At 45.0% G+C, this 144,179-nt stretch overlaps 1 protein-coding gene across 1 annotated transcript; it reads left to right on the top strand.

Annotated features, from left to right (window-relative positions):
* The first annotated feature begins 34,625 nt into the window (after positions 1-34,625).
* LOC147734826 (snaclec subunit B-like) lies at positions 34,626-136,788 on the top strand. The gene is made up of 7 exons (XM_086953643.1): positions 34,626-34,718; positions 59,849-59,896; positions 69,041-69,174; positions 71,117-71,257; positions 101,888-102,002; positions 104,322-104,394; positions 136,680-136,788. The coding sequence occupies exons 2-7, from the start codon at positions 59,854-59,856 to the stop codon at positions 136,696-136,698; spliced, it is 525 nt and encodes a 174-aa protein (XP_086809769.1). The 5' UTR covers positions 34,626-34,718; positions 59,849-59,853; the 3' UTR covers positions 136,699-136,788.
* Positions 136,789-144,179: the final 7,391 nt, after the last annotated feature.

Here is a 144,179-nt window from a genome sequence, read left to right as displayed (position 1 = left end):
GTGCCTCAAAGGATAGATGTGTAATGAGAGAACACAAGGAGAGAATAGCGAAGGTCAGTCAGATAAGATAATGTAAGGAAAGAATAGGAGAAGCCAAATAGTCAGTCGAGACAGGGATCAATCAACTGAGACATGGATTAGCGAGCTCGGCTAGACCCTGACATGGGTTTCGTATACAAGGACAGGGAGTTACTCTTTAACAGAAGAGACACGTAGCAGCTGAGAAAAGCTAAAAACACTCCGTTCACCGTGCTGCCTGAGTGAGGGCAACACAAAATGGCGTTGAGACACAAAATGGCGGCTAAATACAGGGCGAAGTCAGAAACCGAAGAACCTCACTCTCGCCTCATGAAGTGCTGATGGGGAGGGCAATGAGGTTACCAGTGGTGCCATCGACAGCATTGCTGAGTATCACAGATGATCTGATCCTAGATTATTGGAAAGGACACGCTGATGTCATCCATTCTGTGTCCCATCAGGTGCGGACTGCCTTGGTCCCGGCTTCAAGTGATCTCTGCCATGACCTGAGTCCAGGGGACTGGGTGATGGTTCGGAAGCACGTGACAAAGAACTGCTTGGATGTTTATTGGAAAGGACCCTACCAAGTCGTCCTTGTCACAAACACTGCTGTGAAGTGCGGAGGGCTACCAAATTCGGTGCATGCTTCACACACCCGACGAGTTCCAGCACCCTTGGAAGAAACCGCTCCTCTCCCAAATGAAAATCGAGCTGAGGTGGCAGGGCCACAGGATGGGACAAGCCAAGATGTGAGGGTGTCTGATGAAGTTGGTTTCTCACTAGATCAAGCTGAAGAGGGTCACAATGGAAGTGAAGCTGAGACTGCCTCAGAAAGGGGAGGTGACTGTGAAAGTGACCCGAAGCCAAAATCAGCTGAAGAAAACTGTGAGCAAAGTGAGCAAGAAGACAGCAGGAGAACCAGCGGAACAGGGGAGTATTGGCCAGAAAGACAGAGGTGACTGAACTTGAGGTTGGTTTCCGAGAGGGATCTTGCTCCTGTGTCTGAGGAGTCTGAATCAGACGGAGACAAAGAAGGGCAGGCTCGCGGAGGACTGCAAAGATCAAGGCGAAAGAGGATGCCTTGTCGAACGTACGCAACTCATGAGTGGACCTACCCTGTGACTGATGCCAGGCATATTGAGATTAGGGAGGGTGAGGGCATTGACAGTGATTAGTAACAGTCCTAACATCAAATTGGATGTGCTGTTGTTGGTGCCGGGACTTGAGATCGAAGGTGTGCTGACCATCAATGTTACAAATCCCCCAGTCTTGAGCAGAATTTGTCATCTTATTTTGAGTAGGTTGATCTTTCCTACATTTGGTCCTGAAATACCATCACATGAGTCCATTGTTCTTCGTCTTGAACTTTTGGAATATGTGTTAGAAGCGGTTGGAACAAATCTGATTATGGACTAAAAAGAATTTTGCTGTAAATACCTTGCTGTAAATAACCGAGTGGAAGAAGAAGAAATTCAGGGACTTCCCATAGAGGACGGAGAAGGGTTAGGGTTGTCTATTGTTTGCTGTAAATAAGGAACTGAAATGAAAAAGGGGACTTTCAACCTCTGAGGTGTGGTTCGAGTGCTTCAACTGGAAAGAAGGAAGAAGAGACTTTTTGAACACTGTTGCTGAACAATTATATTGAAAAGACAAGTCTTGAGACCATGGAGGGTGGAAACCCGAATCGTAGAGCTAGGTGCATTGAAGGCACACTTGTAGGACGTGTGATACTCTTCATTATTCTAGTAGTTGTAGTTTCGTATTTGGCACCACATGAGCAGGCAGTGGAGGTTGAGGGAACACCTACTACTCCTAGCAAAGAAGAGGTCAAGGTAGGAAACTACAGAGCTTTGCTGCTAAAGGAGAGTTGTAGATTACATGCAGGTCTGTCTAGAGGTAATTTCAAGCTTAATGCGTATGCAAAGTTGTTGTATGAGTATCTTGATGCAATGGATAAGAAAGATTGTTATGTGTGTATGCAATTGCCGGATTCTGTAGATGAGGGTATTAGATACCATTACCTTCCATTGACATATGGAATTTCATGTAGTTTGCTGCTTAGCATATTTTATGGTCGCAATCATTTTAAATATTTCTTTTGAAATTATGATGCGGTGCTTCCTGAAGTGCTGGCCTATAAACATTTGAACATGTATGATTATTATAAGTCAGAAGACAGGCTTGGAACCTATTTTATACTGACCCAGGTGTTGGATACAGCTTATGCACATCGCCATAATTTGACATGTTTGTTGTCAGATACAGAGAAGAAATTCATCGATCAGGTAGAAGATAGATATCGAAAACAACAGCATTTGCGAGATTGGGGACATGGTAGAGTGGATTGGACAGCTGAAGAGAAGTTGTAAAAGTCTAAAGGAAGTTTTGGTCCAATAGCTTTAGATGAAGTACAGAAGGGGAAATTGTGTATTCACCGACCACAGACATATTATGAGAATGTCAATGTAGGTCACACCACATGTGAGCATACATTTACTCTGGAGTATTATGCACAGGATTTCTTGCAAAGTGTGGTACAAGTGATTCCAATGGTGTATTTTGTCTGTGGGAGAAATGCTTATGTGCAATTGCCTGAGAAATGGTATGGAACATGTTATTTAGCAATCATTTTCCCTAAGATTTACCATACAGAAGATTTTTAACTTCTAGAACGAGGACAACATGTGAGAGTGAAGCAAGGTGAAAGTGCAGGAGCCACAGTTGATGATATTTTTGGAGCAATGATACCAACTTTGGGAGTGATTCTGAATGATGTGAAGATCAGAAGATTGGCGACTGTTGTAGACAAATTATCTATGAGTACAGCTAGGTCCTTAGGATCTGGAGAAATATATAAGCAACATTACTGCAATTCATTATGAGATTGAAGACTTGACTGGAGAAACAGTATGGGAAAAGATTGGAAATGGTTTTGGTAAGGTTTGCAGTTGGTTTGTGGAACTTGGGAAAGGGATTCTTGGTTACATCTTGAAGTGCATAATAATAGTGGTGTGTTGCATGATTGGGTTGTGGGGATTGGTTAGAGCATACAAGTGGTACCAGTAAAGTAGATTGGAGAGGTTGGCAAGAATGCAAGAGAGGCGCATGGAGAGACTGCAGGACAGTCAGTATCGAAGTTTGCAAAACATGGAATTGCTCAAGAGGGGGAAAGTGGCAACAAGCTCTGCTTGAGTCTGTTCTTCCCTAAGGGTGGTGTAGTATGTGATGACACAGGTCATCAAAAGGGGGGACTGACAGAGGGCCATGTTACTTTGAACAATTTGTAGGGGTGCATCATAATCCTGAGTAGTCAGCACCCACATATTTAGAGGATCTTACTAATGTAGTTTAGAGATGTAAAATTAGGTTGGGAAGCAATGCAATATTAGTGACGTATTTATTGATCATAGATTAATGTAGTGCCTTAATCGAGGCATGGTCTGTCGGGGAGAAGGAAGGGCAGAGGTCTGCGGGCCACCATGTGTCGTTTCATGGTAAGCTGCTGTTCCGAAAATAAACCGATCATCAGAATGGGGCTGGGGCCACTGTTGAATGACAGCAGCAGGGAGGAGAGAGGGCTATTTTGCGCTTTTCAAAGTGTGCTTGCTGGCTGTCTTGCAAAATCCATCCAGACATGCGCAATGTGAAACCTCTAATCAAGTGTCAGGGCGCAGGGGAGTGCTAAGTGAGGTAGCTCCCATCAATCAGGGTGCTGCTTTCACAGCTTGAGAGGAGTGCAAGGATTGGTGCCAGCACTGCAGTATCCAGTTCCTTTGAAGAGGTCCAGAGTTTAGGAAGTCGGTTCAAGTAATTTACATTTTTATTATTAATATTTATGCGGGCAATTGCCCCCCTCACCCATATATTCCAGCCGCCACTGGACTGTTGATCAGGATGTGATGGAAGATGGTGTGAAATGTGGCTGACAGGTCCAGGAGGATGAGGGCTGTAATCGGTGGGGTGGCTGCGCTCACGGCTGTCTCGGTGCTGTGGCTGGCTTCAAATATGGATTAGGAGGGGTCCAGGAAGTTGTGGTATTCTAGGTGTTGAGTGAGTTGCTGGTTGATTGCTTTGTCAAGGACCTTTGTTGGATACAGGAGAAGAGAGATGGGCCAGTAGTTCTTCTGTTGGCTAGGTTGGTGAATGTTTTTTTCAGGAGAGGTTTCACTTCATCATGTTTCCAGTCCTCATGGAAGGAAACCGATCTGATGGAGGTGCTCAGGACTTTCCTGAGCTCGCTGCTGATTGTCTTGCTTTGAAGTTTAAAGACGTGATGGGGCAGGGGTCCATGGGTGCTCCTGAGTTTATGGAGGTCATGATGAAGATAGTGTCTTATTATTATATTATAAATTTTATAGAGCGCGTAGTCACCCGGAGGTATCCCAGCGCTAAAGATCCCTATCTCTTCAGGTCAGTGGGCCAAGGGAGGAAGGGGGTGAGGAGGGAGGGGAGAGGGGAACAGAAGATCGGGGTTCCGGACAAGCACGATTCCTTAGGGGAAAAGGTGGGTTTTGAGCCGCTTCCTGAAGCGAAGATAATGTGGTTCGACTCTCAGGTCGCGGGGGAGTGAGTTCCCGAGGCGTGCGTGTGAACTGAGAAACGTCTTCCTCCTGAGCGTGCCTTCTTAAATCTGGGAATGATGATGAAATTTTCCTTGTCCGAACGGAGGGATCTTGAGGATTTGTAGGGTTTGATGAGTTTCCTGAGAATAGGGGGGCCTTGATTTTGTAGCAGTTTGTGGGCTAGGCACAGGGCCTTAAATTTGACCCGCTCCCTTATAGGAAGCCAGTGAAGGAGTTTTAGTGCTGGTTTGGCCGAGGCTCTGGCAGGGGTATTAGTGAGAATCCGGGCAGCGACGTTCTGAATTCTCTGAAGCTTGTTCATCGTTGCTTCGGGGGCGCCTAGGTAGATCACATTGCTATAATCAAGCCTAGAGAGTATCAGGCTTTGAATTAGCAGTTTTTGCGAGTTGGGGGGCAAGAGGGACAGGATCTTCCTCAACGATTTCAAGAGCCCGAAGCAGGTCCCGGCTACTTTTTTTGCTTGCGCGGTGAACGAAAGGTCTGTATCGAGCCACACGCCCAAGCTTTTTACTTCTTGTTTTGGATCAGGGGGGGGGACCCAAACATGCTGGCCAGATGTTCGGGGAAAGTGTGAGTCCTTTCTGGCCAAGGAGCAGAACGTCAGTCTTTGCTCCGTTCAGTTTTAAGGCTGAACTGTTCATCCAGCGTTGGACCTGCGTAAGGCAGTTAAATAAATCTGCTGGTTGTTGGCTGGGATGGGATAGTGACACAACTAATTGTGTGTCGTCAGCGTAGCTGACGACGCTCACTCCGAACGGAGTGATAACCTCCTCCAATGGGGACATGTAGATATTAAATAATGTGGGGCTCAGGGAGGAGCCCTGAGGCACGCCACATTGGAGGGGAGTTTCGGAGGAGCAGGTGTTGTTCTCCCAGATCTGATAGGTCCGCTGGGCCAAAAAGGATGAGAGCCAGGATAGGGCGGAGCCTTCCACACCGATTCTCTTGAGCCGTTTGATGAGAAGTTGGTGGTTGACGGTATCGAAGGCCGCACTCAGGTCGAGGAGGATCACTGCCACTGATCCTCCTTCGTCTAAGAGTGCTCTGGCCTCCTCTACCTCTGCCAGGAGGGCGATGTCCGTGCCCTGCCCTGAACGAAAACCTGTCTGTGAGCTTTTTAACCTGTTGTTGTCCTCCAGGAACTGTGAGAGTTTCTTGTTAGCCAGTTTTTCAGCAATCTTGCTGATTCCTGGGAGTAGGGAAATAGGCCTAAAATTGGCCAGGTTTTCGGGATCAAGGGAAGGTTTCTTCAGCAAAGCTTTAACAACTGCCGCCTTCCAGCTCGGGGGTACGACTCCCTGTTGGAATGAGGCGTTGATCAGGTGGGTAAGGGGGGGAACAATAATGGAAGCTACTTCCTTGAGGATCTGAAGCGGGGCGGGGTCCCTGGGCGATCCGCTTTTTTGGAATTTAGCGTATTTCCCACTTCTTCGATGGTTACTTGACCCCAAGAGGGGAGACAAATGGGTGTCAGGGTATTCGGGGCGTCCTTTTCCTCGCACGGACTTGCAGGGGGGATTGAATCCAGGATTTTTTGTATCTTTTCATGAAAGAAGTTAGCCAACTGCTGGCATTTTTCCTGATCAGCCTTGGGGTCTGGGGGGTATCTCGGTCCAGGTTCTGGGGTCTTCAGAAGTTCTTTTAAGATGACGAAGGATTCTTTACTGGAGCAAACTGCTTTTTCTATTCTTTCCTGGAAGAATGCGCTTTTAGTTTTACGAATAGTTGTTTTGTAAGTTAAAAGGGAGGTGGAATAAGCGTCTTTGTTTGCTTTAGACTTATCTTTCCTCCAGGAGCATTCCGTTCTCTTGCATTCCCGGCGCAGGGCTTTGAGCTCTGGGGTATACCACAGAGCAGAGGACACTCTTTTGGGATGTTTAAGAGTGGCAGTTTTAGGGAGGAGTTTATCTAGTGAAGATGTAATCCACGCATTAAACTGCTTATCGGCCGTGGCAGGCTCGGTGGAGAGCTCAGGGATGGAGTTTGAGAGGGCGGTGGCCCATTCCATAGGTACAAGTTTGTGCCACCGTCTATCAGTGACCTGGATTTTAATAGTTTGAGGGTTCATAGTGGGTGCTTCCCAGGAGATAGGGACTAGGAAATGATCAGTCCATGGCAAGGTCAGGGGTGACCTGGTGGTGATGTTAGCAACATTAGTGAGGACGGGATCTAGTAAGTGTCCCTTCTCATGGGTGGGCTCATTGTTGACCAGTCGGATATTGAGTGACAACAGGTCCTGAAGAAGATCGGAGGCTATCCGGTCCGTAGGGTCCATGAAGTGCAGATTCAGGTCACCTAGGATAAGAAAGTTAGAGGCAGAAGAAGCTAATTGTGAAACTGATTCGGTAACGGCATTGAGGAATTTCCCAGGAGCACCTGGAGGGCGATAAATCAGTAGTCCTGACAGGGAGTGGGCCGGGGAGGTTTGAATGGAAAATTGGCAGCTTTCACAGTCTTCGATGTGGGCGTTGGAGGTTCTACATATAAGCTGTTCCCTGTAGATTATGGCTAACCCCCCTCCCCTCCCTTTGGGTCTATGTAGAGCTTGACAGAGATAGCCTGGGGGGAGGGCAATGACGATGTCCGAGTCAGAACTGTCAGATAGCCACGTTTCAGTGAGAAACAGCGCATCAAAATCATGATCTTGAATTAACAGGTTTGTTTCGAGTGCATGTTTAGGAAGGGAGCGGTAGTTAAGAAGACCTATCTTGAGTCCGGGTTTGGCTGAGTTCTGGGTGGTTGGATTGCAGCGCATACAGTTAGAGAAGGGTTTACCTTCAGTGTGCGTGTGGTAACAGACCAAATTTTTTTTCGGTTGGAGAGCACGGAGCATGTCTCCTGAGTACACCAAGCGGTCAGGAGGAACATCCGACAGAGTCCCTGGGCCTGGGTCCGGTTGGGCCCGGACGGGCCCAGACGGGCTTGCCTTTGGCGCGCCTTTGGTGCGCTGACGGCGCGCCCGCTGCGCCTGTCCGCTGCGCGTACGTGGAAAACACATGTTTATGAAGGCGAAGGGGGCGTGAGCGAGTGGGCGTGGCCAAAGACCGGCTCACTGGCTGCTGGCGGCGATGAACAGGGCGTTCCCTCTGCAGCGTTAGCTCTGCTGCGTGGGGCAAAGGAGAAGCGAACGTGGTCTCACTGAGGATCAATCAGGTGAGAGAAGGGTGATAGTGACACAATATAATACACAAGTTTTAAAATCACAAGTATACAAAGTTTTAAAAATAGCGCTCCCGGCTGTGCCTCATGAGTAGGGTCTGATCAGAGCTCAGAAGCCGCTCTGCTTATGAAGGCGAAGGGGGCGTGGCCTTGAGCGAGTGGGCGTGGCCAAAGACCGGCTCACTGGCTGCTGGCGGCGATGAACAGGGCGTTCCCTCTGCAGCGTTAGCTCTGCTGCGTGGGGCAAAGGAGAAGCGAACGTGGTCTCACTGAGGATCAATCAGGTGAGAGAAGGGTGATAGTGACACAATATAATACACAAGTTTTAAAATCACAAGTATACAAAGTTTTAAAAATAGCGCTCCCGGCTGTGCCTCAGGAGTAGGGTCTGATCAGAGCTCAGAAGCCGCTCTGCTTATGAAGGCGAAGGGGGCGTGGCCTCGAGCGAGTGGGCGTGGCCAAAGACCGGCTCACTGGCTGCTGGCGGCGATGAACAGGGCGTTCCCTCTGCAGCGTTAGCTCTGCTGCGTGGGGCAAAGGAGAAGCGAACGTGGTCTCACTGAGGATCAATCAGGTGAGAGAAGGGTGATAGTGACACAATATAATACACAAGTTTTAAAATCACAAGTATACAAAGTTTTAAAAATAGCGCTCCCGGCTGTGACTTAGGAGTAGGGTCTGATCAGAGCTCAGAAGCCGCTCTGCTTATGAAGATGAAGGGGGCGTGGCCTCGAGCGAGTGGGCATGGCCAAAGACCGGCTCACTGGCTGCTGGCGGCGATGAACAGGGCGTTCCCTCTGCAGCGTTAGCTCTGCTGCGTGGGGCAAAGTAGAAGCGAACGTGGTCTCACTGAGGATCAATCAGGTGAGAGAAGGGTGATAGTGACACAATATAATACACAAGTTTTAAAATCACAAGTATACAAAGTTTTAAAAATAGCGCTCCCGGCTGTGCCTCAGGAGTAGGGTCTGTGGTGAGGAGGTCCCAGTGGATGAGGAGGTGTTTGGGGTTAGTGTTTGTGGGTCTGAGCAGGATGATACGACAGAAGAGGGTTGGCATTCAAAGTTTTAATAGATGGCCGAGATCTTGCCAAGGAAGAAGTCAGCCAGGATGTTGCACTGATCGTGGGAGTGTGTATTGATGTTCGTGACAGCAGGAGGATTGGAGAACTCCTTCGCAATGGCAAAGAGTGCCTTGCTTTTGTTTGTTCTGGCTTTAGTGTAGGCTGCCAGAGTGTTCTTCTTAGTTGTGTTCAGGAGACAGTGGTACTGGTTGAGTGCTGTCCTGAAGGCAGTTCTGTCTTTTTGCTGATGAGCCACTTCCTTTCTAGTTGCCAGCAGTTACACTTGGTAGATTGCAGATCCTAAGTGAACTCATTGGCTCTTTTGGTTGATCCTTTGGACTTGACTTTCTTGGTGGGAGCAATAGTGGCGGCTCATTCTGTGATCCACAGGGAGAAGTTTTTTGTTGCTTGTTCTGGGTCGGGTGTAGAGTCTGGGAGGTGGAAGCAAACAGTGTTGTTTCCCTTGTGTTCTGATATTTTGTTCCAGTCTCTGTGCTTGGATCTGGGGGGAATGGAGTCAGAGCTGGTGGGTCTTGAGATGGTGAAGAGGAGTTGTGTGGAGTGGTTGTACTTGATTCTGTCACTGAAGGTAAAGATGGGATCAAGCGTTTGTCCTGAGATGTGAGTAGGGTTGGTGACCAGCTGCTTGAGGCCGATGTTACTCATGCTTCCAGGAGGTCGTGGTTTTGGCATTGCTGGGGCCTTCAAGGTAGTAGTTGACATGCCCTAGGAAGATGTAGTGTTCGGAGTGCATTGCGATCGGGGCGATGTCATCATGATGGGGCTGCAGAAGATGGGGCGCGGTCCTGGTGGTCTGTAGGCAAGGGTGCCTCTAATGGTGCTTTTTCAGTCTGGGTCGAGTTTTATATTGAGGTGTTCCTTAATCGGGATTGGGTCATCTGAGGATGTTGTGCAGCAGATGGTGGCTTTGTAGACAATGGAGATTTCAACTCCGTATATATTAGTTCAGTCCCGGTTGGTTATTTTGTAGCCTTCGGGAATGGCGATGTCCAGTGCAGCGGCGTGGTTCAGCTAGGTCTCTGTGAGTAAAATGACATCCGGGTGAGGGATGAGGTTTTGTCCCAGATCTCCTTGGCATGTTTGCAGAGTGATTGTGCGTTGAGTAGCATGCACTAAAGTTTCACAACGGTGGTCTCAGTCGCTGTGATGAGGGGTGTCGCATTTGCTGTGTCTCTGGTGTCATTGGTTGTTTCAGTGCTGAACGTGAAGCGGCGGTGTTTACAGGAGAACAGTCCTCTGGTGGGGCATGGGAATGTGTGGCTGATGCGTCTTGGGTCCAGGGCTTAGAGTTCTGCGGCGGTGCAGCTTTGTGGGGTGAACGAACCAGCGGTCCTGTCATTAGGTGTGGTACAGGCCTGGACGGATGCAGATGGGCTTGCCTTTTGTTTGCCTTAGGAGCACTGGTGGCACAGCCATGCAGCGGCCTCCATAAGTAGTCTTGGAAGGTGGGAGGAGCTGGCAGGCAGGCAGGAGGGTGGGGAGTGGAAGCTTGAACTGGCGGGAAAATCGGTGCCAACCCAATATAGGCACAAAGGACAACAAAACTACTACATCATTTGAAATCCTAATAAAAGTAAGAGAAAAAAAAACATAAATATGGTAAACACAATAGCAGGCATGGTCCCCACTGTGGGATCAAACCAGAGTGCTCAAAGACTGCGTTGCAGTCACCCAATCAGGATAGCCAAGTCAACTGACACAGTAGCAGTGGTGGAGTGGTGAACAAGACCAAGGTATATACTTGCTTCATGGTTTGTAAGACAGTAGTACATTCCAAGAATTTGGTATTTCTTATGATTGGATAGAGAGCAGTGGCGTAACGAAAGTTGAGGGGGGCCCCCGTGCCAGGTACACCGAGGGGCCCCCACTCCTGATTTAATCTGGAGCTCTCATGCATGAGTTCTGTGATGAAGGGGCCCTCTGCAGGTCGAGCCCACCCCACACCGCGCCGTGGGGGCTGTGTGGGCCTGTGTTAAACCCCTGGTAGAGAGATGCCCAATTGAGGAGAGAGGTTGGAATAGAGTTTCATAATAAATGCGCATTCAGTGTTGGGTGTGGGGTTTGGAATCAATGAGAATAGCACAAAGGGAAAAGACAAGACTTTCAGTCTTACAGACACCACATCGGCTAAAAGGGAAAATCTTGCAAGAAATCCATTTGTTGTCTTTGGAGACATGGTGGCTTCTATCTTGATATGTTCTGGTCCAGTTTATTGGACAAGCTAAGACTGAAAACAAAAGTGCATGGAATCAAACTAGCTCCTCATGTGGGCTTTTCACTATTGAGCACAGAATCTGAAAGCAGGTGGTTTTGGAAAAAAGGGTGTTGCAGTAGTTTAATTAGCTTATGAGCACAGGCTGAATTATTTTCTGCCACTTTTGAGTCGTAAGAGAGGGAAGAATTTTCTTTAGGGGTTCAAACAACGGTACACACATAGATCTTCAGAAACAGGTCAAATGCAGCAGCTGAGGCAGAAGCTCTGCCCTGGTCTGCTACCATTGATAGACTGTCAGGTACCATGACCATAACAGGTGGGGTACTCTGTGATAGGCGAAATCCAGATTAGTAGATATCTAGAAGGAGATTGCCCTCAATGGACATTGGATTGAAGAGCTTGAGCCAAAGGTATTGATCTTATATACATGATCAGGGAGGGGCTTGTGTAAAGAGAAGAACAAAGATGTCTGCAATCTATGTAGAAGTAAATAAAATAAATCATTAGGAAAAGCAGCTTGGTAATGCTTGATCCTTGTCATTTCCTGGATCTTAAGTGGTAATCATAAATTGATTGAAGTTTGTTTACTGAACTCTCAGAAATCAACTGAGGCAGGGGTGTTGGAAGTTTCTCATTATTTGGCTCCCATAAATGTTTTTGATCAGTGTTAAGAGAAAAGTGTCAGATAGGCAGAGTATGGCTTCATGTCTTTGTGGGACCATGCCCTGAATATGTAAGACTTCATCGGAACGCAGTTTCTTAGGGATGGTGATGACATATGAAGGCTAAGTGCATATTTGCTAATTGATACGGTTACCAAGGAGGTGGTTGATAAGCACATCAAGAAATATTTAGGAGCAGATTTAAAAGCCTGTGCGCCACTTTTGCACTGCCGTTGCGTCACTACTGTGATGCAGCGGCGGCGTAAAGCTAACGCCATGGTACATCGGATTTACAATGTGACTCAACTAGGGAGATGCGTCACATTGTAAAGCCCTGCGCCACATTAAACATGCATCAGGTTTCATGTATGCAGGGTGGGCGTTCCGTCGGAAAAAGCCTTGGAAAAGTGACTCAGTGAAATCTACAGGATTTCACTCAGTCACTTTTCCGACACCGCTGCGTTAAAACCCTGCGCCTGCTTGAAGCAGGTGTAAGGCGTAACACAGCATATTAGGTTTGGGCAGCCCCAGAGCATTGCTAGAGTTGTGTTGCTCTTGCGACACAACTCCAGCAATGTGCCCCCCTAACGACATCAGGTGCGTCATGCATCTGTTTATCCTTGCGCCACGATGCGCAACATTGTAAATGTGGCGCATCTGTGGTGGCGTAAAGGTAAACTTTAGTGACAAATCTTACCAGGTTCATGCCTGCTGATATGCAGGGATGAGCTAGTCCTTGTAAATCTGCCCTACACTTTTTAACCCCTTGCATGCTCGTGACGGAACCGTTCCGTCACGAGCCTCGGGTGGGCTGTGCTGGTGACGGAACGGTTCCGTCACGGCCCGCTCGCCTCGTCTGCGCGGTGCAAATTCCGCGCCTGCGCTGAGCATTCTATTAGGCGGGCGGGCCGTGACGGAACCGTTCCGTCACAAGCACAGCCCACCAGAGGCTCGTGACGGAGCGGTTTGGTCACGAGTATGGGAGCGCCGCGCGGCCCCCCTCCCCCTTAGCACTCCGGCGGAATAGCCGCCGCAGCTAAGGGGTTAAGGATACTGAGGAATTCTCAGGTATGGAATTCACTAAAAGCAGTAACTCAGGACCCGTCTACAGTAGAAGCGACTAGTCTGAAGAAGAATAGAGACCACCTTTGAAGTACTACATATGATATCCCAATTCCCAAAAATATCATGACAAGTTCTTGCACTCTGTGGTCAATTGAGATTTATAGCACTAAATATGATTGACTAATAAAGAGTGAGAGTGGTATTTTATGAGTGAAGGTTTCTGCCCTGCAGGCTGCTGAAAAATAAATTTGAACAACAACAGGCTTTGACTCAGTGGTCAATTTGTAGTAGAACAAATGCTGATGCCCAAAGCTCTGCTTAGAAACCCGCGGCTGGTGCTTTGAAATCTTGGTGCACTGAATACCAAGGCTTCATACTTTTTAAAATGGCCTCATAGCTCTTATGTCCACCAGCAGATACTCCCTACCCCTCTATCTCGCTCTTGCAGGTTCCTGCTGTCTTTCTTTGTGACAGTTTGTTCTGTCTTTCTCGTCCTACTTCATTCTCCTTTGAGGTTTTTCTTTGCTCTCTCGCTCTCAGTAAATGTTTGATGAGGACAAGTAAATGAAGGTCCCCAAAATCGAGTTCCGATGACTTCCACCAACAACCACAAGGTCAAATTAAGCACTAGGTAATTCATACGTTCCAGCTATTAACGATGTTAGAGGCTTAAAACGGTTTGAGGAATAGTATAAACTGAAGAGGTTTCACTGATTTTATCAACAATCGTGCACTGGTAAGAAAGGTAGATTTGAGCCATATACTGTACTATTTAGGAGGGGGTAATTTGGAGAAAGTGTCTGCAGTGCACAGAATACATCTTGTACGTCATATAACTAAGGAGAAAGGGACTAGGTAGGGCAAGTAAAAAATTGAGCCTGAATGATGGTCATTATGAAACCTTGCAAAGATCTGTAAGAGTGCAGCTCGATTGATGTATGGCAGGAATTTTAACAAGATGCTAGGTGGATTAATGCCAGAAATGTAGCCTAGTTGATTGATTTGGTGCAAAAAAAGTAAAGCATTTGAACTGCTGGTCTGGGAGTTTCTGTGTCGATCCCTGTTGGAAAGAGGAATCAGGATAGGTTTTCTGGATTTGATAATGGGAAATTTTGCAACCCATGTCTTTTTATCAAGACTGCTTCAATTTAGAAAAGGCACATCTCTTGAAAGAACACTACATCTAAGCATGGGCGGAAAATCCGTTCCGCTCGCGGATTTTGGGTAAATTCGCAATCCGCGAACTCTCGCGAATTTACCGAAAATCCGCAAATTCGCACGCAGCGGATTTTTTTTCTTGGTGATGCAATATTGCGGCGTGCAGCGTTCACTTACCGTCATTCAGCGTTTGCCAAGTTGTTTTTCTCTATATTTTGCAAGTGCTGCACCATTTTGGATCTTGCTGCGGGATCCCGCGGGAGTTTGGCGACGATTCGCGAGAGTTCGCAATTGCGAACATGTAGGTGCGGCGGGCAGCAACAATCTTGCACTCGCAAAATTACAAAATTTGCAATTCTTCACAAGAAATCCACTAGCAAGCAGCATAGACCTTCTGAAAATGATGATTTTTATCAGAATAACTCCTCAGGTTGACATTTGCCTGCACTTTTTTGGATTTGAGGCCTTTTGACTTTCTTTGGATCACTTTTGGATTAGAAATCAACTTTCACAAGTAAGTTTGTTTGGGGCATTACAGTTGCTGTTCTGCAGAAAAACGAGTTTTGCAAAACTGAAAGCACTCAGCAGGTGCAAAAGTTCACTCATCATTAGTAACCATTCCCTGTAGTACTTCCTGAGGGGCCCCTCCAGAGTTCAGTTGCCTATGTTTGTTTGGGGCATTACAGTCGCTGTTCTGCAGAAAAACGAGTTTTGCAAAACTAAATGCACTCAGCAGGTGCAAAAGTTCAAACTCATCATTAGTAATAGTAACCATTCCCTGTAGTGTTTCCTGACTGGGGCCCCTCCAGAGTTCAGTTGCTAGTTGCAACAATTCTATGACCCTGCTCTGACCCTCACAGCAGGCTCATAGAATAGCTACAAGTAGGCCACAAAGGTCCTGGGAAAAAAAATTGCACTGCAACAGAAAGCAAATTACAGATAAGGAAGCAGGTGCCAGACTGGAATTTTAAAACAGCGACACATTAATAAATCAACCCTAAATTAATTAATGTCAGTTGAAGCAGGGCAGGTGTGCTTGTTTTCCCCCCCATAATCTACAGTGATGATGAACCAGAGGGTGGCATTGATGTACCAGAGGGTGGCATGGGTGAAACAGAGGGTGGCAGTGGTGAAACAAAGGGTGCTGGGAACCTGTGATGATGAACCAGACGTAGAAACAAGATAGTCGCGACCGTTGCGAGCCGACAAGTAAGTTCGCAATTGCGAACTGGTACAAAACCCTCGCGAACTGGCAGAAACCCTTGCGAACACAAAAAAAAAATCTGCAAATTCGCGAGAATTTGTGGATTTTGCAGATTGCGAGTTCGCAAATACGCAAATTCGCGAACGCCAGATTCGCAAAATTCGCCCATGCTTAACTACATCCCAATGCATTAATCATCCACAAACCAGCTACTTTGATGTTATGCTTGTCTTTGAAATTGTACAGTGATGCTCTCATTTAGGCTTTATTGATGCTATAGAAATGCAACATATATATACACATACATATGCATACATGCATATTAAGCATTGGTAGAGATTTGGTGAAACATAACATCAAATGGACAATAGGCAAATCGCCATCCATCAACCTTGTTACTCACATTCTATATGGAGGCATGCACAGCAAATCTGCCCAGAACATAAAGTTGGAGAGTCAAGGTAGGGATGGATACATTTAGAGCGTTACTCTTCGCAGATTACTTTTTGATCTCCTTTATGCAGTTGGTCCAGTCTTTGCCTCCATTGATGGATTAACTAAATATTTCTAAATCAGAAGCCCTCAATGAGTGTGATACAGATATGAAATGGATGCAGCATTACTAGTCATTCAGATGTGAGATTTACATACAATTCCAAGCCTGATCATTGCCAGTTTCATGAGGTTACTGAAGAATATTAGCTCTGACCTTCAGATATGGCATAATCGACACTATATAGGGACAATAAAATAATAATTCTAGCAGTAGTAATATCACTCTTTCATTCCCTGCTAATTGTATTGGCACTGCTGGTCTTAGATCAACTGCAAAGAATAATTCTCCAAATGTATGATTTTGCTTTTGTAAAGAAGCGCTAATGGAAACTGAAACACAAAATACAGCTTTTTTGCAGTCGCAAAAGTTATTAACAACAGCAAAAACATTTGTGAATGTGCTTATCAGGTACCAATCTTTAGATGCCCAAACCTAACCCTTTAAGGACTGTCACCATATCCAACTTCTGCACTTGATGAACCAACCAATGCCAGCATACAAGACCAAGGAGGTCTCATTCAGGGTGTGTTTTCTAGTGCACATGTCCAGTGTCGGCTCCATTTGCTTAAATCTATTTCAATGATTTTCAACCAATATCATTATTTTCCATGGTTAGAGAATGTCCAGTGCCTCAACTATGTCCAGCACCTTTAATACTTCTAATATACCAATGACCTCTTTCTGCATTAAGGGTTCTTCATACGAGAGCGATTTAGATGTTCAAGAACATGTATGTGCCTTTACAGACATATGCAGACATAATGAACCCAGACTCTCTCTAACTGCACAAAAATGATATTTGCACTGTTTATTGGGGGATTTTTGAATCAGATTTACAAATATGAGCACACAAAAAGGACTTTGGAATGAAAGCAGTACTGGGGGACATGGCTTTGCGCTGAGGTCATGTATGTGCCCAAAGCATACTAGTGGCAAAAATGGCAAGAACCACTGTTTTTGCCAATTTTGCAACTGGTGACCCTGCACATGCATCCCTGATGAATACCAATCAATTCACATTACAAACATTGCAGCAGTGACAAGTGCCATTTGGCGATTTATTTGTTGATTTTTTTTTAACCTCAAGAGAAAACTAATGAAGTTGGAAACTGTTCAAAGCATTTCCAAATCAGTGTCCTTCCTACTAATTCCTACCTCAGGATGTACCAAGCTTCTCTGCATGGTACACCTTTAGTTCCCGGATGCTGTATCCATATGCACATAAAAACTGACGTGCAGTTTCCATTCACCCTTTTCCATGCCCAACTTGACCATGAAGCAACTAAATGAAAATCTGTTTAACCTGCTGTCATCGTGGATCCCTCCTAATGACAGCACACAACATCAGAGCCCTTTGTTTGCACTGGGGGGCACATGAAATGAAGTGTAAATGCAAATGAATTCTGATTCCAAAACATTGTAAATGATACATATATTTTTTCAGTATTCACAAATTGCACTTTGTAGTAACTTACACTTTTGTAGTAACTTACAATTTTGTAGTAACTTGCACTTTTGAGTAACTTACACTCTTGTAGTAGGCCGAGACGTACACATGGCCAACCTTTGGTACTGCAAAATCTTCCCCTAGAAAATAATGGAGGTAGGGACTTAAAAGAAAACACCACAGATAATAATGTTAAATGAAAATAGATCATTAAAATAGGTACAAATGTAAATACGTATTAATGTTATTATAAAATATATGATAACCTATTTGGCATTTCAGAAAAATGAAAATTGGTAACAATTATTGTTTCATTATTATTTAGATTAAAAATAGGTTATTCAATATTTAATAAGGGCAGGTAAATGCTCATTAACATAAAAGTCTTGCTTACCAAATTTCTTTTTTTTTGATGTTATGGGGAAATTTACAAATAGTTTGTTAAAGTCTCAATCACTGTAGGAAAGTGAAGTATTAAATGCTGGTGCTGATACTCCAAAGATGGTCCTTGGAATCACAATAATAAACCCTTAGCTCAGCCCTGGTAGTGTGGCAAAGCGCCGACAGGCTTTTCTAGAGCATTTTACTACTCAAAGCAATCTAACAGTTATTTATAAAAATGTAGCTGATTTGTATAAGAATTTAGACACCAAAACAAATACAATCGGATGCAATCGGAATCAATAATAAATCTGTGCAATTAACTATAGTGAAATCTCACAAATGTGGTTAATGAGAAAAAGGTACAAGGAAAAATCAGTCACTTGCAGCTCGAGATATGTGGAACCCATTGAGGGTTAAGGTGCTGCATGTCCCAGGACCAAGCTACACCATTTAATTTTACCTAGCCGGAGAGGCCTCATGCAGAGTTGACCTGGCTGTCCTTGGTGCTGAAGTGGGTCCTCTATGAAATCTGGATTTACCGCTCAGGCAGTGCTGGGGAGAAAATGGATGCAAAAGGTTGATAAAGGGCCCACTGCCATGGTCAGTTGAAGGTGTTGTGTCTTGTTGCAGCATCGAGTAAAGGGGGTAGTAACCAGATAGGCCCTCAACAAGCCTTGGTAGAGTAATGCTCAGCGAGATGAAACTTCAACGTCCAGACATCCGGGGTAAAACTGTAGCTGCCTGAAACTTGCTGGAGGTCAGGACTACATGTCCCACAATGCACTGCACCATCTATATTTGGTAAATCCCTTGTAGGGCCCGATGGACAGCCATTCCTTGGCTACTGGATATTGTTTTTACCTGTGGTTGCAGGGAACTAGTGCCATTAGCCCAAGGGACCTTGAAGGAGCCTTTGCCACTCAAAAAATTCCCTCTGTCTGTGGGAACACGCCTTTAGTCTAGGACTAGTCATATATTTCCAGGAATGTTGTCACCCCTGCAGTGTGTCCCAACTTTGGTTTGTGCACCTCCTGTTGTTGCATACTATAGGGACATATAAACTTCCATTTATAAGTCCACACCTTTAATATACTACATCCTGCCTCCTGTGCTTATGAGGCTTACCTTAGGAATGACTGACATATAATAAAGATAGTGCTGTGACCTTGCCACTTGTGGTGAGGGTGAAGTTGAGTTGAAAAGATGTACACTGTTCTTGAAGTCTGCAGTGGCAGGCCTGCTGTCATCTATTTACTTGAGTCACTCAGGGTAGCAAAAAGAGTGCTCCATGCCCTGGTGACTACTTTAACACCCAGGCTCTGGGTAGCCTTGATACCACTTTACTAGGGACTTATAAGGGGGTTAAAGTCCTTCTCAATTGGGTGTGGCGATTTCTTACATCATGTTTAGAGAGACTGAGTACTGGGGCCTGGGAAGCAGGCTCCAGTGCACTTTCAAAGTCATAACCATCAGTCTTGGGGTAGAAAGTGTGGGGGTGACATACAAAAGGACACTTTCCTACAATCACATTGCAGGAATGCTTATTCAGCCTTTCATTATTCTAGGGTTAATCAAATGAATGCAACAGAGATTGGTAGGACTGTCAGTAGTGGTGTTTAGTAGAGAATTAATTAGTCCCAATAATGTTTAATTATCATTTTTAACCCAAAGCTGCATTATTTATTGATTATGAAGCAACACACATTTAAATGACACTTGATTATAGATGATTTTGTATCTGTTGGCCTTTCTTTTTCCCAGAGGGAAATGTTTTTTCTTAAACTTCGAAACATGTCCTGGTCCTATATAAAGCAGAATTCAGTCTGTTGAAGAGGGACCCACTAAACAACTTCTAACATGTTTGCAGTTAAGCAATCATAGAATTGGGTAATTTTCTTCTATCTTGGTTCTTCTCAAAGATGGCACGCTAAAACAGAGCTTGTCACACTGGCCCTTTGCCAGGACCATCATCTTGTCCTTATGAGTACCTTAGATGGAAAATATGTGTGTCACATAACAAAATAATGGGGACATTTACAAACAGTGCCAGGTGCCTCAGAAAGAAATAATGGTTGTTTCTAATTTAATTCCACAAGAAGTATGTTTCAATCTGTGTTCAACCCTGTATAAAGAAACACACATCATTGAGTACTGGAATTGGCATCTAATTGACTACCTTATAGTAGGTGGCAATATAGTACAGAAAAAATCTAGCAAAGTGTGAAAATATGATTGTTCTAACCAATTTTCTTTGTTACTCTTTATTACAGTCAATATCTATGCACTGGGCCTGTTAACAAAGGCACTTTGGAGTACAATAAGTAGTACTTGTGTAATGCTGTTTTAAGCACTCTTATATACCTTTGTCCTTGCCCAATATTGAACTTGGGGATTGGTAAAATGAAGCACAACACGCCAGCAAGCCAAAGTTTAAAATGCATTTAATGCAAACATAGGAAGCAGCACAGCAAATATTCAAGAGCGAATTGTCATCTTATCTGACAAGAGTTGTCACCCACAAACAGGCAGCTGGAGCATGTAAAGATAAAATGCATGCAAGAACAAAAATAATTAATACATTTTTGCTTCAAAACTATTCTATGAAGTGTAAACACCAGAGACGTTTTTACTTTTAGACACACAGGATCAGGTGCCAGGATCTTCTCTAAGAGAAAATGTGAGACATACATGAAAACGCAATATAAAACAGAAACACACTTTTGACTTCAATAATAACTTAAAATCACGCTTCTGGTTGAAAATATTGAAAGCAAAGCTATGCTATTCTACCAGATGCTGGAAATGTGCAAATTAACTTCTTCAAATAAAATGGCCTGTAGGCCTACTAGAATCCCTGACTTCAGTCATGTCGAGGCTAAAGACCATTTCTCATTAATACCAGATTCCTGAGGCTTGAGCCGGGAGTGCGCATGGATATTTTTGCGCTTTACCTCTTTTTAACAAAATGTTTCTTTTGACACCCTTGCTCTGCTTTTAATTTACCTGATTTGTACTGATGAGAATTGCAGGAGGCATTGAGCTCAGCATGTGATGGGCAAGGCACTAGGATGCAGCTCTCCCGAGGCGGCTGGAGCGTTTCCGCCATCTTAGGGGGAGTACAAGGTTAGCGGGACAGTGGTTGTGGCCCTGATTGTTTAAAAGCCTGCACAACTGCAACCGTGATTGACACCAGACTCCTGAGGCTTGAGCCGGGATTGTGCATGGATATTTTTGTGCTTTACCTGTTTTGACATCCTCTCTCTGCTTTTAATTTACCTGCATTGCACTGCGTGGAATCGCGGGAAGTATTGAGCTCAGCGGGTGGTGGGCAAGGCACTAGGCTGCAGCTCTCCTGGGGTGGCTGGAGCACTTCCCCCATCATGGGGGGATCGCAAGGTTAGCGAGACAGTGGTTGTTGCCCTGATTGTTTAAATGCAGGCACAGCTGCGACCAGGCAGAGGACACGTGCAGTGGGCGCGCCGCTGGCGCGCCAAAGTCGCACCAAAGGCAAGCTTGTCTGCACCTGTCCGCGCTGGGCCATCGTCAGTCGCCAGGAACCCTGCATCTTTTGCCGCAGATCTTATCATGATTCAGAAAAGGGGGTGGTGATGAACAGAGTGTCTGAATTAAGCAGACCACTCTTACCCAGTCCAAAGATCAGGGCTTGATCCATCACCGTTATTTATCTCACTGCCCCATCCCAGCTCAGAACCTGGCTATATGCAAATCAGTCTGTCCCTGGCCCAGTGCATCATGGGAACAGGGCAGACTAAACTACCAAGCCAATTCTTCACCAGAAAGGAGACAAGCTACCGGGGACCGGTTTCTGGCATTTCAGCCGTCTTCGGCCCGGCTTGCTTGAATCCTGATGGAGCAGTGAGAAAGGGACTCATGTCTGAGTATACCCTGCCACACCTATAGTGGCCAAAAACGATTCAGAAAAGGGGGTGGTGATGAACAGAGTGTCTGAATTAAGCAGACCACTCTTACCCAGTCCAAAGATCAGGGCTTGATCCATCACCGTTATTTATCTCACTGCCCCATCCCAGCTCAGAACCTGGCTATATGCAAATCAGTCTGTCCCTGGCCCAGTGCATCATGGGAACAGGGCAGACTAAACTACCAAGCCAATTCTTCACCAGAAAGGAGACAAGCTACCAGGGACCGGTTTCTGGCATTTCAGCCGTCTTCGGCCCGGCTTGCTTGAATCCTGATGGAGCAGTGAGAAAGGGACTCATGTCTGAGTATACCCTGCCACACCTATAGTGGCCAAAAACGATTCAGAAAAGGGGGTGGTGATGAACAGAGTGTCTGAATTAAGCAGACCACTCTTACCCAGTCCAAAGATCAGGGCTTGATCCATCACCGTTATTTATCTCACTGCCCCATCCCAGCTCAGAACCTGGCTATATGCAAATCAGTCTGTCCCTGGCCCAGTGCATCATGGGAACAGGGCAGACTAAACTACCAAGCCAATTCTTCACCAGAAAGGAGACAAGCTACCGGGGACCGGTTTCTGGCATTTCAGCCGTCTTCGGCCCGGCTTGCTTGAATCCTGATGGAGCAGTGAGAAAGGGACTCATGTCTCAGTATACCCTGCCACACCTATAGTGGCCAAAAACGATTCAGAAAAGGGGGTGGTGATGAACAGAGTGTCTGAATTAAGCAGACCACTCTTACCCAGTCCAAAGATCAGGGCTTGATCCATCACCGTTATTTATCTCACTGCCCCATCCCAGCTCAGAACCTGGCTATATGCAAATCAGTCTGTCCCTGGCCCAGTGCATCATGGGAACAGGGCAGACTAAACTACCAAGCCAATTCTTCACCAGAAAGGAGACAAGCTACCGGGGACCGGTTTCTGGCATTTCAGCCGTCTTCGGCCCCGGTAGCTTGTTTCCTTCCCAGTGTAAGAATTGGCTTTTGTAGTTTGGTTTGCCCTGTTCCCATCATGCACTGGGACAGGAACAGACTAATTTGCATACAGCCAGGTTCTGAAACTGGGATGGTGCAGTGAGCTAAAAAACGGTGTTGGATCTAGCCCTGATCTCTTGACTGGGTGAGAGTATTCTGCTTAATTCAGAGACTCTGTCCCTCACCACCCCTTGTTGTAAATATTTTTGTCCACCCTAAGCGTGGAAGGGTATACTCAGATGTGAGTCCCTTGCTCATTGCACCATCAGGATTCAAGCAAGCCGGGCCGAAGACGGCTGAAATGCCAGAAACCGGTCCCCGGTAGCTTGTTTCCTTCCCAGTGTAAGAATTGGCTTTTGTAGTTTGGTTTGCCCTGTTCCCATCATGCACTGGGACAGGAACAGACTAATTTGCATACAGCCAGGTTCTGAAACTGGGATGGTGCAGTGAGCTAAAAAACGGTGTTGGATCTAGCCCTGATCTCTTGACTGGGGGAGAGTATTCTGCTTAATTCAGAGACTCTGTCCCTCACCACCCCTTGTTGTAAATATTTTTGTCCACCCTAAGCGTGGAAGGGTATACTCAGATGTGAGTCCCTTGCTCATTGCACCATCAGGATTCAAGCAAGCCGGGCCGAAGACGGCTGAAATGCCAGAAACCGGTCCCCGGTAGCTTGTTTCCTTCCCAGTGTAAGAATTGGCTTTTGTAGTTTGGTTTGCCCTGTTCCCATCATGCACTGGGACAGGAACAGACTAATTTGCATACAGCCAGGTTCTGAAACTGGGATGGTGCAGTGAGCTAAAAAACGGTGTTGGATCTAGCCCTGATCTCTTGACTGGGTGAGAGTATTCTGCTTAATTCAGAGACTCTGTCCCTCACCACCCCTTGTTGTAAATATTTTTGTCCACCCTAAGCGTGGAAGGGTATACTCAGATGTGAGTCCCTTGCTCATTGCACCATCAGGATTCAAGCAAGCCGGGCCGAAGACGGCTGAAATGCCAGAAACCGGTCCCCGGTAGCTTGTTTCCTTCCCAGTGTAAGAATTGGCTTTTGTAGTTTGGTTTGCCCTGTTCCCATCATGCACTGGGACAGGAACAGACTAATTTGCATACAGCCAGGTTCTGAAACTGGGATGGTGCAGTGAGCTAAAAAACGGTGTTGGATCTAGCCCTGATCTCTTGACTGGGTGAGAGTATTCTGCTTAATTCAGAGACTCTGTCCCTCACCACCCCTTGTTGTAAATATTTTTGTCCACCCTAAGCGTGGAAGGGTATACTCAGATGTGAGTCCCTTGCTCATTGCACCATCAGGATTCAAGCAAGCCGGGCCGAAGACGGCTGAAATGCCAGAAACCGGTCCCCGGTAGCTTGTTTCCTTCCCAGTGTAAGAATTGGCTTTTGTAGTTTGGTTTGCCCTGTTCCCATCATGCACTGGGACAGGAACAGACTAATTTGCATACAGCCAGGTTCTGAAACTGGGATGGTGCAGTGAGCTAAAAAACGGTGTTGGATCTAGCCCTGATCTCTTGACTGGGTGAGAGTATTCTGCTTAATTCAGAGACTCTGTCCCTCACCACCCCTTGTTGTAAATATTTTTGTCCACCCTAAGCGTGGAAGGGTATACTCAGATGTGAGTCCCCTGCTCATTGCACCATCAGGATTCAAGCAAGCCGGGCCGAAGACGGCTGAAATGCCAGAAACCGGTCCCCGGTAGCTTGTTTCCTTCCCAGTGTAAGAATTAGCTTTTGTAGTTTGGTTTGCCCTGTTCCCATCATGCACTGGGACAGGAACAGACTAATTTGCATAAAGCCAGGTTCTGAAACTGGGATGGTGCAGTGAGCTAAAAAACGGTGTTGGATCTAGCCCTGATCTCTTGACTGGGTGAGAGTATTCTGCTTAATTCAGAGACTCTGTCCCTCACCACCCCTTGTTGTAAATATTTTTGTCCACCCTAAGCGTGGAAGGGTATACTCAGATGTGAGTCCCTTGCTCATTGCACCATCAGGATTCAAGCAAGCCGGGCCGAAGACGGCTGAAATGCCAGAAACCGGTCCCCGGTAGCTTGTTTCATTCCCAGTGTAAGAATTGGCTTTTGTAGTTTGGTTTGCCCTGTTCCCATCATGCACTGGGACAGGAACAGACTAATTTGCATACAGCCAGGTTCTGAAACTGGGATGGTGCAGTGAGCTAAAAAACGGTGTTGGATCTAGCCCTGATCTCTTGACTGGGTGAGAGTATTCTGCTTAATTCAGAGACTCTGTCCCTCACCACCCCTTGTTGTAAATATTTTTGTCCACCCTAAGCGTGGAAGGGTATACTCAGATGTGAGTCCCTTGCTCATTGCACCATCAGGATTCAAGCAAGCCGGCCCGAAGACGGCTGAAATGCCAGAAACCGGTCCCCGGTAGCTTGTTTCCTTCCCAGTGTAAGAATTGGCTTTTGTAGTTTGGTTTGCCCTGTTCCCATCATGCACTGGGACAGGAACAGACTAATTTGCATACAGCCAGGTTCTGAAACTGGGATGGAGCAGTGAGCTAAAAAACGGTGTTGGATCTAGCCCTGATCTCTTGACTGGGTGAGAGTATTCTGCTTAATTCAGAGACTCTGTCCCTCACCACCCCTTGTTGTAAATATTTTTGTCCACCCTAAGCGTGGAAGGGTATACTCAGATGTGAGTCCCTTGCTCATTGCACCATCAGGATTCAAGCAAGCCGGGCCGAAGACGGCTGAAATGCCAGAAACCGGTCCCCGGTAGCTTGTTTCCTTCCCAGTGTAAGAATTGGCTTTTGTAGTTTGGTTTGCCCTGTTCCCATCATGCACTGGGACAGGAACAGACTAATTTGCATACAGCCAGGTTCTGAAACTGGGATGGTGCAGTGAGCTAAAAAACGGTGTTGGATCTAGCCCTGATCTCTTGACTGGGTGAGAGTATTCTGCTTAATTCAGAGACTCTGTCCCTCACCACCCCTTGTTGTAAATATTTTTGTCCACCCTAAGCGTGGAAGGGTATACTCAGATGTGAGTCCCTTGCTCATTGCACCATCAGGATTCAAGCAAGCCGGGCCGAAGACGGCTGAAATGCCAGAAACCGGTCCCCGGTAGCTTGTTTCCTTCCCAGTGTAAGAATTAGCTTTTGTAGTTTGGTTTGCCCTGTTCCCATCATGCACTGGGACAGGAACAGACTAATTTGCATACAGCCAGGTTCTGAAACTGGGATGGTGCAGTGAGCTAAAAAACGGTGTAGGATCTAGCCCTGATCTCTTGACTGGGTGAGAGTATTCTGCTTAATTCAGAGACTCTGTCCCTCACCACCCCTTGTTGTAAATATTTTTGTCCACCCTAAGCATGGAAGGGTATACTCAGATGTGAGTCCCTTGCTCATTGCACCATCAGGATTCAAGCAAGCCGGGCCGAAGACGGCTGAAATGCCAGAAACCGGTCCCCGGTAGCTTGTTTCCTTCCCAGTGTAAGAATTGGCTTTTGTAGTTTGGTTTGCCCTGTTCCCATCATGCACTGGGACAGGAACAGACTAATTTGCATACAGCCAGGTTCTGAAACTGGGATGGTGCAGTGAGCTAAAAAACGGTGTTGGATCTAGCCCTGATCTCTTGACTGGGTGAGAGTATTCTGCTTAATTCAGAGACTCTGTCCCTCACCACCCCTTGTTGTAAATATTTTTGTCCACCCTAAGCGTGGAAGGGTATACTCAGATGTGAGTCCCTTGCTCATTGCACCATCAGGATTCAAGCAAGCCGGGCCGAAGACGGCTGAAATGCCAGAAACCGGTCCCTGGTAGCTTGTTTCCTTCCCAGTGTAAGAATTGGCTTTTGTAGTTTGGTTTGCCCTGTTCCCATCATGCACTTGGACAGGAACAGACTAATTTGCATACAGCCAGGTTCTGAAACTGGGATGGTGAAGTGAGCTAAAAAACGGTGTTGGATCTAGCCCTGATCTCTTGACTGGGTGAGAGTATTCTGCTTAATTCAGAGACTCTGTCCCTCACCACCCCTTGTTGTAAATATTTTTGTCCACCCTAAGCGTGGAAGGGTATACTCAGATGTGAGTCCCTTGCTCATTGCACCATCAGGATTCAAGCAAGCCGGGCCGAAGACAGCTGAAATGCCAGAAACCGGTCCCCGGTAGCTTGTTTCCTTCCCAGTGTAAGAATTGGCTTTTGTAGTTTGGTTTGCCCTGTTCCCATCATGCACTGGGACAGGAACAGACTAATTTGCATACAGCCAGGTTCTGAAACTGGGATGGTGCAGTGAGCTAAAAAACGGTGTTGGATCTAGCCCTGATCTCTTGACTGGGTGAGAGTATTCTGCTTAATTCAGAGACTCTGTCCCTCACCACCCCTTGTTGTAAATATGCAGATCTTATCAGGTACCCATGGTAAGAACTCCTGGCTTTGACATCTAACTGCCTTTCTTTACCCTGGGCAGTTCATGAGCGATCTTTCTGCCCTGAATTCTGTGCATTTAAGCTGGCCCCTATGGAGCAGGTCCTATGTCCACCTGGCCACACAGAATATAGGTTCCTTAGTTTGAACTGCTGCTCGTTGACGAATCACCATGCTGAGGTGTTTGATCACTTAGTTGATGAGTCCCCCGATGCCCTATTCCTAACGGAGACCTGGCTCACCCAAGACTCAGTGGCAGAGCCTTGGCTGGCTCTCCCTCAAGGGTACGTGTTAGAGACCATCAATAGAGAGGGTGGAGAGGGGGCGGTATTGCAGTAGTCACTAAGGAAGCCTATTCCTTTAGCTTGTGTAAGTAAAACATAGTGGACTGCGAAAGCGCTTCATTTAAAATCAGGCTCAATCATAACTTCACAATATCTGGCCTCTTAATTTATTGACCCCCCGGACCTTCGAGTTTGTTTGGGGAAGATCGACTGAGCAAAGTGGGACCTTTGGCCAGTAAGTCGGCAAATTTTACCATCCTCAGAGACCTTAATCTCCATCTTGAGAACAGAGGGAAAGCTGAGATCGCTAGCTTCCTGGCTGGTTTAAAGGCCTTCCAGCCAATGCAGCACATTCTCGAGGGTACACATGTGGCCGGCCTTTTGCTGGACCCCATTTTCTCCAACCGTAGTCCTTTAATAGTCCACTCACCGGTCCTGCAAGCCTGGACTGATGACTTTTTGGTTTCAGTTGCTCTGCAGCTGCAGGACAAAGCCGAAGCGATCTGCCCAGCCCAAGTTCTTAAACGCCCTTGGCACAAGTTAGACTTAGACCTTTTCTCTGTGTGGGTAGCTGAGCATAGGCCTCACCTACCACTCGATGTGGATGCAGCAAATTTGTGTTTCCAAGAATGGATGACAGCAGGCCTGGATAGCTGCATCCCGGCAAAATGGGGAGGAAAGGGGTGAGGGCCTTCCAATCCGTAGTTTAACGAGTCGCTAACTTCAGCAAAGAAGGATTGCAAGCAGTTAGAGCGCACCTGAAAACGCTCTTATGATGCGCCGCAAAGTTAAAATATTGGGCGGCTGTTAAGCAATACCACAAGTGCATTCGGACAGTGCGTGTGGAGTTTGTGGCCAATAAAATCCTAGCCAGCTCAAATCCTGCAAAGACTATCTTCTACCTGCTCAAGGGTATGAAGAGCGTTAGTGCTACTAGGTCTTCTCCCATCGCTCTCTAACCATCAGTGCGACGAGCTTGCACAGTACTTTGTCAGGGAGCAGTGCCAGAAGCAGGGATAACGTGGGGGGAAACAGTTTGTCATCGTTCCCGCTCTTGACACCCTCGGAATTTGGAGCTTTGTGTCTAAAAATTAATTCAGGCTACCTGGCTGATCCCATGTCACCTGCCCTTTTTCGCCAGTTACACTCACCGATCTCTCCCGTGAGTTTAGATTTGGCTAACTTGTCTTTGAGGTCAACATCAGTACCTTGGGCATGGAAACACACTAAAGTTGTCCCATTACTAAAAAACCTTTGCTGGACCCGGGCGAATCTGGCAACTATCAGCCCATCTACGAGCTGCCTTTCTGGACAAGTTGGTGAAATTACATGTGAATTCTACTCTGGCCAAATTCATTGAGCATTTTTGATCCATCACAACATGGTTTCCGACCACGACATAGTAGCGAGTCTGCGTTATTGGTAGTGTTTCGGGGCAGTTTGGATGCATAGGACTCGGCGCCACTGGTCCTTTTGGAATTAAGTGCCGCATTCAAAACTGGCTCCCATGAGATACTTCTTAAACGCCTTCAGGAAGTTGGGATTACAGATGTGGCCTTGGCCTGGATCTTTCTAGAGGAAAGGTCCTTCCAGGTTTTAGTACTTATTTTTAACTCCCAGGAGTTTGCTCTGCATCGGGGGTGCGGCAGGGCTCCGTATTAAGTCCACTCTTGTTCAACCTGTATGTTAGACCTCTGGCGGAGGTGGCAAAGGGCAGGGGACTGTCCTTGGTGTCGTATTCCGATGACACTCAATTGGTGATTGCTTTTACAAAGAAATGCAATACCAATTTCGGCAAGTTCAAGGAGGATCTTTCTGGCCGTCTCCGACTGGATTGCGGCAAACTGTTTAGAGTTAAATGCCAGTAAGTCAGAGATTTAGCTGTTCGGTAAGGACCGGGAGTTATGGTCTGAGCAGTGCTGGCTGGATCGCATTAAACCTGCCCCACTCCCCAAGGAGATTGAACTTGGGTGTTTTTTTTTATAATGGCCTGACTTTTTTTATCCCCTCACCTTCCCCACTCCAAGATGGCCGCCAGAATCCACTCGCGATCACATGACCATCGTCACGTGACCGCACTCCTTCAAAGCCTCGGCTGCACACTTTCCGAGATGGAAGCAGTATCGCTTGCAAGGAACCGATGTACCGACATCCTGTCCATTGTGCGAGGTAAGAATCTGTCCCCTGCCCAACGTTTTCGACCTAGACACGGCGAGACCGTGGGTAAACTCTAAACTGAGTCCTTTTGGTTAACCACAGCGGATCGTGCACTGTTCCCGACCGCCGCCACAGATTTACTGGAAATCGGGTGAGAACGCCAAAACCAAGCGCTCACTCAACCCAATTCAGCTGATTAGCGAACTGCCTGACGCTGTTAAGGGCTAACTTATTCTCCTCGAAGGTGAGAATGTTTCCGCCCCCCTCCACTGTTGCATCCATTTAATCTTGCATAGTGTTAATTCCACTCACTTTTTCCTGCAGATTGTTCCCACAACGAATTTTCCTCTCAATGGTGCTCCACATTGGGCAACTATCCCAGGACACCGAATAATCTTGGTAAGAGCCGATCTAACAGTAGGCTTGAAACCCGAACCCGCGTGGGTCTCATTTATAACTATTACCATATCTGTTCACAGTTTCCTGAAGTTCATCACATGACGCACTGAGTCGACCACGCAATTTGTGGCCATTTGAAAATCGAAAGCGCCATCTTCAAATCCCTGGTATGTCGGCGCGGTATACTGTTAACCTTAAGTCCAATCACGCCTAATAATTTTAAGTCTTGCACTCCACCACTATCGTCACAAACCTTTTATTGAATTCGACTTTCCGGTAGCTGTTACACACACAAGTCGTCATTTCTTCACGTTCACAGAAATGACTGCCTCTCACAAAATAGGCACATCCCAGCCATAACGATTTGTCCATGTCACCAGCAGCAACCAAACACTATTCACCGCACTACCGCACTGCGATTCCGAATTGCATGCCAGTTAGAGTATGACTAAGTTGACCCCTTTATCACTCTCAAACACAGAGTAGCGTTCTAAAAATATTTTTTTGCGGCTCTGTTTTTTCCTGTTTTCCTTACAGGTTTATTGCACAATGATATTCCAGGCATATATTAAGTCCTGATGATAATCCCTTCATTTTGAGCACGGGATCGAAACGCCGTCGACACTGTTATGTAGACATACATTTCTTTCATTGTTATTCGTTTTTGTATGCTCTACTACAGGGAATACTGCCAATTTGAATCTGAAAGCAGTACCAGGTCTTGCTCAACCCTTCTTTTTGCCTGATGTAAACTGTTCTTTCTTCTGCACCCTTTTTCACAACTTTTTCTATCTTGCTGAGTACGGCACAGGCTTGTGCCTTACTTCAAACACTAATATGTTTGATGTGATAATGTAACGTATAAATTGACTTCTTGTCATATAATCCCAAAAATAAATTCTTTGCCCGGCTGGGTATAAGAAAACTGTACATATTGTACGATTGTGGTCTGTATGTTATTTCTTTCAGAAATTGTTCTAGGCTTAGGACCGTTGTTCTTTTGAAATAGTCGATACCCATGGTCCAAAGCCATTAAGTGGTTCCCCCTTGTTTATTGTAAAAAATGAAAGTTTTATATGTCAAGCAGGGGCTTGGCATATAAACAGTGCACTGCCGGGTTGTAAGTTATAGTTAGTTCACATAAGTATAACAGCTGAAATTCACTGGTTTTGTACAATTGAAATCTTAGCCTAACTATAACGTCCCTGTAACCTTTTGTTTTTTTCAGTGAATATAATATATAAGTATACATCATTTTATGGATTAACAGAAATATTATCAATAAAAACAGAGGCAAATAAGAATATGTTTTGACAGAATCAAATGGAAATATTGAAGGAATACTTGTACACAATTAGTGGACATAGACAAGGACTATGACACCAACATACTATTACTAATAGAACGTTGAACACTTCAGGGCTGATTCACAAAAGCATGTGTATGAGAATGTAAGAAAGTATACCTGTAGAAGCAGGTATTTTACTCATAAATGCTTTTGAGACTCAGCCTCTGTAATTAGCAAGACTCCATCTAATATCATTTAAATCAAAATTCATACATAAATGCCCATATTATTCAAATGGTAACAAGAAAATTAAAACGAGCAGTAGCGGACCCCTTCCCCCAAGTGCCTTGAGACTCTTCCGGGTGAGTAGAGCGCTATACAAGTGTTATGATTGATTGATTGATTGATATAACACAGTTCAGGAAATGAAATCTACATTACATATCCGTAAAAAATGAAAAATGAAACGTAAAAAAGAAATAATTAGTCAAGAGTTCAGCAAAATTAAAAAAGTGTCTCAATGAAAACAAATGCAAATATGACTTGTATTAGAATTTAGTTGTGGTATCAAAAATATCCCAAAATGTGCAGATTTTCTCCATAGATCTGACCAGTTACTAGGATTCACAACACAATGAACTAATGAGTGTGAGTGCCAAAAAGCTGAAGATGATGATTGAGTCTGGTTAACATTTCAAACAACTGACTTACAAATATGTGTGCATCCTGGAAAGTTTAAACAGTGCCAACCAGGTGTTTTTATCTAGTTCGGGCTCCAGGGGGCGGGGAGGGCTGATAAATAAATTCAGGGTCATGGATAGAAACATGTGCTGAGTAAAGATCAGACTGGAACAAGGACAACAAGTAAGATCGGACGGTGAACCCTGAGTGCCAGATATGGTCCCTGCCCCAGTAAGTAGTTCCACGTTTAGCTTAGACCCTCACTACAAGTTCCCGGATGTAGGTGTCGGAATAACCATCAATCAATCAATCAATCATAGCATTTGTAAGACGCACTACATACCTGCGAGGGTCTCAAAGTGCTTGGGGGGGATTGCTGCTACTGTTCGAAGAGCCAGGTCTTGAGGAGTCTCCTGAAGGTTAGGAGGTCTTCGGTCTGCCATAGGTGGATGGGGAGGGTGTTCCATGTCTTGGCGGCGAGGTGGGAGAATGATCTGCCACCGGTGATCACTCTTCGGATGCGGGGGATGGTGGCAAGGGCGAGGTCTGCGAAGCGGAGCTGGCGGGTGGGGGTGTAGAAGCTGAGTCGGCTGTTGAGGTAAGCTGGTCCGGTGTCGTGGAGTGCCTTGTGTGCGTGGGTGAGGAGCTTGAAGGTTATCCTCTTGTTGATGGGGAGCCAGTGCAGGTCTCTCAGGTGGGGTGTGATGTATATATAGCGGTTACATATCCCTCCATCGAAATCCATTGAAATCCATGGATTACAAGTTATTTCCACACCCAAGGGTAATATATTGTATCATGTGGTCTAAGGAATACTGTGTCCACATCAGTTTGTTTTTCACCTCACCAGGGAAATAGTGGGTTCAAATCTTCACATATTTACCAAGCGCTTGAAGCTGTTGGTAAAGGGTTATGAGGGGTTTTCTTAAGTGGCCCATCCGGTATGTCACATAGAAGTGGTGGGATGGCAGATTTGGTGAGAGAGAAGTACTTGCTGCTGCCCCTCATTAGATTCATTATCCAGGCAGGAACTGGGGTGCAGCAGCTTTTTGCAGCCCCCAAAACTCTACTTGAATGTCTATCCCAATGTCTCTGAATAAAGGCCCTGGAGTTTGTGGACCCAATTACCATGGACCCACAAACACCAGGAATGAGAGAAAGGCCTGGAACACAAAAACACATTGTCATACTACTCCATACCATTTGTAATAATGGCTATTGTTTCTGGCTCAAATAAGTTCAGTGGAATAAAGTCTCAGGATGTATCTGACCAAGGCTCCACAGGTGCGTTAGTCGGTTATTGGAACACTCTGGGAACGCTTCTGGAATAAAACAAAAATCTCCAAAATGGAACAAATTAGGGAGAACTTTGGTTGTGCTGCTGTTCCTGTCTCTATCATTTGGAATTGAAAATGTGCAACTTATATTCTAAAAATCAAGCAAATGTCCTTCAAAACAACATTTTCGAGCAAATCAAACTTCATGGGTAGCTTGTTTTAAATTGATTACTTCTGCATAGGCCTGAACGGTCTGCTATTTAGTCACGCCCTGTAAGGAATACATTGACAAAAGACAAAGATGTCCTGGTACCAACTCTCTCTTTTAAAGAAAGTGAAACTGTCTCTTCTAGAAGGTCACTACAGAGTATTGCTATTACATGCATTGGGAGAGCAAAGAGTTGACTTTAGATCACAGATCATGACAGGCACACCATTTCACAGAGTGCATGCGGCTAATAGTTGTTTAGAAAGCTATGGTGACTGCAGAGGTCAAACACCCAGAAAGGCATTATACAGCTGAATTCCCACACACACGGTCAAAAAACAATAGTCTTCAAAGTTCCTAACGTCCCTCCTATATAAAAAAAATTGATCAGACACCCCAAAATGGCAAATATATTTCCCTACATTTATTTTATAGAATTGGAAGTTCTGAATACATTTAACATGTCAAAGATGGAATTTATGTTGAGCTATCCCTTTTAAAAACACAATTAAAAAACTGATTGCCAGCTTTCTTTAATCCCAGTGTGATCCTGTACCAGAAATAAGGGAAGGGACTTTGTGAGGTATCTGTCCCGATACACCTTGACGCCTGCTTCCAGCTAGGCCATAGGTGACACAAGGTGATACTGATGGCACCTTACTGAGTGACTCACTGCTACCTTTTCACAAAAAAACACAAACAGCACGCAGCTGTGTCGTTGTCTCTGTTCACTAGGGGATACATCCTCTACTTAACCAGCGCTTGCCAACCCCTATGAGATAACTCAATTTATTTATTTATTTATTTTCTTATATAGCGCCTGATTCGATCCCGGCAGGGATATCTCTGCGCTTGTCCCTCAATGTCCCCCAAATGGTTCTACCATAAACAAATCCATGTATAACTGACCATTGACTTTGCATAATTTGTGTTTGGTTTACCCAGTTTCGACTTATTAGACAACAATTACATTTTGATTTGAAATTGAGAGATCAGGAGAGACACACACAGCTCTGCACTGCATAAAATATGTTATAATCATGCACGTCCGGGCTACATACATTCTATGAACTGTGCCATGAAAATAAGCTACTGAAATCCAATTAGCACCACTGCTGGAGTGCATTGCAGATGTGGGGGAGATTCTGGTGGGTGTCAGATCCACTGGAGCTCACACGAAGGGGGCATGATGAAAGCAAGCATTAGCCTGAGAGTTTTGCCATGTGCTACAGGAGAAGCGGTGAGGCTTTCAGCAAGATGTACATGGTCACCAAAGTTGTAGATAAACCTCTCCACCCTCTGGAAGCCTGTTTTCATTCATCACTTGCATCACTTTTCAACAGTAGACACACTGAGAAGGAAAACGTAAATACACACACCTGCCCTCCCTGTTTGCACTAAACCATGTGTTGATTTCTGTGTTATCTGAGTTCAAGACATCCCACAAGTTTCCAAGAGGAACGGATTCTGATTGGACAGCCCTGGCGAGTATAAGCGACTGAAGAAGGTGCCAGATCTCCAGCTGGCACAGCACCCTGCAGCTTCTACAGCATTTGCTCATTCTGTGTCGTTTCCAGGTACGTAGCTTATTGTGTTTTTTGTGGCTATATAGGTATTAATCGAATGATTTAAAAAAAAGATAAGTTTTATATACATAAACGACTATGTATAGATAACTTGGGTGTATATATATATATATACATACATATATATATATATATATATATATATATATATATATATATATATATATATATATATATATATATATATATATATATATATATATATATATATATATATATATATATATATATATATATATATATATATATATCCATCTGCATACTTACATAAATGTGAATATGTATGTTTGTGTTTCTTGCCTTGGGGTTTCTTGTAACAAAGGAATGGAGTAAGTCTATGGCAAGTTCGTATGAACCACTAGTTGGTTGTTGGGGCAGCACAAGTAGTTGAGGCTAGAGAGACTTGAATGCAGGTCACTTCAGTCTCCAACCCTTTTCCCGCTATTGTTAAAGAGAGCAAATGTTAATTATCAAGTCCTTCGTCTGCATGGATGTCTCCAAAACTTGAACATAATGATATTCACTAAAGGTTTCCGCAGCCTTAAAGTTAAAGAGGACACAGGGTCACCTGTGAGAGGCAGTCTCAATTTACAAACGTTTCTTTATGGCAGAGCAGTAACATTTTAGGAAGGAAGGATGGCTACTAAAAAATCGATCATAAGTCTGAAAGACAGTCAAACTAAAGAAAAAGTCAGAAAAACAGCTTTATTTGATGTCGTATTCGAGATCATAAACGCACAAGAATACAAAATACATTCATAGTGAATGAGCGGATGTATGACATTACAACGCAAGCTTTTACCAGGCATGCCTTTACAATGCGGTTTTTACACCGCATGCCTTTACAATCCATAGTGCTTTGGGGCGCTGGATAGTGAATAGTTTAATTTGCTATTCCAACTCCAGTCCCCGTAGATAGTAGGGAAGGTGTTGGATAGTAAATTAAACCTATTCCCTATCCTAGAGCGCCCCCCAGAGCAATGCGTTGTAATGGTTTGCATTGTAAAAGTTGCGTCGTAAAGGCACTGCGTGGTAAAGGTTGAGTTGTAAAGGATGTTTCCCGAATGAGCAAGCAATAAAAAGGCTGTAATAAAATCGCATGAAAATACATTGATACCATAAACATAAAAAAGTTGAAACTAAAAACAAATGAAATATTAAAGCAATAAACGCAGATCAAATTTGCTTATAAATTGCTAAATCAAAATGTTGATATCAGCTACTGTTATTTCCCTACGCAATTTTACAGAATGCAACATAAATGTTGACATGGCTAAACACATTTCTAATGCAGGGAGTTGTTTAAGAAAGATGATAGCTTGTTTATGTTGCCTAAAATTGAACTCACACAGAATGGTCGCTTCCTCGAGATCTCATAATATTTACCAAAATAGATAAAGCGCATTGTTCGAATACATTGTCACAAGGACCCATGTCAAGCGTTGCAGACCAGTCATTCATTTTTGGAACCGATAAGAGTTGATTGATAATATTAAATCTAAATCTTGTAAAGCGTAATCTGTGCTGTACATTCCAGATAAGATTGAATACCATTGTTAATTAGCAGGATTTCATGATATAAAAGACTTGATTTTCAATTCTCCCCCCCCCCCACTAAACCATTTACCTCCAACATTTTGTGAGTCAGGGCTTTCAGTTCCACCTTTCTATCACTTTCTAGACATGCAGGATCAATACATAATTCTTTCTTGCACAATCTACAACATAAATCTTTATATACTTTATCCAGGCTGTTTTCCTAGCATTCTCCAAGAATAAACACTCTGTGACAATCTCTCTCTATTCATGCTAGCCTCTGGATTTGCCTATATCCTGTGTCATACTAACATTGGGCTTATCTTAATAAGGCCTTCCAGGAAAAGAAAACGCATCCCTCTGTGACATGTAGGTGGAAACACTTTACGGTACTGAGGAATAATTTCTTAATCAGGCGTTCTCATTCAACTGCAGTTTTGCTACATAGGCGCATCTCCATACACCCTCCCCACATAACACTATGGAGACACATTTCACTTTATAGATAAAACTCATTGATTTTAGCAACTTCATCCCCAATTTGGCAGAAAAAGAAGCAATTGTTTAACTTATTGGCTGTAATCAGATGCAACCATATATCCTGAGCATTTAACCCAGGTATGAAAAAGAATAAACAGCAGCTAGGTTGACCCCTCTAATTCTGAACTGATATTTTTATCAACATGTGGTTCAAGTTTCATAACATAAGTTTTGGATAGGTTGACCTTTAAGTCCAGGTCACCCATAGAAATGACAAACCTTTACTATTTGGAGACCCCTTGGGGTACACGCCAAGAGGACTGCATCATCCGCATATTGGAGTGCAGGGACTGGACGATGCCCGATCTTGGGGGCTCCCCTACCTTTTTCAACTAATATTCTGGTCAGATTATTAATATGAAAGTGTGAAAAGGATTAGGGCAAGAATGCTTCCCTTACTTCTAATGCCCCTGCCAATCTTAAATTCTCCCCATTAATGCCATACATCACCATCACAAGCGCCTTGTATTAATCAACTGCTCAATCGCCATCTCAGTAATCAAGCACCATCATTTGCTGTGATTTACACTCTCAAAAGTGCTAGGCAGGTCTGTGAAGTCCCTAGCCCCTTTTGGAAGCCATATTGTATGTCAGAGAATACTTCCATTACATCTGCCCAGTTTTGTAATCTGGATTCAAAGTATCCTTCCTGCCACATTCAGTGAAGAGTCAAGAAGGCCGATAGCATGTTATATTGCTCGATCCCCCTTCTTGTGTTTTGCAACAATCACAGACAATGACCAAGTCTTTAAAACCACAGAAATGTAAACAGTTCTCAGGACATTTGTTAAAGGTGGGACCCATGATACCTGGTTAGTTTTCAAAACGCCAACTGGGTCTCAGTAGCGGCTCGCACAGGTAAGAGCGGTGAGGTGCTACGGGCAGGGGGGGGCAGGGTGTGGGTTGGTGGAAGTCGGCAGACAATGGGAAAAGTAATAATAAATAAATGAAGAAATAAAACAACTTACTTTGATCTCGCCGCATTGCTGTGTCGGCAATGCGGCAAACGCAAAGTAAGTGGTTATATTTATATATTTAATATTACTGATTCCGTCGTCTGTTGACTTCCACCACCCCACACCCTGTATTGCCCATCCCCTCACTGTACTTACGAGTGCAAGCTGCCACTGCTGGGATCCCATCCGGGCCTGGGGCCTTCCCACTGTGACTCAAATCTATTGCTGCTCTCACCTCTTCAAGGGTGAAAACAAAAGGTATGTTTACCTCTCCTCCTTGAATAAATTCTCTTTTGCCTCAGTGGGATTACTGGTGACACTGTATATCCTGATATAACACATCTAAGCAAAATTGCTGCACTGTGATCTTAACTTATTTAAATTGTGGTACACTACCCTGCAGACATCACCTTATATTAGGTGGAGTTGTCAGTAAAAGGAAACAAAAATCCTATTTACAATGAGTTGACTCAAGGTCTTTACCTCACCGGACAGAGGGGCATATTCTAAAGGAGCTATCGGCACCTTATCGCAGCAACAGTAGCAATAAAATTACTGCCCCATTCACAAGCTGGTGCCAACAGCCGATATCACCAGTTTTCCGGTGAAAGCAGCCGCAAAAAACATTGCCATCACTCCACAACATTCTCAACGACCTTTCACATCTGCAATAAGATCACAAAAAATGCGATAAAGCACATTAGCAGCAGAAAATTAACACCTGCTCTGACCTGGTATAAAGTCGAACGACAACCGGCAGCAGCCAAGGGAGCACAGCCCAAAGGCAAACATGAAGAACAACAGATGCCCGAGAGCAACTGAACATGCAGCATGGAGTCCCAATAAGGCAACAACACCCACTGCCACCACACCTAGGACCACAACCCCCCAAACAACCACCCCAGGACTACCACAGGGGCAGCACGGACAAAAACAGTGGACCCACAGGAAACGCACCAGCCTCCTGAACATCTCAGCCCAACAGGTCGACGGCAGCAACACAGCGGACAACAACATCCTATCCCACACAAAGCTGCTGGCTGTGATGCACCTGTTGGCTTCTGGTATCCCCCAACCAACATCCGCCACAGTCGAAGGAGTCTCACAGCCAGCCGCAACCAAGCACTCTAGTTTGCAGACGCTGGGCGAACATAAAGCCAGCCATGCTGACGCGCAGCGTCATCACGCAGCGTCGTCGCCGGAACGTTGCCGGAGTTTCGCCAGAGTCAAGCCCGTATGTGCCCGTCGGGGCCCAGACGGGCACAGGGCAAGTCACTCTGCCCAACCCTGCTGGACTTACGGATTCAACCTACAGGTACTCTAGTGATACTTTATTGTCGCTACGCACCCCCAGACATCCTAGTTGTATCTACCAATGGGCAGAAGGTACCTCTTATAAAAACTGCCTTCTATGTAGCTCTGGTAGCCCACCCACAGATCGATTCCAGATTTCTATGGCTTTGCTTAATTGCAGGTCATTACCCTGTCATGCCACTGAAATAAACTCGTTGATTGTAGACCACAGTTTGGATGCCCTCCTCCTTACGGAAACTTGGCTGACCTCTTGCTCAGGACCTGATATTGTTAAAGCCCTCCCTCCGGGATATCTCATGTTTCATCTAGATAGGCCGGAGGGGAGAGGGGGAGGAGTGGCCATTTTGTACAGAGACAAATATGTATGTAAATCGGCAGATTGCGGTATTGATAATTCTAAAGGCTGTCAATTCTCGCTACGCATATCGTCCACCATCTCAATCTCGGGCCTTCTCGTCTATCGGCCTCCTGCAGCGATAGGAAATTTCATAGACTCCTTCCTTGAGGTGGTGATACAACTAGCTGCCGCCTCCTCCAACTTTATAGTGTTGGGGGATCTCAACCTGCATTTCGATGATCCCTGTGATGCAGTGGCGAGAGAGCTACAAAGCATGTTGGGTGCACTTGATTTGCATCTTGTTAACGTCGGAGCTACCCATATTAAAGGTCATCAGTTGGATGTGGCCTTCACGAACTCAGAAAATCTTCAAGCCCTTCAGCCCCTGCCTCTTCCCTGGACAGACCATTGTATAGTCCCCCTCAAATGGCAGTTGGGGAAGGGGAGAGCTCCTGTACCTAGACGGTATTCAGTTGAACGGGTCTGGTCTAGGCTGCCAGTGGATAGCTGGGCGGCTGAGTTAGCGAGAACCTGTCCTCCTTCGGTCTCTGACCCTATCACTGCTGATCAGCAGGTGGGAAATTGGCTGATCAATTCCCTTGACTTATTAATTCCGGAAAAGAAAAGGCCCATTAGGGAAAGAAGAGCCAGTTCCGCTCCCTGGTACACCCCTGAACTTAGGGCTCTCAGAACACCCTGTAAAAGATTAGAAAGGGCATGGAGGAGAAAGCTGACGGAAGAAAGTCGAGAACATTACAAGGTATCGATGAGGAAGTATAAAGCTGCCTTGAAAGATGCCATAAGAAGTTATTTCAGCGATAGGATTGATAGGGCGAGTAACTCATCAGGGGAATCCTTTAAGATTTTTAAGGAACTGCTGAAGGCTCCGGTTCCTCCAGTCGTGCACGACAACCCCCAAGAAAAATGTGAAGAGCTGGCAGACTTTTTTCATTCTAAAATAGAGAAGATTCTGTCTTCATTGCCTGCGACATCTCAGAATCTGGAGATGGACTCTAGCCCAGGAATATGTCCCTTTGAGTTGTCCTCTTTTGGCCCTTTTTCGGAGGAGGAGGTCGTAGAAGTTCTGAAAGGGATGAAGAGTGGGTCTCCGATCCGGTGCCCATGAAATGGCTCAAACAAGTGGCAAACACTCTTTCTGCCCTGCTTACAGATCTTATCAACCTTTCCCTCTCCCAGGGCACGGTGCCGCAGAGATGGAAAAAAGCAGTTGTTAAAGCACTGCTGAAAAAACCTGGCTTAGATCCCTCGAATCTGGCCAATTTTAGGCCTATTTCTCTTTTGCCCAGTTTTTCAAAAATCGCAGAAAATATGGTTAATCGCCAGCTCTCGTACCACCTAGAATCCCATCATTTGCTGGGAGACTCCCAGACGGGCTTTCGCCCGGGTCAGGGGATGGACACGGCCTTATTGGCAGTGGTGGAGGAAGCAAGGAGCATTCTTGATACGGGGGGGTCAGTGGCAGTGATCCTCCTGGACTTGAGTGCTGCCTTCGACACCGTGAGTCACCAGGTGCTCCTCCAACGACTGTCAGAGGTGGGTGTCACAGGGATGGCCCTCAAATGGCTTGACTCCTTCCTCTCTGACCGCTTCTATCAAGTCTGGGAAGGGGCAGAGCAGTCGACCCTGTTCCCTCTTCAATGTGGAGTCCCGCAGGGCTCATCATTGAGCCCTACCTTATTTAACGTCTATATGACTCCACTTGAGAGAGTGGTCTCCCCTTCAGGAGTGAAGATAATCAGCTATGCTGATGATACTCAGCTGGTTGTAGGCCTCACCCAGCTGGCGGAACAACCAGAGGTTCTTCATGATTGCTTCGCCAACGTCCATCGTTGGATGTCCCACTCTGCCCTTAAGCTCAACGGAGAGAAAACTGAGCTTATGTTGCTAGGCAAATCTAGGCCTTCGCTCATCGCCAGTTGCTGGCCTCGGTCTCTGGGTGACCCACCATCTCCTAAGAAGGAGATTAAGAGCCTAGGAGTATGGCTGGAGGAAGACCTGTCCTTTAGGACACATGCTAGGAAGACCGCAGGGGTGTGTTTTGGTCTGTTGCGGTCAGCGCGCAAGGTGCTACCACTGCTCCCCAATCCATCCAGGAAGCTTCTGATTCGTGGTTTAATATTGTCGAGACTTGACTACGGGAACGCACTGTTCCTTGGCGCTCCGGAAGCGACCCTTAGGACCCTTCAACAGGTGCAGAATGCAGCCGCTAGACTGCTGATGGAGGTTCCTAGAAGACATTCAGTTGCTCCGGCCCTGAAAACGCTTCACTGGCTCCCGGTTAAGGAACGGGTGAAATTTAAAGCGTTATGCACGGCCCATAAAATCTTGCATGGTAGGGGCCCTTCTATCTTGTCCAATATGGCACGCCCCTATAAACCTACACGGCCACTGCGATCGGACCAAGGACGTCTTCTGCAGTTAACCAGAGTAAAAAGAGCTCGCTCTGGGGGCCGGCGTTTTTCAGTGCAAGTGGCGGCACTGTGGAACTCCCTGCCCTTTAAGATTCGTTCGGAGCCTAACATTCTGCACTTTAGGAAACTCCTGAAGACGCATTTGTTTCCTGTGTAGAGACTGAGTCTGAGCTTTCCTTTCTTCGTTCTGTTCAGCCCCGGGATGCCCCTGGGTAACTGAGCGCGCTACAAATTTCATATAATAATAATAATAAGTCCCACACACCTGTCCGGGATGCCATCAACTGCCTAGTACCCCAGTATGTATACATCCACCACAATGCACAGGATCGGCATCAAGTAAGGACCATACGCCATAGCTGGATGTATGCACATGACAGGGGCAATCAACAGCACAGATGTCCCACTTGTGCCCCTGGGTGTCACTGCACACAATTATCGCAACAGAAAGCACACATATCACATCAATGTGCAGGCAACATCCAAACACAGTGGAATCTACACCAAAGTCGTCGCCAGATACCAAGCCAGTATGCATGATTTCTTCATCCTCCGACAGTCCATCATCCACCAGCACTAACGGGATGGCACCAAGGGAAATGCACAACCCCTTTGCAAGTTCAAAATGAATACCCCACACACCTCAACTTCACAATCATGCAACTCACAACTCTGGCAATGCACAAGTCACAAAATCAAATACAACATGCAAAACAACATGCCCACCCACCAGACAAAACAGCACAACTTACTGTGGTAACCTGGGCCAGCCTTGTACATGAGCCATCAATGTCATGGCACCCCAGCCACACAATAGCGGAAAGAGGGAAGAGGTGGAAACCAGGCATGTGTGAAGGAGGCAGGAGAACCATGATTGGGAAAGTACACAATGCGAGGAGTGGTGGCGATGTGCTGGACAGACCGCAATATGTAGAACACAGGAGTACAAGAAAATGTTGCATGTTACCTCCCCCCCGTGAGTGTGAGCGGAGTTGGATGGCTCATCGTACGGCAGGCCAGCGTAGGGGTGTGAATAAAAAGCACATAGCTCTGAGCGTGATCCTCTTCCGGAATGCCCAATGTCTCTGCTAGGGCGGACCCTCCCACTCTGCCTCGAGGCCGACGCGATCCTGATGAGCGAAGTTGCCTGTGATCCTGCGCACCTGCCATACCTCGGCCCGCCCGTGCACAGCCAGACCACACTGTTCACCTGCAGACACTGGCGTGTGTCAAGGAGGGCCCACCATATGCCGCCACAAGCTCCAAGCCCAAGTTCCGTGACCCTGGCAGCCTCCTCAGACCATCACAGACTCCACAACACAGGCCCGCTTTACACCTTTCTCGTTGATGTACTCTTCTGCGGCATCCGGCCTACACAACTGTAAAGTAGGGCACACATTGGGAACTAAGTCTGTTTACAGCATGGCAGAGAACATCAATTATGGCAGATTTTACCTCACTATACTCCCATCGATGTGGTGCCACCAAGTCTGTGCATAGCAGTCCACCCTCAGGTGTCCACAGGTGTCTGAGGGCCAAGAAGGACTATCGCCCTCTGGCCCCGCTGCGTGAATAGCAGAATAGATATCATTGCACGCAAGGAGAGGTGTAAGAGGATGACATGTTTCAGTCCAGAGGGTAAAAGAAGGGGATCGAGCACAACCGACAACTGCCCTGGTGACACTAACTCTGTGCATCGCAAGCCAATGACACATGCCTGTGGGCCCCTGATGACCAATGACTCCGGCCTCTGTCCTCCACTGCGGTCTAGTAGGTCACACATTTGGGACTGAGTCTTGATTATACAATGTTTGAGTACACACATTAATGCAGAGGTTAAATCCCTATACTCCCTACGGTGTGGTGGCACCATGTCTGTGAATGGCATCCCAAACACACGTGTCTGTGGGCTCTTGATGACCACACCATCAGCCTACACTGAGGTCCAGCAAGCCTCACGCCAATTCAATCCAGTCCATACCAGGCAGGACAAGTCATCGTCGCTGGCTCAGGTGCTTTTGCCGTCGTCAACCACAAGTCACCCCCAAATGCTATATCAACGTTGTGTGTTATAGTTCCAGGAAGAGCTTGCTGAACCATGCTGACCGGTGTCTCAGGCCTCCACTGTGATCGAGTAGATCACACACTATTTGAATTCAGTCTTGAATTATGTATGGCTCACTAGATGTCATTGTACAGGCCTCAACGCAGACTGCATCCCCTCTCAGCCCCGGTACCACTAAGTCTGTTCCCCGACATTCATGGACACTCACTGGTCATACATTGGTGGCGTCTGAGGCTATGGACTGGGGGTAGTTTCATCCTCATGTAGCTGATACCGAATTTGGTCTGACAACAAGGCTGTTGCTTGCCACCCCACTATTTGCTGCATCAATCAAAACCAATCAAACCTTCCGCATCATACCCTGATGGACACCTTCCACTGTCCCCCGCAACACTCTGCCACATTTCCCTTCGACATTGATGAGGACCCACCCAGTCCGCGTAGCCCTATATCACAAAGAGACACAACCCTAGTCATTTTCATCACATGAGCACGCTCAGCTCTAGTGCCCCAACCTCAGTGCACTGTAACTCACGCACACTTCTGTTTGTAATTTGGGTGAGTTCTGTACTTGCTCAGGCTCCTTACATGTTGCTTGGCAGTCGGCTCTGTTATTCTCTGGTGTCCACTGTTCAGATTGTTGCCAGCAACAAGCACTCCGGGCCGGCTGGCTCGCACTCACTCTACACACATCCAGCACAGGCGTCACTATACATGTGGCCCTGCCAATAAAGGGGCTGGGCGCACGTGCCCGTAGCCAGTTCAACATAATATCTGTGTGTGTCCTGTGGTTTTGTTGTATGCTTGATGGCCCTGGGCCCTACAACATTACATTGTGCTGTGTACAGCAGATGCAGACATGTCACGGCAGGCAGAGGGCTAGCGCTTGGACATGTAGCTTTGTTTTCACCCACTCAATATGCAAGTCAAGTAAGCTTTACTTCGACAATTGTCATAAAAGCATGTTCCACATATAAAAGTACATGTATAAACTTCTAGTAATAAAACAATTTTAAAAACAGATTATCAATTTCATGAATAAATAGTTAAAAAATCATTAAAAACTATACAAAACTGCAAAATATTATTCTTATCCAGCCTACAACGTTAGGTACTGTGTTATTCCTTCAGGAGTCGGGCTCTAATCGTCCATGCCCATCCTAGGTATTTTGCTACCGCAATGTACACAGACACATTAGGACTGGTACGGATAAGTCTAACTGCAGTCATTCCTTCCCTTGTTCCCAATGTCCTACACATCGGCTTTTGCCACTTCCGCCTTGGTGCTACATACATTGGGCACTCAAACAAAAGGTAGCCTATGGTTTCAGGAACACTTGGACAAGCTGGGCAAACCACCATGCTTCCACTGGACCATCTATTTGAGAACGACCTTACAGGTAGACTTCCCACTCTTAGCGGAAAGTAGAGCTTGCGGTCAAGGGGCTTTGTCATGACATCCCAGAATTCCTCAAGTTTGGGACAATCTTTGATTTCTAAAAATAAACCAGCAAAGGATTGTGAAGGTGTGGTACTAAAAATCTTTGTAGCCACCATGTTCCAGTACAAAGTCTTGAGTGTCTTCTTCGGTAGGAACCTGGCGTGCAATGGATCCTTCCACAATTCACCTAATCCTAATTCCTTCAATATGTAAGGGGAGTGGACTGGGCCATTGTACGCAGAGCCAATGTTGGTGTGGGATTGATATTTGCGTGCCCTTGGGCATGGTTCTGCCCTGGGAATGTGCATCTGCATGTGTCTCTATGGCAGTGTGAGTCTCCTTTGTGGGGAGTAGGTGATCCCTGAAGGATATTACCACCCGCATATGTGATCTGGTTCGCCTTCAATTGGTTCGGAAACCAGCCGCACCTTTTCGGCCACCTCCTTTTGGCGTTCAGACACCTGGCATTGGGGTGCCATGTGTGGCTCGGTGAAGTGTTGTGAGCCAGCCGTGCTTGTGGGTGCTTTTTGCTGTGTGGTCTGTTGCAGGGTCTGTGATTTCCTTTGGGTAGTTTGGCTACCCTGTTCCTGGTGGTGGGTTGGGTGTCCATGGGCTGTTGTAGGGCATTGGTGTCAAAGGACTGTAGGTCCCCACCGGCATCACTGACGTGTGGTCTTCTCTGCTCTGCTGTGGGTGTTGTGTGTCCCTTTGCAAAATGAAGGGGAGATTCATGATGACATTGTGTTGACATGTATGTTGTCACATTGCCCTTGTTTACATGCAGACTGTATATCAATGTAATTGGGACTGTTTGGGAGGTGCAGGATTCGGATGCATTTGGACTACATGACGAATATGAGGTTGTACTTGTACATTTCAATTTCGCAGTTTCCAGGTCTGTCGGATGTGGTAGGCCTGTTTCTGCACATGTGCGGACCCAGTTGTGTCCCCTGTTATGCACAGTTGTATTTGCACATTGTACCACATTGTCGTCAAAGTGGGTGTGCTGTTCATGCTATGTGTGTATGTGCTGGAGAGTGTGCTATAGGGAACATGGACATGATCCTGGGACATTGTGGGTGTGCACTGTGCTAGACTTCATTGTGCATGTGTGCCATTGTGCCCATCTCCCCCCGTCCCCCCAGTCCCTGGTCATTACTCACCCTGTGGATGTTGTGTCAGGTCCTCCCATACTGTGTCCACACTCCTGACTCCTTGCACAGTCTCCACACTGATGACTGCGGCCTACTTTTCCTCCTGTGGCGCAGGACTCCCGCCTCCTGTCGCCGATGATGTCTTCCTGTTGGCAGTGGCTTTGTGCCTGGTTTAGATTTGCACATCATGCCATCGCCTCATGGCCTCCTCCATTGGCCTCCTCAACACTTCAACTGTATTCACGGTAGTCTAATTGTGGGCCACTAGATGGTTGTGTGTGGTCACCTCCGTGACGCTGATCTGGTTTTCCTGCGGACGGCACCCTGTCTTCCTCATCCTCTTCACCTAGGCATTCCCCAACCCCGTTGTTCCTTGCTGGTGGTCTGTGGGGCTTGTGGAGTTCGCATCAACCTCTGCGCTTGATCAGGGTGCATCCATGTTGCTACTCACTTTGGGTTGTTTCTGGTGTGTTGTATTTGTAGCTTTTATAGTGCAGTTTCCCGCCAGATGCGTAGGATTTGCAGGCCTGTTACTGGTTTTCGCTACTTTTTGTACCACGCTTGGCCTCATCGCAGGATTTTTTGCGTTCGCGTTCAGCAGTTTTGTGGCGTGGCATGGATTTTTACGCGGATATTTGATGCATTATCTGGAGACTATTGCATGGTACCGCCGTGTTGAGAATGCTTGGCTAACAAGGCATAATTTTCCTGCGATAGACTGCGATGTTGGGAGATGCGTAAAGTAACTTTTGCGATGGTTATCACACGTTCTTGAGAATATGCCACATAATTTATGGTTTCTGCCTTTTATACGCATACCTCTGATCCCCTCACTGTGGCACGCAATTTTTTCAGAAAATTGCACAGTTCAGACACTTCCCTCACACCTGCTTGGCGACCAAGACTGTAATTTATTGCTGGTTTTGACAGTGTTCTGGCAAGAAAGCGTGAGGGTGGAGACAAAAAGTGGGTTCCCTGTCAAAATAGGAAATACAAACCATAACCAATGATCACCTTGACACTACCCAGTATAATCAGGAGACGGGGTATAGCCAAACAGCCCTGTCTTGGAGATGTTGTTTCCTGCTCAGAGGTCTTGATTTTTGGAGATAACTGTGTTTATTATTAGACCTGCTGATTATTGCTCAGCTGTTCACCTTGATAATGTCTCTAAATGTTCATATGGGGCCGTATCCCTTATTATTGCAGTGCTCAATAAATGCATGCATACAGACATTATTAAATATTCTGTGGTCTTTTTTTTTTAAAGTTCAGTCTTCTCAATTAGAGATTTCAAAGGTTCGTAATACTGCAAGTGCAATTCAATAAAGAGTTATTTGTCTGTGTTTACCCCCTCTCTCTCTCTCTCTCTCTCTCTTTGAGCTAAGGATGTTATGAACTATTTGCAAAAGTAGCCAAAAGTACTACATCCTTCACATCCATAAAATACAGCCTAGAGTTTAAAAAAAAGCAGGCTGCAAATAGTGGGTGTAAGTCACTCACATTGTTTTGTAATCTGTCTCTATTTTTTTTCATTGACCTATGTTGTAATAGGCGGATTCACAAAAATATATTTTCACAGATCTGTCTAACGAATATTAATTAGTTACGTCGTTATTTGGTACAGCCTACAATTGGCTATGCAGACAAGTGTAATGGCCTGCAAAGGACAGAAGACTACTATCCTTATACAATTGAGAATCACTATCATTGTGGGCCATCGAATGCAGCACTAGTGTATAATAGTGTTGTTATACGTCTTGTCTATGCTCAACATTTCTTAAACCCAATGCTCTGCAGTCACAAAAAATCCAAAATCTACATAATGAAAAGGAGCAAATAATTATATAATCAATTTCGCTAAATTTAAAACATTACAACAGGTTCCATGCAATGCTCTATCATCAAATGTTCACGATTAAAGATCCAAGTCAACTTCCTCAGGAGTCTTCTGCGTGAGTTTCAATTCACTTTATTGAAGTGCATTCATTATATTAATAGCACACCAGCCCAGCCAGCGTGTTTCGTCCTCGTGGACTTTATCAGGGCTGAGAGATAAAAACATATATCAGCCTGTACGCCACATGTATGTATGAGACTTATTGTTTGAGCCATCACCGGATATGGTGCTTACTTGACACTACATCCACCATTGAATCATTAGGATTTTGAAAACAACCCGAGTGAAGGCCCCCTCTTTTTCTTTCTCTTTTTCTTGTTTAGTGTGAGCAAATGGGTCTGTTTTAACATGGAGTATTTGTAAATTGAAATCGGTTGGAAAGGCATTTTCCAGATCACAAAAGGAGTAAAGTACAGGCATAAACACTACTTTGTGGTTGCACACCTTTTTATTTTATGAACCAAAAGGTTTTGCACCGTAAAATAGTTCCTGTTGGAAATGGTCCTTTGTGCAGGTGCATCACCAAACATTTTGCTTCTTCATCTATTTTTCCTGACCTGTTTCTGGGCACTTTATCGCTGCTAATGAGTGCAAATAGGCATATGCTCTCTGTGTAAATTGCAATTATAATTAGCTTTCCATAATTGGCATATTTGATTTACAAGTGGACTACGTGTGCCCAGGGCATGTAAATCAAATGCTACTAGTGGGCATGCAGCACTGATTGTGCCACCCATACAAATAGCCTTGTTTATGTGTCTCAGACCTGCCACTGTAGCAATTGTGCACACAGTTTTAAACTGCCATGTTGACCTAGCAAGTGCGCCGACTTGCCAGGTCCTATCCTTCCCTTTTCTTACATGTAAGGCACCCCTCAGGTAGGCCCAAGGTGCCCCATGGGCAGGGTGCAGTGTATGTGAAAGGTAGGACATGTACTGATAGTGAAATACTGTGCTAACATAGGAGTTGCTTTGTAACATCTTACTAGCTTAACTTTCCATTGGGACAAGCTATAGAGATGGAGTTTATGCTCTCAAGGGAGAGTGTGTGTGAAAATGCAATTTTGGGAAAGTAGGCATTTTCTTTTCTAAACATTCAGGGTGCCATTTCTGTTTTGTGCATTGACTATCTGGTTTTGCAGTGACAGGAGCTGCGGATATGCTTTCAATGCATTCACTGCAGACAGCCACAAGGGAGTTGAGGTGCGTCCTGCCTTTCTTGGGTGACTCATAACTGGGCTGAACAGACCGTATCTGCATTTAGAGTGGTAGGAGGAGTTTTCACTAGCACCTGAATAGACAATGTTTCCTCTGCACAATGCTGTCTCCCCTACTTTAGTGAAGCTGGGCCAGAGAGGGCAGAATTGGGTTGGACTTGGCACAGAGACCCTTGCCACAAGGAGAACAAGCAGAAATTGGGGTATGGGTATGGAACCTTAAACCTCAGAAAATTAGATCATTTATGGAATCAAGAGGAACATCTGCCAAAGAGAAGAGCTGGAAAGCTGTAAGGAGTAGTACTGCCCCTTTGCTGTCTGTGTTGCTTTGCTGGGCTGGCCTGCAATTGGTGCTTCTGCCAAGGAGAGGACAAAGCCTGGAATTTTGCAGTGCACCTGCTTGAAGAAGAATCTCCTAGGGCTTGTGTGTGTTGGCCTCCTGTTCTGAAGTCCCAGGGACACAGAGTCTTCACCTGTAACCACTGACCAGCACAAGGACTCCTTTGTGGAGTACTGTATTCAAAAGGGTGGCAATTCCAGATCCTGTGTCCTGAGGATTGTGTGGTTGGTGCTGCAAAGCAAGAAGAACAACTCCGATGCCATCAGCGATGCTGCCAGTGATGCTGCGAGCTGCTCTGAAGTGGAAGGCGCACAGTCCCGCCTACACTGCAGCTCCGACGGCCTTCAACGTCTGCGGATGCCTGCAGTTATCGTCCTTCCTGATGTCAGCACTCGCCCTGATACCGTCCCCGCCAACCCCAGCATCATGTTGGCGTGGAGCTATAACCAATCAGGGTGGCTTCACGAACTCGGCAACATTGCATTGCTTCACCTGAAACCAACGCCTCTGCACCGCCTAACTTCCCTTTGCTGGACTCAATGCGTGCCTCCTCACGGACTCATGGACTTGATCCCTTGCCTTCCCTATGGCAGAAAGGAACCAGCTTCACCTCAGCACCGTCACCTCATTTCCACAATGCTGTGCATCACCTGTTGACTCCGTTTCCAAGGTACTGTTGTTTGGGGGTCTGTGTGACTCCATGCCTGATGCCACACACTTCGCCATCTGCATCGTACTTTGGATTTATGCCTGTCACTACATCATATTAGCCATAGGTGGAGGTACTTGTTTCTACAACTGCTATTTTTTAAATAACTGTTTTAAACATTATATCTTGATACACGTATTTTGGATTTGTGTTGTTTTGGTCTTATTTGGTTCAGATAAAGATACTTTGTTTTCTAAACTGGTGTGGTGTCCATTAGTGGTGTTTTCACTTGTTACTGTGTGTTTCGGGACAAATACTTTACACTTTTCTTTTGGGATAAGCCTGTCTGCTCGTGCCAAGATACTGATGGGGTGAGCAGGGGTTATCTAAAGTGTGCAATGCCCTTACCTTGACTAGAAGGAAGGATCCCTACTAGGACAAAGGTGCAGACATCTGCCAATTATGGTCTCCCATTTCTAACAGTTCCATACATGCATCCCTTTGTCTCCTGATGTTGACTGCTCTCCTTTGAGGATAGCGCGTTCCAGTATTCTTGATTTGGAGGTCACACTCTTGTTCCCTTCAATCACAAATTAATGAAATCTTACATGTTATGGCCTGTAAAATGTCTAGGTGTGTCCCTGGCAGATCAATACACAAATATTCTGTCCCTTTGAGCGTTATTAATATTTTAGAGATAATCAAAACATGGACTTGGAAGTCAATTACAAATAGAATTGGGGAGTTTTAGTGAAAATTACAACTTTGTTCCACTTATCTTACTGTTAGCTGATATTAGGCTGAAACTATTTTAATGAGGCATAGAGTTTAATTCACTGGTCTGCTTTAAACATTGTTTGCTATATTCAGTAGGTAAATAATCTTACACAGATCCTGCCTCAGAACCATTTAGTTTACAGGTCCCATGCACTTCCTCACAATATGTTGTTGTCAAATAGTGTAAAGAAGAACTAAAATCAGAAAGTGGCTGACAAAAAACTATTAAAACAAACACTGAAAAATGCAATATGTTTGACTCTGTATGTTTGAATGTTTGACATTATGTATGTATAGTGCACACACATATTCAAACATAAACCATCCACACACCTTACATAGATGATGTATGCTTGCAAATATTCAAACAAAGCAAAATACTTACAGATACTGGATCAAGACATATCTACAGACACAGGCACACATTGCATATTATGCTGCTCTATGAGTTTATCAAAGTGATAGGAGAGTGGAAATTAGACATCAGGAGAGAGAGAAACGAGGAGAGAACCTTTTAAATAAAAAATTCCCAAGTGGAAGGTTACCTTAGATGCTTGGCTGATGAGAAAAAATAAGTAGGGGAATGTAGGTTGAAGGAGATGGGAAGAGGGAGCTGGAGGTATATATCAAGTAGTTGGAATATGCATACTTGATAAAGGGTTAGGCATGTTAAACTGTCAAACAGATGTCAGAGAGCGCCACTCCACATACTTAGGGCCCGATTCACAGAATGAACTTAAGACTCAATCCTATACCTACTACTATTTTGGTATTCTTACAAACTTAAGACAAAATACTAACTTCCCTCACCACAACACCAAACTCAAATTCTTTCTGCACTTATTGTCTGATGGGGAATGACTCCTGACCCAGATAAAGTGCAAGCACTGTCAGGCACCTCCCCCCTACAGGATATTATCATGCTGCAATCCTTCGTAGACATGGCCAGTTATTGTGCAATGTGCATTTCTGGTTTGCAACTATGAGTGCCCCATTAAGAGACTTCAAAAAATGAAATGTCCCTTTCTAGTGGTCTGCTGAATGTGATCAAAGCTTCAAAAGAATAAAACATATGATTGAGTCTGAAACCAGGATGGTCTATTTTAACCCTAAGTTACATACTGATATCACAGTAGATATGAGCCCAATGGGGCTAGGGGCAGTTTTTGCTCAAATTAATGGTCATCTAAATGATTAAACACACATTGTGTCCTATGCTAATGGGAGTCTATCTGACACAGAACATGAATATTCTCAGCCAGAGAAGAAAAGTCTGGTTTTACTATGGGCCTACGAACATTTGCATGTGTTTCTATTTGGAAAACATCTGCTATCATTACAGACTATCAAGCGCTGTTCACCATTTTTGGAAACCCAAGAGGTGCCATTTAGCCACCTCTCATTGAGAGGTGGGGCTGTGACGACAAGAGTACGACTGTGCAATTGTAGACAAGCCTGGTAAAAATAAAATCCTGCTGATTACTTTTCATGAGTACCTCTACATCATCAGAGTTTGCCATCCAAAACAGCTGAGGAGTACATTAACTTCACTGTGGGGTCCAGCACGCCAGAAAGCCTATCCATTGAACAGATTATTGCTGCTACTAATGCTGACAAGAACATACTTATCCTCCATCTCATCATTTCAATTTAATCGTGGAAGAAGAATGCTCAAGCTTTTGCTGATGATTTTGAATTAAAAAATTTACTGGATGTCCTGTCCATTACAAGGGAAAATTATTGTATTAAGAACTGGAGAATCATCATACCTCAGAGTTTAAGACAGCAAGTCTTTAAACAAGCCCATGAAGGACAATTGTCCGCTAAGATGGGCGGGCGCCGCAGGGGTGACAGCTCAGTAGACAGAACTGCGCATCGCATCCCCCCCGAACATGACACCGGTCCTCAGACGCGCAGGACATGGACACAGCCAGCCACCCACACGAGGGCTCTCTAGCTTACGTCGACTTGGAATCTGCCTCCAGCACCTCCCCTCTGACACCGCTCCCACGAGTACACTCCCCCCCACTCTTTACCCCTTACATATTCCCACGTTTACGGTTTCGGACTCCAGCTTTCCAGCTGTAGCCATAACCCCCTTCCACGCCACAGTAGAAGGATGCAACTAGCCACGTGCTCGGCCGCAAGACCGGGCGCGGGCAGCATCTGCCGAAACCGCAGCTAGGCTACTCCATCCATCTGCTAAGCGCACCACACACTAGGCCGACAATCGGTGAGGCCCTACTGCTCACCGAGGCTGTCCCTCGTCAGGTCTACGGCAATCTGCGCATGCACACCACTGGCCCCCCATTCCACTAACACACCCTCAGTGTACACTGCACCGCTCATAGGGTTTTGGTGCCATGCATGCAGGATGGACATGAGGCAGCGCAGCCACAAAAAAATGGGACACGCCGATACGAACTGTTCTGTTTTGTTTGCAGAGTTAACGGTTTACTTATAGAAAAAATGCAAAATAAGACGTCATTTACAGAAATAATTGTGTGCTGAACAAGAGTGATATGACCAAAATACCTGAAGACTAGCTCGCTGGAGACAAGTAAGGTGCAGCAGAGCACCTTCCCCTGTAAACCTTTACCCTCACGATCCACCGCCTTGTTGCAGCCGGCCCGCAGGGTTGTAGGCTTTGCTATATGTACTGCACTTTTGAACAATAATAAACGTCTTTAAAAAAAAAAAAAAAATGAAGGACAATTGTGGTATTGTAGCCACTGCATAATACAGCACAGAAGAATCTGTCAACAGTTTTTAACAGATGTGACATTGCATCAGCATAACCCTGGGAGGGTATTTTACAAAATATAAATTATTAGTATGGAGATACACCACCTGTATTACATAACAGTATATTTTCTGTTTGGGATATACCTTGCAAACTACGCATTAGATAGCGAGAAGAGAATGTTTGTGTGTGTGTGTGTGTGTTTTGCTATGTTTGTGTCTGTCAGAATAATTTTGTGCAAGCCATGATAATGCATTGGAGTGACCAATATAGGCAGAATAAACAAAAACTGTATGCAAAATCTACACCAGTGTGTTTCACAAATAGGAAAATAGTTGTGCAACATCATATTACCCCCAGGTCCCTCCTGTCCTCATCCCATTCATTACAAAGTGGAGATATTCATCTCCAGACAGAAAAAAAGAACAGAGGAATGCTGGAACCTAACCACAGCCCATCACACTGAAAATACATAAGCAATACTTATCCAACATTCCGCCTGTTCTTTTTTCTGGCTGTCGACAGGATTGAGACGAGGTGCTGGGGTTGCTCCTGCTGGGATGGAGTGGCATTTCCTCTTCCTCTCCCTGTCCGGCTGCTTGGCTATGTGGACAGGGAGTCTGCTGATCTGCTTCCCAGCCTGCCGGACTTGTTGGGAGGCTTGGTAGTTCCCAACTGGCTCTTACATCCTCGCCGGCCCTTTGCGGATGGTGTGCTGGCCTCTCAGTTCCTTCCGGATTGCTGGGGGTGTCTTCCTGTGGCATGGCTGGGTAGAAGACCCACCACAATTGCTGGTTCCCCTTCCTTCCTCTCTAGCGGGAGCTTTGGGCTGGCTGATGGTGGAAGGGGGGGCTTTGCTCCTCTCACCCGCTCACCCAGGGTGAATGCCACATCACAGTCGCTTTTTTCTACCCTCTTCATTGGGAGCTCCTTGCTCCTTACACCGGTGGGGCTGCTTCCTCCTGCCCTGGCGTGGTTCCTGGTGGTACGCCATTAGTCTGGCTGGAGGGGGTTTGTCCTGGCTCCCGCCCCCCCAGGTGTGTGCCGCCTGTCATGGCAGTGTCTTCTTCCTCTGTGTGCTGTCCGCTGTCTGCTGCTCTGTGCTGATGCTCCTCCTGCCTTTTTGGTTGCTTAGACGGGCGGTGGTGCTTCCTGGGGTTCCATTTCATCATGCTCTGTTTTTCCTTCCGTTTGATGCTTGTTTGGCCCCATCTTCCACTGGTTTTCCCTTCGTGGATGTGTGGGATAGGTCCTAGTAGTGTGCCTTGGGCTGCCTTGGGGGGGTTTCCTTGTTCCTGTTTCCTGCCACCCCCCAAGTGTGTTCAATGTGGCAGTGGCTGTTTCCACCTTTGCCATCATTTTGCCTCGGTGCTCCTTTTGCGTGCTGTTTGTTGCCTCGTGGGACGGGGGGCTTGTTCTGTTTCTACCGGCCTGCCTCACCTGTGTGTGTGTCACATGGCAGTTTTGGCCATTTTTCTCCTGTGCTCGTTGGGGTTGTCCACCTGTGCTTCTGGCAGGAGTTCCTATTCCTGGCTGTGTCTGTTCTGGTTGGGTGTCCTCCTGGGCCTGCTGGTTGCTGTAATGTTTGGCATCTTCTCTCTTGTTTTTGGGACTGATGATACGGGTTCCTGGCTCGTCCCGGCTTCCCTTGCTTCTCCTGAGCCACGATTCCTCTTGTGGGGATCCTCAGTCCTCCCTGCTTTGTTGCTCTTCTGGTTTTTGTTGGCACCCTTGGCCCTGGCTTAGTTCTTTTCCCCTTTGGTGCATCTGCCTTGTTCTGGCCGGTTGCTCCCTGGCTGGGTGCCTGCCTGAATTTCCGGGGACTGTGGGGTTGTGCCCCTATGCCCTTTTGGGCCCTATTCTTGCCTGTCGCTTGTGGTGTTTATGTTGGCTGCCTGGGGCTGTTGCTCTCTAGTGGGTCAGGCGTGGGTAATGGGTGGTGTGGTTCTGGGGCTCCTGTCCATGAGGTTGTGGGTCTGTTCTTGGGTCTCTGGCCCCTCTTTTTGCCTGGTTTTGGGCTGTGTCTATGCTGCCTGTCCTCCCGTATTCTTTCCTGGTTTATGAGTGTTGTGCTGGTTTGGGTCTGGTCCTTCCCTGTTTGCATGTCCGCCTGGGTTGCCTCTGCCTGCAGTGTTTGTTCCTCCTGCGGTGGCACGTTTGGGTGTGTTTTTTTTTGTTGCACCCTCCATTACACTGGCTGGGTTTCCCTGTTAGTCCTTGATCTGCTCTGGTCTTGGTCCTTTTTGGTGAGTCGGTGCTGTTTGGTAGCCTGCGTGTGCTGGTTTGGGTGGTCCAGGGGTCTGGGCCTCTGCTGCCAGCTGTTCTCCTCTGCACTCTGGCGTTCAGCGGGTTCCGGCCTGGTTGTTTCCTGGTTGGGGGACTCCCGGGCCTGCGGCAATGCCGCACTGTCGCCTTGCTCTCTTCTACTCTTATTGGGTTTTGGCTTCTGGCTGGGCTGTGGTCTCTGGCTGGCTTGGTCTCCGCCTGTGGGTGGCTGTTCCATCGGTGGTTGTGTCCTGCTCCTTGCGGGGTGAGTTAATCCTGCCCCTTGTGGCCTTGCCCCTCGTTTCGGGCTGCGCAGGTCTTTTGCCTGGTCAGCCACTACGGTCTGCCCTGTGTACCCCCTCTTTTTTTGGGCCCGCTATCGTTGGCGGTGTCTTTCGTTCTGTTCCCCTCCCCCGTCTTCTGTCGCGAGTGCAGTCGCTGGGTGTTTGTCTGGCCCTTTTGGTGCATGCCTGCCTGGCTGCTAGTTTCCCAGGGCTTGCTGCTGTGGTTTGGGGGGGGGGGTGGCGTGGGGCTTGTGCCTCTTGCTGCTCTAGCCCTCCCTGGCCTTGGCTTTTCCTGTGCCCTGCTGGGGCCTTCCCTGTTTTGGGTCTTCGCCAGAAGTGGGTTTAGCCGCCGGGTCATTCTGTTTGTGCGGGTTGCTTGGCTTCTGCCCTGGCTTCCGCCTGCTTGGCACTCTGCTGCCTTGGTTCTGCCCTGGGGATTGCTCCTCTGCTCCGGCCCTCCCGTGATGTGGTTGTGCCATGGAGTTTGAGGCTATGGGTGGTCTGCTTGGCATCCGTCCCGTCTTCTGTTGCCTCTCTGGCTTGGCTGGTATTGGCCTCCTCTTGTGGGTTGGGGGTTTCAGGGTTGCGGGCGTTGGCCCTTTCACGCCCCTTCTGGGCCTGTGAAGGATCCCAGTTGTTGGTCCCTGGTCATTTGCTGGCCTTTATGTTATTTGGTTGGATGTCTGTCTGGTCTCCTTTGGGGTTGTTCTCGCCTGCCCTAGCTGCTCGGGCGTTTCGTGTAGGCCCTGGTACGATGTAGGGCCTTGTTCTCTGTGGGGCATTTGGCCTCTTGGGTTTTTTGACTCTGGATCTTCCCCTGCCCTTTTTGGTTTGGCTGTGGTCTGGCTGACATGTTCTCCTTCTTGGTCTTTCGATATTTTGGTGGCTGGTTCTGTTGGGTGCTTGGCCTGCTCCCTTCTGGCTCTGTGAGCCTTGTGGGGAGGCGTTCCGGGGGTTATGTTCTTGTTTCCCCTGCTTCTTGTTTGTGTCTTGGCCTTGGCTGGCTCTTTTCTTGATCCTGGGCTCTCGCTTTGGCTTCACCTTCCTGGCTGGGTGCCTGGTGGTTGTCACGTGGCGGATCGTGTGGGTGGTGCTGGCCTTTCTTTCCTAGGGCCTGGTCCTTCTCTGTGGGTTTTCGGTGGCTTTGTCCTCTGGGCTCTCTGGGAGCCGGATCATTCAGATTGGAGGGCTGGCGCATGGCCAGTGCTTCCCCCCTTCCGGGTGTTGGTCTACATGGTCCTGCCTTTTGTTGGTCCTTGGGGTTGGGCCTTTGCCCTGTTGAATGGCCCTGGCCTCTTTCTTTTTTACCTTCTCCAGTGTGGCTGTCTTTTGGTGTTGGGGTTTGTCCTCTGGTTGCCATTTTTTTCCCTTCATGCCCGGTTGCATCGGGGGCTGTGGGGCCTACCTCTCTTCCCCTTGTCTTTTTGGGGTTGCTTGTGTGTCCATTTGGCGGTCTGGGATTCCCTTCTGCTCTTGCTGGGGTCGCTCTGTGTCTGTACTGCTGCAGGGTCCTGTGTGCCTTCCAGGTTGTGCTCGGCTTGTCAGCCCTTTTGTCCAGTGGGTGCCTTTGGTCTTGTCCTGTTGAGGCTTCGCCTTCTCTGGTCCACTGGGTTCTTGAGTGTTGGTTGCTTTGGTGCCTGTTTCCCTTATGGGGCTTTGCCTTTTTGGGTCTCTGTGGGGTGCCTCCTTGTCAGCTTTTTCCTGGTCGACTTTTTGCCATGCTCCCCTATGCTTGGCAGTTTGCGGTTTCCCTTGGGTTGGCCTGGGTGTCATGTTTCCCATTTTTCTGGTTGACTGCCTCCTTGCTGTCTCTGTTGCCTTCTGTTTTCCTTGGTTCTAGTTTCCGGTCTTTGGTTGTGTCCCTGCTGGCCTGTTCTGGCTGGTGAACAACCTTTACAACGCAACTTTTACCACGCAGTGCCTTTACAAAGCGGTATTTACAATGCAAACCATTACAACGCATTGCGCTGGGGGGCGCTCTAGGATAGGGAATACATTTAATTTACTATCCAACACCTTCCCTAGTGTCCACGGGGACTGGTGTTGGAATAGTAAATTAAACTTTTCACTATCCAGCACCCCAAAGCGCTATGCGTTGTAATGGTTTGCGATGTAAAAACCGCATTGTAAAGGCATGTGTGGTAAAAGCATGCGTTGTAATGTCATACATCCGTTCTGGCTTGCTGGCCAGTTGGGGCGCTGGGGTCTCCTATTGTATTTGGGGAAAGCTTCCCTGCTATAGTGGGGTGCTTTCCTGTCTGGGTGCTCTGCCTGTTGTTTCCTGCTGTTCCCCCTATGCTCCCTTGGTTGCTGCCTTTGGTGTGGTTTCCAGGGTATGATTGGGGTTTTGGAAGGCCGAGTTTTCAGCTTTGGTATTCTCCACTTTGTCATAAATGGGACAAGGACAGGAGGGACCAGGGGGTAATGCTCTATTACTTACCGGTAATCCTCATTACTCCTGGTCCCATTGTCTTCTTCCCATTAATTACGCCCGCCATCCCTCCCTGACAACCGGCCTTCCTGTTGGGGACTTAGTAGTTCAGACGGAATGCTGAGTAAGTACTGCCATAGTACGCCCAGTGGGAAGCACTGGGGTTAGAGTACCTGCATTCCTCTGTCCTTTTCAACTGTCAGGAGATTATCTCCAATTTGTAATGAATGGAACGAGGACAAAGGGAGCAGGAGTAATGAAGATTATCGGTAAGTAATAGAGCATTCACACCCTACTATGTAATGATGATATCATCCAGCAGGCAGATACCTACAATGCAATGTTGTGTGAAGAAAATCATGGTTTAGCATCGCTTAAAGGCAGGCGAGTGGTATCTGGCATCACATTTGAATGTGATGCATACAGCCGAGTGTCCAGGGTTCAATTCTGCACCAGGTGTATTTTTTCTGAAAATGAATTGCATTCGTCTTTCCAACTGTTGGTGCCTAATTTGGATAACTTTAGTTAATCTGAATTAATATGGAAACCTTTGGATGTTTGCACTATTCCTGCCATGTCACTCCCCCCCCCCCTGGTACTTATGTATGGTGCAAAACCTGAACGTTAATCATTTTTATCATTCGTGTCGCTTAGCATCACTTTGCATAATGTGAGCATGTGTGCAAAAATGTAAATCTGTCATAACATAATTTTACTTTATTTGTGTTTTCTGCAACTAAGAAATCATGAGAAAACTGTGCCTGCTGCTACTTTTCCTGACTGATGGAGGTTTGTAATGTATATAAATATCTTTATTTTAATGTTTTAAATGTTTGATGAATATTGATTCAGATGTTCAAACAGCACTAAGTCTTGGCACAAGAACTACACATCAGATGACAGTGTACACATGGAGAAAGCAGTTGAGTAAACACAGATGACACCGTGCTCTTGTTTGCTGGGCGTTCAAAGAAAGTTTCAGAAAGATTAAACAAGATTATTCTGCAAATATTACTTTAGAATTAGAATACGAATTACAACTTCCCTCAGGGCATTTTATCGTAGGATTTCCCATGTTCAAATGAATTGACAACAAAATGGCATCAACTAAGATTGTGGACGTTTTTTTCAGCCCTGTCCAAGGACTATGGAAACATTTCCAAACTCTTTGTAGTTTGCTTAAGTATTTTCTTCGGAGAACTGATGACTGAATGAGTGATGTTCACCACTATTTAACCTACTTATATCCTTATTCAGTGTAAAAGATGAACGTTTCCATGGAGATGTTCTTTAAAAGAGTACAGCTAATGGTCGCCTTTTCGTGGAAGATGTTCTTTACAGAGAACAGCTTACGTTCTTCTGATCTGCAGTGCATCATACTTGAAAAAAACACCATGAATTAAGTGTATGGCCATATATTGTCTGATGCGGTGGAACTTTCATAAAAATACACCTGGAAGCAAACAACCTAATTGACACTACTCGGCCCGGATTTCGCTACAACAACAGCACCAAGGTCGCCTTGATAACCGCAACAGACAACATCAGATCCATCCTCGACCATGGTAAGACAGCAGCCCTGATCCTCCTCAAGCTTGTAGCAGCCTTTGACACAGTATCCCACCACACCCTCATCACCAGACTCCACCACATCGGCATCACGGGAAACGCACTCAAGTGGATCACCTCTTCCTGCACACAGACATTCCACCTACTGCCTTTCACCTCCGAACCCAAGAGCATCATCTGTAGAGCTCCCCAAGGATCCTCCCTCAGCCCCACCCTTTTCAATGCCTGCATGATTCCTTTAGCCAACATCACCCACCCCCACGGATTCACATCATCTCATATGCTGACGACACCCAACTCATTCACTCCTTCACGGAAGACACCGTCACCAACAGATTCAACTTCCAGAACACCATGATCAACGTCGCCAACTGGATGACATCCACCTGCCTGAAGCTGAACACTGACAAGACGGATGCACTCAATTTTTAGAATGAACACCTCCCCAAGGGACAACACATGGTGGCCCACTACATTTGGACCCTCGCCCACCCCTACCAACTATGCCGGCAACCTCAGCATCATCAAAGACAGCGATCTCAACATGAAGTGTTGGTCAAAGCAGTAACTTTCTCCTGTTCTACACCTTTTGCATGCTTCATAAAATCTTCAGGTGGATCCCACCCAGCACCAGAAAAACGGTGACCAAAGCCCTTGTCATCAGCCGACTGGACTACAGAAATACACTCTATGCTGGATCCACCACCTGCCTCTTCAAATAACTATGGACCATATAGAACACCTCAGCCAGACTCCTCTTTAACCTCCCCAAAAGGGCCAGCATCACCCCACAACTCAGAAACCTCCACTGGCTCCCCGTCCAGAAGAGATGACATTTCAAACTGCTGACTCATGCCTACATGGCCCTCCACACTGCTGGACCCACCTACATCAACCACCAAATGACCTTCCACCAGACAAATCTGATCCGCCTCCCTTCAACTCACACATATCCCTTGCATCCGGCAGAGCAGCAGTGGAGGTCGTTCTTTCTTCTACCTAGCCGCAAAGTCCTGGAATAACCTCCCACTCTATCTCCTTACCTCCCTTTCATTCGCCGACTTCAGGAAGGGACTCAAGACCTGGCTCTTTGACTAAGGCTCACCACTCCTTAGCGCCTGGATCCCCGCCTGCGATGATAAGCTGCACTATAAAGACGTTTGGGAACATTAGTGATAAGCTGTAAAGTTATATAAAGCCCTGAGCTTTGAGGTTAACCTTAGGTAGATTCTGTGTTAGAACCCCTACACTGGCAGTCCTCAAAAGGTGAGAGTTAGGAGAACCAACTTGGTCCAAGCCAACTAAAGAGGAACAGCCCGGGTGATCAGAGGGGCATAATATGGTGCAGATGGCAGTAACTGGAGGGATGGCTCAAAATGCAGGCTATGGGAGCTAGGGTAAAGGAAAGAATGACTCTCCCAGGTGGCATATGAAAAAGTAGGACATTGGGACAGTTTGACTTGTCAGCAGGTCCTTGTTAAACTCTGCCAGCCATCTTGATCTTGTTTCACTCAAATTGTTGTTGTTATTCACTTTAGGAACTGTTTCCCTAGTAAATTGAATACAATATTTTACAGATAATCCACTTAGCTCTTGATGATAAAGGACTCTTCTACACTTTCCAAATAAAATGTGTGTCCTACATTCTACCTTTCACATTATTTCTTTATGGTAAATTCTGACTGAGTGTCAAGAACAGTCCCATTTTAGGGGAAAGTCTGGGATAAGTCTTTTCCCTAAATGTGCAGCATACCAGACAGCTGGGTAAAGGGTATAATCTTGTGATTTTGAATAGGTATGGATTCTAACTGTGGAATTGCTGGTTTCAGGATAAAAGTCACTGAAAATCATGACTACTGTCTGTGCGAGATTACATTGAAGTATTCAGTGGTACACCTCCTAATGGACTGTCCACTTTTTATGTCCCGTGTTAATAAAGTAAGTGTAAGTATATATGAGAGGATGCAATGCTGCACAACTCACTTGGAAATTGTGTTAGGCCTAAGCAGGCAAGATCTTTTTACTAAGGTGTTCTTATTTCCGCCAACCCACTCAGCAGGACAAATGCCTGACTCCATCATCTCCACAAGCAACAACATCTCCATCAGCCACACCACCGGCCACACTAGACTGACCACCACTCCATCCACTTCTCCTTAACCTGACCCACAGTACACCACTACCCCACCACGATCCTCGCAAAAGCTGGAACAAGGTCACTGACGACCAGCTCACCACCTCCCTCAGCAAAACCCCACCACCGACATCCACAGATGCTAACACCTCAGCACACTGTTATATCTCATATTGGTACTCTAAATATATCTCCAGGGAACATCGAACACTTTCCCTACATCAGCTTCCGTCATTTCATATGAACAAGCCTTGTAAGGACATAACTCCAAATAAAGAAAGACTGCCTTATATGGACGTAATGCCTTATAAGGTCTGCAGCCTTTTATGGACTAAACCTTTCACCTAGGTCATGATGAGGGGGGTTCTGCCCGATCGATACTGCTAAGACGTCATCCTTAGCACATATGAATAATTGATGAGTACACTCTCCAGGAGGTACACTTCAACTCTCCCATCGACGCAGAAGGTTTAATCCCCAAACGTCATCCTCATACCGAACAATGGGTAACACACGTACATAGACTGTGTAAATACAGCACCTCTGACTATCAGTAAGCAGGAGGAAAATGAGACTTCAAGGCCGACACATTGACCATTGACGCTGCGGCTCCGGCGTGACATCACTCCAGTTGACCGTGGTCTAACCATCCCTTGTGGGGTGTGTAGCTCAAGTCGAGGACGGAGTCCAACACTCTTTCTATTCAGGTATGGGGGTTCGACTAACTAACTAACGATTCTTGGCTCTTATATTCTAGGCTAATAGGCTATTTGGTTCTTAGGCTCATTAGCTCTTTCGCACCTACTCACATGCTAGGTACACTTAGGTACATCTAGACAGGCATTTTAGGAGTACGCACTTTATTTTGTAAATGCCTTTTCATTTTCATGTATATGTTCATGACTATTGCAAAATGATAGAACAATACTATTCTTTTTTATTCACTGTACTGCTGGTTCTATATCTCTGTAACTGTGGTACAGTCGTAACAGCGCACTTATTCTACATGAAAAGAACTACTGTATAATCAATTCTTGTTGTAACCACATTTGACGGTTTCTTCTCTGTATCTCTCTGAGAACAAAAACAAGCAAGCGATTGGGTTAAAAGTAATATATTGTTTCCACAAGTCTGAGGTTATTGTGTTCTAAAGTTGCACAAACTAATCTCTCTGATAACAGGAGATTCTAGTGGCACTGCGAGCTAACTAATGCAAACTATAGGCTAATATATGCGGTGGGGAGTACAGAGTCGGTCTGCCACTAGACCCACAGTATATGGTATGCATAATCGTCGTAGGTCCTGCATGACAGGGTACTTTTTGAGGCTACATTACAACACAACATCCACCGTTGGTTCTCCAACTGTGCCAACACACTGGATCCCCTCAGGAAACCCTCAGGCAAGTAGGCCTCCAAGAAAGGCAGCCGACTCTCCCACACCCCTTCAAGAGTTTAGGCGTATCTGCAGATGGATCGAGAAAATATGGAGGAGAAGCAAGATCATGGCATACTACGCCGCCTTCAAAACCGCCATCACTGCTCACCACCACCTCATCAGAACAACAAAGAAATCAGCCATGCAGTGATGCATCAATGCCAATGCACACAACAGCAAATAACTCTTCACGTGGTCAAAGAATCCAAAAAACCAAGTACAGAGACAGCAGACATTCCCCCCTTTCAAGACCTTTGTGGGAACCTCATCACCTTCTTCAACAGCAAGAGCAAGGAGGTTTACCACAGCTTTCAAGCCAAAACCCATCCACCCCACCTGCAACCACTGCACCCAAAAGGCTCCAGACCCCAACAGACCTTGCCCAACTGGACCACCCTCACCGCTGATGACACCCTCAGACCCTCACCGCTGATGACACCCTCAGAGTCATGAATAACATCCACTCCGAAGCCCCTTGAGATCGATGCGCTCACCAAATCTTCAACAGAGCCAGAATCTCCATCACACCCTAACTCTGCCGCACCATCAGCTGCTGCATCGAGTCCAGCTACTTCCCTGAAGACTGGAAGCATGCAGGGATAAACCCCCTGCTGAGGTGACCCTCTGTCGGCCCGACAGACCTCAAGAACTACAGACCCATCTATCTGCTCCCCTTCCCACCCAAAGTCATTGAGAAAGCCATCCTGGACCTCTCCGAATTGGGCTACAGAACCAATGACAACCGCTATTCCTCGTCACTACAAAAGACATGTGCACCCTCCTCAACCGAGGCGAGACTTCTGCCCTCATCCTCCCGTAACTCTCAGCCGCCTTTAACACAGAATCCCACCACACCCTCTGTGCAAGACTCCACAACTCCAGCATCCACGACAAAGCCCTAGAATGGATCTGCTCCTTCCTCACCGGCCGAACACAGAGATTCATACTTCCACGAGCAACTTAGAACCCAAGGAAATCAGCTGAAGAGTGCCTCAGGGATCCTCCCTGAACCCCACCTTCTTCAACATCTACATGGGCCGTTTGCAGCCGTTTTCAGAAGCCACAGACTCAACATGATCCCCTACACCAATGACACCCAGCTGATTCTCTCCCTCACTGATCAATCCACAGCAACTTCCAAAACGGGATGAAGGCAGTCACCACCTGGATGAAGGACGGCTGTCTCAAGCTTAACTCAGACAACACCGAAGTCCTAATCGCGGGCCTCTCCCCCTCCACCTAGGATGACTTCTGAAGAAGTGTGCTCAGAGACCCAGGACATCAGTGAATTGTTGCAACCAAAAAACTCACATCAGTACCTAGAACCCCTAACCGACTAGGATCAGTGTCACATTAGCTCTTTGTCCTATAGAAAAGGTACCAATGATTAGACAACCCAGAAAATGCGACATAGGTTACTCTCAGGAATGGTGGGAATCAAGAACATTCTTTCGTTATATTCTCATACCAGTCCACAACATGGGTAAAGAAAGAGATATGATAATGTTTAAAATATTTATTTTAATGTTGTGCTCTAAGATGCAGTATTTTTGCAAGCATAAACAGACATATGATTAAAAATAATACGATCAGCATGGTTACAACTCGATAAAACACAAAATGAGAAATCATATTATAATGATGGTGGGAACAGGTTATGTAGCACCTAGTATGCCACCCTCTCTAGATAGAAACTATAGGCCAGATGTAGGTAGATAAATACCGGTCGCTAACGGCCGAAAATTGATGAATTTCCCATTACCGACCGGTATTAAGCCCTTCCCAATGTAGGAGACTGTAAATAAGGATTCAGTAATTTACCGATTCCTTATTTTAAGGAATCAGTAAAATACTGATTCCTTATTTTAAGGAATCAGTAAAATACTGAATCCTTATTTTAAGGAATCAGTAAATTACCAAATCCTTAAAACATATGTTGGTAGCACTTAAGTGAGTGTATTTTTGCTTATTACCACCAACTACGAGTTGGTGGTAAATACGGAATACCTTCAAAAAAGCAATTATTTGCTTTTCTCAAAGTGCTAGGGCATGTATGTGTGCCACATGTGCCACAGGTTCACACATACATGATTCAGGGGTGTGTGTATGTGTAAAGCACACAGCTACCTCCAACGGAGGTGTCCCAGCGATGTCTGTATACCGCTTAGGAACCCTTCCTGGTTTTTCCCTGTGGAATGTCAACTCCTGGGCACCCCCAAGGTGAAGCCAGGCATCCCAGCGATGTTGGGGCCGTTGTGGAGATTAAGCAAGCTATTGACCAGAGTTGCAGAGTGGGACCCATGATTAGAATAGGCACCGAGGCGAGAATGATCAGGTCCGAGGAAATTGAGCCCAAGACCCGCCAAGGCGGGTATTGAACCCTGGTCCCGGACCAGACCTCTGCATCAGGGTCTTTGTGCCACACTTCTCCACTTGTCAATGTGACACCCTGCCACACACGAATATGCTCCTGCTATTACCGATTCAGTAATACCGAATCGTAATAGTGAATGGCTTCCCATTCATTCCTATGGGCCTTCAGGCCCATAGGAATGAATAGAAAGGTATTCCTTTGTTACCGAATCGGTATTACCGATTTGGTAATAAGGAATATTACAGAATCTGTGAATTTTACCGATTTTTTACCTACATCATATTTACCGATTCCTAAATACCGAATCGGTAAAATTCGGTATTTAGGAATCAGTAAATTGAGATTACGTACATCGGGCACTATGTTTTATCAAATATAGAAGGTCTCTTAGGCTAGTGTGGAGGACCCCATACCTCCAGGATCAGCAAGAGTGAATCACACCAGGATCTGCAAAAGCTCTCTGTCTCTCTGGAAACGGAATTCTTCCAAGTGCCTGAAATCATGCCTACAGTGCAATATTAAAGGCACCAGAATCTCAGTAGACTTCAGCTGTATGTATGTTACATCTAAAACGTGAGCCGATCAACCCAAACAACAGCTACTTTGTTATGATAACCGTGGAGGCTTTAGCACTCATTGTGCAGACTAGGGTCGCAATGTGAGTCTAGGGATGCCGAAAACAAGCGATTCTCATGTGAAGTATTTCACGCAGCCTAACTTACAACAACAGCTATATGCAGCGTTGTGTGCAAAAAGCATCAAAAGGTAAAATGGCGTTTAAACTTCTAATAAGCCTATGCTAACATAGCAATGTGTGCAAACAAGGCCCAGCCCTCACTACACTACACCCACAGACCATGCCCCTCAGCATCATCCTGGACTACTCGTTCTCAATGAACTGCTAAATCAACACTGTTTTGTCCTCCTGCTTACACATGCTCCACCTGCTTTCTTCAAATCGATCTCTACTGAGTCCAGAAAAACGGTCACCCATGTGTTCTTGAGCAGCAGACTCGACTACTGCAATGCACTCTACTCCACCACCACCCAGAAACTCCTAAAGAAGCTTCAGAACATCCAGAATGCCTCCGCCAAAATCTTCCTGAACATCCCACGCCACAGCCACATCACCGGCCATCTGAGAGACCTTTACTGGCTACCCATCAACAAAAGAATTACCTTCAAGCTCCTCATGCACTCCTACAAAGCCCTTCACAACGACAGACATGCATACCTCAACCGCTGCCTCTCCTTCTACACCCCCACCAGACATCCCTGTCCCATCCAACTGGCCTTGGCAACCATTCCACATATCGTTAATAGCATTTCTGAAGGAAGATTCTTCTCCTACCTTGCTGCAAAGACCTGAACTCCTTGCCCCTACACCTCAGCCAATCACCATTGTTGGGGCAATTCAGAAAAGACCTCAAGACCTGGCTCTTGGACTGAACTGCAGATCCACCCTTCCCCCGCAAGTGCCTTGAGATCCTTAACCCGTTCCGTGCTGCTGTCGGCCATTGGCTGACGGGAGCACTACCTCCCTAGTGCTGCCGTCGGCCAATCTCCTACACAGCCCCACCCACCCTTTAGAACACCCGCACCGCGTCAGAAAATCTGCTGCGGTTAAGGCATAAAGGGTGAGTTGTCGTGCTCTACAAAGCCCTGATTGATTTATTTTTATGTTAAATGATGGACTTGACTTTGTATTGATGTTAATATCTCCTAGCTATTGCATGTAGGGCTGGTGATGTCTACTTTGCTGTCATGCACTGTATAAGTGGGATAACAAGGTTTTAATGTTTGTATACTTATTATATTGTTAAATGTTTGTAGAATGTGACTGTTGATTTGTTTTGTTTATTATACTTCTACACAAGTTAATTATTGGAAATAAAATAATTCATTTGATTGAGCTGCATTGAATTGAATTGAATTTGAATTAATTGTATTGCCCCAATATAGCACTTTTGTAATGTATAACCATACACACAAAAGGCAAAGTGCGTTGCTTCTGAAAACTAAGCCGCAGCCTGAAGGAGTACCGTGCCTATTAATTATTCACCTACTGGCACCATCTTATTCACCTACTGGCACCATCAGAATGTGCCTTTGTAATTTATGAACAAATGTGAAGCACACATTTGGACCTGTGTACTGAGTGCAAGCTACCTCTTCAAAAGACTAATTTTCAGTATCATATTTTGGCCTTATAATTTTGATTGGATTCAAAGGAAAATGTCTCCATATTTACATTTTGAGAAATGGTTAGTTTTTAGAGGCAAGGAGCTGCGGGGTTTCATCTTAGACAGATGAGTAGAAATTATGAATGACTATGACTTGCCATGATCAAATCCATTATTGTATAGCACACCCCATTCCTGTACTCACAAATTTCCCTTTTTGGTATCTGTTCTTGCAGCCTTAATTACAGGCAATGAACGTCCAAAAACAAATTGTCTCTGTGTTCAGGGACAGTGTGATGACGGCTGGGTTCAGTATATGAATGCCTGTTACAAGCCAGTTATGGAGAGGATGTTTTGGCCCGACGCGGAGGTAAGAATTCTTGTTATATTGTAAGAAGCGTACATTCTAGTTGGTGGATAAAGGTTTGGGAGCTGCGCAGGTTAGACATGTAAAAAACTTGTGCAGAATGTGTTGTAGCTTAAGTGTGACAACATTCCATCTTCAGTTACTAAAGCAATTATGCATTACTTCCAGTTCTTGGGGTACCTAAAAAGTCAGGTAGTACATGAATAGACTTCTCCACCTGGGCATGTCAATGTGAGCTGTATGAGGTTCTTAATGTCCCACTCTCACATATGTAGTTAGTTTCAATCTCTTTGGTGGTCCTCAATAATATGCAGCAGTGATTCTTACACTTTTGTTTTCTATGGACCCCCAACTTAATTATTACTGGAATCCGGTGACCCCCACTTCATAACTATTCAAATCTGGGGACCCACACTGTGTCATTGATGGAAGCCAGATACCCCGGCCCAATCAATTTGAAGAGTCGAACTGCAAAAATATACTTAAAAATATTAATACAATCATTCTTTAAATGAATTAAGAAATAAAGAAATCTTTTTTTTAATTCACAGACTCCTATAAAAAAATCAGTATTTTGTATTTTAATGGGAATGTTTGAGCTTTTGTTAATTCAATTGAGGTCATCAGCATCCACAATATATTCTGTTTGATGTACTTGCACTGCTTCCACGAATCCATTTGAGGATACCAAATGAATGTTTAGTCTCCAGTTTTCAAATTTTTTCACATTTAAAGAACGTTTTGAACTTTTCAGTTTTAATACAGTGCTTCTATGATTTATATGCATTTTATTATTCTATTAATATTATATAACTTTTTAAGCAGTTGCTGATCCCTTGAGTAGGTGTTGTGGGCCCCAGTAGTCTCTGGACCACAGATTAAGAACAGCTGATTTACAGAATTGAATGATGAATAGTAATTGGAAACTGGGGCTCCTTTTGATCCTCAGTGGGACAAGCCTGAGCACAGGGGGGCAAAGTGTTTGCTGATCACAAATGTGTGCATCTTTCCTTTGCAGGGCATGAAGCTGGCACAGTGTAGACCAATGGATCCTTGGGCTGCAGGCATTAGTAGTGACTTTCTCGAAATGTCCCACAGAACTCTCAAATATTGTTAGCTTGTTCTGGCCAATCATGAAAAGGCCTGCGAGAGCACAATCAATGTCGAGTGTCATTTGAACCAAAATGCCATACTAGGGATGACAGATTATGACCCTATGGCCATTCACTGCCATCTATTTCCTGGTTAGTGGCTAAGGAAGGCCAAGGTGAAGACACCATAGCAAATAAACATGGCCGTTGGGTCCCCGTGAACTTTCTATTCCTGCTGATTTTTTCTTTCTGAGCTCTGGGACTGTAGGTTGCAGATGGCTGGATAGATGGATTCACTCTCTTCTCCGTCCTATGGTGTAATGTGGAGGTGGTTAAAACCTTTGCACCAGAGCCTGCTTCTGTATCTTCCCTGGCGGCTGGGACAGCTTCAGTGCTCACCACTGCCACAGGAATAGTTTGAGTGGGCCAGGCGAAACCATGGCCTATGAACCAAAACCCAATGCATGATTGAAATGTCAGCGATGTGGGAAGGAAAGTCAAAAACACAAATATTTGGTATAAAGGATGTGGGTAAAGTTAACTAACAGAAGCTGTTGAGATGTTTTAAAGAATGGCTGACTGTGCCACCGCATTCTGATGCACTTCTCAGTCTGGCTAATCACATTGCTCTTTCTAGATGACATTTCGTCAGGTGTATCCTCTCATCTCTGTCCTCTCTGTGTTTTTGCAATGCGTGATGAGTCCCTCAGCTGAAATGTCATTGTGCCTTAGTGTGTGGCATCAAACACCAACCCACTGCTTGACACTTAGAAGCTCAGAGCCTGCCCACACAATCACAGACTGCAAACACAATCACCACTCCAACCAACCTAACTCCTTTCTTCTTCTTTAAGGCAGCGTGTGTCGCTCTTGACTCTCACCTGACTTCCGTACATTCCATCGAAGAAAACGAATTTATCTTTAATCTGATGGGGCGACCCCTGAATCATGGGGCAGGACATGCCTATTGGATTGGAGGACATAATTTATTTAAGGTTAGTGAATTAGTACATGTCTGTCTGTCTGTCAACTCCCATGTATCCATTCACCCATCCATAACCATTCCTCTATCAATTCATGGGTCCATACATACTCACATGCATTCATCCATGCACCATGCATACTCACCCACTATATCCATACATGCAACCATGCATCCATAAATTCATCTTGCCATCCATAGCTAACAGTTCATTCCTACCCACGCTATCCATCCAACCAATCCTTTAACCATGCACCTACTCACACTTTCTGAAGGTCTTCTAAATTCCACATACTTCCATTTACGCTCAACCGAGGCATGGATGCCTCCAGCGTTCGATCGACCCATCCATCCATCCATCCCTCCATCCATCCATCCATCCATCCATCCATCCATCCATCCATCCTTCCATCCATCCATCCGTTAGAAGGACGCATTAATTGAAGGCATCTATTGCACGTTTTGAAGGACAAGACTGCATAGAAACCAAACGAGGCATTCTAAAGTGAAAGTGAAAATGTACACCAGCACTTTCCTCACAACAGATGTTAATGCACTCATTAATTTTTTTCATTTTTGCTGTTGTTATTAAGCAGACAGCATTGTTTTGAAAATCCATAATTTATGGCACAAAGTTGCTATAGGAGCACATTTGTTTATCGTAAATCAAGCCAGTAACCTCACTCCTTTAACTTATGCATTCACACAATGGAAATGTTACATTGCATTTTTTAACATTTAATGTAGCGAATAAACAGGTGGGTCATGTTCCAATTTGATATTTAAATTTGAATTTGGTGGGACTCGTGGTCCCAGGGTGCATCGCGCTGCTCTTCACACCGCCCAAGTGCCCAAAGTGCTTTCATCTGCTGCTGCAGGGGGAGGCGTTGTGACCGCGCTATAAATCGCCGCCTTTCCCCATGCAGCGCGGAGCCCTTTCCTATTCTTTTGCTGTTGGAGGAACTGACCTGCCTGGTCACCAGACGCCCGTCACACGCTTCCTTAATCCCTGGTGGGACTCGTGGTCCCAGGGTGCATCGCGCTGCTCCTCACACCGACCAAGTGCCCAAAGTGCTTTCAGCTGCTGCTGCAGGGGGAGGCATTGTGACCGTGCTATAAAGCGCCACCTTCCTCCACGCGGGACGCATGCAGGCAGCGCCGGGAGAAGCCCGGGACAAGGGCGGGCCGTCCTAGGCCATCTGAGGCCGAAGGAGGCCGGGCTGGTGCCACACCTCTTACCTCTGAACTTTGGATTTCGCCCTGTATTATTGAATTTATTTATTTATTTATTTATTTATTGCTATTTGTAAAGCGCGACATATACCCATAGGCGTCTTGGCGCTGGTTGTTTGCAGAGGTCTAGCTGAAATTAAAGTTCTCTGAATTTACCCTGTAAAGTTATTGAGTAAACAGCCACGTTTTGAGTCTCCTGCGAAATTGGAGCAGCGTTGGGCAAATTCTAATGTCTAGCGGGAGAGTGTTCCACAGTTTTGGTGCTGCGACCGTAAAACGACGGTCGCCCCAAGATACTGTTTTGACACGTGGAATCACTAAGAGATTGCTGTTGGAGGACCTGAGTTGACGGGAAGGCTGATATGGTATCAGTTGCTCACTCAATGAGTGTGGGCCTTGTCCGTTAAGTGTCTTATAGACAATACATAGTGACCTGAATTTGATCCGGTTCTGGATCGTCAGCCAGTGAAGTCGCGAGATGGCATCTGAAGTGGACACATATTTAGGGATTCCAAAAACCAGGCGAGCCGCGGCATTTTGCACTGACTGTAATTTTCTCAAAACTCTGGTTTGTGTGTTCAGAAATAGGCTTGTTACAGTAATCCAGTGATGATAAAACCAGGGAGCTAACTAAGGTTTTAATAGCCGCCACTGGAAGGTAAGGACTGATTTTTTTGATCATGCGAAGTTTATAGTGGGCTGTGGAAGCCACTTTATTTGCATGGTCCATGAAATTGAGGCCATCATCAAAGATGACACCCAAATTTCTTACCTTGGGGACTGGTTTGGGGATAGCTCCAAAACTAGCTAGCCACCATTGGGCTGACCAGTTCGGTGAGAGAGGGCCAAATATCACAACTTCAGTTTTTTCTGAATTAAGTTTCAGGCAATTAGTTGCCATCCAGTCTCCTATCTCCGTCATTCCCCTCTGAAAGCGTTGGGCCACTTCTAGTCCGTCTCCCTTTATGGCCAGAACCAATTGCGTGTCGTCCGCATATGAGGTAAGGCCCATCCCATGTGCTTTGATGACATTAGCAAGGTCCGACACGTAGATGTTAAATAGTGTCGGACTCAGGGATGAGCCTTGAGGTACCCCACATGGCAGCGTCAGCTTAGCAGATTGGTAAGATCCTAGGGTGACGGCCTGAGTTCTCTCAGAAAGGAAAGTTGCCAGGAGTTCCTTGGCTGTGTGGCAAATGCCCATCTTCTCGACATGATCGACCAAGATCTTGTGGTTGACCGTGTCGAAAGCTGCTGAGAGGTCTAGCAGTACCAGTACTGCCGTTCCGCCAAGATCTCTAATTCGGCGCACATCATCGGCGGCTTTAATTAAAGCCGTTTCTGTCCCATGATGTTTCCGAAATCCGAACTGGGTATCGTTCAGTAAACTATGCCTCTCAATATATTCTGATAATTGAATATTCATGGCCTTTTCCACCACTTTGGCCAGAAAAGGCAAGCTGGCAATTGGCCGATAATTTTTTAACTCAGTCTTGTCTGCTCCTGGTTTCTTCAAGAGAGGTTTGAGCAGTGTAGTTTTTAAGGACTGAGGATAGTTTCCTGAATACAGTATGGAGTTACATACCTGTGTCAGGACCGGTATTATTGAGTCCATCACTGGAGGGAGGACCGAAAATGGGCAAGGGTCTAGTATGGATCCTGACTTAATAGTTGAGACAATACTCAATATTTGGTCATCCGTTATTGGTTTAAAACTGGGAAAGATTGGAGTTTGGGATTTTCTCGAGGTAGAAGGCACTGTTTTGGTATGTAAAATATTAGTTGATTTGAGGGAAAAAGCCTGGTAGATGTCATCTACTTTAGAAAAGAAGAAATTTGCCAATGCATCACACAAGGTTTGGGATGGTGGTGGTGTTAAGTCTTGGATATGGCCTGAAAGGGATTTAGTGATTTCATAAAGTTTTCAGCTTGAATTTTTTGCTTGCTCTATTTGGTCTGAGTAGAAGGATTTTTTTGCAGCTATAATCATACTTTTGTAGACGGCTAGAGATTCTTTGTAGCGTGTCCTACCTACCTGATCATAATTCTTCCTCCATAGCCTTTCAAAATATCTATTTTGTTGTTTTTGTGTTTTTAGTTCATCTGTGTACCATGGTGCCGTAGGAGCAGATCTATTCTTTGAAATTGTCTTAGTAGGAACGAGGAGATTTATGGCTTGACTCAGCCAGTCATAGTACAGCTGTGTTGCTACAGCTGAATCATCAGGTATACTCGGGCGGGTAGTATCGAGCTGTTTTATCAGATCGGGCTGTTTGATATTATGCCAGGCTTTAATGGGGCCCTGATGAGTCATTGTGATTGCCTTGTGTGCAGGGTTAATTATGGTCATGGTACAGAGTACTACATAATGATCTGTCCAGGTCATCGGTAGGATATTCGAAATCTGTAGACCTTGGGCATTAGAAAAGTTCCCATCTAAAATATGTCCAGCCTGGTGGGTGGGTGAGGTGATCAGTTGTGTGAGTCCTATGTTCTGCATATCTGAGATGAGAGTTAAGGTATCTCTGTCGTTTTTGACATCTAGATGAAAGTTCAGATCGCCCAGCACTGTGATAGGATTCTCTAGTGCCAGGGTTTCTAGTATTGAACTTAAGTTGGCCAGAAAGGCAGACTTGGCTCCTGGAGGTCTATATAGAAGTCGTCCCTTAAAGTTGTATAGGGGAGTGAGTTTTATTGAATATCGAAGGGCTTCGCAGGAGGTGTCTGGGATATGTGAGATCATGACCTCGAATTTGTCTCTAGCTATAATGGCAAGTCCGCCTCCCCTTTTTATAGGTCTATCTTGTCTGTAGGATTTGTAACCAGCCGGAGTTGCTATAACCAGATCTGGTTCGGATGAGTCATCAGTCCATGTCTCTGTTATGAAGAGAATGTCTAACTTGAAATCAGTTATTAAATCAGCTATTTCGTGACTATGTTTAACTAGATACCTTGAATTAATGAGGGCTAGATTTACCTTTGTATGAGTATGTGGTTTAGGGCGGGATCTATCCCAATTGTTAGATGTTGTATACTGACAGTGCGAGCAACTATGATCGGATGTCTTAGCATTGTTGGTGAGATCTAATAATGTGCAGGCCGGGTCTATGGGTGATCTGGAGCTGATCAAGGATGCTTTAGTATAGACCAGTTGGTGATTTATGGGAGTCGGACCAGGGGTCTGGGCCCGCGGCGTGGAACCGGCGCGGACGGGCGCAGACGGGCTTGCCTTTGGCGCGCCTTCGGCGCGCACGCTGCGCCCGCCCGCTGCGCGGACGGGATGTGCCAGTTCTTATAATCATGATTGGGCGGGAAAAATGGGAGGGTTCGACCAGCTCGACCGCTAACCCTACCTCCGCAATATGGCGGCTAAGGAGAGTCGGGTGAGGTCCCAGCGTCTGTATCCAGTCGCGGTGCAATCGGCCAGCTAATTGGGGCAGCCTCGGTGCGAAGCAACTCTCGCGCCGAGGTATTGGTAATTTTTAAAAGCTTACAATTAAAATATATACAATGTTAAAACACGTGAATAATAGTCAATCACGCGTTAGTGTTCCGTTTTGCAATTTACAAAGGTAAAGCAGAGATTCCCCCGGCTTCCGCCTCAGGGGTGAAAATACAAACAATATGGTATGCTGGAAGGAGATCCTTAAGTATCCTGAGAAGGGGGAGGGCTCGACCAGCTCGACCGCTAACCCTACCTCCGCAATATGGCGGCCAAGGAGAGTCGGGTGAGGTCCAGCGTCTGTATCCAGTCGCGGTGCAATCGGCCAGCTAATTGGGGCAGCCTCGGTGCGAAGCAACTCTCGCGCCGAGGTATTGGTAATTTTTAAAAGCTTACAAATAAAATATATACAATGTTAAAAAACGTGAATAATAGTCAACCACGCATTAGTGTTCCGTTTTGCAATTTACAAAGGCAAATCAGAGATTCCCCCGGCTTCCGCCTCAGGGGTGAAAATACAAACAATATGGTATGCTGGAAGGAGATCCTTAAGTAGCCTGAGAAGGGGGAGGGCTCGACCAGCTTGACCGCTAACCCTACCTCCGCAATATGGCGGCCAAGGAGAGTCGGGTGAGGTCCCAGCGTCTGTATCCAGTCGCGGTGCAATCGGCCAGCTAATTGGTGCAGCCTCGGTGCGAAGCAACTCTCGCGCCGAGGTATTGGTAATTTTTAAAAGCTTACAATTAAAATATATACAATGTTAAAACACGTGAATAATAGTCAATCACGCGTTAGTGTTCCGTTTTGCAATTTACAAAGGTAAAGCAGAGATTCCCCCGGCTTCCGCCTCAGGGGTGAAGGTACTGTGACTCTTTGCAAAAGTCCTTGTCGAACTGTCCCTTTTGTGGTTCTATTGTACTTTGTGATGGCCCCATTAATTCTTCCCCCTCGGTCTCAAGGGAAATGTGCTTGTGCAAAGAAGCGTATACTACCCAATACTACCCCTCCCTCACCTGCACTCCCTACAGCTATAGACCTAATGCTCCAAAAAGCGATTGGTGTGGTAACCTCCAAAATCGAATTGACATAACAACGCCTTTCTATCACACCTGATTGCTTTCCAACAGCGTCACCCAATTTAGTTGATCCAACAAGTTCATATGAATTCATTGGATCCCAGAATCTGCCTTCAGTTATTAGCGTTTCTATGTCTCCACCGGCTACAGACTCTAAGTTAGAAGATTCCTCTTTACCCGCTGCCCACAACCCTAAGAAAAGGACTAAGGGCAAAAATCGGGGCCCCAGATCTAGAAAACCTAGGGGAGGGGGGTTGTAAGTGGCACTGATAAGTCATGTAAAATTAGTGTGGGCCAGGCTAATGATAGTGAGCCCCAGTTGGCTCATAACTACCCCCCCTGGGCCCAGGCATTGATGGCCGATCTCCTAGCCCAGTGTAGATTGATGATAAGGGAAGAGTTTCACCCCATTCTCCAACATTTACAGAATTATTCACTTCCTAGAAGTCCAGTACAATTGCACCATACTAAGGAAGTAATCACCAATGCTGATGATAATTTATCCAATGTGGGGCCTCTAAAAATCCAGGCTGCATCCACAAGTCTGAGTTCACTACCACCTAAACCACCAAATAAACAGGGGTTCCAACTCTCTACATCCAGCAACATAACTGCCACTGGAAAGTCTTCTTCAGGTCCTGGCCCCACTCGATTGACACCAGCACCAGGCTCCCAGGGTGCTATCCCCAAATTGCTAAAGCCATCCATTGGGCTAAAAGAAATTCTGACTTAAATCTAACTGATGGGGATTCAAATGCTTTGCCCCTTGATGAGGGCAATGTTGTGGGTGGCAATGGTTTAATTCGTCAACCCTTTCTTCCCACAATTAATCTGCCACCTCAGGCTGTCCCCTATGTGATAGTTTTAGCAGGAATTCCGGAACTTAAGGAAGCTCACAAAGAATCCCAGCTAGAACTACGTAATAAGATTCTGTTCTGGCTAGCGAAGAACAAGCAGTTCCTGTATGATAAGGCAGAAGAGATCCTGATGGTTAGGAGGGTCGCATGGGGGGGTTCTACTTGGAAGTCCATAGATGGAGACTGTGTAATCATTAACTTCAGGCAACCAGAAACCACCCAAAGAATAATGTTGCACGCCTCACCCCTCACCAATCAATCTCTGTCTATCAGAGCCCTTACCCTTGATTTTTTCTATCCTGGCCCAGGGAGGGTTGGCTTTTTCCAGCCCACTAATTATTTTAATCAACTGGCCCAGAACTCCCTCAACACACCAACTTCCTGGCATGCAAACTTGCCTCTTTTTTTTGGTTTTCCTGTTTCAAATCGTGTTGCTCCCCTGGAGGACGTTGGCTGACTGAGAGGGCAGGTTAGTTCTGATATTCCTGCCTTTCAACCCAGGTCATGTCCAGCAACGTTTATCCAAGATTCACTCCATGGAAAGCTAGGTCTAGATGCCAATATTATAGGTGGGGATCCCTTAGCTAGCCTTGACCATCTAGAGTCAGGTTCCTCTGATGGTCACCTACAACCAGTTTCTCAACCAAGGGGCTGCCTGGAGGTGGTAGTCAGTAATGTTGAAATTGATACTAATGATAGTTTTTTGCTTGAGCAACCTTTAGCAACTGGGATGGAACCTGGTAGCAATGGTGGGGTGAAATTTTTTGTCAACAAAATTTCTATTTTGTCCTGGAAAGTTGCAGGGCTCTCTAATAAAATGCACAGCCCTGATTGGGGAGGTTTTATAGACAAATTTGACATCTGCCTCCTGTAAGAGACTTGGGCCAGAGAAAATGCCCATAGGGTAGGTATTTTGTCTGGAAACACTTTGGCCTCGTCGGGTGAGAGAGGAAGACCTTTTGGGGGCATGACTATCCTTGTAGGCTCCAATTTGGGTTGTATGAATATCGGCAGACAGAGGTATTCTATTCATGAATAACTTTTCCAGCAGCAAATGCTGTGACACGCGAGTTCCACTATTAAAAAATAGAGGATTCTCCAGAGGAATACGCCCCTTTCGAGGACGTTGAAATTCCACTAACATACCAAGAGCACGAGCTCTGGTTTAAAGGTGCCCTGAAACATCAAAATCACATTACAAGGCTCGGTCCGCTAGGTAGACCAGGAGCCACATGGCCAGTTCTAGCCAGCTACACACTACATCCAGACATTGAAAAAATGTCAGACAGAGAACTCTTAGTTAAACTAAAAGAATTAACAAAAGCATATAGAGAATTAGTTTAATTGACAATTGACAGTACAACGATCCGCCAAAAATTGAAAGAAACAGATATAGCAGAACAACCTTTTGAACTTGCCAGAATAATTGAAAAATCCTATGAAGAATTAGGTAGAGATAGTTTGGGTGGGAAACCACTAAAACCACAACTAACTGAAAATCCTGAAAAAACCTTTATCAAAAATAATCTCAATACTCCAAAAAAGAAGTGGGAGGGTAATGAACAAACTACTCCCAGAGAAAAACATTTTCAGACTAGAGGAAGGTCTCCCCATCGAAGAGATAGATCTCCAGAACGGGGGGGGCAAGTCTCCACAGCGGGAGCCCTCTGAAAAAAGATACAACATTAAAAATAGGAATAATTTGAGAAAACCTGACAGATATCAAGATTTTGATACACGTCCCTCTCAATCTTTTCAGACTTCCTCACAGAAATCGGAAAGAAGAGGACGGTCAGAACATAAAGAAGAGCACGCAAAGTCCAAGGGCAAGGAACCCGTTCATCAAAGTAAAAAATTACAATTTCCAAAGAAGAAGGTAGCTAGTATTAAAATAAAACATGCAGAGGATTCTGAGGACAAAACTGAAAAACAGAGAGTGGGCCCAGACAATGCTAGACAGCGCAGCAGAAGTGACCATAGCTCGCTTGATCCTGATGAATCTTCTGGAGACAGTGGACACGAATGAATACATTCAAGTGGAAACTGCAGACACCAGAGTTAGCGTGCCCCATAAATTATGTGAAATAACATTATGTATAGAGGGGGACAAAAATTGGAAAATAAGAGGTCTCTTTTGGGAGAACTTATCAAAAGGATATGATATCCTTCTAGCAGAGAAAGACTGGCTACCAGAGTTTGTCAGGGAGTGCCCACATGGCGAAGAAATGATTATGCCTGCCTTCTCAAATCGCATTCCAATTCATAAAAAATACACATATGCTAGAAAATGGGCAGTAGCCCAAGCCCCTGCATTATATAAAATTCATGTAGGATGGGATGAGGATTCCCCTCACCATAAAATCCAGTTAAAAACATCAACCTACTGCACAAAGGCAGTATCCTGTTAAGCAAGAAGCTAAAAAACAAGTCAGAGAGATCTTAGATCAACTTGAATATCAGGGGGCGATTGAAACATGCACCTCACAAATGAACAATCCTTTGTTTCCTGTCTCCAAACCAGACAATTCATATCATCTAGTTTTGGATTACAGACGCCTAAACACTTGTTGCAAAACATTTGCAGTACACAATTCACACAGTGCAGCACTAAAGAATAACATTGTGCGTAAAAAATAAAATAAAAAAACATTAGACATTTCAAATTTCTGTCAAAACATAGCACCAGAAAGCAGGTATTTGACCGCTTTCTCAAGTATGGGGACACAAAGCAATTTTGTCGTCTCCCACAGGGATTCAAGAATAGCCCAGGATTATTTTCAGCCAGGGTAACAGAGTTACCACAACTGTATGATGATGAGGCATTATCTTATGTCGACGACATCTATCTTACAGGCAATGACCTGGAGACATACTTGAAAAGAGTGAACACCATCATACTTGGGTTCGCATCTGAAGGGTACAAATTCAACTTTAAAAATTCAAGAATTGCCCACCTGTCTGTCCTATTTTTAGGATATGAATTATCAAGTGAAGGCAAAAGCCTAGCAGACAACTTCTTAGAGAAGTGTGCAGTACTCCAAGCTCCAAAACGCTGAAAAACTTACAATCAATTCTAGGTTTCCTGAATTTCGGAAGAACATACATTCTAAATCATACAGAGAGGGTTAAACCTCTCTATGAATTAAAAAAAACCTGATTTCAAACCAATTAATTGGACTCAGAAACACACAGAAATTTTATGAATATTACAAACAGATTTGTTAAGTAAAACAAAACTGCAAACACGCGCAAACGAACGCAACCTTGTAATCCGAGTCATCCCAGGGAGATGCAGATTCACATACCTGACCTCTAATGAGGGAGAAATGGTACCAATAGCTTACAAATCACACTTCTACACACAAGCTGAAATGAAATTCAGTTCTACTGAAAAAATTCTAACTGCGGTTCAAACAGCTGTAGGAAAAGAAAAACCCCTAGCTCATGGGAAGAGGATAGTTGTTTTAACAGCAGTATCAGCCCTTGAAGCAGTAACAAGACAGAGCATTACAAATGCTAGGGCATTAGATCCAAAATGGATACAATGGGTTACTTCTCTTGATCTCTTGGCCACTCACCGGTATTCGGATTTGGTGAACTGCTGCTTACTTGTGCCTGGCGAGGGATCTCTATCTCTACCTGCCGATTGTATCCCGTGTTGCTGTGCCTGAGCTGACGCTCTCATTCTTCTTCATTGCTCCGTGGCGCGCCTCCCCTTGACTCGCTGGTGTGAGCGTGAGCTGCAATCTGCACGCTCTGCCTATCGCTCCCAGCTGGAGTCAGAAGGGTTGAGGCCGGGTGAAAAAACAACAGCGCGCCTAACCTGGGGGACTGCGAGGACCAGAAATCCCAGCTGGGATCAGCTGGTTCCTCTTCCCCCAGGCGACACGCCCACGGACACGCCCACTGACGAGGCAGGACAAAGCTTCGTGACACCCGCTTCGCGGGCGCCACTCACCGGTATTCGGATTTGGTGAACTGCTGCTTACTTGTGCCTGGCGAGGGATCTCTATCTCTACCTGCCGATTGTATCCCGTGTTGCTGTGCCTGAGCTGACGCTCTCATTCTTCTTCATTGCTCCGTGGCGCGCCTCCCCTTGACTCGCTGGTGTGAGCGTGAGCTGCAATCCGCACGCTCTGCCTATCGCTCCCAGCTGGAGTCAGAAGGGTTGAGGCCGGGTGAAAAAACAACAGCGCGCCTAGCCTGGGGGACTGCGAGGACCAGAAATCCCAGCTGGGATCAGCTGGTTCCTCTTCCCCCAGGCGACACGCCAACGGACACGCCCACTGACGAAACGTAGAAAAATCAATTGGCCTCCCGCGACGCGGGACGCGCGCGGGACCAAGCGCGGAACGAAGCCCGGACAAAGGGCGGGCCATCTGAGGCCGTCCGGGGACGACCGAGGACGGGACGGGCCACCCCTCTTACGTCTAGCATAAGAGGAACTTACTCAGCCATACTCTGAAACTGATTAGAAAATACATCCCAATCTTTACTGATCAATCCTTAACGCAGACCGTGAAACAAAGTTACTACAATCACACAAAACCAGCTGCGACTACTATAACTAAAAGCAGATCTCCGGCCCCAAATATGAGGGCTTTAAAAAAACTACGCTCACGAACAATCTACATGAGGCGCATGGGGACAGACGCAGCTGTCAGAAAATCTGTAGACAAATCATTGAAACCTGGTCAAATATCAAGTACTCCAGCTATAAGTAAATATTTCTCTACCCTCTCCAAGAAAAAGTATCTATCTTCATACTCAACTGATGATCAAAATAAGCTGGATCCCTCAATAAATAAGGTTGAACATGATTCGTTACTCTTCTCAGATCAGAAATCCTATAAACAAGGACAGACAACAATTGAAAGTAATCTGGCAAATATCTCCCTTTCTGATGAACGTCAAAAATCATTCCTAGATACGTCTCAAATAACATCTATAACACCTATAAAAAACCAGGACAACGATTTACCTTTTGATGTGTCTGAGAATAATAATACGAAGACAGAAGAAGAAAAATCAGAAATATTATTAAGTCAAAAACACCCACTAACCAGCTCACCAGAAAAATCACCTTACCTTTACTCTAATCAGGCCAATCTCACTGACCCCAATTTTATTAATTTAAATCCTGGAAATACTGCCTCTCCCCTGTCAAAAGCACTCTTTTCATTGCAAGAAATTTTGGAATCAGTACTAACTCACCTTGGTCAAATTCTAGCTAACTCTGACGATACTTTAGACGTACAAATAGGAATACTTAAATTCCTGGTTGAAGAAAAAAAGAAAAAAGATCAAACTAAAATTACACCAAAACAACCTGGAGCAGTCAAATCACCACAAACCGATGATTTTCAAAAAAATGGAAGTACGACTCCAAAACAACAGGAAGCAAGTTCGCAAACGAACAACGTTGTAATAATCGAGACTAAAAACAAGGAACTACGAAATAAGAAAAAACCTCCTATCACATATTCTCTTAAAAAACTGTTTAAAGAAGAATCGGAAAACATCACCGAAAATAAAACTAAGCATTATCCTATCTTTTCGAATAAAGTATCCGACAACAACCCAGATCAGATTATCGGGGAAAATAAAGCAGAGTCATCGAGAGTTACTGCCGAACAGGAATGCAGCCAACGAGGAATGTCTGAAAAAAGTAATGCCAGGGAAAAAGCAAGGGGGAAGAAGAAGAGAAAACCTTTGAGAAGAATACAGAGAAAAAAAGGGAATAAACTTAAATTTCAAAAATTCACTCCCCTAAACTCGGTGATCTCTAAAGAAATTAAAAAAACACCGCTGGCAAAACCCTTAAATCCAAAAGCAGAAGAATTTTGTCCACCGACAGAAAACAGAACAACAGCGCAAAATACCATGGATATAAAAGAACTACATGACAATAAATCTCAATCATGGGAAGGAATTCCATCTAAACACATAATTATTGAAGAACTATTTCCCACAGATAAGATGCCGTTCAATCGTGGTAGAATAATCAATCTTTTACAAGAAATACCATCCCTGAACTCTCTGACTAGCAAAGAAATTGACCTAGTACTCTTTCCAAAAAAAGAAAACGATAAATTAGTACAGGTATCCTTTTTCTCCAGTTTTGCCCGGAATAATAATTAGAGAGAGGGAAATTCTACACAAGAATGGCTATGACGTAATCTCTGTAGTAGATCTCAAAACCAACAATCAAAACAAAGGTATATTAGGACAAATTAACAGAAGAAAAGAAAATATCAGTTCTAATTGGGGAGATCCAGTATCAAATATTATGAGAAAAGACTCACTTAAAATACAAGTAACACAAGGTGAGAGGTCAGTATGGTCCCGGGACTCAAGCTCTAGGAATACTGAGAACTCAATAAAATCTTGGGCATGGTTGTCAGAAACTTTAAACAGCAAAAAAACGGTTAATCCACAACAATATCAAGTTTAGCAAAGGTTTGACGTTACTGTCCTGGAATTTGGCAGGGAAAACTGACATAAAAATGAAACATGCAACTAAAAACTTCCCAGATATCATTGCCCTCCAGGAAACATGGTTAACTAATACCTTTACACAAAAAGGATACTACGTATATGAAACTCTGGCAAAAAGATCTAGAAGGGGACATGCCAAGGGTGGTCTGGCAATTTTATTAAAAGAAGATCACTCCTGGTCTCAGGAAATAATCGATACAAACATAGATAATCTACAATGTTTAAAAGTATCACTTAAAACTCAAACGTCAGCCACACTCGAAAAAATATTGCTTTTCAACATCTATGCACCCCCCAGTAACAACAGTGATTTGCTGTTTGACCGCCTAATGGAGATCATCACTCACATCATTGAAGATCAACTTTATTTGTCATATATTATAATGGGAGACTTGAACGCTAAAATTTCAAACTGCGAGATAAAGAAATGGGCTCGTCTTTTCAAAGAGGAATCTCTGGAAACATCACTCCCTGAATTCCCAAAAGGAACTAAATCAGATAAGAGAGGACGCGCACTACTATCATTTCTCCCCAGTATTAACGGGACAATATTAAATGGTAACATCAGCGGAGATAAACCAGCATCGTACACAAGGCAGGGAAATAGATCTCCCTCTATCCTTGATTATCTTATATGTGGGATCGAAGAAAAAGAACAAATGATTCAACTTTCGATTATATTCAATGAGGAAAGTGATCACGCTCTTTTATACCTATCAACTCACTGGATTGCACAGTCTTCTTTCCAGAACCAGCCAATATTTCATACAACCAAAACGGAAGTAAACTTAATGAGGCGTCGTATCTATTGGGGGACAGAAAATCTGGACCATCTGAGGCTACTAATCTCCCACACCAATCTGTTGACTACCATATATTCAGTCGATCCTATAAAGAACTTTGAACATTTAACAAATAAACTCAAACAAGCTTTACAAAGTAAGTTAGAATACACCAGATCAGTAAAAAATAAATGGAGAAGCAAGAATAAAAACTGGAACCAACCAGTCGTAAAACAACTCAATAGGTTGATCCGAGCCCAGTATCTGAATTTCTCGCCTATAAACAAAAAGGAAATCAATAGATTAAAGAATCAAATACGACGAGAAAAAACCAAGCAGAAAAAACTGAAGCAGGACTCTAACTGGATTGAAATCCAACAAGCAGCTAAACAAAACAACCAGCGCAAATACTGGGCCCTGATTGCAATAATGACAGGATCCAAAAAAAAGCTGGAAGCAACTCCTGTTTCGGAAGAAAACTGGGATATTTATCTTCGTGAGCTATATAAACTGAATAAGTCTATTACCAATGAAGAGGCTGAAGAACTAATTATGGAAACTAATGATACTAAAATCAACAAAACGTCGGCAGTGTCTGTCTCTATGAATATCAGAATGGCAAGGAGTACGGGTGCATCTGGCCCCGATCAGATACCTATCAAGGTCTATCAAACCGACCATAAGGAGTGGGGACTGTTGCTCTCGCCACTATTTAATTATATATTCGACAGCGGCAATATGCCAAACTCCTGGAAGGGAAGTATTATAATCCCGATTTTCAAAAAAGGAAAAAGAAGCATACCGGGAAACTATAGGCAAATTGCCCTCATGGACGCTGCCGGGAAGATTTTTGCAGCAGATATTCTGGATAGGCTGAAAACTTGGGCATTTACATTGGGTTTAATTCCTAAGTTTCAGTCTGGATTTCGTCCAAACCACTCAGTCACCGACAATGTAGCAATCTTCCAAACCATTTTAGATAAGTATGTATCAGGGAAAAAACAATCCATTTATGCAGCGTTCATCGACTACTCGACAGCCTTTGATCGAGTGGACAGACCGACCCTGTGGTCAAAGTTAAGAAGAATGGGCATTCCGGAACAGCTATTACATTTGATAGTGAACCTACATAGTGACACCTGGTGCCGTGTCCAAATGGGGAGTGACAAGGGCCTATCGAAGATAATACGAACATCAAATGGCCTGAAACAAGGGTGCCTCTTGGCTCCAATTTTATTTTCTCTGCATTTAAGTGACCTACCATCCCAACTACAACAAGGGATATGCACTCCTCCAAAGATAGCCACTGAATGTATTCACTCCCTGATGTACGCGGACGATATAGTCATGTTTGACCTAACACCCTTCGGTCTTCAAAATCTTCTAGATATTTTACACCAGTATTCTAGAAAAAAAAATTAAACCCAAATATAAACAAAACAAAAGTGGTTGCTTTTTCAAAACAGAAGAAAAGGGTGAGGTACGAATGGAAGTTGGGAGGTGAGAAGCTAGAGCAGGTAAAGGAGTATACATATCTGGGCAGAATTTTCTCACAAAATATGAGCAACAGCAATCAAATCAATCACCTAAAAAGGAAAAGTGACCTACATGCTGGGGCCTTGTCTCGCCTATATTCGGCCACTGGACATAGGCATTTCTCTGCACTAATACAAGTCTATCGAGCCAAGATCACACCGGTCCTGTCTTACGCTTCGGAATATATTCCTTTTAAACAATGGACCTATATGGACTCAGCAGAAGGTAAAATATTAAAAAATCTACTGAAAATCTCTACATCTACTCCAGTACAGGCGTTGAGACTTGAATGTACCATCACGAGTGCATATGCTACAGCCGTAGCTAGTATCATAAGGTGGGCCTATAACCTTCTCCATTCAAAGGAAGGCACTCTACGAAGTTTATTAAAAGCCGAGACATTCAAGATCAGCTCTACCCATCTTACCTTTTCAAAAAATATGCGAGAGGCCTTACAGCTCGCAAAAATCAGTGTGGAAATTTTGTCTATGTGGTCACCAGCACAACTCAAACTTTTTCTAAAAAACTTCACCCCAAACTGAGCTACGAGATTGACCACTTACATTGCGATAGACTATCCTCGTATAAGATCTATGCAGACTCCCAGGAATATAAACAAAGCCAGCCCTATTTAGAGTATACTCTTAAACACGGTGCAAGGCGTGCAATCATGATGTTGCGCCTGGGAACACTTCCTGTACAAACTTTTACTTCTTCCTGGAGATCAGATAGTTCTGCTCTCTGTACCCTTTGTCAAGGGGGCAACCAGAATTTGGAACAATTACTTTTTATATGTCCAAACACAGAAATAGTAAACGCAAGGTTAACATGTCTTAGGCCCATTTATCGGTCCTGTAGGATTGTTAACTTAAAGGATTTTTTATCATTATGTAAAAACCCCCCTAATGAATACGTCTGTTATAGAATTTTTACGTTTTTGAAAATTTCATTGAAAATGTATTAAATGGAATGTATAAAGCATATATTTTATTTTGTGGTCCTCAAAAGAGTACGGTAACAAAAATAAAAACTTTTGACTTTGACTTTGACTTGACTCTTGATACAACTGACGTGAAACACGCATTTGATCCCAAAATAAAAAACTAGAACATCTAGAATACGAACATGAATGTCCTCTGCCGATCGAAATTCTGCCTCTAGAACAACACACCTGTGTAATTTACACAGACAGATTTGCACAACGCTACGTTGTGGAGAAACAAATTTACAATGCAGCATGCGCGGTTGTCAAAGGTCGTTGGCGCTCAGGTAAATTCAGACTGATAGTCACCAAAACTGAATCTTTCAGAAACTGTACAGCTCAGCGAGCTGAAAAAAGATCTTTAAAGATGGCGCTTGAAAATACCGATCGCGAATTCCCGACACTAATAGTGTGCGATTCGCATTACTGCGTCGAATCTTACAATATTTCCATGCAGACCTGGATTGAAAAGGGTAACAAAGATGGCACAATAAAATATAAAAAACTATGGGAACAAGTAGTTCTTTTACAGAAAGAACTATGAAAGACTCACGTGATACATACGCAGAGTCATCAACGTGATGGCGTTCACGTTGCAGGGAATTCATTGGCTAACATAGCCACAGAGGCAGCTGTTCAATCGGCTTCCATAGCTACGAAACAGCGTTCAAAAAAACAAATAGATGGAGAAACCATGCTGGCAGTGAAAGCCTCATTAAAAGGCGACTATGCAGCATTACCTCTCAACTATCTACTCAGTAATACATACATAATTGATGCAAACTCAGTTCCTTTTGCTCGAATCCCTGGAGTGGGGGATAGAGTAATTCCAAACACGAACCGGAGGGCTTACTTGATTCAAGAAGCACACATGAGAATGGGTCTGAGGCACCAAGAGTTCCTGAAATCTCTAATAGAATTGCAATCAGAACACTGTTGGCCGGGAATGAGCATGCAAGTTTATAACTTTGCAATGGATTGTCAGGACTGCAACAGAGATCGCAGTTATGAACTGGACCAGATATCTGACTCTAACACAATAAGACCAGCCCAGACACCTCTATTAGACAGCATTAGACTATCTACACGCAGGCGTCCGACCAGACAAATGCGATCCCATAAATATTAAGACGAGATTCCTTTGGATGTGGCCCTAGCGCTCGGCTGACGCCAGAACTGTTATAAAAGATTTGCGAGTCTTTATCGGCACATACGCAATTGGCATGCTACATACTGACCAGGGTCCTGCGTTTAGCTCTCGGGCTTACAAGGAGGCCATGGCCAGCATGGGCATTGCATTGCTGTGTTCTAGTCCATTCCATCCTGAGGGAAATGCAGTAGTGGAGCGAAAAAAACGTGACATAAAGCAATCTATAACAGCGACGGTATTAGGTTCGGGTGACCGGTGGATCAAACATCTAATAAGTGTCCAACGTAGTCTTAATAATCGGCCAAGAAATTCTCTAGGAGGTATCACTCCGTACGAACTTTTGTTTGGTACTAGAATGATCATTCATGACCTCGATAGTCAGACTTCAGTGAAGAAGTTAACACAAAGCTAAAGCCAACGCCCACTGAAGAAAAACCACCTGTCCCAGCAAGACCTGCCTGGATTCCAAAGATTGGGGATCTGGTCAGAGAAAAGATCGCAGTGAAGAAGGAATTTTGGCCTTCTTACAGAAAAGCAGTACCTGTCTTAGCTGTCAGCGGAACAAGATCAGTAGTACTACCGCCCCTTGCTGGTAAAAAGGAGAACAGAGTTGTATCAATCGACCTGGTGAAACCACAATCTTGTGGCCAATAATAAGTAGTAGGCCCAGTGGACTCCCAAGAAGTAGCAGAAGACCAAACCTTGCTACAATGCAAGAGGTTCAAACTGAGAGACTAATCACATTTGATAAACCTGTAGTGAATAATAAAGGACTATGCAACAAAGCCATGGAACTTGTGGTTCTTAAAACCCAAATTGCAACAGTTCGTCAAGAAACACCTGTCTACAATGAGGTAGCCTCTGACTATACTAATGTGACAAAAGAAGATCCAAAGACTAATGGAAATCTGGAAGCAATTCCAACAATTGACAGAACTGGATCTGGTTACTTCATCAAATTCTGATGATCCCAGTGAACACGAGGACAAGCCAGCAAACAAAACTTTCAAAGAAAAAATTACAGAACTCTTTCATCAACCTGGAGAAACATATCTGATTTCACCATGGATTGAATTATGGATTGTGTTAGGTGTACTTTTCCTCCTGCTCTGGCTGATTTTGGTTTTAAGTTTGGGTAGATTTATTGATGGAAAATATAGTACAATGGGCACAGCAAGTCAGAACATCAACTTGGTCCTAAAGCCTCACAGATCATCTCACATTGAAAAAAGAGAACTGTCATCATTGAACATCACAGCCATTCCAATACCTGGTGGTATAACATGGAACGCAACTGATTACGAAATCTATGGCCCGGTTGAACTCTTGAGATATCCACATCAATTCAAAATTTCCTTAAGTGACTTTGTATCACCTAGTACATTCACTGATGATTGGGACTTTGAAAATATTAATAATATGATGTCAGATTTAGAAATGTCAGCAAAATTTACAGAACATGATTATTTACAGGGTTCATCGAATTATGAAGAAATGTATTGCTTCAATCATTTTGCGCATCATTATTTGCATAAATCTGCTAATCCTAGAAATGTTTTTACTTATAACCAATGGGAACATTGTCCCACTCCACCAAAAGGCAGTTCGAAAACATTTTATGAGAAATTCCCATACTTCTCAGGGTTTCATAACACTGATCCAGAAACATTTTATTTTATAATGTTAAATAAGACAGGAATGAAAAACATGTTAACAAACACTAAACTTCTTTATTCTGAAAAATGTTATGAAAAAATGTCTACATTTGGTTTTGAATTTTGGAAAAAAAACATTGAGACAAAAACCATCTGGGGTACAAAAGACTGGCAGGTGCAAGGTTTAGAATCATTATTCAGAGCCTGCATGATCCCAGAACAGATAATATTCCTGAATGACACCATTCAACAAACAACCTGTCCTGGCCTAGCCAAGATAAAAGATTTAAACAAACCGTCTATTCCAAAGCCCATACCTGATAGTAATAGCACTGCAGATGTGGAGATAGACGTATCCCATATTTTACACCAAAACAGAACAAATCCTGATTGGAAAAAATGGTTGATCTGGCCCACAGACACTAATACCTGTCAAGATAGATTCCTGAACAAAACACAGGGGTTCAAACAGACCAGGCGAGACCCAAGATATTCCCAGAGACAACATTCAGAGATAATATCAACATACAGTGTAGGAAAACTATGCCTCGATTGGCTACAGAAATCCACACTGCCTGAAATTAAGCAACACTTGACTTTACTTAAAGAAGGTGCTGACTTGTGAGATTTCTTACCAGGACCTCGCAAACAGCGTCAAAAACGTTTCATATACGCCGGTATATACGCTGCTTACAACGAAGCTTGGAAAGTAACACAAATTGAAACTGCTGAAAAAATACGAGAAATTGATCGTATTAATTCTGAAAAATCACTGTCTGTAGTGGACAATGGTTTAACAACTCTATCCTCCAGAACTCATTCACTGGACAGCATTGTATCATCTGCTATTGATATAATAGAACAGGATATGCTAATGTTACAACATGGTCAGTCCCAATTACGTCCTATTGTACAGTTAGGATGGACGTTAAAAAACCTCCGTTCAGGCTATGTGCCATGGCGTCTAATCAACACACCTCGTTGGCACAAAAAGGAGCAGACTTTACGGTGCTGAGCATTGAAAAACTAGAGAGATTACCATTGATAATGTCAGAGAGACCTGTCAATGAGTGGATAATACATGGTACAATTACAATTCCGATAACAACTTTTCAGTTTCAATATTGCCAAAAGTATATACCAGCAGGCATGTATGAAAGGTTGGGTAAAGGATACATCAAGTCAACCTGGAATTTACCTTATACACATAGATGTTATAGTGAGTGGAAAAAAGAGGTATTTCTTAGTGGTACCAACTGTAAAAATGCACTAAGCGGTACACTTCTGTGTCAAGGTACTAACTTGCATGGAGCCTGCGAAGGTTCATCAAACAACGTTTCATGTCATCTGCACGGCACCTCTGCTACACAGATAGAGCACTTTTTCAGACAACTTTCCAATGGTAGCTACATTATAATAAGTGACCACAGCTGTTGTGGCATGGTGCCAGGAATGGCCGATCTCGTGAGCGTTACTTCCAGGGTCATTTGCTGTATGCAAGTATTGTATCCAAACAGCAAACCAGACAAGGGGGCAGCCATATGGCGTTCTGTGAATATCTCTTCTATTCGAATTGATACTTTAAGCAGAATGAAGTCTATTCTTTTACAGACAACTGTGCCTTTAACCTCGTCCAAAGAGACGTATGATTTGCAAGTTGCAAGGACAGCAGCAGAGATACATACTCTATTATCGACAAATTACCCCGTGTATTTCGTAGAAATGTTAAGCCAAATCTTAAACATGTCAGATACCAGTGGCATCGCACATGTATTTAAGACAATTTTTTCTGGACTGTTAGCACCCTTTGAAACAGTTCTGGGCATCTTCCCGAATTTCGTACATTATGGGTTCAACGGCCTGCCTCTGATCTTGGGACTCATAGCAGGACTTTTATTTTTGTTCCTTCTGCTTCGATATGGCAAGTCAAGTCACAGACAAAACTCAGGCTACAATGGAAGAAACGATCCTAGCAATACGATACCTAGAACGGATCACTAAAGTCCTCGGATTGGCCCGGCTAAGAGATCTGAATACTACCTGGTTTCTTTCATTCAGGCCAATCTGGTAAGATTGCATCTTACCTGTGCTTCGATGTCTGCTATGTGGAGAAGAGTGCGTGTTGGACATTGTCTTACACTACCATCAGCAGTACCAATGGATATTGATACTTTGCTTGGTTCGGTAACAGCTCATGCAATGTGTTGTCCCCAGCGGCTACCTTTTCTTATGACGGCATTCGTTGAGACTTCACCATTACGATTAGGTGGCGGGGGAGTACGAGATGAAAGCGGCACAACACAGGTACAACCTTCTGTGAACATTGCTGATCTTGACATCGATGATGGCAATTAAACTCACATAGGCGCTATTTCAGCTTTTTCAAACTTGGTAGAACTTTCACCTACTGTTGTAGAGGAATTTTTCACCAGCCTATCGGATTTAATGTTCTCTCCTAACAACGAGAATAGCTTTTTAAACAGCGAGCACACAGCGTTCCCTGAACTCTGAATTCGGCCTTCAGTTTTTGATAAACAACACTACTAAAAACATTTGGAACTATTTTTTTAAGCATGGGCGAATTTTGCGAATCTCGCGTTCGTGAATTTTGCGGATTTGTGAACTCGCAATCCGCAAAATCCGCGAATTCTCGTGAATTTGCAGATTTTTTTTTTTTGTGTTCAAGCGGGTTTCTGCCAGGTCGCGAGGGTTTTTGTACAATTTCGCAAACGCGAACTTACCTGTCGGGTTGCAAGTTTTGCGAACTTGTTGTTTCTATGTGTCCAGCCTGTTTGGGACACTCTTCTTCATCACTGCCACCCTCTGTCACCACTGCCACTCTCTGGTTCACCCATGCCACCCTCAGGCTCACCCATGCCACCCTCTGTTTCATCACAGCACCCTCTGGTTGTCCAGTGTACATTATTGTGGCAAAGCAAAGCACACCTTCCCTGCCTCAAGTGACCTGAATTAATTTGGGGCTGATTAATGTGTCACAGAATATTTTTTTAGCTGGCACCTGCTTCCTTAGTGCTTCCTGATAAGTGATCTTTTGCACTTGCTAAGTGCTTTCATTGTTGCAAAATTAGTTACAACACCTGCCCTGCCCCAACTGACAATAATGAATTAGGGGCTGATTAATGTGTCACTGGATTTGAACTTCCAGCCTGGCTCCTGCTTGTCTCCCTTAGCTGTAATTCAGGACCTTTGTGGCATATGTGTAACTATTCTGAGGGTCAGAGCAGGGTCACATAATAGTTGCAAGTAGGCAACTGATCTCTGGAGGGGCCCCTCAGGAAGCACTACAGGAAATGGCTACTAATGATGAGCTTGAACTTTTGAACCTGGTAAGTAGTTTCAGTTTTGCTAAGATCGTATTTCTGCAATTTAGCGCTTATTCGCGGGGCGCGAAGTTAAACTGGGAAGCCGCGAACTCACGCGAACAGTGCGAGCAAGCCATAAAATCCGCTGCTCGCGGATTTGCGGATTTTGCGGGAAATTCGCGAATCTCGTGGATTGCGAATTTACCAAAAATCCGCAAAATCCGCGAGCAGAACGGATTTTCCGCCCATACTTAATTTTTTTCCCCTGAAAGCGAAATTATTTTTTCCTATTTCCAAAATTCTTACCTTTTTTTTGGCACATGATACTCTGCTTAAAGTAGAACTATTCTTAGAGAACAGAACTTATATTTTTAGAGACTCTAGAGACAATATTTTGACTTAGCCTCTAGCACATGTGCAGTCTTGTATAAATATGTGATGAAATGGTCTCGACCTTCTCTTCTGTATTAAGACCCATTTCATAAATGTAAATTTCGTGATTCATTCAGTGAAGATTATAATGCTCTATAGAAATATTATCTGAATGATACCACTGCTTAAAAAACGTACAGTATAATACTCATTTTTTCGTGTATCTATACCATTTCAAATGCATTTGATGTATTTTGGGGTGGGCTGGAAAACACACGCATACTTATATGTTTATATATTGCTTAGTATTTAGTAATGATGGACATTATACGTGGAGTGGGTGTTGTAAACGCATCTAGGACCCTAATTAATTATTCCTGATTCATGCCCTATGTGGTTATAACAAATCATCTATACTACTATTATAAAGAGAGAACAGAAACCTTTTGGCAAGGTAAACTCGGGAACCACAGCGCCAATCCACACACCCAATACATTGTTGTAATCCTCAGGGTGTGTAGATAGACATAGGCTGCATAAAATAAAAAATAAACGTAAATTAAAAAATTAAAGTTTAAAAAACAAAGTAGTCCCCTAAAACAAGCGCTGGCCGCGACGTAGCTCTGACCGCGACCTACACCTGCGTGATAACGGCAGGCGGGGAGAAGCGGGGCGAGCGGCGACGTGTGGCGAGGAGTGGAGCGGCGGCTCAGGTAAGGCGATGCGGGAGGCGGGAGGTGGGAGGCGGTTCGGGCAATGTCGGGGCGGGCGGGGGCCCAGGAGTGGGGGCTAAGTCCGGAGCGCGGCTGAGGTAAGGCAGAGGCGGGAGGCGGGCGGGAGGCAGGCGGGCGGGCAGCGGTATAGGCAATGTCGGGGCGGGTGGGCTGGCGGGAGGGCGTGGGGCCCGGCCAGGACTAAACAAATGCTCAAAATGCAGCCCCCAGCCCCCTTCTGCCCCCAGGCAACGCCAGGGTGGGCTGCTAGGCAGAGGCGGGCGGGAGGCAGGCGGGCAGGCTGCGGTATAGGCAATGTTGGGGCGGGCGGGGCCCGGCCGGGACTAAACAAAAGCACAAAATGCAGCCCCCAGCCCCCTTCTGCCCCCGGGCAACGCCGGGGCGGGCTGCTAGTATCATTATAAAGGTATAAGAATCATATCCATATTTAGTCACAGCCAATGCAGTCCAAATATGGCAAGGCTATTCCCTTAGACTCCTAGAAAGTACAACGCGTTCTTTAAACAAACCAAGCCTCCAGCAGCCCGGGAATTCCCCCTGCTTTTGTTTTGATTTGTCTAAGAACCCCTGGAGTCCTGAAAGAACTTGCAGTTCTTAGTGACGTCTTATGTCCAAACTTACGTCAAACTCCGCACCTTCCAGGTATAAATATACCAACATCTGCCTTAAGCAACACACAGTGGTTTGGAGCAGATCGGCTATCTACTTACCCAAAGCCCAGCTGATGCGAGTGCCGAAGGAAGCCGACCCTCCCATTTGACGCACTGAGAGAGACGCTGTCTTTTCTCCTGACAAGAAATCCAGCTCCAGTGTTTCCAGTCACCCTTTCGGGTTGCTGTAAATCGAATCCTGAGAGCGATACAAGACCTCCTTCATTCTAAACCAAGGTACAGAACTGATTAGACCCTTAGAGAATTCTTGATTGAGATTCTTGGCAAAATCTATCTTAACTTAAACTGCAGCTCACTTACTCCTTCCCACGTACTAGGCTTAGGTTAGGTACACCGGGGTAGGCGTATTTTAGAAGCACTAGTTGAGTACGTTTAGTCAACTTTTATCATTGTATGTATTTTATGCATTTTATCCGTTTTAAGTATCATATGGCTCAGAAACCATATAAATGCTTTTACAGTATTATTTCATAATACTCTTCTTACTGTGCGCACTTTATGACAAGTATTGCAATTGTGGCAATTCACTTCTCTTGCATGAGAAAGAGGACTGCTCAATAAATAACACCTTTTATTGAAAACGCCTGTCTCTCTATTTCTCTGTACTCTGGTGAAACTAAGCATGCACGATTGACTGAGTGAAATAGTCATCTATTGTTTTCACACAACTCTGGAAATATACTCCTTATTCTGAAGGGAGCAAAGTTGTGATGTTTATGCGGTTGTCAGAAACTAATCCCTTCTTATTCAGGAAAGTTAACTCCTTCCTTTTCACTCGAGAAAGTTTCTAGTGACCCCTGAGCTAGCTGGCATTCATAATTAATTCTAACATATTCAATAGAGACCTAGTCGACCTCAGTCCTACGTCTAAACTATCCTATATGTATTCCAATGCGCAGAGCCTATTGGGAATATAGGAACTACACTACAGCCTAAGATCATTGATTTCATGTTTCTTCCCTGTCACGACAGCGACCACAATGCCCTGGTACTTGACTTAAATCTACCTGAACTGGGTACATACTTGGGTGAAGGAGAAACTAACTGGGAGTCTCCATTAATTTCCAATAGCAGGAGAAGGCTCAAATGGCCTTCTGTTAAACATTCTCCAGAACTAATGAATTTATAGTACCAAAAAGTTCTTCGGGCATTTGACGATCTCAGCAGCCTGCTTGAACACGGGCAGGCAGTATCTACCAATCAAATTCATAACATTCATTCAGATCTAATAAAGAGCCTTAAGCAACTGCTCAACCCACCTATGCGTAAACCAAGGGAAAATAGGAAGGGCAGCTCATGGTTTGATGCCAATTGTAAGGAAGCCAAGGTGGCACTTTTGGATGCCATGAGAACGAAGAACAGATTTTTAATTCAAGCCAGGAGGCTCAAGAACAATAAAGCACAGTCCGATGCCAAACAGACCTGGGAGAACTCCAAATGGTCTGACATTAAACATGCCCTTGGGTGTAGGGACATGAGGGAATTCTGTGCTATTGCCCGCTCTGGTAATAAGGAAGGTAGTAAGGTGGATTTTTGAAACATCGCATCAGAGAAATGGGTTGAACATTATCAGAAGCTATACGCCTCTCCTATTGATGACGGCCCTACAGTGGATCCTCCTGCTCAAATACCCATTTATGACCCAGTGCCAAACAGTAACCAGGCCCTATTCTCAATAGCCTCCTATAATAGTGAATCTCTGGAGACTAAAATCACATTGGAGGACATTGAAACCGCTATAAATAGGCTCTCAACCGGCAAGGCACCTGGTCTTGACAAAATTCCTGGTGATTTGTTTAATGATAAAATAGTAGTATGGGCTCCCTATCTATTTATTCTGTTTAATGCTATAATGCAGGGCTCTACCTTACCTACCACCTGGGTTGGGGCTGAGATCATACCAGTGTTTAAAAAAGGTTCTCCACTCCTCCCGGTTAATTATCACCCGATCAGTTTGATCGACGTAAGTCTAAAAAAATTCTCTCGTATTATTTTGGACCGGCTTCAGATTTGGATCGAGTAACAACAGATTCTCAGGCCCTTTCAGGCCGGTTTTAGGGAAAAGATTTCCATGGTCGACCAGTTATTAAGGCTACAACTTCTTTACTGGAAGACCTTGGGAGTAGAGGGTGGCAGCCTCTACTTAATCTTTGTAGACCTTAAGACAGCCTTTGATCTAGTGCCCCGTAAAATTATATGGGCTGTCTTGGAGGACATGGTGGTTCCGGCTTACCTTCTTAATTCTATAAAGTGACTCCATTGTAACAACTTTGCCCAAATTAGGAGTGGTAAATAGGGAAGTCTGACTCCCAAAATTCTTGTCAATAGAGGAGTCAGACAGGGATGTGTGTTGGCGCCCACACTCTTCTGTCTCTTTGTCAACGCCCTGATTTCACACCTTAAGGGGGTTAAAGACATCGATGCCCCCAAACTGAACAACGAACAGGTGGTTGCATTGATGTTTGCAGATGAAACCCTCCTATTGTCCAAACCTCCTATGGGCATCCAAAGAGCCCTGGATAGCTTTGTCAATTTTTGCCACTTAAGGGGGCTGGAAATTAATGTCCAAAAAACTAAGTTTATGGTCTGCAACCCACCAAAATCCAAATGCAGTAATCCCTCCCTAAATGGCATAGCTTTGGACAGGGTAACAGTTGGGCGGTATTCTCAAATTCCATCAAGAATCCACTTTTAAACCAGTTGCACCTATTATAGAAATCTATAAAGCTCAAGCCAGGGGGGCAATTTTATACGGGGCTGAACTTTGGGGCTATTTCCTGGTGGACGCCATTACCAAAGCCGAAAACCAATTTTTAAGATCATTGCTGGCACTCCCATCTAGTACCCCCCTGATCCCTATGAGAATGGATCTTGGTATTACACCCATACAAGATGTAGTCGCACTACGCCCTGTCATCTATTGGTGCAGATTATAGGTTACCCCCGAACTATCATGTTTTAGAAAAGAATTGGAAGAAGTATTGGGCCTGCCTGGGTCTGAGAAATTGCCTTGGTTTGCCTATCTAAAAAGGGAAAGTAAGAGAATGGACATACCCGGTCTGTGGTCTAATCCAGCCGTGGTCTGCGCACAGTTGTTGCGTAGAGATTTAGTCAACTTAGACCGCCCGTCCAGGCTCTCGGCCATCCTTGGTAATTCTTCCTTAGACCCTCTTACTGTCAAGTTTTTTAATTTAAAAGTTGAATACTTAATTGAGCCTTTTCTCAACAAGATTTTACCTTACACAGCTAGGAAACTATATCTACAATTTAGATATGTTACACTTCCTCTCAGGATCTTCTCCCATAAATGGTCCGCTACTAAGCTAACCAGCTGTCCGGCGTGTGGCGCCTACGAAGAGTCCGAGTCCCACGTTCTTTTTTTCTGCCCCAGATATAAAAACATTCGCAAATGTTGGCTTATCCAACTCTGCAAAAACATGGGGTTCGACTGCAATCAGAGGCTCTAAAAATTCTGAAAAGTAGTAATTCCACCCCGGTTGTATTCTCAGTTTCTCAGTATTTGGATGCTATGTGGCGCAGGAGAAGATCTTTTTTGTAGTAATTGTTTCTAGTCTGCTGTACATACCCATGAATTTACTAAATACGTAAGCAGTATTTTTTTATGTTTTATATATTTTTATAACTATTGTTATTTGCTCAATTTTTTTTATTATGTCTTGTATGGCTACTATGTATCTTGAAGTAATATTTTAACACATGGGCACTCTAAAAAATCTAAACACACCCAGGGGTCTGTGATGTGAACCAGGGGCGCAATGATGTCAGCAGGGCAGGTAGGTAGAAGGTGAGCGTAGGGAAAGCAAAGCTTTTATTTGGTGTGAACAGTGAGCTGTGTAGTTATCTTGAGGATTTCATTGCACACTGCCCTCTTAATTAAACCCCTAGGAGAGTCATTGATTTGACAATATGGTGTTATGCCGTATCTAAGCTGCTATCCCTCTACCACACCCTCGGGTAAATCTTCACTACTTACTCTCCCTACTTTTGATGCACCAAGTTCGCGAAGGAAGTAATTTGATTATTGAATTGGAAAGAAATACAATCTTAGGCCTCACAATCTCATTATGCCTTCAGGGTCTTCATTCCTAAAAATATGTAGTTTTTGGAAAGCTTTAGTGGATGCTTGCACAAAACAGCGCAACACGCTGTTTGCTGGTAAGGATGATTCCGCAGCACATTAACGAACACTCATGCAAAGCTATTGAGTTTCGTAGGTCTGTGCACAAGTAGCTAATTAAATCAAGGGTTTTAGTTCGTATTCTGCTCCTTGTGATATTGATATTTTAATGGAATATAGAGAAATACAAGTCCCAGAATGCAAAGACAAAAACCTGTGATAGTCATATATGGAGATCATACTCTTTTCGTTGCTGGACTTGCATTTGGCATAAGTTGACATGGCAACAATACTTACTTCTCAAAAACAGCTTCTTATGATTTCTGCCCAGTGACCGTGGTTGATCTACATTCACATTCAAATCTCACACTCTCACACATACCATACCATACCATACCATACAATACATTCTTTTGGTGTAGATAGGCGCCTATCTACACCAAAAGAATGCAATTCTCTAAACAGTTCATCTTTATTTGGCAAAAATTTGTAATTTAACCAAATAAGTCTCTTTGGTGTTTTCTCCAGAAATGTATTTTGTGACATTCAAAATTGTAAATATTGATTCGTGTTTGTATGGTATGTGTGAGAGTGTGAGATTTGAATGTGAATGTAGATCAACCACGTATGAATGTTTTGCTTCCCCACTAATGTGCACTTTTATGAAAATGTCATTTTTATGAAAATTGTATTTTGTATTGTTCGTTTTTGATAATTGTTGTGAACTTTTTGGTGAACTTTAACCAACGAATATTTTGAAAACTTCCATGAAAAATAAAAGTGATTCATTCTGACATCTGTCCAAACTTGCACTTAGTTTAATTCTTTGCGCGTAGAACTTCAAGTTGTTCTTCAAATAGAAGTTGCAGTATTGGCTTCCGTGTAGTTGTTTAGTTTTAACTAAATTGTTTCTAACATGTAATATCTGTGATAAGCTACTTACAAAAGAAAAGAAAAATCCTTCAACATAAAGATTTCTTCAAGTTTCCTCCTGATATTAATTTAATAGCTCAACATAAAATACAGATATAAACCGTGATTAGTAACATTCGGGTGATTGGAATTTGTTGATGTCCCAGTATGCACATCAGCGGGAGATGGTGTGGCTTTATTCTCTTTTAGAAGTAAACAGCATGAGAACAACAAAGGGATTGGTGGGAGCAAGAGACCCCAGAGTTCCAAAGGAGACCAGGGGAGCTGTACAATGTTCCCCTGGGGTCCTTATCAGCACAGGCTCCTGCCTCCTAAAGTGCGCATGTCTGGTCGGCCACCCTATGAAACCTGTCCAACCACACATGCACACTTAACTGAATACCTGCTGCCTGCAAATCAGCAGGTTTGGCCATGCCCTGCCCATGTGGAGTGGTGTGGCTCACTGGTTAGAGACGGCAGACCTGGGAGCAGAGGATGGCCCGGGGCCAGGGTTCAATTCCCGACGTGGCACGATCGTGAACCAGGGTCAGCGGACTCGATAATTCTCGCCTCGGTGCCTACTCTAACCAGGGATCACACTCAGCAACTCTGGGCATTAGCTTGCCTCATCTCCACAACGGCCCTCCACAAACGCCGGGGATGCCTGGTTTCACATTGGAGATACCCGGGAGGGAACATCTCACAGGGAAAAGCCAGGACGGGTTCCCCAGCGGTCTATAGCGCCAGGACGCCTCCAGGGAGCAGTGCGCTTTACAAGACACACACATTTACATATACATTTACATGAGTAGAACACATGCTCAACAGAACGCCAGCCGCACTTGGTCAGCCTTTATGAATTAATAAAAAAAATCTATAGATTTTTTAAATCATTCTTAATGCATGTGGCTGCTCATAGCAGGAGTGGGGGAGTGACACTCCCCAATAAAAAAAACACCCCTGTTTAATCGCGCTTTCATTCTGCAAATAGCATTTTAAGCACATACAGCTGCAGGTGAAATAATAGAGGATGTGAAATGTTTGCGTAGCACTTTCTGTTGGCTAGATTCATGTAGAGGAGGTATATCTTGCTTTTGACATACTCCTGACTTCTAATTTAATTACTCATGGACCTGAATCCGACACTTTGAATCTACTTTCCTCACATCTTATAACAGTCATTCAGCCAGTTGTCTCATGCTCCTCTGCTGTACCTTCAATAGTCAGGCGTTTAGTTGTTACATCTCATTGATCACAATGTCTTTTTATTCATTTTTCAAAGGAAGAGGAGCATATGTGGACCGATGGATCTAAGATGATGTTTACAGGATGGGCCGCGGGCCAACCAGACAACCCCACCCATGAACACTACATTGGCTCTTGGTACATTCAGAATGGTGAGTGGATATTTACTGCACTCCACTTGGGAAATGTGCCTCTGGTCGCCCACTTCAATGCTTTGTAAGGCGTTAGTCTGGGGAAATGGTTTATCAGCCGATATCAACTGAACAGGTTATAGGAAACAATTGTTCAGTACTTCATATCCAAGTGGTCAACTTACAATCTAAATTCACAGTGCTGGGGTTGATAAGAAACCTCATATTATTTTGCAAGGTGGACATTTGTGGAATGGGGATTTAGGATTTTGTTTGCAGACTCTACTTTTATCAAATAAAATCATGAACAATCCCCTTAGTAATACCTTGATTGCTCTATTGCAACATATGGTATATTATCTTTAATACATAAATGCCAGAATCTAGGCCCTGCGCACAATAACTGAAATTTACTACATGGACCACTTTAATGACGAGAAACAGTTCCAAGATTCAGAAAAGGACTAGCCTGAAATTCTAGTGAAATGAAATGACAAGATTATACTCATAGTAGGAGTAGAGCAGGGAGGCACATACAAAAATAGAACATTGTACTACTGACTAAACCTAAATAATTTAACAGATTTTCAAAAATTAAAGATGTGAGACATAATGGAAATCTCAGCGAGGAAGTCAATCTAGAGCTATGGTCTCGAATCACGTATTACACACCTCCTTTCATGCAAACTGCAACTTGTGCTGGATCTAAGAGCACAAGTTGTGGTTCAGCTCTTCGAAATACTATGTGGCTGTTTCATGAACACGTACAGATTTTGGGTACAGATCTTGAAAGCACTCTTTTACTTCCCAGAAACCGCTCTAGCGATTTGCAAATATACCGTTACTTCAATAGGAACAGTCCAGCCTGAACTGCCAAGCCAGAGCCTGAGGTGGCGTGATGGGTACAAGAATGAAGGGGCATATTATCAAGGGCAGTATCGCCACTTTTGTGGCACTTTTTCCCACTAAGGTGGCGATATTATTATAGCCCTATCAACAGGGTGTCGCTAACATGCATTTGCGCATGTTAGCTGCTGAAATACTAGTGCTAAGCATCTCAGAGATAAACATCGCTAATGAGATGCAAAGTAGGCGTTACCATCGAGAAACACCATGAATACAGTCGCTAGCATGAATACCTCCTATTATCAATGCAGCTGCAAACCTGCATTGCGTTAAAAAAGTTCAGCTAACCACGATTATCGCTGATTCCTAATGCCTGATTGAAACCTGACTTAGCCATAATTCCAATGGGAGATGGATTGTCAGGTTAAGACCACCTTGGCTTATTACCAAGGATTTCACTATTGGATAAATTTAATCACTGGATTTCCAGCAACAATCAGGCATTTATCCGCTATCGCTGGATTTTTTTATCACCTTGGAGATATGCTTTGCTAATAACACGCTATCTCCACGATAAAAACCAGCGATAGCCGGCGGTAAAAAAATTAACGCTAAGCGTGCTTTGCGATATTTTCGCAATGTGTTGCTAATATGCCCAGAATATTGGTAGGGATACCGAGCTGCAGCCAGTGGTTAGAATTATTGCAAGCATCCGCCCATTAACCTATATGTATTTAATGTAAGAGCCTAAGTCGCCATGTGTATGCCCAGAAGTGGGTTCCTTGCTCACTCTGCCACTGGAACTAAGGCAGCCACGACTGAAGAGCCTCAATAAGGGCAAACGGTACCTGGGTTTGCTTGTTGCACTTAACTGCAGAGGTGCAGAATAGAGTGCTTCATCTAAACAGACAGTACTATTAAAAGGTAAGCCCATGGATCCGAAGAGCCTTGGGTAAAACATATATCCTGGTAACAATGGCTCACTATGGTGTCTGTACGACAAAATTCCTATCACATATTAATTGTAATCAGCAACAAATACCAAGCATTTCTATGATATCACTTCTAAATGTTGTTCTTCCTTTGGGATCCTCAGTGAGCTATTGTTTCTTACATATAGAATTAGGCAGTATGTTATCTCATTCACTTATCATCTTAGTGTCATCTCCAAAGAACCCTTCTTGCTTGAGGTGGAATTGTTTGTTAATTTCGTGCACTAGTTAACATGAGACCTCAAGATGTTTACTCATCTTAGGCAGGACAACCATTGCTAGTTCCCAGAATCCATCGGGTATGCAGTTCACCTGTCCTCTAGGCCGCAGTGAACACAAGATGTAAGTCTAATATACTTCATGAAAGAGAATTTTACATCATAGCATATAAATATAAAATATACAATCTTCTAGATCTAGCAACACAATAACAAATATCAAATGCATTGAGCGTTCTTCTTGTATGATTTGTACATGATATCATATATTCTTTATTTTTCAGGGAATATTACCTGGAATGACTATCCCAAGGGGTGCTACTTTCCTTTTGTTTGTAAATACATCCAGGGAAACAGGTAAAGTTTCTGCCTTTTGTATGTGGGTGCACATATATATTGCACTGCTTTGAAAGGTGATGTGATGCCTTGGTGTCAAAATGTCAACTCAAATCCAAGAACCTATTCAAGTAGTAGCATTTGTCTTAGTGATATCAGAATGGGGCTGGAGCCACATTACACAAATTGCCTGAAGAACATAGAAACCTTCTCAGGGGTCTCACTGATACTTGGTCCTTTTAAACCAACAATGAAGAAATTGGCACAGAAGCTGAAATATAAAAAGAAAGCATTTATTCACCTCAGATGAGGGAGACTACGTCACTCAGAAGCCTTAGCAACTGAATAAGGCAGTCCAAGGAGTACAGAAAACAGAGGCCTTATATATGCTCAGTGTTACTTAGTCAGCATCAGACCAAGAGGCAGTCCTGGCTCATGTAAGCATGCAACATGACTAATATGGGCATACAAGATCTGCTTGCTCAACAAAGTGGGAGGAGCTAACAGTTGCTAATTCTGGTGAACACATCCTGACATTTACGGACTAGGAACAGCTGCAAGGACAGCTGCAAGGACAGCTGCAAGCTCAACTGAGCATGTGCGAAGGTTTAAGATGCTAAATATAGTTCGTTTCTAGGCAGATTACAAGATCAGTCAACACTGAGGGAGTACAGAGCACATGGCAAGCACGTGGCAGCACATGGCAAACAAGATGGCTACCAGAAATACAAAATGGCTTTCAGCTCATGCTAACAAATCCCTCCAATCTTTAACATGCCCTGGAGGCACAACAGACGAATGGGCCCGGTTTGTGCGTCCCCTGGGCGCTTTGGTATTACAGAGTTTCTGTGGACCATTCTGCAATACTGATATCCTTGGTGAACATGTAGCACTAGATCTATCTTGAGAGGGTATTCCCTCATTTTCATGGGGATTTGGCCCCATGCAAAGGAGGGAATCTGTTTGCCTCGACACAGCCTTTGTGCTGTGCAATGAACCTGGACACAAGGGTAAAGAAGCTGTCAGGAGGTACACTGAAAGTTTGCCACATAAAGGTGATGTCAGCCCTCTGGGTGAGGGGGGACGGCTTGCCTGGATCCCTGCAAGACATCCCTTTGTACACTTGTGCAGTCCTACGCTGGACCCGCCTGCTGGGGTATCTCTGTCTCCTCACTAAACTGCAGATTTGTGCAGTCTGCACAATGAAACAGAAAGCGGCTGATTAAAGCAGCACATTCACTGTAATAGAGCATTCACTGTCATAGAGCATACTTGCATTGTTTGTTTGCTCATTGCAAACCTATTTAAAGTTGTGCTATGGCGCAAACAGGGAACATGTACTCTAGTTGTAATACAGGCCCTGGTACCAAGTGGATGACTGAACCATTAGGGAGAAATAGAGATGCATTTAGTCTTACCTGCCATCTTTGAGAGGAATAGTTTTCACATCTTGGGTCGGTATTAGTGACAGGGAACCAACTGAAGGAATTTACAGGTTACAGGCAGCCAGGGCAAATTATTTACAGAGTCTCACCAAAAATGACAGGAGCAACCAAGTGTTTTTCCTTGTTATTTTTATATTCAGGTCACTTTCAGTACCTTAAAATACTTCTAAAAACCATAAATATTAACTAATCGCTGGCCAGCCTTTAGGTTTTTACAAATGTTACCACTCATTAAGGTCTCCTTCTATTTTTGATTGAGAATTTCTATATATTTTATGTGCCATTTGATTTAATTGATGTGCTGAACTGTTGTAAAATGATTTGTACTGTAAAGAGTTTTTATCTTGGGGATCGAAATAGATCTGCTATGCAGATAGTGTTATGTCACTGGTGATAACTCTAAATTTACTTTTTGTTTTTATAGCATATTATGCTATAATAAACTAATTGACTAAATGACAAGTGGAGATCGGCGAGAAATGGACAGTAAGTTCAGAAAAAGTTTACCCAGAAGTCAGCTCCAGCAAAATAACATGCCATTTCATCCATTACACTCTTATGAAAACACAGATTACAATGTTTGTGTGCAAGATACCCTGAGCCAACAATTGAAGCATTGTTTTTTTTGGGTTTAACTATTGTCCCTGCCTTCAGGCAGGTCGCTCCTCACGCCGCCTATGCAGCTCCACCTGACTGCGCCTGTGTTCCTGTGGCCCCTCTGCTGAATCGCTCTGTGAGTGTTCGAGGCCCGCCTCCACCCACAAGCTTTCACCTGCTCCTCATCCCTGGTGGCCAGTGGGCCTGAGGTTTGTTGCTGCCACCTGTTTTGTGCCCCCAGTATCCTTTGTGACCACCTATATTGTGCCCCAGTTACTGCTTGCATTTGTGACTGTTTTTGGCTCTGTTTTTTCTGTTTGCCGCTCGCCTGTTGCCTTGCCTTAGGCTTGTTTTCTCCTCCTGCCCGTTCCCACCGCTGCATCCCTGCGGCCCCACCCCTCAACCCCCATTGGCTCCCTCCCCCTCCCAGCTGCTCCTCCCTCCCAACTCCCCTTCATATGGCAGCCGCCGTGCGGAAGCGCCGTTGACGCGCCGTAGGTGAGCCAAAGGCAAGCCCGTCTGCGCCCGTCCGCTCTTGGACCGCGCCCAGCACCAGAACCCCTGTACCCCGAAGCCGCCACAACACCAGACTGCACTACGACTCCAGCACCCCACACGCACTCAATCCCGGACAAGATCACGCCTACTACTGGGCCACCCCGAGGCGCACCCAAGGACCCTTCACCTGCCGGAACTGCAGCTTCACCAGCATCCGGCTCACCAAACCATCAATCAGAGAACCCAGCCACCTCCGATGCACCATCCTCAACATCTGCTCCGCTCGCAAGCACACCATCGAACTCTGGAACCTCCTAGACTCAATTAACCCCGACGTCGCCTTCCTGACAAGAGACCTGGCTGAAAGCCACCTCGGCACCAGGCATCGCCATAGCCTTCCCAAAAGGCTACAAGATCTCCCGCAGAGACCACACCAACGGAGTGGGAGGGGGAATCACCATCATCCACAAGGACACCCTCAGAGTCTCGAACAGCATCGACGACACCATCACCACCGCCTAGCACATGCACTTCCAGATCCACACCGACCCCAACACCACCCTCAGAGGAACACTTGTCTACAGACCACCCGGACCCAGGCTACAATTCAGCGACTCCATTGCCGACTTCATCAGCACCTACGCCCTCGCCTCCACGGACTACATCCTCCTTGGGGACCTGAACTTCCACTTCGAGAACAACAACGACGCCAACTCCACCACCCTGATCTACAACCTCGCCAACCTCGGATTCAAACAGCTTGTGATGACACCCAACCATGCCGCTGGACACACACTGGACCCCATCTTCTCCGCAAGTCCCCACGTCTCCTTCATCCACACCACCGAACGCCACTTGACAGACCACAGATGCGTCCACTTCACCTTCAGGAAACCCACCACACACCACTGCACCCAAAAGATGCCGCGCTGCTGATGGGGCATCTGTTGGGACCACCCGCCGACCTCACCAACCGTGACACCGCCACCATCAACCTCAAACAGTGGATCAATGACTGCACCAATACCCTCGACCCACTCTGGACCTCTGCCACCAATCACACCAACAAGAAAGCTGCCTGGTTCACCGAAGCGCTCCGGACCTCTGGACCTCCAAGCGCACCTGTCGGAAGCTGGAGAAGAGCTGGCTCCGCGACCGAATACCAGACAGCCACACAGCCTACAAGAATGCCACCCACAGACACCACCAACTCACCAGGACCTTCAAGAGGACCGCCTTCAAGGACCACCTAGACAACAACGCACACAACAGCAAAGAGCTCTTCAACATTGTGAAAGAACCCCAGCTCTAACACTAACGACATTCCACCATCACAAGACCTGTGCGACTCACTGGTCACCTTCTTTCACTGCAAGATCACCGACATCCATGACAGCTTCAACAACATCCATGACAGTTTTAACACCACCACCCCCACCTCCACCGTCGAAACCACCACTCCTGTGACCACCACCCGCACTAGCTGCCTGACCACCTGGTCCAACATCAGCGACAAAGACACCGTCAAGACCATGAACTCCATCCACTCTGGGTCCCCATCTGACCCATGCCCTCACCACGTTTTCAACAAAGCCAGCACAGCCATCGCCCCCACCTCCGGAAAACAATCAACATCTCCTTAGAGGCAGCAACCTTCCCAGAGAGCTGGAAGCACGCCGAGATCAACGCCCTACTGAAGAAACCCAAGGCGGACTCCAACGAGCTCAAGAACTTCCGGCCTATCTCCCTGCTCCCTTTCCCGGCGAAAGTCACGGAGAAGATCGTCAACAGGCAGCTGACCCGCTACCTCGAAGACAACAATATCCTGGAACCATCCCAGTCCGGCTCCCACAGCAACCACAGCACCAAGACCACCCTCAATGCCGCCACCGACGACATCAGGATCCTTATGGACAAAGGAGAAACAGCCACCCTCATCCTTCCGGACCTATCAGCAGCCTTCAACACGGTCTGCCACCGCACCCTAACAGCACGCCTCCATGACGCCTGAATCCAAGAGAAGGCCCTGGCCTGGACCACATCCTTCCTCTCTGGCAGAACCCAGAGCATCCGCCTCCCATCCTTTTGCTCCAAGACCACCAAGATCATCTGCGGTGTTTCTCAGGGATCATTCCTCAGCCTGACGCTGGTTAATATCTACATGGCACCACTCACCCACGTCGCACGACAACATAGCCTCCACATCATCTCCTACGCCACCCGGCTGATCATCTCCCTCACCGAAGACCCCCACACCGCCAAAGCCAACCTCCACAGAGTAATGAAGGCCGTCGCCGAATGGATGAAGGACAGTAGGCTGAAGCTGAATTCAGACAAGACAACTCCTGATGGCCAACATCGCTAGGAACAGCCCCAGAACCCACCAACCACGCACGCAACCTCGGGGTCATCCTTGACTCCACCCTCACCATGACCAAGCAGGTCAACGCCTTCTCTGCTTCCTGCTTCAACACCCTCTGAATGCTCCGCAAGATCTTCAAATGGATCCCCTCCGACACGAGAAGAACCGTCACCCAGGCTCTCTTCACCAGCAGACTGGACTAAGTGAACGGCCTCTACGCAGGAACAACAACCAAGCTCCTGAGACGGCTGCAACGCATCCAGAACGCCTCAGCACGACTGCTCCTCGACGTCCCCCGATGCAGCCACATCACACCCCACCTGAGCGGCCTATACTGGTTCCCCGTCCACAAGAGGATCACCTTCAAACTCCTCATCTACTCACACAAAGCCCTACACAATGCCGGACCAGCATACCTCAACGACAAACTCAGCTTTTACACCCCACCCGCAGCCTCCGCTCTGCCAACCTCGCCCTCGCCACAGTTCCATGCATCTGGAAAACCACTGCTGGTGGCAGGTCCTTCTCCTACCTCGCCGCCAAGACGTCGGACACTCTCCCTACCGTCCTACGACAGACCCAGGAGCTGCTTGCCTTTAGAGGACTTCTCAAGACCTGGATTTTCGATCAGTAGCAGCACCCACCCCCTCCACCCCATCGCCTTGAGACCCTCACAGGTGTGTAGCGTGCTTTACAAATGTAATGATTGATTGATTGTGATGGGGTTTGGGGTTAGAGTTGGACTGTTGTGTGTGGAATCTTGGGGCGAGTGGAATGCAAGGTGCTGGGGTTCCGGACCGTAGTTGCTGCCTGGAGTCTGGTGTCGCTGATGACTAATAAAGCACCTCAGGTCCCTTTACCAGTTATCTTCCTTTAAACGTGGCAGCATATATGGACACTGCGGTGGTCCAATTGAGCCTTTCAAGGTAGGGCGTTTCTGACGTAATGATTTCTGTGCTGATTGTTATCTAGCTGTGTGATCCGTCGATCCAGCGTTACCGACTGATTCTTCACAGCATTGCATGTGTCCTATGTGCCTGAGGTGTATATCCAGGCAGGTTTCCGGCGAGCGTCAGTGCCTCCCTGGACTCGATTACAGGTGACACGACGCACTGTGCATACACTGCAGTTAAAGGCCATTTCAAAGTCTTAGTGCGCATACTTAATGCAACAAACATCATGCTCGCCTGCCATTTTATAGCATTGGGAAACTTTCCTGACTGATGTTGAGTGACTTTACAATTACCAAATCGGACGGCCATATTTCATTTTGGAGATATTTTGCCAGCCATTTTTGACTGGTTATTTGCAAACAAAAAAATTGAATCATGAACAGATTGTCATCAACAGCCATTTAAAGGGAAAGGAAGTAAAAACAAGCTTTGGTAAATGCAATATGTTTCACCTATGTGATTAATAATGAGCTAGTGATAGTAGCGCTGTTCCCAGTTCCTAGGGCGAATCCGCCAACTGCACTCAAGAATATTTGTTCATCAATTGTATTCAGGTAATCAAGTGACATTTTTATTTCATTATATTTTTCTTTCCATGAATTATGTTCTCATTCCTCTTATAGAATCCATTCTGATTATATGCTTTAAACATTTGTGTCCATAAATGTGCCCAATGCATTTTGGGCAACACCCTTCATCAGGGACTTACTCCTACAAAAATAGCAGAAACTAGGCTTTATATCTGTTGAACTAATTCTGACCATAATTGTGTATTTCTTCTACACTCTGGTGATGCTGGTTCAATGTTATGTCACTGTTAGCTTGTTCGTATTCTACAAAAGGATTTCTTATTGTGGATTTCTTATTGGTAAACAGTTACATGTGTAACCGTTCTTCATAAGTTTTTTACTCTATGTTATTTTTCCTCTTGTAACTGAGTGTCAGATTTTGGATTCTCCATTTGTGAATGCTTTCCCATTTTATTTTTTTCCATAGTAATGTTGTTGAATATTATTTTGTAGGGAGGGGGATTTGTTGCGCTAAACTATAGATGTTTGGGGTTTGAGTTGGAATGGGGTCAGTGGAATCTGGGGGACAATTATAATGTAGGGGGCCAAGTTCCAGGACGGCAGTTGCTGCCTAAAGCCTGGTGTCTGTGGTGACTGGTAAAGCAACTCTGGTAGCCTTATCAATTATCTTCCTTGTCAGGTTTATAGTGTGTTTTCACTGTGCACCAACCCCACATCAGTTGATTGCAAAACATATAATGAATAGGATTTGGGGGTAATGGAATTATACACTTCTGCAATGTTTCGCAAGAATCTGCGTTTAGGGATAGCAATCATTTGTACCACTCCGGAATATGGGTTATGCATAATGCCAAGAGATGTTAAGGAGGTATTTTCAACAGACGCTGATTTACAGCACCAGAGCTGTAACACAGCTGACAAACAGCATAAGCACTACACAAACATGTAGTATGCTAAACTACTTCTGTGTGTTTTCCCTTTGCTGCCTCTGTGAATGTCTGTCTGTTGCTTTTTGTCAGAATAGTCTCATTTGGGCCTCAAGACAATTACACAAGGCTCAAATATTCTGAATTCTGGAGAAATTGTATCTTCATTTGACAACTCAGGAAGTTCTACTTTTAGTTCTTTGCACTCTAGGCCATTGAATGTGGATTCTTGGCATCCAAGGTTTATATTGAGTGATCATTTGTTGACAGCTTTAATGCAGGGTTGTTTCTCCCTGTAAATATAGCATCCTTTTCATAGTTTATTTCATGGAATGTACCGCATTCTCCAATGTGTTCCTTAAAACGTTTTCACCATTATATCTTACAATATCGTTATTGTTTCTATAATTCTGACCTTGGCAGACAGAATATTAGTTTATAATATGATAATGTCAGTACAGAGAAACCAAACCAAAGAAACAGCTTTAGAAAAAGAAGCTGAATTTCATTTGAAAAGAATCCACAACAGAGAAAAGTGATTCAAAAGTAACAACACCAGCACATTCAGTCTTCCTTATCACAGTCATTGCCACATGAGGGGAAGTGCACCCACAAAACACCAACTCCTGTTCCTCATTGCAATAAGTCATGATTTCTTTGCATGACCAACATTGAATTTATCTCAGATACCTCCTTACCTCGTAACTGGGGGTTTAAACTACAACATACCACCCATTTTAGCATTCCAGATCATCAAGTAATGCCTAACATGCAAAGTATTTTTTTCCTTAAAGCAGAAAATAAAGTTAAGAACTAATGATTAGGTAAGGTATTTAAAGGAACAAATTACACTACTTCTAAAAAGCAGCATGACAAATAAATCAACTGAACCCGAAAACAAACATTTTAATGTAGACTGCAGAATGTCAAGGCTTGATATGATCATTATTCAAATAAATGAAATGTTTTTTTTTTTTTTTTAAATGCTCTATGACAAAATTGTTAAAAAAGAAAACAAGGATAGGATCAGCCAATCTGCCTCACCTTTAAAGCATGCTCCTGGCTTTTGAAAGACATGGCCCTCAGGGGCTTCGCAGGTTTCTTACAACCACCTGCTATGCCTTCCCAAGAAGGAAGAGTCAGTCAGACAGTAGTGAATACAAGCATTTGGTTTATTAGCAGTACTCTGCAGAGGAGTCCATAATGACCTGCACCCTAAGATGTCTGACGAGGGACTGGCCCCTCAGTCTACAGTGGATAATCATTCCTCTTGTGAAGCCCACAACCACGCCCACAATGGAAATATACCAGCCTGGGCTGAACACGAACAAAGAGGCAGAGTAGAATGAGCTAACACTTGCCAGATGCGTACACATTATCAAGACTCCAAGGCCATGGTGCTAGGTCTCAGCATCTCCTAACGTGGGAGCAGAAGCTACTCATTCAGCTAGGCATGCAATGGCAGAATAACCTATTCATTAGCAAGTCGAGAAAACAGCCTTGGACTGGAGAGAAAATAATAACGAAATACAGAGTTCTGCTGAGGCAAGCAATATGAGAGTGAGGCCTATCTCAGGCATAGTCTAAGCAGCCAAAAGGGGTTACGAAAACTGGAGTCACACTTGTTAACTGAAGCCTACACATTATGGGGATAACTCAGTGGGTTGCATAACTTGAGCACAGATGTTGTATATTTAGCCACGCACGGCTAACGTAATATAGCCTGAAACAAGTTCTTTGCGGAAATGGGGGTTTCAAACCTAACACTTTACCACTGCTTGTTTAGGAAAAACAGAATGTGCATTATGAAATGGCAGAAAAAAAGCTTTGGATCAGATGCATTCTGCTCTTCATTAGGATAAATCTAAAATTACCTGGAAGGGCAGGAGTGGAAAACAAAGATGATAAAGACGCAAACAACTTGACAGCAGTGTGAATCAGCCAGACCCTTGCACAATGAATTAAACAAGAAACAATGCCGGGGCAAGATTGAAATGTAGGAGTGAGTAGGGGTGTAGTTTAGGGCTGAGCCTACTAGAATGTAGGAGAGCGAGATATCAGAAAGTTGCCATGTCAAGAGCAAGAGATAGGAAACTCATCAAGAACTAAAAGTCAAATGAAAAAATAGTCCTTTAACAACAGAAGTGTAAACTCATAAAATCAAAGGATGGTCTAAATGAAATCATCAGGAGGCGCAACAAACACAAGACTATAGAGGAATGCCAATGACTCAGAAGCATCTAAGTGATATAGACTATAAACGTAGCCAACCATGACTAAAGGATGACCCAAAGCCCATTCTACGTTTTATCTATTGCATTGGAGACAATGGGTCTTCAACAACTGACAGCTAAAGCTCTCTGTAGACCAGAACAAAAGAAACCGACAATACTAATTAAAAAAATAATGTACCTTCCTGCTCAAAAAAGAGGTCTTTTATGGATTAATGTGGACTTTAAATATAGATGCCATATTGAAACTAATTTATTGAAGGACTAATAAATAATATATAAAAAGCATGAAATAGAATATCTTATTTTACATGTCATGTAATGGCTTAATCACAGAAGGAGGATTAAATTCAGTGGAACCAAAAGAGAGTGTTATAACTTAGAAAAGTGTGTAGGTGAATTGACTATAGTGCTATGAATGTCTTTTCTCAAAATGGTGAGGCCCTTTTGATCCCTTCCCATGTAGGGTTGCAAGGGTGGCTTTGCATAGTAGTGGCCTGCATGGATCTGTTTTTTGTGCTTGTTAATCTTTTGACCACCCTACCTGCCTGTGGCCTCTGCCCCACACAGTACTTGCATTGTAAGTTACAGGCAGATCAGCCGGGACTGAGGTTCCCACTGAACATTCCAGTGGTACCATGACATACAGGGAAGAATCAGGAGTAAATTTCTTGCCCTTCAGGACGCTTTGCCACCATAGTAATTTACTCAAAGCAGTAGCGACCAGGATATATTTCAGTTGATTTATCAATCCAAGTTTATTAAAGCGAATTTAATACAGGGTTACTTTTATCTCTTAACTTTCTGTGTTCAATGAAGATTTTAAATACTTGTTTACATAAATCATAAATCAATAGTAATTAGAATACACATTATTAATATGTATATATTAGGGAAAGTGCCCTTGTCCTGCAATAAAACCCACAAAACAAAAAAATCCTACTTAATTTTACAGGATATCACATATTCAATCAAAAGGATAGTAAAGAGTAGAGAGGATTTGAAAAGGAAATTATAACTGGTATAAAGAATAAAGCTAACCAATCACGAGAAAGGGGCTGACACAAAATCAAGTTCTTTAAAGGAAATGCTGCTTTAAAATTATTGTATTTGTGCTTTTGATCTAAATGAAACATGGTGTACAATTAGGTGGGGTGTTGCATTTGAAAGTTTGAAATGTTAACTTTTACACAACTTTTATAAGACATCTTGACCACAATCATACTGAAAAGAAATTCACGTGATATCTTTTATTTTTTATTTTTATAAAACCTTTATTGACCATTATAATAATACAGTAGCAAGCCCACAACCACTAGGGCCGGCCGTCGCCAATACAGACAAATGCATAATATAATACAGTTACACAGCGCTTCAGCCGGCAACCCGGGGGTCCGGCGGCGATTAAGCTTACATGTCATATCAATGTACATTAAGACACAGGAGAAATCAAGGTTTTACTTTTTTTTGTTTTATAAAAGTGTAAACAAACAAAAAGAAAAAAAATATATAAAATGGCGAGGCAAAGCAGGAATTATATACATGAGTGTCCCTCCTGGGAAGGGGAGAACCGCATCTGAAGATTCTTATGTGTCAGTAGATGAAGCTGTGAGCAGAAGGGGGGGGAGGGGGAGAGAGAGAAAACAATCATTATATCGACTAAGCTCAAGACCATAGAAGGAACATCAGGCTAAGGGGACTGCAGCACCTCCGGTGGATTCACAAAAGAGGGAGTACAGATCTCTCTGCGGTACTGATTCCACTGGTTCCATATTCTCCCCCACTTCTTGGGCCTACCCCATGCAACATATACCGTTTTTTCTCGAAACATGCACCAGTCCATGTTCTTTGTCCAAGCTGAGAGCCTGGGTGCCCTCGAGGACCCCCATAGCTGTGCAATATCTCTTTTGGCCACCATATTCCCTAGAGTGACCCATTGTGTCTGAGCCACGTTATAATCGTTGGGTTCCCACACATTCAACAGACACCTACGGGCCTCAGGCAACATCGAAATTCCTGTAACTTCCTTCATGACATCATGCACACGGTTCCAAAAGGACACGACCTCTGGGCATTCCAACAGGATATGGAGGAAGGTACCCACCATTCCACACCCACGCTTACATAACCCATCCACAGAGTAACCCATACATAACAATCGGGGGCCTGTCACATATACACGGTGTAAGATTATTAATTGCACCAGTCGAAGACGGGCCGGGATAGCGACCTCCTTAGGAGAGGATATCGCTGCCTGCCAATCCTCACCATCTAGCTCCAGTCCATCGCCGGTCCAAGCCTCTCGCAGTTGTAGCAAATGGTCCGTCCAGTCACTTATGAGTTTTTTATATATGAGTGAGATGGTACTGTCCAGGACGTGGCCATCAAGCACTCTATCTTCCAGGGAGGAAGATTCCGGAATGGGGGTACCGGCCGGGAAGACCGAGCCAATCGCATGTCGGATCTGCAGGTACCGGAAGTACTCCCTGTCGCTAAGTGAATATTCAGTTTTTAATTCATCGAAAGTCTTTATCCTGTGCTTGACTCAGAGATCCCCAACCTTGCTGATACCGATGAGGTCCCACTTCTCGAAGTCCTTGGTAGTCCATAGATTGCCTAGTTTCTCAGTGACATAGAGCGGAGCCGCTCGGGTAACGACGTCCGACCTACCCATAGCTGCATTTGCACTATACCAAATCCGCATCGCAACTCCAGTGGGTCCCGTTAACGTCCTGCCCGGCTGCTTGGAATATAGCGCCCTGTTATAGTCCCCACCCGGGAGCAGCCATTTATCCATGGCGAAGGCTGGGTTGGACACAGGGCTGTACATAGCGTGATTGACTGCACTCAGTTGGGAGGCCCAATAATAACGTCTGATGTCAGGCAACACATTGCCTCCATCATACCAAGGCAATACGGGGTCGTCCGCCCCACAGTAGCTTTCTCTGAAGGCATTCGATCTCGTGGAAATAGCTGGTGGGCACTAGGTCAAATGTGTTTTGGAGTGCGTATAAAAATCTGGGCAGGGACATCATTTTGAATAGGGCTGCCCTACCAACAAGAGACAACGGCAATCTACATCAAGCTTTCACATCAGATTTCAACCGGAGAAGTGGAGGGAGCAAATTACGCTGATACCGAATCGCGGGGTCAAGCGAAATGTGTATCCCAAAGTACTTGAAGCCGGTATGCGAGATCTGTATCGGGCAGTTACGCAGCACGAGCGGTATCTCACCAGTAAGCGAGTATACACAGGACTTATTCCAATTGATCACCAGACCAGAGTTCTTACCGAAGGAGCTGAGGACATCAAACAGTACCCCCAGCGATTTCCGAAGGGAAGTAAGGTACAGGAGAATATCGTCCGCATATAACGATATGCGTTCTTCAAAGTCGGGGGTCTACCTGATACCTTTGAGCGATGGTACCCACCTCAACCATGCGGCCAGGGGTTCCAATGCGAGTGCAAACAGCAACGGAGATAGGGGACAACCTTGTCGCGTACCTCTCCCAAGAACGAAAGGTTCCGAGACCCTACCATTGACAACAACCTGAGCTAGCGGCCTCTCATAGAGAAGTTTGACCCAGCGGATGAACACCGGTCCAAAGCCGAACTTCGTAAGGGCCGCCCATGGATATGGTCATTCCACAGTATCGAAGGCCATAGTGGCATCTAGAGAGACCAAAATGGCCGGCTCACTCAATGTCCCCACCCTTGCAAGAACGCCGTGAAGGCGGTGTAAATTCAACGCAGTGTTGCGGTTTGGAATAAATCCGGACTGATCCGGATGTATCAGGTCTCCAATCACTTTAATTAATCAATTTGCCAATAATTTCACCAGGATCTTAGGTTCGGCATTCAGAAGTGATATAGGTCTCTAAGAGGTACATGAGTCATGGGGTTTCCCTTCTTTATGAATTACGATGATGGACGCCAATCTCTGATCTCGGGGAAGCGAGCCCTTCTCATTTGACTCCAGAAACATCGAGCGAAGATACGGCGCCATTTTGTTGGGACACAACTTGTACAACTCGATGGGTATACCATTTGGGCCTGTGGCTTTTCCCGAGCGAATAGAGCGAATAGCGAGCGCTATTTCATCGGTGGAAAATTCCGCCTCCATAAGCTCTCTATCAGAATCAGACAAGCTGGGCAGTGCGATATCTCTAAGCAGAAGATGCGAGTCTTCCTCCGGCCTGTCGGAGACTGGTGCATACACCGTTTGGAAATGACATGCAAACCCTTCGACGATCTCCAGCGGATCAACCACACGCACACCATCCGCTCGTTCAACAACTGCCACCACTCGACTCATTCTTTCCTTCTTGTCCAACCATGCAATCAATTTCCCAGCTTTATCACCCACACCATACAAACGGCCCTGTTGCTTGCGACTCATGGCCTTAGCACCGTCTGTCACCAAGGCTCTATAGTCAAACTGTTTTAAATTTAAGACATGCACCTTGTCCTGCATAGCCCCGGCGTCCAGCTCGGCCTCTAGGGCAGTGATTTCAGATTCTAGCTTTACAACCTCCTCATTATTACGTCTCTTAGCACAGGCAATCAGCGACAGTGTCTGGCCCCGAATAACAGTTTTGAAAGCCTCCCACAGGGATATAGACGAGGACACCGATCCCACATTTTCAGCAAAGTAATTGTCGATAGCCTTGACCACACCCGCCTGGGTTTCAGGGTTCCGGAGATGCCAAGGATTGATCGGGGCGACCCAACCCCCGGCTCCCAGTTGGAGATCTATAAGTAGCCATAGTGGGGAGTGGTCCGAGATGCCTCTGGGCAAATGTCGACCTCTCTCACCGATATGGCCTGTGCCGCAGGCATGAGGATGTAATCGAGCCTTGCAAGGCTCCCGTGTGCACCCGAATGGAAGGTATATTGGGCTTGCCCGGGGTGTAACATTCGCCAACAATCGACCAGCCCCAGTGTATCCAGAAAGCCACCAAGGCAGGACTGCGATTGCGTAAGATCTCTGGGAGGGTTACGATCTTCCCTACCACAGACAACAGAGTTGAAGTCTCCTCCCACAACCAAAATCCCTTCGGGGAGCTCCAACACCAGTTTCCCCAAGTCGGCAAACGTCGTGGTCTGTAAACCCGGGGGAACGTACACTGAGAGAATGGAGATCGTCTTCCCCTCCCACCTACCAATAATGGCTGCGTATCGTCCCCTATCATCCAGGACCGTATCATCAACCTCCAAGGGGAGGGAATTTCTAACAAGAACACCAGTCCCTCTCGATCCAGAGGTGAACCCCGAGTGTGCGATCAACCGGTAACCCCTCCGATTCATTGCGTGACATGTGTTCCCCACCAAGTGTGTTTCCTGTAATAGTACCACATCAGGGGAGTGGCGTTTCAAATATTGCAGTACTATTCCCCGCTTTATCCTGTCCCCCAAGCCATTGACATTCCAACTTAAGACTCTCAACCCCCTGCCCCCCATCCCATGAGTACTGGCGAACACTAAGAAGGACACGGAAATCGAAGTGTACAACAATACGTAGCCTCTAAAACAACTCATAAAGAATAAAGAAACCCCCCTCCTCCCCCAGAAAGCCCCAAACATGCATCTCCCCTCCCTGCACCCCTGCAGTAAGACAAAAAACCACCCCAACTTGAAGTGTACATGTCGCCCTGCCCCAAAAACTAATCTACAAGAAGAAAGAGGAACATCCCGAGAGGAGGAAGAGTCCCAATCCCCCCGCCGCCTCAGGGTTTGTAATTGTGAAAGTCCCATTGACCCAAAATTAAAACGAACCACCCCTGCACGGTATGTGAGTTTCATACGCCGGTCTCCTTACTCCTCCTGTTCCATCTGGCCACCCTCTGCACCTCCAGGTTGCTCCGTCCGGTCCCGTTGCGTTGACAAAGTGTCCAGCCAGTCACTAACCACCTCAGGCCGATCAAAAAATAGTACGCGTTCATTATGCTCAATCCGTAGCCGGGCAGGGAAGAGCATTACGTACTTCAGGCCCAAGTCTCTTAGTCTACGTTTCACCCCGGTAAATCCCAGTCTCTGTTTCTGTACCGATTGGGTGAAATCTGGGTAGAAGCTGATGGAGGCATTCTCAAATTTCGTGGGGCTGCTGGTCCTCGAAGCCTGCAAGATAGCATCCCTGTCTCTGAAATTAAAGATTCTAGCAATTATGGGCCGTGGTGCGGCGCCCGGTTTGCGTCTTCCGCCCGGAACTCTATGGGCACGCTCCACCGCAAAGAAGTTGCTAAGGCCCTTGGGAGCAAGATGATTTAAGATCAAATCTTCCACCAGGAGATCAGTTGATTTTTCAGCAGACGTCTCCGGAACTCCGATAATTCGCACATTGTTGCGCCTCGCGCGGCTTTCAAAATCCTCAAGCCGGCGGGAAACTGTTCACTCGTGGTTCTTAAGTTCCGGACTTCAGTCTGGAGATCGGACACGTCGGTTGTAAGACTGGCAGTTTTAATGTCCAACAACTTGACCCTCTCATTAGTTTTAGCCAAGTCTGTCCTGATCAAACTGACATCAACAGCCACTGTGTCGATCTTGGAGGCCGACGGATGATTTCATGCTCGCATTGGCGCCCATTATGTCTTGCAGAGTCAACTCCTCCGTTTCTGGGGGGCCACCTCCGAGGTCCTCCGGAGTTTTACCAGTCCCACTGGGGGAACCCTTGGGGCGGGTATATCGGTCCATGATGTTGGATTGAGTGGCACCACCTCGAGATGTGTTCTTGATCGTCCGTTTATCCCTTTCAGGTTTGCCCGTCATGTTGAGCTGTGCGCCCCAAAGGGGCTTTTGGGACCTGGTGCGAATGGCTCCACACAGAGAAAACTGCGAAAAATCTAAATTCATGGCGCCCTATAGGAGCAGTCGAGCAAGTTGTATCATGGACCGGCAAGAACAAAGGGCAGCCGTCTTTTAGTGGACTAGAGCAGGAAAAACGAAACCGAAAGTAAACCAGGGGCAGCAGTCTTCTTCCAACAGCCGTTGTTGTTCAACTGCCCCCCCGGGTATTCCGGATGCTCGAGTCACAGGCTGTCTCCCAGTGTAGGCCTTCAGGCGTCAGGACGGAGTATTTCAGGTTCCCGGCGTCCAAATCAATTTTTGAAAAGGTCAAGTAGTTCAGGAGGGTTATATCTACAATAACCCGTCGTTCCTAACAGGATCCGTGACAGGATAGATGTAGGAGGCACCGAGGGTCTTGGGAGCTCTCAGCTCACTTGACCATCTTGGATGCACGCTAAGCTCCTCCCCTCCACGTGATATCTTTTTAATAGCCAGTTCTGCACTCCTGTGTAAATCTGTGGTAGTCAGAAGCATGTTTTAGCTGAGACTTCAAATCTCATGCAGCTATTACAGAAAAAGTTTGGCCTCCCAGCGTAATATGGCAAGCACTAAGGATCAACCAATTTGTACCGTGACCTAAGACAACACAAAGTGGCTGATATAGATGAAATTGCAGACTTGGAACAAAGCTACTTGGAGAGAAAATGGATCTATATACCAAGCACAAGGACATGAACAGAATAAAAGCTTTCACTGGCATTCAGTGTAAAAGATCAGGGCAGGAATAATGCGATCTCTCATCTAAAACTGAAGAATGTCTTTTAAAAATAAAAAATGTTAAAGTATTTTTGTTGGTATTTTTACATTACAATATGAGGCATGACATATAACAAATAGCACATTTCGCGGATGGTCACATTGGGGCATACAGCTTACGAAATCGACTTCATGTAATTGTGGGTGAGTGATTGGTCTTTCAGTCCGCGCTTATCTGCCCTTCTGACTTGCACACATATAACAGTGAAGATTTGGGTAATAGCGATTGGTCGCATATCTAGCGAGTACATATCAGATACCACAAAACATATATGTTTTTGGCGGTTATTTAGTGGCTGACCTTCAGTTTCACTAGGGAGTTTGAGCCCCCTGCAAACTCCTCACCCCTTCTTGCCCCCACACCCTTTTATTTTGCTGGACCCTAGTGGGAGTGCATTTTGCAGATGTATCATATTTTACGTTGTTTATGGGGGTTTGTATGGGTTTAGGAATTTGTCTAGTGTTGACCACATACCTCTGTTGGGGTTTTTCCATGTTTTGTTTCTTAGTGCAGTGTTGTCCACCCCCTCTCAGATATGTCACCCAGTTCAGCCACCCCTTGACTGCTGTCATCAGGAGGAAGTCCAGGAGGTTTCTGTCTTGTTGTGTGGCTATGTTCGCTGTGATGTGTGCTGTGGTGATTGTGACAAATTCTTCTTTTAGAGTACAGCCTGGGGCCTTGTTCATGAAATTGAAAACCTTCCCCCAGAAATTTTTAACCTTACTACATTGGAAGATGAGGTGTGCTGGGTCCCCCTTTTCTGAGCCGCAATTCCAGCAGCAGTCGCTATCTTCCCGTCCTATCGATGCTAAGCCCGCTGGTGTCCAGTATGCTTGGTGTAGTAACCAGAATTTCATCTGTGCTAGCGATATCATATTTTTTGATGGGGCCGCCCAAAGGGTGTGTAACTCTTGTTTGGTGAGTGTAGAACCTAGCTGCGTTTCCCAATAGCTGGGGTTCTTGGCATTAAGTTTGTTTATGTTCTCCAGATACTGAAAGATTGAGGGGCAGATTTACAATTACTGGCGCATCCCTGCATATCGGCAAGGATGCACCAGTAATTGAGCGCTGCAGATCCGCCACCCTTGATGCGCGACCTTTACAATGCGGCGCACCATGGGGCAAAAACGGCACAGATGAGTGACACATCTGTGCCGTAAAAGCGGCGCATTGCTGGAGTTGCGTTGCAAGCGCATCGCAGCTCCAGCAATGATCAGGGGGGCCCTATGTGCAAAATGCTGCGTCAATCCTTATGCCTGCTTCAAGCAGGCGCAGTGTTTTGACGCAGCTTGGGCTCAAAAGTGACTGAGTGAAATCTTGTAGATTTCACTCAGCCACTTTTGGGAGGTGTTCCTGCGCCAGAACGCCTCCCCCTGCGATTGTAAGCCTCTTCTGGCGCAGGTCTTTACAACATGACGCATCTGGAAATTGCCAGGACACTGTCAAAGGCCTTTTCTGCATCTAGCATGTTATGTTATGTTATGTTCTGTTATTGAGCTTTTGTATAGCGTACAGCTACTCACAGGGAGTGTCCCGACGCTTTCCACCCTCAACTCATATTGAAATAACACAACACAGCTAAAAACAGACAACAGAACAAAACAAAAACAATGGGCAGTAAAACAGACTAGGAGTTAAAAAGCCAGGTCTTCAGGCCCCTCCTAAACTGGAGCAAATTAGCAGTACTCCGAAGAGAAAATGGAAGCAGATTCCAAAGCTGGGGGGCTCTGCAACCAAAAGACCGCCCTCCCGCGCGGGCCTTCCTCACCCGTGGAACCACCGCTCTGCAAAGAGCTTCCGAGCGGAGGGAACGAGCTGGACGATAAAAAGTCAGTCTCCGCTGCAGATATCCCGCTCCTGATCCATGCAGAGCTTTATGCATCAGGGTCAAGGATTTAAACTGGATCCTCTTCCTAATGGGGAGCCAATGAAGCGACTGGAGCAACCCGGACGCTCAAGCTCGTCTCCCTAGGCCAAAGATCGCCCGGGCAGCAGAGTTCTGCACCACCTGAAGGCGCTGGACCAGATAATCAGGAAGGCCGAGAAAAAGAGCATTGGCATAATCTAGCCTCGAACCGACCAGAGCCTGCACTGTAATCCTCCTGTGCTCCTCAGATAACAAAGGCAAAAATTTGCGGAGCATTTTCAGTAATCCATAGCAGGTGCCGGCCAGGCCAAGGATGTGAGTTCGGAGCGACAACTGATTGTCTAGCTTGACGCCTAAATTTTTGGCCACCACTGAGGACTGTGCAGGAGGACTCATGTCGGACGGCCACCAATGCTGCCACTCCGGATCGGCAACGCAACCAAAAAATAAAATCTCGGACTTGCCTGAGTTGGCCCTCAGACCGTTCCGCTGGAACCAGTCGAAGACCAGCGCAAGGCAGTCCCGGATTCTCTCTCCCACAAACTCTTGATCTTTCCCGCATGTGAAGAGGAGTTGCGTGTCGTCGGCATAGGAGACGATCTGGGCCCCATACGCCTCCACCAAGGCCGCCAGAGGGGACATAAAGATGTTAAATAATGTGGGGCTCAACACAGAACCCTGTGGAACCCCAACTCCCAATGGCGGCATCTCGGCGGAGCTCTGGGAAACCCAGACCGTCTGGCGGCAGCCTTCCAGGAAAGAAGTAAACCACCTCAGCACCGTCCCCCTCAGGCCGATGTCATAAAGCCTAGTTAGAAGCGCCTTGTGGGGGACGGTGTCGAAAGCCGCCGAGAGATCTAACATGACCAGCATGGCCCTGCCGCCGGCATCCAGAGTCTCCCTGATGATCTCCGTCACCTCTACCAAAGCTGTTTCCGTACTAAAATTAGGTCGGAAGCCCGATTGAGATGGATGGAGCAGATTATTGGCTTCCAAAAAACTAGAGAGAGCGCCGTGAGCATGTTTTTCCGTAAGCTTCGCTAGTGCTGGTAACAGCGAGATAGGCCTGTAGTTCGCCAAGACTTCGGTGTCAAGGCCCGGTTTTTTTAGGAGGGGGATCACCAACGCTCTTTTCCAAGAGCTAGGGACCCGTCCCTCCCTCAGGGAGGCATTAAGGATAGGGTTGACCAAAGGGTTCACCACTGCCGCCATCCCGGCCAAAGATTTGGCAGGGCAGGGGTCAAGTGGCGAACCAGATTTAAGGTTGGCCAACAACGTAAAAGAGGCCTCGCTGGAAACAGTAGGGAAGTCGGACAGCACTGCCACCGAAGTCTGCGGCAGTCCAAAGTCCAGCCTCGCACCACTCCCTCCATCCGGTTCCTCCACGAAGGTGGACTGAATGGCCTTGATCTTATTTGTGAAGAAACCAGCGAGATCGCATGCCCAAGCATCCGCCGAAGCTGGAGGGGGCGGATGGGAGCTGGGGATCGTAAACTCCTTCACAATATTAAAGATCTCCTTACAGGAGTTCGCAGATGCCTCTATCCTCCTAGCCAGATAAACCCTCTTGGCACCGAGAATGTCCCGATGGTAAGCATAATTGCTACAGCCGAGTTGCTGATTTGGAGGAGTGCTCTATGACCTGGCAAAGGAGTCTTGTGTTGTCGTGAGACATGCGTGTTTTCAGATAGCCTACCTGTGTATTTCCAATCAGCTGTGGGAGCACTTTGTTTCATCTTGTGGCTAGGATTTTGGCATATATCTTGCAGTCTATGTTGATTAGTGAAATGGGGCGGTAGTTTTTGGGCCACTATGTGTCTTTGCCTTCCTTGGGTATGACAATTTTGTTGGCTTGTGACATAGATTCTGTTACCTTCCCCTCCCTTTTTTTATGACCGGAAGTAGCTGGTTTTGGAAGATTTCATAGAAGGGGGCTGTGTATCCATCTGGCCCTGGGGCTTTGTTGTCCTTCAGGGACCTAATAGCAAAAGTAATCTCATTGCTTTTTATGTCTTGGCCTAGTACCCTTGCTTCCTCTTTTGTTATCCTGGGTAGTTTAAGTCTGTCTAGGTAGGCCATACAGCCTTCCTGGTCCATAGTATTGTCTCTTTTGTAGAGCTCTTGGTAGAATTCCATGAACGTGCGTCGGATATCCTTGTGTCGGGTATGTGCGATGTTGTTTGCGTCTGTGATTGTTGAGATGCAGTGTTGTCTTTGTTTATGTTTAAGATATGATGCTAGGATTTTCCCTGCCTTGTTTGCCTCGCAGAGGTTGATTTGTTTGTATTTTCTTATCCATTGGCCTGCTCGTTCGCTGCGAATTCTATTGAGTCCATACTTTTTCTCTGTGAGCTCTACAAGCGTGTCAGTGTTTGAAGTGTCCCCGATATGTTTAATTTACAGTTGGTCCAGCTGTGCTTTTGCTTCTCTATCACGTCTGGCTTTGATCTCTATCAGCGCACCTCTGATTGTCACTTTAAGCACTTCCCACAGGCTTTTTGGGTCTATGTCTGGTTTGTCGTTGTCCTTGATGTAGTCCCTGATGTCATGCTCAATTCCAGTTTTATCCTCCTGTTTTGCCATGACTATGCTGTTGAACCTCCATCTGCGGGTTCTGTGTTTGTTGTGTCAACCTGTTAGTTCTAGATTGATGCATGAGTGGTCGGAGATTGTTCTTGTCGCAATTTCCGTGTGTTCTATCAGGTGCGTGTGCGAGCCTGAGATGATGATGTAGTCTATTCTACTATAGGAGTTGTGTGGGTTGGAGTAGAATGTGTAGTCCCTGGTGTCGGGTGTTGTAAACGCCACAGATCTTTCAGGTTGAATCTGTTACATATGTTCTTAAGAGTGTTGTGGGATGCGGGAGGCCGGGCTTGATTGTCTGTCTAGGGTGTGATCTAGTGCTAGGTTGAAGTTACCTGCCAGCACAGTCATGTCGTTCGATTGGTATGCCTCCAGTTTCCTCGATATCTCCTCCCAGTATGATGTGTCATCTGTGTTTGGTGCATATATGTTTTCTACTAGTAAGGTTTTTTCGCCTCTCTTCAGCTGAGTTATTAATAGTCTCCCTTCATCGTCATACTGTTCGTTCTCAATGGTTATTTTTGATTTTCTGTTTATCACAGTTATAACTCCTTGTTTCATGCTCACTGCTGGTGAGCAGGCTACCTGACCTATCCATCTCGCCCTAAGTTTAGTTGCGTCTTCCTTGGAGAGTTTGGTTTCCTGTAGCATGATAATATTACCTTTAGCCTTTGCCAGGTAGTCTAGTACCTTCTTTCTCTTAATCAGGTGGTTTAGACCTTTTAAGTTGAGGAAGACAATCTTTAGGTCTGCATGCAGGGCCGGGTTGTTATTCAGTGCCATGGCTTACAGTGTGTGGGCTTTGCTATCTCTTCCCTCGTGGGCTCTACATGGGTGTGGTGGCTGCAGCGGTTGGGCTCCTTTGGCTTTGCAGCGTGCGCCAGGGTAGCTGGTTGCGGTGGCAACTTCGACCTGGATGGTCTGCCAGAAAGTTTGGTGTGGGCATATGCAATGACGTTGACGAGACATACTGGGAAAATAGGACAGACAGTGCATACACGACAGACAAGACAACCCCTCCCCTCCTGCGCCCCCTCATACCCCTGCCCCACGAGATAAAACGTCGTACTGTAGACGTGCGACGGCAAGGTCCCTCCCGCCTCGCTACTTCCCCGGGATAATCTAGCGCGCTGTTTTCGTTCTAGTTTGCTCAGTCTAAGCTTTCGACATTTATGGACAAGTTTATCTGTTACGCTTATCTATGTAGCCGCTCTATTTAACTTAAACAAATAAAAATAAAGGACAGTTTTATGGTTGATCGAGCTGAACTTTTCTTCGCTGTGTGCCTGAAAATTTTCAAGTCATCCCAGTAGATGCCATGGTCTAGGGATCCAACCATTAGGGAAAAAGATACTTGAAACCTTCTATCAATAAGACACTTTTAAACCAGTAGAAGGTATGCCCGTGATTTCCATCTGTCAAAAGCACTTCAGAAACTATTATGGTCAGTGCAATTAAACGCAGCTGATCAATTCAAAATGATCAAGGCAGCTGCAATGTTACTATTAGCACAAGAAAGTAGTTCATCAAGGACAGTAATTGTGGCCATTCAGTATTTACACCAGCGAGTATGAGCAGTATGAAACTCTGTGTTTGTAGTTAGAAACCCTTGTAGCTAATCAGTAACAGTTAGCTCAAGAAGTTAGACTATGAATTCTAATTGGGAAATCAGCCTGCAATTCTCTAAAGAGTCCAGATCTAGTGATTTGATTTGGGAATCTAGATGCCTGAAGCAAGATTGAAAAGTTTAAGAATAGCTAATGACCAGGAGTGTTCCTGAAGGAGTAGTTCCCTATTAAATTTAGCATGAAGCACAGCAAAGGAGGAGCTGAATGCATACTCATTAACAATAAAGACTCAAAACAATCTTCATCACAGAGAGACTGTCCAGGAGAAGACGAAAGTCTCCTCTTTGGATGAGAGTAACTCAACCAATCTTGAATTCCTTGTCAAATAACTGCAATGTTGGCCTCAAACAAATTGCAAACAGATTGCACCTAACGTCTGAATTGGGTTTTTTCTGCCTCTATCTTGGATTTATTGAGCTCATAAATCACCCAAAAAAATACTTTAAATATATTTGGAACCTTAAAATTAAAGTAAAAAAAACTAAACAGTTGCCTCGCTCTCTTTCTGACAGCTTTGCGATGTTAAGTGTAGATCATTCTTTCTACAGGGCTAGAGAACAGTCAGAAAGCATCTTTCTGCTAAGTGAAGGGCCTGTTAAAGGGCAGCTAGATCAGTGGTAAACCACAGCTGTGAAGGTTGATAACACTTTTTAGAAAATACCTTCTTAAATGTAAATGTATCCAAAAATTGAATAATAAATCTCCCCCTTTTTATTTATGCAACATTCCAAATATTGTTTGAATGAATTTCAAATATTGAACCTTACCCCAATATATGCTCTTTACCTAAGTTTATAGGATTGCAGTTAGAATAGTAAATCTAACTACATTAATTTATGCACTTTCACCAATTTTATTTGGATTGGATCCAGAAAAATAAATATTGCCCACTAATTTATGCACTTTACACAGTGTTTGCAAGTCTGCAGATAGAATAGTAATGCAGCAGAGTACATGTCCATAAGTAAGACCCTGTTGATGTCTTAATATTTGCAGGATTAATATTAATATAGCATATTTCAGCACTTCATTTAACTTTACTTTAATTTGTAGTTATATGTTTATCTCCAGTGCTCTGGGTGCAAGGCAATTAATGCAAGGTAATACAAGTGGGTTCAATGTAGTGGGATTTTTTATATGCAGTTTCAGTTCTGGTTTTTCTACTAGTATCTTTCATAATATATAGATTTTTTTAAATATATTTTTATTACCAGTAAAACTAAAAATATATCACTGGCTGTATGACCTACCTAAACTTTCCTTTAATCTTATATGTACACATATTTAATAAAACTACTCAATCTAATTTATGCTGCAAGGTCAAATAGACATGTGTTAACATGTATATACTTTTTCAATCAAATAAAATGATTCCTTTAATTGATGAAGCCTGTAATTTAATTTGCTTATTATAAACGTACATAAACTTTATATGTATTTTATGGAACATTGATATTACCTAAATTTTCTAAATACAAAGGAAAATGTTCCACAGCGGATCAAACGACCAGCACCTCAAATTTCCAACGTCCCTTAAAGTATTCAGTCTTGTTGTGCTGACATCCTTCAGGACCTGCTGCGGTTTCGGTCCCACTAGAATTCCATATAGAAACTTTGGAGAAGAATGGAGGCAGCACCAAGCACGAAGTAAATCAACAGGACCAGAGTTGTATCAAAAAATATATTTTTATTTTTATTTTCGTATTTTCAAAGTGCACAGGACAGCCAACGCGTTTCGCTCCCCAACCATGGGAGCTTTGTCAGAGAAAAAGTACTGGATGGTTAGTCTTGCTGTAGCGCAATAAAGTTGACAAAGAAGCTGGCCAGTGTAATGATAAGAATGCTAGTGCAAAGTTTCCAATATTGGGAATAAAAGAGTCAACAAACGTCACGGGCCGTCATGTTGATCACGCCAGTTGCATGAAGGGTTATCTCTCAAATCGAATATTAATATTCAAGGTAGACTGGACGTGAAGCGACATATATGCAGTCCTTGATAAGCTGCTACCACATGTGCTCCAGAGCTTCGTCTTGTAACCACGGCCCGCGGCGGATTCAATCGAACGGCCCGGATTTACTTTGTGCTTGGTGCTGCCTCCATTCTTCTACATAGATTTTCAAAATAGTTATAGTTTTGTTCAGAGTTTAGTTAGTATTAATCAAAAAAATGTGTCATTATGTTTTTAAAATGTTCTATACTATATTTTGTAGTACTAGTTTTGGTTGTCTGTCATTATTTTTTTTATCACTACATTTATATAGTGGATATAGTTTTTCTTTACTATATGCTTTAATGTTGATAATTTGAATGTTGTTGTTATCATAGCCAATGTTTTAGCTATCGACATTTATACATAAACATTTTGCATCATTATGACTTTGTGCTTGATATTGTGACATACAATTGCAACTACATGCTAATCATCATTTGCCTTTTGAAACAGCAAACGTTGATCCCAGATTACTCCGTATCCTGGCTAAATGAGGCAAAAACAAATCATGACACATTTCAGACTTATTGGGCCTCATCAGTAATGTGTAGATTAAGGCCCAGCTGTTGAGATCTGCCAGAATAAAATAAAATATAAAGTGGTGAATGCATGAATTATTCAAAGACGCTGGTACATACATCATAACCCAAAAATGTACACTGGATTCAAAATTATCCATACATTGACATCTAACCACACCACCTACACTTTACTGCTGAAATTACTAAAACTTCTGAAATCACTTATGATCATTAAAACAATCAATGTATGCAAAATACTATAAAGTGCCAACATTCTGAGCACAAGTTTGAATTGATTTGGCATTCTCAATGAGGGGCATCTTGAGTCCTATCTATAATGACCTATGGTGCTATCTCGGACATACCTCCCACGCGTAGGACATCTTACTAAGAAAGAAAAGGGTGGAAACAGGATTTAATCCCAGTCACTGGTATTTAGTCTTGACCACACTACAGTCCATATTTTTGCTTTTCACACTGTCTTTCTACTACCAGCTACATGAAAATTCAGATTTTTTTCCCTACTTCTAAAGGAACAGTTCGGCTACAACTGTTGAACCATGTCCCCTCGGACTGGCAGCTCAAGTAATCCCAGACTAGCAGACTAGTTACCTTTTTGAGATAGCCTCATCAGTGAGAAGAAGCTTGTTTCTTAGTCAAATTGACCTAGAGGACTTGGGTTTGGGCATACCGGTCATGCGTAGAGCATGACACTGAAAGTACACAAAGGTGATAGGTGGAGTGCTTGAATTAACTATATAAATATATTGCAATGGACATCTACACCCTGCTTTCCAATTGTAATCAGCCATCAATATTTCCCAAATGTACTCTCAACTATATTGGTTTAATCTGCAGTTTGCAGCATTATTGTTAAAGATTTAGCAACAGTTACATATGAACATACCTCATGTTAAATCGTATCTCATTTGCGGTTGACCTTCTTCCCCTACTCTATGCAATTGGAACTCATCATAACCTTGCAATATTTCTGTGGAATATTTTGCCATAAGCAGCCCAAAAATATTCTGGGTATTGTGACTGCAAAACATGAGCAGTCCGGAGGTCAGCTCCATAAAATGTGCAATTCAAATTAGTAAGCGCATTACATATTCTTTTTCCCATTGACACACAAATCTGCAGAGTGTGTATCTGCAAATTTTATAATATATCTTTCAAAAGATGCACATTGATCATATTTATGAAATGTTATAGTAACAACCAACATTTCGGTCTCCAAGCAAAAACAAGCGAGGACAACTATGAGAGATTGTTTTGCTGTATCAAATAGCAATAGGTTATTGGTAGACAGTAACAAGAAATCTCTTCTGTGTCAGGGATTATTGAAATTTACAGGTACATTATGAAAAGTTAAGAGCAGACAAATGGTTCAGTTTATTTACAGTTCCATTAAGAAATATGTGTAGAGGCTAGTGAATCTTATGATGAGATTTTGCCTGTTAACAACCCTTACATAGCAAATTAAAGGCACACATCGGTTTTCTCACTCTCTCTGGCTACTTCATGGTGTTAGTCTACAATTTTAGTAAGCCTGTAGAACTTCAATAGATTATTTGAGAAATATGTTATGTTATGTTATACTTTATTTTTATAGCGCACGGCTACTCCAACGGAGTGTCCCGGTGCTTTGTTTTGGCAGCTCAGACAAGGGAAACATAACAGAAGAAAGATTTTCCAGACCAACACAGTAACATAACTAAAGAGTAAAAAGCCAGGTTTTTCGATTTTTTCTAAAAGACAACAGATTCGAAGTGCTTCGTAGAGCCAGTGGCAAGGTATTCCAAAGCTGGGGTGCCCTCACACTAAAGGAGAGCCCCCCCCCGCTCCCCCACACGGGCCTTCCTGACCCGGGGGACCACCGCAAGAGACAGAGACTCCGAACGAAGAGCTCTAGTTGGACGATAAAAGACAAGCCTGCGCTGAAGGTATTTTGCTCCCGAGCCTTATGGGCCTGCGTCAGTGTCTTAAAACCTATCCGCTTCCAGATAGGCAGCCAGTGAAGTGACTGTAGCAGGCCGGACACTCTGTCTCGCCTGCGGAGGCCAAAAATGGCACGCGCCGCCGAATTCTGCACAACCTGAAGCCGCTGCACAAGATAATCTGGGAGACCCAAGTAGAGAGTGTTGGCATAATCTAATCTTGAGCCAATCAGAGCTTGCACCGTGATCTTCCTATGCCCTTCAGTGAGCAAAGGGAGGAACTTACGCAGCATCTTTAAGATTCCGAAACAAGTGCCCGAGAGGCCCAGAATCTGAGATTTCATTGTCAGATTGTTATCGATCTTAACACCCAGGTTTTTTGCCACCTGGGATGCCTGAGCTGGAGGAAACATATCGTTCGGCCACCATGCCTGCCAATCCGGGTCTGAGGTACAGCCAAAGAACAGCAGCTCCGAGTTGTCGGAGTTGTATTTAAGGCTGTTCTGCCGAAACCAATTAAAGACCGCGCCGAGACAGTCCCGAATGCTCTCTCCATCGAAGTCCTCCCCTTTCCTGCACGTGAAGAGAAGCTGGGTGTCATCGGCATAGGAAACGATCTGGGCCCCAAAAGACTCCGCCAGTGCCGCCAGAGGGGTCATAAAGATGTTAAAAAGAGTCAGGCTCAACACAGAGCCCTGCGGAACTCCGACTCCCAAAGGCGGCATCTTGGCCGAGCTAGGGGGGACCCAGACCGTTTGTCGACGGCCCGCTAGAAAAGATGTAAACCAGCTGAACACCGTCCCCCTCAGACCGATGTTATAAAGTCTGGCGAGGAGCCCCTCATGGGGGACAGTGTCGAAAGCCGCCAACAGATCGAGCATGACAAGCATGGCTCTACCTCCAGAGTCCAGTACCTCCCTGATGGCCTCAGACACTTCTAAGAGCGCAGTCTCAGTGCTCACATTGGGCCGAAAGCCAGATTGTGAAGGGTGCAGCAAATTATTCGTCTCCAGAAAAGCAGAGAGTACACTGTGTACATGCTTTTCCGTGATTTTAGCTAACGCAGGCAGAAGCGAGATAGGCCTATAATTAGCCAACACCTCGGAGTCAGAGCCCGGCTTTTTGAGGTGGGGGATCACCATGGCCTGCTTCCATGCCTGTGGGACCAACCCCTCCCTAAAGGAGCGGTTCAAGAGTGGATTGACCAACGGGTTGACCACCTCCGCCATCCTTGCCAAGAATTTGGCTGGACAAGGGTCTAGCGGTGACCCAGATTTAAGGTTGGTCAAGAGTTCCAGACAGGAGGCAAGGGAGATGGGCGGGAAGACACACAAAGCCGGATCCCGTCACCACTGCTGTGCTGAACTTACACTGGCCTCCCCTGAAAGGAATCCTGGATCAGCCTAATCTTGTCTGTAAAAAATTTTGCAAGGTCACAGGCCCATGACTCAGAGGGAGCACTTTGAGAAGGGTTAGATCTAGGAGTTATGAACTCCCTCACAACAGTGAAAATCTCCTTACAGGAGTTAGAGGCTGCCTCAATCCTCCTAGATAAATACTCCTTTTTCTCGCTGAGAATATCACGATGATAGGACTTAATAGCAGTCCTGTACGCAAGTTTGGCCATCAGATCATACTGGAAACGCCAGGCCCTCTCCGCCACCTTACACTGGCGGTGGGAGGCAAGCAATGCATCCGTAAACCACGGAGCCGAGACCCGCTTAGAGGCGGCCCTAGACGCCAACACAGGGGCAAGGTCGTTCAACCTATCGGTCAACCACAACTGTAAGGAGTCTACGTCCTGCTCCAGGTCACCTGAAAGGGGACATGGATGGTCCAGAAAGGCCTGAGCTAGCATCTCAGGAGTCACACGATGGAGTGCTCTGGAAACAGGTCCCTGTGTTCTAGGCTCAATGTTGGACAGTTTCTCCCTGCCCCATATGCAGAACCTGGCAAGCCTGTGGTCGGACCAGAGCACCGGGACTGGCTCTATGTCCTCAAGTGTGACTGTGGAAAAGACATGATCCAGAGTGTGACCCTTGTCGTTTGTGGGGCCAGAAAGAAAAGGCACCAGACCAAGGGGGGCCGTGATGTCAAATAGCTTATTCACATCTGGATCCATGGCCTCGTCCATATGGAAATTAAAATCTCCCGCCAACACACAGTGCTCCACTCTCAACGCCAGGCCCGCCACAACTGCATGAAGATCCTCAAAGAAAGATCCCGTTGGACCAGGGGGTCTATATGCCAGCAACCCTGTAAGGGCTTGATGGGAAGCCAGAGTGATAGAGAAAGCCAAAAACTCAGAACCAATAATGGTTTTGGTCGGGATGATAGAGCAAGCAGCCTGTTTGTTCACAACAAGAGCCACCCCCCCCTCCTCTCCCCTTCAGCCTGTCTTTACGAAAGATGTTATAGTCAGGTGGAATAGCTGCCAAGATGTCCGGATTGGAAGAATCACCCAACCACGTTTCTGTTAACATTAAACAAAGTGAGTGTTTGCCGACAGACCTGGTGTTAAGAAGTAGGCAGCGATGTTTCGTTCTAACCTCTTCTTTCTGTAATGAAAGAACCGGAGCATAGGTAGGTGTCCAGCCACAGCCCAAACATCGCATCTTACCGCTACAACGAGCGGGAAAAACACTACCACAGGCGGCTGAGACCTTATGTAAGGAGCGAAGTTCCAATGAGGAATAGTGAATCATCCTCCAGCCAGCTGCGGAGGACCCAGAGAAAGCTGACCCGGCCGCCGCTCCATCGCCTCCGGGACGCTGACGAGCGCAGACGGGCAGGACTCTGGCAAGACTCAGGCAAAGCGAGGGCGACCCCGCTACGCGATACCGCTACGCTGTGAGGACAGGTTTAAAAAGGGCCTTTTAGGTGAAGAAGATACCGCCCCACGAGGATGCTCAATATGGCGCTACCAAAACGTCAGTGACCTTCCCAAGATGGCGCCCACGAAGTATGCACTGCAGAACCCCTCCAGCCCCAGAACCGGGCCCGCTAAAGCAGCGGTGCAGAACAATTACAGTGCAGGTAAGGGGGCAATTCCGAATTAAAATCATGGGCTAAGAAAAACAAACAAACCAAAATACAAAAACGGGCATTTTAAAAGCGAGCGCGCTGACCAAGTCGCGCTTAAGCAGGAGTGAATGCAATGCTGAGCTGCCCCAAGGTAAACGATCCCAAATCCCAAATATTACATCTTATGTATGCAGTTTCCTAACCATTAACCAATTCAATTTGCCAGATTATAGGCTGAAGAAGCAACTTCCTTCTACCAAACTCTTGGTATCCACCTTCCCTCCAAGGAGGAGAGCCATTCAGGCCCTCTGCCATCAGAATAGGAGATCAGTATCATAAATCACCTACATTAAGAGGGGACTGGGCATTAAGTATAGTAGAGCACTGGCTAATGGAGACTTAAGTGTACACAAGGCCTCAACTCAAGTCTAAATGAGACAAATGGGGCCGAATTTAGAGTTTCATAGACATGGTACTTTGTCATAAGGACAACAGAGTATCCTGTTCGCCAAACCCTTGGTCAGCCCACCTCATTTTGTGATGGAAAGACATTAAGTATTCAATCAATGGAGTCCCTGTAGGCTCCTTTGACAGAATACTTCCTCAAATGTCCTGATGGAGTAGGCCTTTCAGAGGTTGGACATTACACTGCTCCCCCTGCTTAGAGTAGAATGTGCAGTGTATTAATTTCCTGTTAGCCACCACCAGTAAAAACCTGGCAGTGAGGGATAGGAAAAAATAAGGAACCTCCACCCTGGTCGAACATTTTTAGAATATGAGGGTCACCAGATTTGGGTTTTTCAGAAACAATCTCCTGCTTTGAGGGTTTATTTCAGAAAATCATAACATTATTTACATACAGGGAAATATGATTGTCCTTCCTTTCAATGTAGTGAGAGAAGAGGTGGGTCTGCAATTATTTTTAAAATTGACAGATGGGAGTAGTCCTCCGACGCCCTGAGGGACTGTACCCTATTTGCCAAGCTATAAATCAACCCCTTATTGAAATGTTATTGAATGCAGCATGAGTGAAAACTGTTACACTGAAAACGTTTGTACTGTTCTGCTGCTGCACCCTTTCTCTGCCTTTGAGTTGAAGGCCTGTGAGTTACTCCAATACAATGCACTGGGCTTCTGCTACCCTTTGAAAACCAGATAGCTAATGTGAAGGAGATACAGAAAAATCTGAATGGTATTTGTTGAGCCTTTCTCTATGAAACAACCTTGTAGAATGTACATTTTCCTTGCCTGGAAATGGGCTTCTATATGGCATGTACACCTATATCTCACAAAACAAAGCACAAGTAAGATGAGTGGTAAATTTGATATTTCACTTTAGTAAGGGGCGTGCAGATTTAGCTTTGGAGAGGTGAAAGATAGTGAATCAATACAAAGGGAGTAGTAAAGCCATCAAAAACTGCTGATTGCTTAGTTGCATGTGAAATACTATCTGTTCTGGGCCAATATTGCTCTGGGAAAAGGAGAGACCCTGTAAAAGCTTCAGTATATATTTTGGCATTGGAAGTTCAGCATTTCATTGATTAGCCACAAACTTGTTATTCATCCCGCTACTTCCACCCTGATTTTTCTTCTTTTTTTCTTCATTTAGATTTTGTGGCACCCAGTGAAGTAAAGAAAGACCAAGATGGAAGCATGAACTGTTGCACAAGAACAGAAAAATTTAATCTGTTTCTGATACAAATAAAATGCCTCACCAATATGACTGTCCAGTGTTTTTTATAAATGTACTTCCATCATAGTTTACATGCATGTTATTTCACGGGAGGTGAAGGATAATTATGTGATGGTAACAGGCACATATGATGATTACAGTAGCCTGGACCAGATGGAATATGTGAAGCCATAGATACGATTTATCATGGGAGATTTGAATGTTCTGCTCTTACCTGTTTGTGGGTCAATTTGAATAATCAGACCTGCCAAAGACCGGACACTTTGCTGGTGAGTTCTGCTTGCCTACAACACCTCATGAGGTATGTAATACACAACCCACATACCTGGATGCCAAGAATAAGTCCAACCAAAGCTTAAACATTCCATGGTCTGTGTCAATTGCCAATGTGCTACTCTACGCTTAGCGACAGTGCATGATATACTGTTTGTATCAACTAAGACTGAGATTCATGACCATGAGGTATGTTTTGAACTACAGTGTATGGAAATGTATAACATCTGTCCCTGTATTCAGGTGCATTTCCCCTTTGTTTTTCCATAAAGGATAATCAAGATCACTCCTAAAAGGTAGTGGTAGGCACTACTGAAATATATTAAAAACTATCTTACCTGTCGCGCGTTGCTGCGATCTCAGAAAAAAGGAAATTTAAGGAAACTTGTTATAACATTCAATTTACATTGTGTCATGTTTATTGAAACGTATTCATTTTAATATGGAAAACATTTTAAAGTGTTGTTTTAATTCTGTTTATTTATTCGAGTTCTTGTGGATACACAGTATTTTTTGTTCTTCCGTCTGGTGCGTACACAAATAAATCAGAAGGTTTTCTGACGCGTGAGCTGGCCACATACAGTTGTCCATGTGAGAAGCACGGATTCTCCAAATGTAGTCCACACACTTGCAGCGATTGTCCTTTGTTGATGGTCATTGCAAAAGTGAGTCGCACCGTAAACTGTAAACGTTCAGTATTGAAAAGATTATGAGGGTCCTGGGGGGCCGAGTTTTAACACATTTTTCTTTTTATTTATTTTTTTACCACAAACCTTCGCGGGAGTGTACTCTCAACAACTTTTAACAATTTTTTTTTCTTTTTTCTTTTTTGCCAGAAACCTTCACGGGAGTCTACTCAACAACTTCCCAAAGTTTCATGGCGATCGGATGAATGGTGTTGTAATGCATAAAGGACAAACAGACATACTTTCGTTTTTATATATATAGATTTAGAATGAACATAAATGGGCTATTATAACTGCTAATAAAAATGTGCAGGTTTGCCAGAATTATCATGAGGTGTTCAATTCCAGGCCCTGTTAGCTTTATAGAGGAGAAGAGTGGGAAGATATTTTAATATTATTTTACGTTTTGTATACATTTATTTACAATTTGATACATTTAATTGGTTAATTAAATGTATAAATATGTAAATTATTTAATGATTCCATTATAATTAATATTTATTAAAATGTTCTCTCTTTTCGTCAAATGCTTAGTTAGAAGATATTTTAAGTAAATCTAATAATCCATGGGTGTGTGAGTGGTTGTATGGGTGTGTGAGTGGTTGACTGTGTCTGTGAGTGGGTGTGTGAGTAGGTGAGTGGGTGTGAGAGTGGATGTGTGAGTGGTTCTGTGGATGATGGCATCCATGATGTCATCTGAGATTTCATGTCACTCAATCCATCGAGTTTTTAAAGCATGCTACTCACCTGTGAGGGTCTCAAGGTGCTGGTGGGGGTGCAGCTCCGGATCAGTCAAAGAGCCATGTCTTGAGGCTCTTCCTGAAGGTGTTCAGAGTGGGGGAGCATCTGATGTTGACGGGGAGCTCGTTCTAGGTCTTTGCCGCGACATAAGAGAAGGCTCTTCCACCTGCTCTGGTTAAGCAGTTGCATGGGGTCTCTGCCAGGGCGACGTCGGCAGAGTGGAGGTTCTTTATGGGTACATGGAAGGAGATTCTTTCATTGAGGTACTTGGGTACGATGTTGTGGAGGGATTTGTAGGTGTGGTTGAGTAGTTTGAAGGTTACTCTCTTCTTGATGGGGAGCCAGTGGAGGTCTCATAGATGAGGGGTCATGTGCTCCTGCCGTGGGGTACTGAGGATGAGTCTGGCTGCAGTGTTCTGGATGGGTTGGAGCTTGTGTAGCAGGGTTTTGTTGATTCTGGCGTAGAGGCTGTTACTGTAGTCTAGTTTGCTTGTTACGAGTGTGTGGGTGATAGCCTTTCTTCATTTGTGAGGGATCCACTTGGCGGTCTTTCGGAGGATGCAGAGGGAGTTGAAACAGGTCGAGGTTACGGCTTGATCTGTTGGGTCATGGTAAGGGAGTAGTTTAAGATGATGCTGAGGTTCTCGGCATGGCCCGTTGGCAGGGGCCACCAGGAGCTGTCCCACGATGTGAGGGAGGGTCCAAGGAAGGACCTCAGTCTTTTCCAAGTTCAGTGTTAGGCAGCTGTCGCTCATCCAGGCTTCAACGTCTTATATTCCTTCATGGAAGCTGAGTCTGGTGTCTCTGGGGTTCTTGGTGAGAGAGAAGATGAGCTGGGTGTCATCGGCGTAAGATACTACGCTGGGCCCATGCTGTCTGATGATGGCGGGGGGGTGGGACAAGTAGATGCTGAAAAGTGTGGAGCTGAGCAAGAATGCTTTGGGTACTCCACAGTTGATCTCTGTAGGTTCGGAGAGGAAGGGAGGGAGTCTGATCTTTGGGTTCTGCCTGAGAGAAGGAGCGGATCCAGTCAGGACAGTTCCTCGTATCCCAGTGTAGTGGGCTCTGGCTGCCAGAGTGCGTTGGGAGATGGTATCGAAGACTGCAAGGAGGTCTAGTAGGAAGAGGGCCGCAGTGTGACCCTGGTCGAGTAGCATGCGGATGTCATCAGTGGTGGCGAGAAGGGCAATCTCAGTGCTGTGGTTGGTGCGAAATCCAGACTTGGAGGTGTCGAGGTTGGCGTTCTCTTTGATGAAGGTGGTCAGCTGGGCGTTTATGAATTTCTCAGTGACTATGCCTGGGAAGGGAAGGAGAGAGATGGGCCGGTAGTTTTACAGGTCCGTCAGGTCGGCCAAGGGTTTCTTGAGGAGGGGCTTAAGTTCTGTCCACTTCCAGTCCTCAGGAAAGATGCCTGATTTGAGGGAGGCCTTGATTGTCTGGCCTAGTTCAGGAGTGATGGTGGCAGATCTGTGGTAGATGCGCGGCGGGTGGGTCCATGGGGGCTCCTGAGTGGGTGCTCTTCATGGTCTTGGTAGTGTCATCAGTGGTACCAGGTTTGCAGTTGGTGATGGTCGACTGGTTGTCAGAGGTGGAGCAGGGGGTGGTTTGCTGAATTTGTCATAGAGGGCTTGATTTTCAGGTGGAATTAGGAGCTGAGCTTGTTGCAGAGGTCCTGGGATGGAGTGATGGCCATGGCTTCGCCATGGGGTTTGATAAACTAATGTATGATGTTGAAGAGTTCTTTTGCATTGCTTGCATTGGAGTGGATTTTGTTCTTGAAAAAGATCCTCTTGGTGGCGCTTATGCGTTGGTGGTATTCATTCCATGTCATGAGTGATGTAATATGTGAGGTCATAAGCAGTGCATTGTAGAGGCATAAATTCATGTAACCTTTGGTTTTTATCAGTGAATATCTAAGGTTAAATTCTATTTCCAAGCTGCAACGTCCCTGTAACATTTGTATTTTCAGTGTAGTTCTACATTATTTTTGATCGTCTTTCCTAACTGTAACCTGTGACCTTTGAGAGTGAGTCTAAGTGGCCGGACAGGTTGGTGAGTGGGTGTTTTAGTGGTTGTATGGGTCTGTGAGTGGGGGTGTGAATGGTTGTATGGATCTGTGAGTGGATGTGTGAGTGGTTTTGCGGGTATGTGCAAGTGGCTGTTTGGGTCGGTAAGGTGTGTGTGCATATTTACACCATATGTGGTTGTTTAGCAATGGTGTTTATAGATAGAAAATCAGACTTCAAGGGAACCAGGTATTCGTTATCACAGGTCAGGTCAGAGCTTTTAAAGTACTGTGTCTTCCGCTGTAATTGCATAGCCACGTGTCTCACCTTGTTGCTTCTCATTTCATAGGGTGGAACCCTATTTCTTCAAAATTCTGCTGTTGTGACACTTCGTTACTTTATCTGCTTTCACTGGTGAAGTGTTTCGATACGCCATTGTTACTTAACTTGAATTCTCATCAAAGGAGCTAGTATGACCCTTGATGTCATCAAGGTCTGCCTGACCTAAGTGTCCATGGCAAAAGTAATCCTTTTAATGTTGCTGCTGAGGTGATGCATTTCCTCATGTTTACTACTATAATTCAGCATATCACTGTTATTCTCTCTGGGGTTTTTTCGTTCAGTTTTATATAGTACCAACACAACCCAAAGGGGGAGGAGGACTTTACATTAGCAACAGTTACTTTACACAAGGACACATTCATTTTTGTAGGCACAGGGAGATTATGTGATTTGCCCAGAATCAAAGATGTCAATACTCAAACCCAGTTTCTCAGCTCCATAGTCAGCAGCTGTGGCCCTTCCGCCACATCCTCTCCCAAGACAATGCCACATCATTTCCCTAGCCTATGACTCAGCTCCACATTTTGCGATTACAGCCAAATCATTTAATCTCCCCGTGGCAGCCAGCATTTGCTATTTGTTTCCGGTACACCTCCCGCCTGTCGCTGCTTGCCCTGCTGAACTCCATTGCACAGATCCCTTCCTCCCCAACTCTGTTTTTCAGTTTGTTTTTACAGGTTTACATAGTGCCAATACCACCAGAAGTTATTGGAGCTCTTTACATTAGCACCACTTATTTTTTTGTGCAGTTTTATGTCGTGCGAACACCACCTGAAGGTATTGGAGCGCTTTACATTCACACCAGTTACTTTCACAAGGACAGCGTAAACGTGGGTAAATCACTTAATCTCTCCATTGCAGCCCACATTTGCTGTTGGTTGCCCATCAGCTTCCTGCTCCTCACTGCTTGCCCATGCTGAACTCCCATTGCACGAATCTCCTCTTCTCCCAGATCCCCTCTTCCCCGACTTTGCTTTACACATTTGTTTTTTTGTGGGGTTTTATGTAGCCCAAACACCACTCAAAGGTATTGGCAGTGGTGACTCCGCCCCTAAGGCGAAGGAGCATCGCCTCACTGTTGGTAATTCAATCTTTATTTGGATATAAAATATCAATAAAAGTACACATCAACAAATGCCAGCGACAGTACATATTATTATGAAAGAACAAAACATAAACACAGTGAGTAGATAAAAACTTCCAAATTGCATTAGAGAACTTCAATAGTATACATATGTTAAAAAAGGCATGATGTGCAAAACAACAGTATCAACAATGGCATTTAGACAAAGAAAGTTTATGGGCATGACAATAGCACTATTATGCTAATGGATACAATCAAGTGTTCAACAACTAGCAGCAGTTTATAGTAAAGTGCCGTCAGATGTAAACAATTTTAGCAGCATAAAATAAAGTGCAGTTTAGTGTAGACTGTTTCTTTAAAAATAAAAACATTGACAGGCCCTTCCGGTTACTAACTGAAATTGCTGTATGCATAGCGTATACAAATTGTAAGGCCTATGTTTCAAACTGTATTTTCTGGATTCATAGCTGCAATAATTGCCTGTCTACAGGTCCGGGTTCCCAGCCTGTTCCACTCAGTTTTCAGATTTCGTCTGCGCTGTGGCATAAGAGCGGGGCAAAGACAGACTACATGCTCTAAAGTTTCAGCCATCTTATCACACCCTCTGCACAATACGTCCTGTGATGTTCGACGCCAAGATGGTAGATCCTTTAAAAATTGCCAGTCATAAAATCTAAAAGCCATAAAACTAAGTTTTAAGTACAAGGGATAAGTGCAGGACAGAAAAGTGGCCAGCCCGTAAGAATTCATTATTGCCCATGCATGTTTATGTTTAGCGAAATGGGCTTTATCAGCGATTAGGGACCTCATGCGAATACGCTTCTTAATGCTGATTTTAAAAACTGTCTTACTGGGGTTGAGATCCCATAGTTTGCCCGCAGACATTTGCTGGACCAAGTCCTTAAAAAATCGGCCAGAAGAGCCACCTGGGTTTTTCTGTGAAATGTCTAACCAGAGTAATGACTCCAATGTACCTGGATCTGCTTGTCTTAGTTTGTGGCACAGATTCAAATACGTGCCAGTATTTGAAATTTCATAATTTAATAGGCCCAGTTCTAATCTGATCTGTGCAGCCGAGGCGGTTTTAGGCATGTGGAGGACTTTTTTGTAAATTTTGGTCACATGTTGGTTTAGATTGGCATTTAGTTTCCCCCTAAAAATGTCAATGCCGTACGACAGAGTAGCCCCAATTTTTGCTCTCATGACTTCCAGTAGTGGTGATAAACTCGGACCGGACAGTTTTTTTGAGAGCTTAGAAAGATTTACCTGAAGGTTCATGCAGTGCTTAATTTGTAAAATATTAGGTGCAGGTGCTCAATTTTTTTTAGAAGGCCACACCCACATTCCCAGCCCCACCCACTTCTTCCACTGGCTCCACCCACTTACTCTTTTGGTTTTACCCACATCCTCAACTGGCACTTCTGAAAGCCAGATGTAATATAGTGAGTCAGGTTCATCAAAAATCCAGGTGCATTAGGCTTGCACAGTCATAATATGCACTATAACGTCTTTAAATTCACCACCCACGCACTGCCCCTAGTGTACAAGCATAGCCCAAATGTCGACAAACAACCACCATGTATAATCCAATTGCAGCCACATGAGTTCTGACACCACCTTAAATTTCCAACACAGCTCCATAATGCACAAGGATGCAAAATAATCTATTCTGCAACCCTAGGTAGTGTACGGTGGTAGATGGTGTTCCATGACCCTCCTCTCTGTTGTGCATTGACTGGCCTACGTGCTTCTCCTTGCACATGATGGACTGCCCTTGCATGATCATTTGGGGTCTGTGTCTCATCCCGCGCATTACTTCGGATTCTTGCTTTTAAACCTGCACTGCTCGATATTTTTAAATTTGCGTCACTGTAATTGCGCAGCTGTATTTTGCTGTTGTTTAATTCTGAGCGCTGCTACTGCTGTCACCTGGGGATTAGATAGGCTTACCTGCATCTAAATTGTGCCCCCACAAGCCGCGTTTGCGAGACTGAGTTAGGGGTCCCTGGTCCTGGTGATTCGTCCGCCATCTTGGGTAGGTAGTGACGCTCTGGGACATTCTCAGGCGCCATATTGGTTGGGTTAGAGGCTCGAGCAGCCGGAAGCCCGCACTTGGAGAGCTTATAAAAGCTGCTCCTAGCTCTTCGTTTTTCAGACCTTTCCTGCCATCACGCGCATTACTTCGGATTCTTGCTTTTAAACCTGCACTGCTCGATATTTTTAAATTTGCGTCACTGTAATTGCGCAGCTGTATTTTGCTGTTGTTTAATTCTGAGCGCTGCTA

This window comes from Lissotriton vulgaris, chromosome 1_2, assembly GCF_964263255.1.
Source record: "Lissotriton vulgaris chromosome 1_2, aLisVul1.2, whole genome shotgun sequence".
NCBI classification, from domain to species: domain Eukaryota; kingdom Metazoa; phylum Chordata; class Amphibia; order Caudata; family Salamandridae; genus Lissotriton; species Lissotriton vulgaris.
The sequence above is the reverse complement of the archived record's forward strand: the minus strand, read 5'-3'. Positions and strand labels throughout refer to the sequence as shown.

What these genes read in the sequence shown, in the direction of transcription:
- LOC147734826 (XM_086953643.1), top strand. Translation starts at nt 59,854, where the DNA reads ATGAGAAAACTGTGCCTGCTGCTACTTTTCCTGACTGATGGAG. An exon ending in ACTTTTCCTGACTGATGGAG is followed by an intron (nt 59,897 to 69,040) that starts GTTTGTAATGTA and finishes CTGTTCTTGCAG; the next exon opens with CCTTAATTACAGGCAATGAA. An exon ending in GAGGACATAATTTATTTAAG is followed by an intron (nt 71,258 to 101,887) that starts GTTAGTGAATTA and finishes CATTTTTCAAAG; the next exon opens with GAAGAGGAGCATATGTGGAC.